Source organism: Carcharhinus amblyrhynchos, chromosome 7 (assembly GCF_965287045.1).
Source record: "Carcharhinus amblyrhynchos chromosome 7, sCarAmb.v2.hapA, whole genome shotgun sequence".
Lineage (NCBI taxonomy): Eukaryota > Metazoa > Chordata > Chondrichthyes > Carcharhiniformes > Carcharhinidae > Carcharhinus > Carcharhinus amblyrhynchos.
The window spans coordinates 76011598-76155776 of record NC_137330.1 but is presented as its reverse complement, the minus strand read 5'-3'; the positions used below and the strand labels follow the sequence as shown (position 1 = coordinate 76155776).

At 41.0% G+C, this 144179-nt stretch overlaps 1 protein-coding gene across 2 annotated transcripts; it reads left to right on the top strand.

Moving 5' to 3' along the window:
• Positions 1-25023: 25023 nt before the first annotated feature.
• map3k7 (mitogen-activated protein kinase kinase kinase 7) lies at positions 25024-134581 on the top strand. Of its 2 annotated transcripts, XM_080192634.1 has the most exons (17): positions 25024-25309; positions 56273-56383; positions 60776-60841; positions 62276-62321; positions 74554-74692; positions 77090-77214; positions 80536-80664; positions 82333-82463; positions 82946-83027; positions 88185-88336; positions 91882-92047; positions 92896-92976; positions 112163-112227; positions 117292-117406; positions 128476-128537; positions 128899-129014; positions 132683-134581. In XM_080192634.1, exons 1-17 carry the CDS (start codon positions 25232-25234, stop codon positions 132861-132863), a joined length of 1845 nt encoding a protein of 614 aa, XP_080048760.1. In that variant the 5' UTR covers positions 25024-25231; the 3' UTR covers positions 132864-134581. The 2 variants fall into 2 exon arrangements, with proteins under 2 accessions (XP_080048760.1, XP_080048761.1); XM_080192635.1 differs by lacking the exon at positions 92896-92976.
• Positions 134582-144179: the final 9598 nt, after the last annotated feature.

The window sequence follows — 144179 nt, the reverse complement described above, 5'->3', positions numbered from 1 at the left end:
TAGCTAAAGCTCAGCCATTTAAATGACCCCTAATTGTAATTCACAGATGATTAAGGAATGAGCATTTTCCCTGCTGTGTGAGAGACAGAGCTCACATTTTACCATATAGACTAAAAGCCAAAATTTATGTGTAAAACCAGCAGACTTTATCAAGCAAAATCTTCCAATAGCTGAGCATTAACTCTGAATTCTGCACCAACTGCAATTATTTTGCTTCAGTCCAGCCTCTAGTCTAAACCTCACCAGCTCCGTCCTCCATAGGACTTTAACATTTAGGATTGAAAGGATCAGCCCTTCTTTGTACATATGTTGGGTTTTATTTCAAATCATGAGTACATTTGTGAGTTAAATTATGATGTGGAGATGCTGGCGTTGGGCTGGAGTAAACACAGTAAGAAGTCTCACAACACCAGGTTAAAATTCAACAGGTTTATTTGGTTACAAAAGCCACTAGCTTCCAGTCGGGGAACACTTCACCAGTCACGGGCATTCGGCCTCTAATCTTCAGATAAGCATTCTGCAAGGTGGCCTTCATGACACACGACAATGCAGAGTCACTGAGCAGAGACTGATAGCCAAGTTCCGCACCCATGAGCACGGCCTCAACAGGGAATTTGGGTTCATGTCACATTATCTGTAACCCCCATGACTTGCCTGGGCTTGCAAAATCTCACTAACTATCCGGGTTGGAGACAATACACATCTCTTTTAACCTGTGCTTAACGTTCTCTCCACTCACATTGTCTGTACCTTTAAGACTTGATTACCTGTAAAGACTCATATTCCAACCATTATTTTATAAATTGAGTTTGTGTCTTTATATGTCTTGTTTGTGAACAGAATTCACATTTACCTGACGAAGGAGCAGCGCTCCGAAAGCTTGTGGATTTTGCTACCAAATAAACCTGGTGGACTTTAGCCTGGTGTTGTGAGACTTCTTACTGGGTTAAATTATGACCAGCCTGTATTCAACCTTATTTTTAATATAACTGCTTGCCTGCACATGTTCAATGCTGATTTTAAGGGGTTTTTGATATTGTTGTCCAGATTTTCCCAGTTTTCTTTTAATATCGGTGTGTATACGCTGAATTTGCGACAAGGGGTATTATTGATTCATGGCAGCAGCACAATGCTGCCACCTTGTGGGAAAGAGCAACACTTTCCATTGTAATATTTCTCAAGGAGAGCTTCTGACACAACTAGTCTTAGAGCATCGTCAGATTGTGCACAGAAGGTGATTCTATGGTAGCAAATGAGGGGCAGGATAGAGATAGGGAACGGACATGTAGGGAATGACAAGAGAAGAAACGACTGGGAGAAGTGGACATACAGTTTTGTGATAGATAGGATCAGAACCAGGTGAGGGCAGTGTTTCATGGAAGAAGACACAGTTGAGAAGGATGGAGTGGTCAGCTTGCAAAAGGGAGGACGGAGCTGCCAGACCTATGTCTTTTACAGAACGTTTTGTGGGCCGAGTGAGCAGGGCTCTCACCCTGCACCTCCCACTGCCGATCACGTTTCCTTATTCCCTCTCAGTTTCTGGGGATGGTACTCAGTATAATCTTGTTACAGGTCCTCGCTCTCTCTCTCTCTTTCTCAGTTGCCAGCCAAGTTGTCCATTTATCTAGGGTCACAGAATGGTTATAGCACAGTGGATCATTCAACCCATAATATTAGTGTCAGCTGTCTGTTAGAGCAACTTAGTTGGCTAAACAGCAAGATGGATGTCAAAAATGCTAATGAGGTCCTGCATTCATGTTCAGCTGAATCTTTGTGTTTTTGGGCTTGCTAGGTTCTTTGACTGTTTTCCACTCCTTCACCAGTATCAGAGTCAATGATTTTGTTGCAGGTTGGAAGAACATTAGAGAGAAATTAGGATTTCACAAAATAGAAGGTGCTTATTGCTGGCTGAGAAATGTATGGATGAAGCAATGACAGCCAATCAGATATGCTTAGTTTAGGAAAGAAAGGGGTTAAAAATTCATGGATTTTTTGCTGCACACACACACACACACAATATCAGTTTGGCAAGAAGGCCTGAGAATTAGACCTGGACTCACGTGAAGGTGTTTGTTGGCCCACTCTACTAATTTCTTCTGCACCTCGTTCCCTGTCACTCCCACATCAGCCACTTCAAAGGAAGCATGGCATGGGGAAGGCAACACCCAGGGCACAAATTTCATTATCCTCAAATTGGGATCAGCCAGAGGGTTGGTATACTGAAAGCCTCTTCTGTGGTAGTAATGGGGTCCACCTGGGGTTCCAGGCCTTAATGAAGTACCAACCCTCAGGAGGCTAATACATCCTGACAACGTTTAGGGTTGTCAATGTTCCTTAGTCCAGAATGTCTCCACCAATATTTCCTTCCCCGTTGTAGGATTTAGCAGTTTAGCTTAGTTATAATACAGAATCAAAGGATCTACATGTATTTTTTGTATTAGGTTTAACTCCTGTTAGTGGATGATTAGTTTTGGAAATATACAATCTTTTTCACTTTAATCACTAGCAGTGTACCAACCATAATTGAACGTGTAAGAATATTTTACCTTGCCCACTTTGTAAATGCTGATAATTGTAATCCACTTATAGAGCCACAGAATCCTTGCAGTGCAGAAAGGGCCCATAAGGGCCTATCAAGTCTGTACTAATCCTCTGAAAGGGCATTTTACCCAGGCCCACCACCTAGTCCTGTCCGAAGCAGCTTAAGAGCTGGCACTAGTCAGATTGGCTGGCAGCTTCTGAGGCAGGACTTCTTCCTGGGTGACAGGTAGAAGTCCCGTCTCCAGCCAACTAATGCTTTTGGAGCATGAAATGACTGCAGGCCAGTGAGTATGGACGTTTCTGCCACCAATTCCTGAGGATGAAAAAAATCCACCAATCTAAAAATCCTGGCGAAAACAAAGAGGACTACTTGCATGCCAACAGGCAGAAGCAGCAGGCAGTATGCAAAGCTAAGTGATCTTACAACCAATGGTGAGAGATTGCAGACTCTAAGATACAGAGAGTGAGATTTGGGTATCCTAATGCATGTTTTTTTTTAAGTTCATTTATTAGTGTCACAAGTAGGCTTACTTAACACTGCAATGAAGTTACTGTGAAAATTCCCTAGTTGCCACAATCTGCCACCTGTTCAGGTGTACTGAGGGAGAATTTAGCAAGGCCAATGCACCTAACCAGTACGTCTTTCGGACTGTGGGAGGAAACTGGAGCACCTGAAGGAAATCCATGCAGAACGGGAAGAATGTGCAAACTCTGCAGACAGTGACCCAAGCCAGGGATCGAACTTGGATCCCTGGTAGCGTAAGGCAGCAGTGCTAAGCACTGTGCCACTATGCCACCCATGTATGCAGGTACAGAAAGTAATTTGAAAAACTCATAGAATGTTACCATTTATTGTGAAGGGAATTGAATACAAAAGTAGAGAGGTTATGCTTCAGTTGAACAGGGCATTGGTGAGCTACATCTGGAGTACCATTTAAATATTGGTCTCCTTATTTAAGGAAAGATGTAAACGTGTTAGAAACACAGTTCAAAGGAGGTTTCCTAGACTATTAGTCGAAGTGGGAAGATTGTCTTATGAGAAAAGGTTGGACAGGTTAAACTCATATCTGCTGGCGTTTAGAAGAGTAAGGAGTTAATATTTCTCGGATGGCCTTCTCATTGAGCTCCCGTCTACCCCAAGCTCTCCACAAATTTGCACGTAGATGGTAGAGGTCTAGGCCAGTTGGCCCACCCTTGCCCCAATTGAGGCCACTAATTGCCTAATAATTGACAACTTAGTGCCCATTTCAGGCTGGCAGGAAGAATTCAGGAGCTGGAGGAAAGCCCAAACATTAATGCTGTTTAGGCCTCAAGGGAAGGGGGTGGGTGCCTCCATCAGCAGCCCCTTGGTCACATTGGGCACCCATTCTCCTCCTGTTCCCAGAAGATGCAGACCTTGTAGATCTTCTCTCCCTCGGTTTCCCCACCAACCCCTGGGCCTCACCATCCCTCCCGACCGAAACCCCAAAAATTGATCCTAGAATCCTGGGACCTTTCTCTAGGAGCTGCTTGCAGTTCAGGAGCCCGAATGAGGGAGCACAAGTCCCACCTCCACTCAATTAATGCTTGTTAGAGTGTTAAATGGCAGACGGGAAGGCAGTATCAGTTGGAATGTGTTCTCTGCTGACGGTTCAGGAATAAGGAATAAGGGGTGGCACGGTAGCACAGTGGTTAGCACTGCTGCTTCACAGCTCCAGGGTCCTGGGTTTGATTCCTGGCTCGGGTCACTGTCTGTGTGGAGTTTGCACATTCTCCTCGTGTCTGCATGGGTTTCCTCCGGGTACTCCGGTTTCCTCCCACAGTCCAAAGATGTGTGGGTTAGGCTGATTGGCCATGCTAAGAAATTGCCCCTGACTACACCCAACCTCACACACCTACCATCTCGTCCACCCTATTCACTTATCCAAGGACCTATTTACCTGCCTACCCACTTACCAACCTCACATACCTTCCAACATTACAATCACCCGATCTGCCTACTCATTCATTCATTCACCCATTCATTAACATTCAAAGATTGGACTTTTAAACTTTTTCTCTGGCAGCTCGTGCCATAAAAATGGCACATTTCCTTTCTTCCCCTGACTCTACTCCATTCCAACAGAGTTCCCAGAGGGATGTTGCACTGCACGTTTCTTTGAAAGCTGGGATCGGAACACCACAAAAGAAATGCATTGAATCTGAGGAATTTACGAGTTTAGCGACATTTCAACCATCATTACTGCTGCTCAGAAGACCTGGCCCATAATCTCATGATTTTGCTTTGCATTAATTTTAACAATGCTTTATAATACTTTGGGGCAAATGTGTAAGGTGTGTCCATTCACTTGTCATAATTTCAGTGGCAGGGCCTGGAATCATGGAAAAACAGTGCAATTCCTTTCGCATTACCTTTCCAGTGTTACTGCATGCAGTTAAGGTGAACAAGCAAGACTACATGCAGAAAATCACTCTCATTGTGTCAGTAACTTAAGCACATAGAAGAAAACTGCAAGTGCGAATCCAAGAAAAAATTTAAAAATTACTCATTCAACTTCTTGGGCCAGCCTTTAATCGATTATTGTAGAAGAGTAGATAATCTTATCAGCTCTTTTATATAGCCATTGGACACACATGTGTGTCTTTAATTTACTATACATCTGCAAAGTTCTGATTTGCGCGGAGGGTGTGGAGAGTCTGCAGAAGGATCTAGATAGGCTGGGCGAATGGGCCAGGAAATGGCAAATGGAATTTAATGTTGGCAAGTGCGAGGTGGTCCACTTTGGTAGGAATAATGGGAGGAAGGACTATTACTTACGTGGCGAAAAACTGCAGCAGGCAACGGTGCAGAGGGACCTCGGGGTCCTTGTGCATGAGTCGCAAAAACCCAGCTTGCAGGTGCAGCAGGTGGTCAGGAAGGCGAATGGGATGCTGGCCTTCATAGCGAGGGGGATTGAATATAAAAGTAGGGAGGTCTTGCTGCGGCTGTATAGGGCATTGGTGAGGCCGCAGCTGGGGTACTGTGTGCAGTTTTGGTCGCCATACTTACGCAAGGATATTTTGGCCTTGGAGGGAGTGCAGAGGAGGTTTACTAGGCTGATACCGGAGTTGAGGGGGTTGAGCTATGAGACGCTGAATAAACCAGGCTTGTACTCGTTAGCGTTTAGAAGAATGAGGGGAGATCTCATTGAGACATATAAGATGATGAATGGGATGGATAGGATAGAGGTGGAGAGACTCTTCCCGCTCAGAAAGGACAGTAGGACTAGGGGGCACAGCCTCAAGATAAAGGGGGGGCGGTTTAGAACGGAGTTGAAGAGGAACTTCTTCACTCAAAGGGTGGTGAATCTCTGGAATTCTCTGCCCGTTGAAGTGGTGGAGGCTGCCTCACTAAATATTTTTAAGACGCGGGTTGATGGGTTTTTGATAAGCGAGGGGATTAAGGGTTATGGGGAGAGGGCGGGAATGTGGAACTGAGCCACGACAGATCAGCCATGATCTTATTGAATGGTGGGGCAGGCTCGAAGGGCAAGATGGCCTACTCCTGCTCCTATTTCTTATGTTCTTATGTTCTTAATTCCATATGTCACTTCCATTTCTGTATTGCCTGATGTAATAGGGAAAGTGAGACATATTGGGAGTAGTCTCTCTCAGCTTAAGTAATATGATTTCAAGTATGAATTTTCTAAAGTTTTCTTAAAGTTCACTACACTTTCCCCTTCTTCCAGGAGTTTGCCTTTTTAGTGATAAGGATGTTGGTGTTTTACCCAACAGATAGCGTGAATTGTGATGGTCCTGATGGTCTTCTCTTCACAGAATTACCAAATCACGGAATTGTTACTGGCTCAGGAGGAGCCCATTTGGCCCATCATGTTTGCACCAGCTCCATGAATAAACATCTCACCTAGTCACCTAGTACCATTCCCTTGCCTTCTTCCCGTAACCCTGCACATTCTTCCATTTCAGATAACAGTACCTTCTGAATGCTTCAATTGAACCTGCCTCCATCAAATCCGGTAAGAAGTCTCACAATACCAGATTAAAGTCCAACAGGTTTATTTGGTAGCACAAGCCACTAGCTTTCAGAGCGCTGCCCCTTCATCAGGCGAGTGGGAGTTCTGTTCACAAACAGGGCATATAAAGACACAAACTCAATTTACAAAATAATGATTGGAATGCGAATCTTTACAGGTAATCAAGTCTTAAGGACAATGTGAGCAGAGAGAGGGTTAAGCACAAGTTAAAGAGATGTGTATTGTCTCCAGCCAGGACAGTTTGTGAGATGTTGCAAGTTCAGGCAAGTCATGGGGGTTACAGATAGTGTGACATGAACCCAAGATCCCAGTTGATGCCATCCTCATGTGTGTGGAACTTGGCTGTCAGTCTCCGCTCAGCGACTCTGCACAGTCATGTGCCGTGAAGGCCACCTTGGAGAATGCTTACCCGAAGATCAGAGGCTGAATGCCTGTGACTGCTGAGGTGTTGCCCAACAGATGTTCGTCTTCATCAATGTCTCAAAGCGGAGAAGCAACACATCTCCGGAGGTTTCAACATGTCATTGATGAAGACAAACCTCTCGCCAAAACCATCCCCACCCCCCCACTTCTTGCCTCCAAACAACCGCACAACCTCAAACAGAGCATTGTCTGCAGCAAACCACTCAGCCTTCAGGAGAACAGTGATCACACTACACAACCCTGCCACAGCAACCTCTGCAAGACGTGCCAGATCATCGACACGGATGCCATCATCTCACATGAGAACACCATCCACCAGGTACACGGTACATACACTTGCAACTTGGCCAACGTTGTCTACCTGATACGCTGCAGGGAAGGATGTCCCGAAGCATAGTATATTGGGGAGATCATGCAGACGCTACGACACCGGATGAATGAATACTGCTCGACAATCACCAGGCAAGAGTGTTCTCTTCCTGTTGGGGAACACTTCAGCGGTCATGGGCATTCGGGCTCTGATCTGCAGGTAAGCATTCTCCAAAGCAGCCTTCATGACACACGACAGCACAGAGTCACTGAGCAGAGACTGATAGTCAAGTTCTGCACTCGTGAGGTTGGCTTCAACCGGAATCTTGGGTTCATGTCACACTACCTGTAACTATCTGTAACCCCCATGACTTGCCTGGGCTTGCAACATCTCACTAACTGTCCTGTCTGGAGATAATACACTTCTTTAACTTGTGCTTAATCCTCTCTCCACTCACATTGTCTGTATCTTTAAGACTTGATTGCCTGTGGAGACTCGCATTCCAACCATTACTTTGTAAGTTGAGTTTGTGTCTTTGTATGCCCTGTTTGTGAACAGAAGTCCCACTCACTTGATGACAGGGCAGCGCTCTGAAAACTAGTGGCTTGTGCTACCAAATAAACCTGTTCTACTTTAAGCTTGTGTTGTGAGACTTCTTACTGTGTTGCCCCAGTCAAACGCCAGCATCTCCACATCATTGCTGCCATCAAATCCTCCTGCAGTGCATTCCAAAACCTAACCACTTGCTACATAAAGAAGTTTCTTCTCATATCACTTTTGTTTCTTTTATTGATTACTTTAAATCTGTGCCTCCTTGTTCTCAATCCTTTCATGAGTGAGAATGATTGCTCCCTGTCTGCTCCGTCAGACTCCTTATGATTTTGACCACCTCTATCAAACATCTCAACCTTCCTTTCTCTAAAGAAAACAGTCATAAATTCACCAATCTATCATCATAGAATCCCTACAGTACAGAAAGAGGCCAATCGGCCCATCAAGTCTGCACTGACCACAATCCCTTCCAAGGCCCTACCCCCATATCCCTACATATTTACCCACTAATCCCTCTAACCTATGCATCTCATGACACTAAGGGCAATTTTAACATGGCCAATCAACCTAACTAACACATCTTTGGACTATGGGAGGAAACTGGAGCACCAGGAGGAAACCCACGCAGACACAAGGAGAACATGCAAACTCCACACAGACAGTGACCCAAGCCAGAAATCGAACCCAGGTCCCTGGAGCTGTGAAGCAGCAGTGCTAATCAGTGTGCTACCGTGCACCACAATTGGAGAGAGGTTCAATTCCAGCCTTTGGTGACAGTGTAGAGTTTGCATGTTTTCCTGTGTCTCTATAGGTTTCCTCCCACAGTCCAAAGATGTGCACATTAGGTGGACTGGCCATGTTAAATTTCCCCTTAGTATCCCAAGATGTGTAGGTTAGGGGGATTTGTGTGGTAAATATGTAGGCTTAGTGGTTAAGTTGCTCTGTCAGAGAGTTAGTGGACTTGTTAAGCTGAATGGCCTCCTTCTGCAATATTGGGGCTCAGTGATTCTCATTCTTGGAACCATTCTTGTAAATCTTTTCTACACCCTCTCTGATGCCTTCACATCCAAGTGTCCAGAACTGGACACGATGCTCATGCTGAGGCCAAAATAGTGACTCATACAAATTCAACATAGGGTGGCATGGTAGTACAGTGATTAATTCAATTTTGTCCTTGGGTGATTGTCTGTGTGAACAAAGAATAACAAAGAACAATACAGCAAAGGAACAGGCCCTTCGGCCCTCCAAGCCAGTGCCAAACATGTTATACTATCTAGACCAACTGCCTGTATTTCGCTATGCCCTGTCTGTTCATATGCTTATCCAGATAAGTCTTAAATGTTGCTAACGTATCTGATTTAACTACCTCACTTAACAGTGCATTCCAGGCTCCCACCACTCTCTGTGTAAAAAACTTTTCCTGCATATCTTTCCCCCATAGCTTGAACTTGTGCCCTCTTGTAATTGTCATTTCTGCCCTGGGAAAAAGTTCCAACTGTTCATCTTATCTGTACTCCTCATAATTTTATAAACTTCTACCAAGTCGCCCCGCAATTGCCATCTTTCCAGAGAGAACAATCTCTATTTATTCAATCTTTCCTCATAGCTGATACCTTCCACACCAGGCAACATCCTGGTAAACCTTTTCTATACTCTCTCCAAAGCCTCCATATCCTTCTGGTACTGTGGTGACCAGAATTGGACACAGTATTCCAAATGTGGTCTAACCAATGTTTTATATAACATAATTTTTATAGAATAACTTTTATACTTGATGCCCCATCAGATGAAGGCAAGCATGTTATATGCTTTCTTCACCACTTTTTTCACCTGTGCTGCCACTTTTAAGGATCTGTGGACCTGCACACCCAGATCTCTGTGTGTGTCTACGCTCCTGATCGTTCTGCCATTTATAGCTCCCACCTGAATTAGATCTACCAAAATGCATCACCTCACATTTGTCTGGATTAAATTCCATCTTCATTTCTCGATCCAATTTTCCAGCCTATCTATACAATGTTGTATTCTTTGACAATTTTCATCACTATCCACAACTCCAGTGATCTTAGTATCATCCGCAAATTTGCTAATCAGTTCAGCTACGTTTTCTTCCAAGTCATTTATGTATATTACAAATAGCAGAGCTCACAGCACTGATTCCTGTGGTACATCACTAGTTACAGACCTCCATTCAGAAAAATACCCTTCCACTACAATCTTCTGTCTTCAATGGCCAAGATGTGGGTATGCCGGCGTTGGACTGGCGTAAACACAGTAAAAAGTCTGACAACACCAGGTTTTAGTCCAACCTATTTATTTGATAATATACTCACAAGCTTTCGGGGTTAGCCCCTTCGTCAGGTGAATGGAGAGTTCTGGCCTCAGACAGAGCATATAAAGCACAGACAGTTTAGAGATTACTGATTAGAATGCGAATCCTTACACCTAACCTGCTGTTCAAGACCTGAAGTGGCTGATAATATGAGTGGAAGGAGCACTGATCACAGTTTAAAGAGATGTGTATTGTCTCCAGACAGTACAGTAAGTGAGGTTTTGCAAACCCAGGCAAGTCACGGGGGTTACAGGTAGTGCGACATGAACCCAAGATCCCTGTTGAGACCGTCCTCATGTGTGCGGAACTTGGCTATCAGTCTCTGCTCAGCGACTCTGCGCTGTCGTGTGTCGTGAAGGCCGCCTTGGAGAATGCTTACCCGAAGGTCAGAGGCTGAATGCCCGTGACCACTGAAGTGTTCGCCAACAGGAAGGGAACAGTCTTGCCTGGTGACTGTCGAGCGATGTTCATTCATCCGTTGTCGTAGCATCTGCATGACCTCTCTCACACTTCTCAACCACCTCATACACCAGCTTTACAGCAAACGCCGCACCCTGGAAACTAAAATGGAATACATTTTCTCAACTTGTGCTCAGGATGCAGACCAACTGCGAAACTCTGCCGAGCAAATGAGACAAAGAAACTACACCACCTACATGCACACCAAGAATAGGAAACTTGAGAAACTCGGCATCGCCGCCAGCAACAACCAAGCCTCCCCCGGCACCACAGTAGAAAACAGCACTACCGCAGGGAGGTCTATTGTCAACTTGTCGGACTACACACTTCAACCAGATGAAATCGAAGTTCTCAGCCGAGGGCTCAATTTCTGCCCCACCACCAAAATGGACCCCATCAGTCTCGCAGCGGACACAGAGGAATTCATCAGGCGAATGAGGCTGCGGGAGTTTTTCCACAAACCCCAAGAGGCCAGCAACGAACACAATGAGACAGTCGATGAACCAGAACAGCCGACAGAGAGATCCGCAGTGCAACAGCCTAAGAGGAAGGAATCCAATTGGACTCCTCCGGAAGGCCGCTGCCCTCGACTGGACTTGTATGCCCAAACCATCAGGAGGTGCGTTAACACCAGATTCATCAGCCGCACTCACAAGACAGCCCCGAACATCACCCAAGCACAACGCAACGCCATCCACGCTCTCAAGACAAACCGCAACATTGTCATCAAACCAGCAGACAAAGGAGGGGCCATCGTCATACTGAACAGAACGGATTACTGTAAAGAAGTGTACCGACAACTAAACAATGAGGAACACTACAGACAATTACCCACAGATCCGACCAAAGAACACACTCGTCAACTCAACAATCTGATCAAGACCTTTGATCCGGACCTTCAGAGCACCCTCCGTGCTCTCATTCCACGTACTCCCCGCATTGGAGATCTCTACTGCCTCCCAAAGATACACAAGGCAAACACACCTGGCCATCCCATCGTATCGGGCAATGGAACTCTGTGTGAGAACCTCTCCGGCTACGTCGAGGGCATCCTGAAACCCATTGTACAAAGAACCCCCAGCTTTTGTCGCGACACTACGGACTTCCTACTGAAACTCAGCACACACGGAGCAGTTGAACCAGGGACACTCCTCGTCACAATGGATGTCTCAGCGCTCTACACCAACATCCCCCACAACGATGGCATTGCTGCGACTGCCTCAGTACTCAATGCTGACAACTGCCAGTTTCCAGATGCAATTTTACAACTCATCCGCTTTATCCTGGACCACAATGTCTTCACCTTCAACGACCAGTTTTTCATCCAGACACATGGAACAGCCATGGGGACCAAATTTGCACCTCAGTATGCCAACATCTTCATGCACAGGTTCGAACAAGACTTCTTCACTGCACAGAATCTTCAACCGATGCTGTACACTAGATACATCGATGACATTTTCTTCCTTTGGCCTCATGGTGAACAATCACTGAAACAACTATATGATGATATCAACAAATTCCACCCCACCATCAGACTCACCATGGACTATTCCCCAGAATCAGTTGCATTCTTGGACACACGCATCTCCATTAAGGACGGTCACCTCAGCACCTCACTGTACCGCAAGCCCACAGACAATCTCACAATGCTCCACTTCTCCAGTTTCCACCCTAAACATGTTAAAGAAGCCATTCCCTATGGACAAGCTCTCCGTATACACAGGATTTGCTCAGATGAGGAGGATCGTGACAGACACCTCCAGACCCTGAAAGATGCCCTCGTAAGAACAGGATATGGTGCTCGACTCATAGATCGGCAGTTCCGATGCGCCACAGCAAAAAACCGCACCGATCTCCTCAGAAGGCAAACACAGGACACAGTGGACAGAGTACCCTTCGTCGTCCAGTACTTCCCCGGAGCGGAGAAGCTACGACATCTTCTCCGGAGTCTTCAACATATCATTGATGAAGACGAACATCTCGCCAGGGCTATCCCCACACCCCCACTTCTTGCTTTCAGACAACCACACAACCTCAAACAGACCATTGTTCGCAGCAAACTACCCAGCCTTCAGGAGAACAGTGACCACAATACCACACAACCCTGCCACAGCAACCTCTGCAAGACATGCCGGATCATCGACATGGATACCATCATCACACGTGAGAATACCATCCACCAGGTACATGGTAAATACTCTTGCAACTCGGCCAACATTGTCTACCTGATACGTTGCAAGAAAGGATGTCCCGAAGCATGGTACATTGGGGAGACCATGCAGACGCTACGACAACGGATGAATGAACATCGCTCGACAGTCACCAGGCAAGACTGTTCCCTTCCTGTTGGCGAACACTTCAGTGGTCACGGGCATTCAGCCTCTGACCTTCGGGTAAGCATTCTCCAAGGCGGCCTTCACGACACACGACAGCGCAGAGTCGCTGAACAGAGACTGATAGCCAAGTTCCGCACACATGAGGACGGTCTCAACAGGGATCTTGGGTTCATGTCGCACTACCTGTAACCCCCGTGACTTGCCTGGGTTTGCAAAACCTCACTTACTGTACTGTCTGGAGACAATACGCATCTCTTTAAACTGTGATCAGTGCTCCTTCCACTCACATTATCAGCCACTTCAGGTCTTGAACAGCAGGTTAGGTGTAAGGATTCGCATTCTAATCAGTAATCTCTAAACTGTCTGTGCTTTATATGCTCTGTCTGAGGCCAGAACTCTCCATTCACCTGACGAAGGGGCTAACCCCGAAAGTTTGTGAGTATATTATCAAATAAATAGGTTGGACTAAAACCTGGTGTTGTCAGACTTTTTACTGTGTTCAATGGCCAAGCCAGTTCTGAATCCATCTAGCTAGTTCACCTCTAATCCTGTGTGATTTAATCATTTGCAACATCTTGCCATGAGGGATGTGTCAAGTGCTTTACTAAAATCCATGTATACAACATACACAGCACTTCCCTCATCAAACATTTTTGTCACAGCCTCAAAAAACGCAATTAAATTAGTGAGACATGACCTCCCTCATACAAAACCATGTTGTCTGTCACTAATAACACCATTCAGTTCCAAATGTGTATAGATCCTATCTCTAAGAAACTTCCCCAACAATTTCATGATCATTGAGGTCAAGCTGTTTGGTCTATAATTCCCCAGGTTATCTTTGCCACCCTACTTAAATAATGGGACAACATTTGCTATCCTCCAATTCTCTGGGACCTCACCTGTAGACAATGAGTAAACAAAGATTTCTGTTAGAGGCCCTGCAATTTCATCTCGTCTCCCTCAGTAATCTGGGATAGATGCCATCTGGCCCTGGAGATCTATCTACTTTAATACTTTTTAATACACTAACACTTCTTACCTTGCATTGATGATTTGTTCTAAAGGATTTACATATCCCTCCTAGATACCATCAATCAACATGTCCCTCTCCTTTGTGAATACCAATGCAAAGTATGCATTAAGGATATCACTCACTTCATAGAAACATAGAACAGTACAGCACAGTACAGGCCCTTCGGCCTTCGATGTTGTGCCAAGCTATGTCCAAACCCAAGATCAAGCTATCCCACTCCCTATATTTCTGGTGTGCTCCATGTGCCTATCCAATAATCGCTTGAAAGTTCCTAAAGTGTCCGACTCCACTATCACAGCAGGCAGTCTGTTCAACATCCCAACCACTCTCTGAATAAACCCAACCACTCTCTACCTCGGACATCCCTCCTATATCTCCCACCATGAACCTTATAGTTATGCTCCCTTGTAACAGCTACATCCACCCAAGGAAACAGGCTCTGCACATCCACTCTATCTATCCCCCTCATCATCTTATAAACCTCTATTAGGTCGCCTCTCATTCTCCTCCGCTCTAAAGAGAAAAGCCCCAGCTCCCTCAACCTTTCCTCATAAGACCTGCCCTTCAAACCAGGCAGCATCCTGATGAATCTCTCCAATGCTTCAATTTCCTTCTTCTAGTGAGGTGACCAGAACTGCACACAATATTCCAAATGTGGTCTCACCCAAGGTCCTGTATAATTTCCTTTGTTTCAACGCATAATTTCCCTCATTTATCCTTGAATGGAGCAGCTCGTTTTGAAAGTACCCTCTTGCTCCTAATATATGTATAAAATGCCTCGGGATACTCCTTAATTCTCCTAACTCCCTGTTTGAGCTCTTTTCTACTTTCCCTGTATTCTTCAAGTGCTACATCTGTTTTCCTCATGTATGCATCCTTTTACGTTTACGCTAGCCATGCAATTTCCCTAATTATCCATCCGAAAGCTGCCCTTCCTGTCCTTCCTTATCACAGGCACATGCCTGTCCTGCACTTTGATCAACTGCTCCTTTAAAGACTCTCACATGCCAAATGTGGATTTACCCTCAAACAGCCTCTCCCAAACAACAGCCTTCAAATCCCACCTAATCTGGTTGTAGTTAGCCTTCCCTCAATTTAGCACCTTAATCCAAAGACAACACTCGTCCTTTTCCATGAGTATCTGAAAGCTTATGGAATTGTGGGCACTGTTCACCATTTGTTTCCCTAATGAAACTTAGATGACTTGGCTGAGCTCACTCCCTAGTACTAGGTCTAGTATGACCCCGCTCTCCAGTCAGACTATCCACATATATTTGTTCCAAAAAACCTTCCTGGATACACTTAACAAATTCCTCACCATCTAGACCCCTAACCCAAAGGAATTACCAGTCAATGTGAGGAAAATTAAAGTTGCCCACTACAACAATCCTATTATATCTACATTTGTCCAGAATCTGCTTACATATCTGTTCTTCAACTTTTTGTGAGCTGTTGGAAATCCTTTGTGACTGCCCGCTTCCTGTTTCTGAACTCTACCCAGAGTGTCTCCTTACATGATTCTTCCAAGGTGTCCCCTCTTTGTACAGCTGTAATATGGTCCCTCACCAATATTGCAACTCCCCCATCTCTTTTATCTTCCCCTCCGTCTTGCCTAAAACACTTACATCCCGAAACATTTAGCTGCTAGCCTTGGACCTTTTTTAACCAAGTCTCCATTACTGCAACCACATCCAAGTTCCATGCATGAATCAAAGCTCTAAGTTCAGCTGTCTTACCTGATATACTCCTTGCATTGAAACAGATATACTCCAGATCTCCAGAACCACTGAGTTTGATCTGTCCCAGCTCGCTCTTCCTCTTAGCTAGCCTGACCTTGGTCCGATGCTTATCCCCAGTCTCTACACTTGCTGGCCTACTGTTCTGATTCTCACCCCCTCTGTCACATTAGTTTAAACCCACCTGAACCATTCTAGCAAACCTCCCAGCCAGGATATTGGTCTCCTCCAGTTCAGGTGTAACCCATCCTTCTTGTACAACCCTACCTTCCCTGGAAGACATCCCAATAATCCACAAATCTGAAACCCTCCTTCTGACGCCAGTTTTTTTAGCCACATGTTCAGCTGTACTAATTCCCTGTTCCTAGCCTTACTAGCACATGGCATGGGGAGTAACCCTGAGATAACTACCCTAGAGGTCCTGCTTTTTAATCTTCTGTCTAACTCCCTAAATTGCTGTTGCAGGATCTCGCTATTCTTTCTACCTAAGTCATTCATGCCAATGTGGACAATGACATCTGATTTCCCTCCCGTTTTAGGATGTTTTGTACCCACTCAGAGACATCGAGGACCCTGGCACCAGGGTGGAAAACTATCATCCTGGAGTTTCCTCCAGATGCTCTGGTTTCCTCCCACCCTCCAAAGATGTGGGTTAGGTTAATTGGCCATGCTGAATTGCCCTTTAATATCCCAGGATGTGTAGGCTTTGGAGATAAGTGGGATGAATGTGTGGGGTTATAGGGATAGGGCCTGGGTGGGAGAGTTGGTGCAGGTTCGATGGGCCAAATGGCCTTCTTCTGCATTGTAGGGATTCTGTGATTCTACCATTAGCTCCTTGCTGTTGCACTCTTATGCCCTTATTAAAAAGCCCAGGACATCACAGGGGACACAAAATAAGCAAGAAAATCTAGCTGGACTTATTATCGGCAGTCAATCCAATTCTGCCCATTTTGTGCTCCTATCAAAACTAAACCACACCCCTGGAGATGCCGATTGAAAAATAATCACATGGAAAGTACACAAATTACCCAAGATTTCTATAAGAATTTCTGGTCTAAATAAGAAAGGTAATACACAAGCAACTTACAAATAAAATTATTTTTTCTACCTGTACCTTTAAAAAAGTAAGCTGGCTTCACATGTACTTCATTCCATTACATATAATACACCCGGTAACCATTCATAAATATATGTGTAAAAATGATCACACTGGTGTTTTTTGTCAGTGTTATAGTGAAGACAATCATAAATATCTGAAAGAAAATTTACAACCTAATTTTAAAAAAACATAATACACATATACCGTGACCACATGCTAATAACAATTTCAATGGTGTTCATTTATCCAGGTTTTAGCAAGCGACGGAGCAAAATGACAAGTTAATTAATCCTTGGGGCGGAGAAACACAAGGAAAACATTGGGGAAGACTGACACTGATAAAACACCATTGAAGCCTGTCATGTAACTTCTAACATGAACATTCAGAATGTATTACCAAGTTTTTCACTGCAATAAAAACTGAATGCAGAGTAGGATTCCCTCATTTTTACACAATTTTGCAGGGATGGGTGGGAGAACTGGCAAAGAAATACATCCTCATGTTTGAAAAAAGTTCTGGGTGATGCCATTGACAAACAAACCTTGATGAAGTTTCACAAAGTGCTAAAGTATGCTGCTGGTGGATAAACAGCTTGCATTAGGTAGGATGAAAGCAAAATACTTCAGATGCTGGAATTCTGAAAGGATCCGGCAACAAGACAGGTCATCGACCTCAAACATTAACTGTTTCTCTCTTCACAGATGCTGCGTGACTTGCTGAGCATTTCCAGCTTTTATATTAGAGGTAACCTAGAGTTGGTTTGACTGCAGAATTCATCATACAACTAACCTATTCACTTTCATCATTGAAGTCCAATGTAATGTCTGTTCAATAGTCAGTCTGACTGCTGTCTTACAAGATACTTTCCTATGAGTAGACAGTCTGACTGATGTCTCATGACCACACATGATTCACACTATCAATTACAGTTAAAGTTTGTTCTACTCATAAGGAAAATAAATGTCAGGAAGAAAGCATGTGCCTCCTGAGTAGCTTCCATTCTGAACAGAAAAGGATCTCAGATCCAGGGATCATATTTTACTGACTTGGGGCCAATTCAACAATCCTCTGCTTAGCTCCTGGATCCAATGAAAATTTCTATGGAGACAAGATTGGTTTTATGACTCATTTGATCCACGTCAGTGTACCATAGTAAACAACCTGGCTGTATGTTGAACACATAATGCCTTGATATCTCTTGGCAAACTACATATGATACTGGCCTCTTGTTTCAGGTCAAGTATGTGCAGCATTGTTTTTAATAAGGGCAGTATTACTATTTGCAACTGCAAATTGCCTCTACAACATGCATAATTGATATAACAGTTCATCCAAATCAGCACCAACATTTGTTCACTTTCATCAGAAAGGATACTTACAGTCTAACAATATTAGCTGCAAGGAACAACATTCTCAGAAGACACAAAGGAATTTGTAATCATCATTTTAAAATAACTGTTTTGTAAAAGTAGAGTAGCATTGCAAAACCATCATTTTTATTTGCTTATTTGCATTATACCATAACAAGCTACGAAACTTCCAATATATGTTATCCTGCAGGAAAGGTCTTTAACATTTCCCTCTTTTAGGGAGTATATTTGTTGCTTTCTTTTGATGCAATTTTGGAGCTGGATTTTGCTTTAGCTTTCACATGATCAGAGCTTCGTCCTCTCTACTTGTTTAATTTGGTGGAAGTTTGTCAAACCTCGTTTATATATACTTGCAGAAACCCTGAGGGAATTCACTCCCCTTGTTGCATCTGTAATGGTTTACAGTTTATAAAAGTAAGAAATATAAAAGTAATAATCTTACCAAGGTCAGTCTTCAGTCATCCTCACCCTTTGTTTACAACATGCTCATTCAAAGTCTCTGCATAATGAATACTGAGTGGATAAAGCATACATGAGGGAGCATGGGGGAATTGTGGGGCATGGAAGGGACACTGAAGATATGGAGAATATCAGGAGGCATGTGGGATGGCTAGGGTTGAGGAGTTGAGTTCCTAACATTCATCATTAAAACTGGATTGATGTTCTAGTATAAGTAGCAGGTGTTCCAGCCTGGCCATCTGCAAACCTGTTGCCACCTAGGGTCTGCCTCAGAAGACAGAAGACCCAAATGAATTTCACCACTAGCTCCCTGGAATGAAAGTATCATAGGGAGGCGTCCTTTTAAAGAAAACATGTTTGTAAGTAATGTTACTCTTAGTTTTCCCAACCCTCAACCAGAAAGGTAGGAATTCATGGCATGCTTAGCGTAAATTGAATATGGTGTTCATTTGGTTTAAACATATAATTATTTGTCTGGTATGGAAGGACTACAATGTTGCACCACATATGCTCAACGTACTCTTCGATCATAGCACTCCTGCCTCGGAGTCTCAAGATTCTGGTTTCAAATCCCACTCTAGGGCTTAAGCTTAAAAATCAAGGCTGACATGGCACTATCAGGGGTGCTGTCTTTTGGATAAGATTTAGTTAAATCAAGGTCCCATCTGCCTGTCCAGGTAGATATTAAATATTCCATGGCACTATTTTGATGAAGGGCAGGAGAGTTATCCTCAATATCTTGGCCAATATTTATCCTTCAATCAACATCACAGAAACAGACCATCTGGTCATTATCACATTTGTGTAAATTTTCTGCGTTCAATTTGTCTGCCACATTTTCTACATCACAAAAGTAATTACATTTTAAAAGTAATTCATTGGTTGTCAAGAGCTTTGGTGATTGTGAAGATCATGAATTAACTGCAAGCCTTTTACACAGACATTTCTGCAGGTGATTGTTGAAAGTCTAACAACATTGCAACGTATAGAATTCCTACAGTGCAGAAGGAGGCCATTCGGCACATCGAGTTTGCACTGACCACAATCCCATGCAGGCCCTATTCCCATAAACCTACATATTTACCCTGCTAATCTCCCTGATGCTAGGATCAATTTAGCATGGCCAATCAACCTAACCTGCACATCACTGGATTGTGGGAGGTAACTGGAGCACCCGCAGGAAACCCACCCAGGGTTTGTAATGAGGCGAACAGAACTGAGCACAATATTCCAAGAGAGATCTGACTAGGGTCTTATAAAGCTGCAACATTATCTCCCGACTCCTAAACTCAATCCCTCGATTGATGAAGGCTAGTACACCATATGCCTTCTTAACCATATCCTCTACCTGCGAGGCTGATTTAAGAGTCTTATGGACCTGGACCCCAAGGTCCTTATGATCCTCTACACTAAGAGTTTTACCCTTGATATTATACTCCTTCACGCAATTGGACCTGCCAAAATGGACCACTACACATTTATCTGGGTTGAAGCCCATCTGCCACTTCTCCGCCCAGCCCTGCATCCTACCTATGTAACGCTGCAACCTCTGACTATCTCCCTCCAAGCTATCTACAACACCACTAACCTTCGTGTCATCAGCAAACTTACCAACCCATACCTCCACTTCCTCATCCAGGCCATATATGAAAATTACAAACAGCAAGGGTCCCAGAACACATCCCTGGGGCACTCCACTGGTGACGGACCTCCATGCAGAAAAAGACCCATCTACAACCACTCTTTGCCTTCTGTGGGCAAGCCAGTTCTGGATCCACAAGGCAACAGCCCCTTGGATCCCATGCCCTCTCACTTTCTCAAGAAGTCTAGCCTGGGGGACATTATCGAACGCCTTGCTGAAGTCCTTATAAATCACATTTCGCAAGTCTTTAGCCCCATTATATTTACACCATCCTAACTCTTCCCCAAAAGTCTCAGAGTTCACAAGGTTAGTCTGAGGTGCCTTGACCAATCTTGCTGATCTTGTTTTGTTCTTCTTTTGAGGTTGAGGACATTCAGTACGCTTTCTTCTACCAGTAAGTGCTTTTCTCCTGTTGAATAGAGCTTGTAATAGGACTTTGCTCTTCTTCATGACCTGAATAGTAAGCCCAAATTTCTAATGGCTTTCTTTTCAAGGATTTTAAATGACTGTGATTTCTTATTATTACCCAGGCCTGTCTCAATTGTGCATGATCTTGGTAATGGATTTTTTTTCAATGATTGTACCTCCCCTCTGTTGGTCTCCGATCAGTGTGCTCTCCCAGACTTCAGCACGGGTAACTCACGTGCTCTATGTTTGCGATTAAATTTCTGAGCCAGCTCGTTTCCCTGCTCTTTTTCATGCTGTATTAGACGTTCACTGTAGAATTTTCTCTTCCTTCCTGCCACAGGAATTGTAGCAGGTGGAGGCTGACCGTGCAAAGGTCCGTTGGCCTCAAGTGGGATTTTCTGGTCTTGGGGCAAGCACGGCTGGAAAAGTCCTGCCCTCAAAGTTATTTGTGGTGTAGTTGGGTTTGAACCTTTGTGTCAGATTTGGAAAACATGTTCTTACTCTCCTACTGATTAATAACTCTCATGTAAGAAACCATTCTACATTACTGAAGATTAATAATTCAAAACAGCTAGATCAAGGTCGTTTTTTTTCATTAATAACTCCTGAATGGTGGGTAGCATGAGGATAGTGAGGTGAACTGTTACATGTACAAAGCATATGTATTGGTGAAATTATTGGAATTGCTTATTTGTGAGTTGTAGCCTATTCTCAGGCATTACGTTTGGAATGCCTAGTGTTGAATAAATTCTCTTGAGGGATTGGATGACTGTTTCTGCCATATCATGCAAATGGTTTACTTCAATCCACCATAAATCTTAATCGATAACGACAAGAAAGGCTTTCCCCTCAAATTCAATAAGTCCATTCTCAGGTGCTCTCGCAGCCTTGATGGAAAATGGGCATTCTTTTTGTTCCTGGCTGTTTATGGAGCAAGTAACATCTGACCACATGACACTTTGTAATTCCTTAATGATACTCATTGAAGAGTATCAAGCCATAGAGCTCTGAGTATGACTAATCGCTCACTGAAGACTAGTAAATTGTGAATTACGGTGAGGTGCTTGTGCTGTTCAAAATGCTAATGTAGTATCAGATTACAAAAAGTAAAGTACAGCACAGGAACAGGCCCTTTGGCCCTCCAAGTGTGCAGCACCAACCATGATGCCTGCCTAAAGTAAAACTGTATGCACTTACAGAGACAGTATCCTTCCATTCCCATCCTATTCATGTATTTGTCTAGTTGCCCTTAAATGCTGCTTTCGTACCTGCTCCCCCCACCTCCCCATGCAGCAAGTTCCAGACATTAACCATCCTCTGTGTAAAAAACTTGCCTTGCACATCCCCCTAAACTTTTCCCCATGCACATTAAAGCTATATCTCCTAGTACTTGACTTTTCTACACTAGGAAAGAGCATCTAGGATTACTGGGGATATAGTCTGGCCATCCTTCCAGACAATATTCTCAGATTTGAAGACATTCTTCATCCCATTTCGGAGCTTGATTTTTTTTTTCCCTGCTACTTTCTTTCATTAGGTAGTAAGTGCTGAGTGCTTAAGGATATATAATCTTCAACCTCTTCAATGAAACCTAAATCCTCTTGTTCAGTTCCTTCTGCTGGCATTGTGACAGAGTGTCCATTGTTGTTCGACATTTGACTTGCACATATTGTGATGGAGTTGTGTCTCATCAATCTTAATGAGCCACTGGATCCTGAGCAGCATCTTCGCAATTTCCTTCATATTCAAAAGGGTCACTAGAGTGATTGATGGTCTAATTTCAAATGTAAACACATAACATCATCTGAAAATGTTTCACATGCTCACATTGCTGCCAAAGCTTTCTTTTCTGTTTCTCATTTTTCTGTCTTTGTCAGTGATCTAAAGACACAGTAGACTGGTCTACACTTAGTATTAATGTGTACTTTAAATAGTACTGCCCCTATCCTCCACCAAGACCTGTAAACAATGCATCCCCTGCTACTATTATCAATAAAGGTCACAAAATATGCCTGTATTTCAGAACAGATTAAAAACTGTCATTTGGCTGTACACAATTTGAGTACTGCTGAAAAAAAGAGACTTTGTTGTCAAAATGTTTCATCTTGCATTCATTAGGGTATTTCCAAGAATACAATGTCAGGGAAATCAAAATATTTATAATGTATGAGAAGAGGGTGCTGATTCATTGACACATGGAATTGGTAAAAGTGTTGCCAAGGAGAATGCACCAGTTGACAGCGATTAACAGTTAGCTGCCAAGCAATGTTTAAAATTTGACCCTAACTGGTCAATGCGTAGCCGAGGAATGGACCAACTGTCACTTATTTTGATCAGCAGAAACAGAATCATTAGCTAAAGTAATGCTTATCAGACTTTTGAGTTAAATGGTCTCAATCAATTTCTCCACTGGACCATTCCTTCCCAACAAGTGATCAACCAATTCTGTTTTCTACGTTCCGTTTGTCTCACGATCTGCAATGCTTTCATCAGCGTTAAGTCCTCTGTTGCTGGTAAGAGATTTGATAATGCTTTGTTTAACACCCCACAACAATCCTGTTGCAAAGCAGCATGTCTTTTAAAATTCCATAAATGGAGTTCCCCGCCAGCCTTTAGAGACTGCTGATAAACAAATCCATGTTTTCTGACAATCTTTGGTGAAGGGTAATCCAGACTAGAAACATTTACTCTGTTCTTTCTTCACAAATGCTGTGGAGGCTTTCCAGCATTTTCTGTTTTGGTTTCAGGTTCCAGCATCCGCAGTAATTTGCTTCTATCCATGTTTTCACCCGGCCATTGTTTTCTCTGTTAAATTTAGCCCTTTTAATTATTAACTTCCAATGGATGCTGAAATAAGAGTTGAAAGCTTGCGGGGCTTTTTCATAAGAAGTTGAAGTCTCATCAACCCACTGCCTTGCTATCATGTCATCAGCGATAAATTCCTGCTGTATAAAGTATACTGGCCAATTCTTTTTTATGTAATCCTGAAGCAGTTTTGTAATGTGCAAATCTTGTTTCTCTGTTACAAGACTGCGATACTTCCGCACTCTGAAATGGTTCTGGGAGTAGTTGTGTGGATTGCATGTTTTTGCTGAACCCTAGATTTGTTCCTGTTTCTCCGCTGCTGCTTAGGCCTGTTCTCACAGCCCTCCAGGACTGTCTGTTAGCTTGCATTTACTACTCCCGTGATGTTCTGACATCTTAGTGACTCGTAATATTGATTGTCTTTCTTTTGAGGATCTCTTTTTTTGCCAATCTGGTGTAGCTTTTTTCAGTCTTTGTTTGGGTCTTTCATGCGCTGCCTCCCTGTTTAGTTTTGTGGTTGGGGTCAAGTCGGGAGATTTATGGATTTGTTGCTTGAGTCATGGTTTATCAAAATCATTGCTTGTCATTTACAGCAAGTATTTACACTTTGGACTTTGACACTAGGCTGGAGCTTCTCCTCCTTCCAGATCCCTCTTACTTTTCTGTTATGATCTGGCATCATTATTACATGAGTACAGTGGGTGGCACTGCTGCCTCACAGTGCCAAAGATCCAGGTTCAATTCCCACCTTGGGCCACTCTGTGTGGAGACTGCACGTTCTCCCATGTCTGTGTGGGTTTCCTCCAGGTGCTCCAGTTTCCTCCCACAGTCCAAAAGACATGCTGGTTAGGTTAACTGGCTATGCTAAATTCTCCCTCAGTGTACCCAAACAGGCGCCAGAGTGTGGCGATTAGAGATTTTCACAGTAACTTTATTGCAGTGTTAACTGTAAGCCTAGTCACAATAAAAAATACTTTAAACTTTAATGTATACTTCTGATATTATCCCTTTTACTCCAAAATCCAGGCTCTCTCCTCAGTTACAGCCATTCTGAACTTTACTGAAGCTCACTGACATTTGGATGAATCAATTGCTCGTCTTCAGAACACTTGCTGCAACCAAGGACCATTAAATACGATATAAAATGTTCCCCTTACAGAAATTGCTTGAGTGCAAAAAAGTTTAAATAGATTTTCACTCTTGCTAATAAGCATTTTCCAGATGTTCACCAATTTGTGGCTCTCAGTTTGTCTCCCAACTGTCAATTCAGTAACTGATTGAGTTCCTGCTTTCTTTCAAACTTTCAAATTTAAGTTCACGCGCAACCATTACAAGCCCTGTCGCGCAGGCGCAGCCATTCCAGGCCCTTCAGCGCAGGCGCAGCCAGTCCAAGCTTTCCGGCGCAGGCGCACCGACGCCTCCCGCGGACCCCGGCTCCGCCCCCTTGCTGCCGCTCGGGCGACGTCAGTTCCGTCAGCGAGCAGCGCTTTCCCCGGATGTTTGCGGGCCGGATTAACCCCGGAAATGCCGGATGAAGCCGGTGGGAGCGGAGCGCTGCAGGAATCGCGGTTCGGCCTGGGCAGAATCCGGCTTGTGACACCGGCGGCAAACTCGAGCGGCCGAGTCGGGGAGCCGGCTGGCCGGGCGGCCTGGGCCTGGGCCGGGGGGCGGGGGCTGATCACCCCCTCGCAGTGCTGGCTGCAGGGATGTCGGCGGAGATGATCGATAACTCGCAAGCGCTGCACTTCGAGGAGATCAACTACAATGAGATCGATGTGGAGGAGGTGAGACAGGGAGCGGGGGCTGGGTGGCGGTGAAGAAGGCGAGAGGGGGAGACTGAACGGGGGAGGACAGAGCGGGGCCACAGCCTGGAGAGGGGGGAGGGAAGGAGTCCTGGCCTCAGCCCCCGGGCCTGTCCTCCTTTAGCAGAATAAGGAAATGGGTTAAAGTCCAGCGATGAACGTTTGCTCAGATTGTAAACAGGTTACTGAAAGGTACATCCTGTCCCTGTAAAATATTCTCTTGGTAATTTCACCCTCTAATGCACTCCGAGTGCACTCGAGTTGTCTGAGGACCTTCATTGTGTAGCTTTTATTTTAAAGAGTAATTTGAAATGTTTGTTTCTCCCACTACCCCGCCCCCATAAAACAATTAGCAAAAATATCTGTACAGTTTGAATTGGTCAGGTGAGGCACGCTTATTTATTTCAACCCTTGTTATATTTACGTTTTTTATGAGAATAAATTGGAATAAAATAAAACAACCAACATAAACATCTCAGGAACTATTCTAGTTTGTTCCTTTGTGATTTTCAAACTGATTTCATTTTTCCCCTCAATAACTTGTTGTCCAAACCAGAAATTTATCCTGTGGCTTGTCTGTTTTCTGCAACCTGCTGCTAATTCATACATGATAGTGAAGAGTTTCCAGGCTATGATGGGCTTTGCTGCTGTAACTATTTCAGGATTCTAAAGCTTAAATGTTTGCTCATGGACATGTAGGCTCTGAACAAATCTTTTATAAAGATGGTTTGGTTAAAATGTTTTTTTTAAGAAAACGCCATCCCTTTAAATAATCAGGGAGGCAATGCGGAGCTTTGACAGATCTTCAATGGTCCTTATGTAACAATAGATAACCACATTATCTATAGTGATTGACCTTTTAAAGGATGTGCTGTTATAATATTGCTGTAACTGTATCTCGCAAAGCATCTGGCTTTGTTAGTGAACCCAGAACTCAGTATTGTTCTGGTCCTTTGTACAGCTCAGGCTGCAAGTTTAATATGAGTATGAACTAGCACTTATCTAGTATACTGTGTTCAGTAAATAATCATGAGTCTCCATGCTATAGTTAGCAGAACTTACTGTTATATGAATTACATAACTTGGAATGAAAGGAAGTAACTGTTATTTGGAAGGGGAGAAGCTTTTGTGATAATGATATCTCAATCCACAAAAAAGTCTTTGTTACACTGGAGAGTTTTGAGAGAATTTTATAATATGTGGCATATTGGACGTATGAAATGATTTTACCTTCAATAATGCTGGTTGAAAATGATCGGTTGAAAACAAAAGCTTCACTGCAAAAGGGTTATCCTCAAGTTCTAAATAGTCCAAATGGTGCTGAAATATTTTAAAACACGAGAAATGGCAATACAACACTACACTGCAAAGTCCAATCCAATCCAATCCTTATCTAATGTGGACTTCCAGCAGAGGTCTCTGCAAAGCAGTTAGGAGCCCCTTTGACTGTTTCATTCCCTGTTTCTGATTCAGGTACATAAGTAATCTGACTGCTGTCACTTCCTTTTAATCAAATGATTGAAGTTGGTTAATTTAACGGGGGCTGCAGTTTAAAAATGTGATTCTTCTTGTCAGTAAATATTCAATTTTTCAATATATTTTAATCAAAAAGTGTCCAAATCCTCATGTTGCTTTGAAAAGTCTATTTGTCAAAATACTAAATGAATGTTTTGAATTTGCTAATGAGGCTTCATATTCTATAGTTTTGGATAATCTAGCTGAAGTATTTTATTACATCTGATTTGAATACTTGTAGTACAACTTGTGTTAAAAGACACATATCAGTGAATTGTTGCAACATTAGTGTTATAAAGGGAGGGATACTTTTTGTTCTTAGCCTTAAAACTACTGAGTAAAGAGAGACGTGGTGTAATGCTCTGTCTTCAATGACATTGGAAAATTGTTTTCCAGGGATGACATGAATGGAGAATTCCATGCACAATGCCTTGTTGTGATGCTGATTGGGAGAGATGTACGTAAAATGTGCTAAAGCTTCCTTCAATTAGTAGTTAGAAATCATAAAGTTGCACAATAAAGTGATTCAGGGAACAACAATAAATCTGCAGATTTTCGTATTGGACGATTCAGGAAAGACTTTCAAAAGAGAATTGGATCATTATCTAAAGAGGGAAAGTTTGCAGGGTTGTGGGGAAAAAGGCAGTGGAGTGGCACGAGATGAATTGTTCTTGTGGAAAGCCAGTACAGATATGACATAGATTGCTTCCTTCTGTATTGTAACTGTTCAGTGATTCTATGATTTATCATTTAGGGTTATGGAAGATTTAGTAAGCCATACTCTCTTTAACATGCTACACACAATGCATACCTTGGGAGTCCTTCATTTTGCCACAGTGTTTGGTATAATTATACATGTTAGTGTAAAAGATATTATAATCTGAAGAAAGGAGGAAAAGAAAATAATGTTGTCTACTGTCCTTGTGTATGTGATAAATTCTACCTGACAGCATTTTTTAATAGAATTATGGAATGGGGTGTTTCTTAGACAGTTATATGAGCTATGTTTGTGGTACGTAAAATACATATTGAGCTACAAACTAGTTGTTGTATAAGGGTGAAAGTAAATTAATTAACTGATTTCAGCATTGTGCCAGCTACTGATATTCCCATTGTACAAAACAGAATTACTAAGAATAACCCATTTAGAGAAATTGTAGATGATCTCATAAGACACAGTTAATTTGTTAATTTTTGTTGGACTAATAAGAGAAAGTTTAAAATAATCGCTGATGCTGTTGATACTTTTTTTCATTTCTTTTAACTATATTCATACACAATTCCCATTAATCAGTTGTTAAATTCAGTGCTGGCAATGTCACATACCTTTAATTGCTGTGTATTTTTATCCATTTAGTATTTGACAGTTGGCAAAGAGTGTTGGGCTGTGCACTTCAGGGATGTGTTTAACTGCTCATCCACCATATATGGGTAGCTGTAGACAAGATTCTGGACTTGCCCAAATGCAAAAACCTGGGCAGCAGATCCTCTGTTGGAAAGGTTGGCAAAATCTTCAGGTTCCTGCTGTCAAGGAAAGCTCCAGGCTCAGACGAGATGCCAGGACCCAGCCCTTGTGCATCAGTCACTGAAAGTAAGCGTGCAGATACAGCAGGCAGTAAAGAAGGCAAGTGGCACTTGGTCTTCATAGCAAGAGGATTTGAGTAAAGGGATAGGAATGGTTTACTGCAATTGTATAGGGTGTTGCTGAGGCCGCATTTGGAATATTTTGCACAATTTTAGTGTCTTTACCTGAGGAAGGTCCTTGCTAGAGAGAGTTTAGCGAATGTTTATCAAGTTGAGTCCTGGGATGGCAGGTCCCTCATATGAGGAGATACTAAGTTGGTTAGGATTATATTCACTGAAGCTTAGAAGAGTGAGTGTGGATCTCATAGAAACTTACAAAATTCTAATATGGTTAGACAGGGTAGATTTAGAAAGAATGTTCTAATGGTGGGGGAGTCCAGAACTAGGGATCATAGTTTGAGGATAAGGCGCGGAGAAATTTCTTCCACCAGAAGGTGGTGAATGTGTGGAACTCACTACCACAGAATGTAGTTGGAGCCAAAATGTCTGATTTCAAGAAGTTAGTTATAGGTCTTGGGGCTAAAGGGATCAAGGGATATGGGGGAAAGGGGGATCAGGATATTGAATTTGATTCAAATTCAAATTTGATCAGTCATGATCAAAATGAATGGTGGAGCAGGCTCAAAGGTCAAATGGCCTACTCCTGCTTCTAGTTTCTATGTTTATATGACCCCAGCTAGCGACGAAACTCTCAGTTCTATCACAAAGTGGGAGCACCAAATAATTCCTCAGGAGTTCAAGGATGCCATAATTGATCACTCATACAAAGAAAAAAGGACAAAGATCTGTATGACAACCACTGACATGTCTTGTTGCTTATAACAGCTGATCATATTCAAGCAAAAGTTCTATTCTAAAGACTGGTACATTATGTATAAGATCATGTACTAGCAGAAAGTCAGAGTTGGTTCAGGAAAGGCAGGGGCACTTGTGCCATGATCTTCACTTTTCAACAAATATGAGAGAAAAATGACAGATGGAACTCTACTGTGCCTTTGTTGATCTGCTGAAGACGTTTGGCTCAGTAAATAGAAAGGACTTATGGAAAGTCATGCCCAAATGTCCTGTTAGAGGTGTAAATCGGATACAGTAGTTTTGCGATGGAATGCTGGTCAGAGTCAGTGACTGTGATGATTAAGTGGTGTGAAGCAGAGGTGTGTCATGGCCCCTGTGCACTTCAGTAAATTCTTTACTGTCGTGTTTTCTGGGACATTTGATGGGATGTACATCCAATTCAGAACAGATGGTAATTGCTTCAATCTGTGGCAACTGAAATCCTCAACTAGGATTTCAGAGATGATTTGGGAATTGCTATTTGCCGGCAACTGTGCCCTCATGACACATTTTCAAAGTGACTGAAAACGATTATGGGCTAACCATCAGCTTAAGCAAGACAGAGATACTCCAGCAACCAACAAATTCTGACTATACCCCATCTACTATAACTATCAGTGACACATCCTGAAGGCTGCTGATAACTTTGCTTATCTCGGAAACACAATCTCCAGAAATTGCTCCGTCGATAGTAAAGTGGCAAATAAAATTGCCAGCGCAAACTCAGCATTTGCCTCTTTACATGAGAAACTGTGGAGGAAACAAGGTATCAAACTTCCAACAAAACTGGCTAAGTGGTAATATCTACCTTTATATAATGCCTTGTGACATGGAATACTTACTCCAGATACATTAAGCAGTTGGACAGGTTCCAAATGAAATACATTCAGAGAATCATGGGCATCAAATTGGAGGGCAAAGTGCTCAACACTGGTACTTCAAAGAGAAGAAATGTCTGTAACTGAAAAGCAGTCATCATCATATGGTGTGGATTTGTAGTATGTTTTACTGACGATAAAATCTCTAAAGCGGTCACATATTTACTGCTTGTGAGGTAGACCTAGGTTGAAGTACTACTTCTTGAAGGCAAGAAGTACATTTTCACTAAAGACCAGGAGAACGATGTCAAATAGTCGCATTATTTTCTACCAACATCAAAGAAAGCAGGCAGCCAAGGATAAAAGACAAGCTAGAAGGACAGACACTCCCAACAAAATCAGACTGTTTATCCTTATTTACGTAGTGGAAAGCTGTACAAGCCTGCAATTGAAAGTCACAGCTATGTTTGAGCATTCAACAGACAACTCTACTATTTTTGATAAAGGGAAGTCCGTGAACAGACAATGGTATTTTAAAATGTGTTCATCGTACAGGAGCAAAGGGAAGGAACTTATATGGATTAGTGACAGATATATTTTTGATTGAGAATCCAATAGTGGAGTTCTCATTCTAATGCACCTTTCTGAATTGGACTTAAGGTAACAGATCAGAAGCTTAGGTAGCTTTAGGCAAGTGTATAAAACACAGTGAGTTGATTTGGATTAGAACTTTGCATTCTTAATGAGATTGAAGTCTTGGGATGTGCTAACCATTTCTGATGTCACCTGAACCATGCAGTAGCATTTGTTATCGTACTGACATTCATCTTTTTAAGTTCAAGTATTTTCATGAAGGAGAATGCAAGCCTGGAGGCGAGTGCTTTCTGCTCTGCATATTGAGTACAAAAATATATTATTTAGCAATATATTTTGTACTTTTGGGCCAAAAACTTTGAATTTCGTCGAGTGCCAGTTTGTGCTCTGTTTTCCTGGAATTAATCTGCATCTGACCGTTTTTGAGGCCAGTGTAAAATAATGATCTATCTCTGTCAAAATGAATTGAGCCACAGTGGAAAGGCAACTGATCCTCTGCTTCAGCGGGAAATTCAGACTAACTTTTCAGGTGCAAATGTATTTCTAATTACATTTCTCAACTGGAGGAAGTAGCATATTGAACAAAAGACTTCTATAGTTTTTTTTCCCCTCTTTTCATAGGTATGTCCTGTTTTATATTTTAAAACCAACTCTGCAACAGTTTCATGTCACTTGCTTACATCAGACCTTGAAGCTGATTTCTAAGTATGGTACAGTAGGCTGAAGTTTTGTTACTGTCGCTTTGATATTAAATGGGGATGTTGGCATTCCTGGCTAGGCCAATATTTATTGCCCATTCCTAATTGCCCTTGAGAATGTGGTGGTGAGCTGCTTTCTTGAACCGTTGCAATCCATTTTTAAAAACCAAGACTGGTTTATCAGCACTTGTATGTTATTTTTCTCAGCTGTACAATCTTGAGCTGCTTTTGTGTTTTCAGAAACATATTGCTTAAGTTCATAATGCAAATAATTTAGTTAATTTTGTTCACTTTCTCAGACAAATACCTTTAAGTAGTAAATCATTAACTGAAGGCTGTCAGCATTGCATAAGACATGAGATCTTTACCATGCTGTATCACAGAATGGTTGGACACTGAACCATCAACTTGTGATAAGACAGAAAACCCAAAGTAAATTTCCTTCCCTACCGGTCTCCTTTTGTATACCTTTTGGTTACTTACAATGTGGTATTCGTTATTTTCTCATTTAAAAAATAGTATTAAAAAAGAGAAAATAACTTTTAGAAATGGATTATTACAATGAATATGTATTATTTTGGCTTTGTATGCTGTCCTTTTGGAATTCTGTAATTACTATGTTCTAAAACCAACCTTTTTGCGAGCAATTTGTCTTGGAAAAAATTGGAGCAAGTAAAATTAAAAATGCAACTAGCAACTTGTACTCGAGTGTCATAGATTTGTTCATTACTAGTGACAGAAATTTTTGTAGTTTTTAATCTTTTTTTGAAGTACATGGATGTCCAGATCTTCAAGGTACAGGGTATTGTGGAGATGGGTGAAATACAGATTCAGTACAATTGCTTAAAATACCCCAAATACTCCTTGGATTCCTAGTGGAAATGAAACCCCCAAACTGTGGTACAATTATAAGAAATTAAAAAAGCTGCTTTTTTTCTCCTCATAATAGGTCTTTTTAAGAAAGAAGGCAGCAGTGTACCCAGCACAGTAATTTCTTCCACAGCTTTACAAATTTCTGAATGTTGTTTCCATTTTGGTTACTTAAAGATCTTGTTTGTGAGGCCATGTTTTCTATTACTTCTATGATAACCAAGGTTTATTTATACAATGTGGCTCCATTGCATGGCTAAATTAGGACACTGTTCCTAATTAAGCTGTTTGAAACAAGTGATTGCTTTCTCTTTTAACAGAGGCATTAGCCCATTCAAAGTAAGTATGTTTGCTAATGCTCGTATTTACAGCAGCTCTTTACTTGGCACAAAGAAATTTAATGTGAATACATACAATATTTGAAGTGGATGATTTCAGGGCAATTGACAAATCTAAGCAATGGATCAGCTGGCAGAAAAGGTGGTTTTAATTGAGTAATTGTGATGTACTTGCAAAGTTGATAACATGTAGTGACATATTCAGAGTTGCCTTCTCTAGTTATCTCTTACCAGTGTTGCATAATCACAGGGATACCACAGTCCACTTCTTGTTTAAAAAAAAGTTAGCTTTTCCAGAGTTCATCTCCTGTGTAAGACATCCTGTTTTTAACTGAAGTAAAATAATCTGAGTGTAACTGAATGGGTTCATCATCCAGTCAGTCAAAAGCTGAACTGAAATTTCTACAGCTTGCTTTTAAAGCCCACTGTGGAGATGTGTTTTGTTTCGTATTAGCCAACCTAAACCTGTTTATGTCAGTGATTGGGGAAAAAAGGAACAAATGAGAAACTTATTGCAACAATTATAAACTTTCCATGTTAAACTCTCAGTAAAATCCAAGTTGTTCATTTTAGGTGATTTTGCATACAAAAAATGTATGCTTACTAAAGATACAGCCAGTTTACATATTTTCTCCAGGGAGAGGAACCAGCCTCCCCTGCCTGATGTGGTCTACATGTATTTTTTCACTGTTTCTAACTCTTGCCAGTGACACACACAAACTAATCTTTTGAGGTGGCATATTCAGAGTTGGAATGAAGGCACATTGGGTACCAGATAATCTATCTGTATCTACATTATTTATAAAAATCATAATCTGATTTAGTCAGCAGCACTGCAGAAACCAATGGCGAAATGCATTTAATACACTTTCTATCACATTCCAAAGTAAAGGAAAAAGGCAAGGAACTCAGCTGACAACAATACTGGACAAAACTATGCTTGAACTCTTTTGTATGCACTCACCTGGTGCTTTCAGTTTTTTGATTGATTTATGATAAATCATATTATTTAATAGCAATTATGAGGATTTGATGGCATGACAAAATCAAAAACAACAAGATCCTTGTTTGTGCTGGGCTCTACCACATGAGGGCAATTAAGAGCCTTCCCTAAAAGGTAGCTTTTAATGAACCTGTAGGTTTTTACAACACTCGATGGTAATTTCATGGTAACTTCTACTGAGACCAGCTTTTTACAATAAAGTAGATTGTGATTCTGGAGCAGTGACAAGAGATAACTCGAGAAGGCAGCTCTGAATATGTCGCTGCCACATATTACCAAATTTGTAAGAACACCATAGTCACTTGGTTAAAACTCTGTTTCCTGACAGCTGATCCAATTGGTTGGATTTTAGAGTTAATTGCCACGAGTGCAGCCACTTCAAATGTTGTCTGTATTCACAAGAAATTCCTTTGTATGCCAATTAAAAAGTCGTATTAGCAAATACATTTACTTTGAATGGGCTAAACTCCCAGAGGAAGCTTTCAATTCCATATTTTTAATTAATTGAATTCAAAATCCACCAGCTGCTGTAATGGAATTTGAACCCATGCCTCCAGAGGATTAGCCTGGACCTCTGGATTACTGGTTTAGTGACATTGCTACTATGTCACCGCCTTTCCATTCAACGTGCCCTGAGGAGGGCCAGCGAGAGTGCAGCTAAAGAAATTTCCCCAAGCACCAATGATAATGTGAACATCCTGTGGACATCCATGACAATGTCGCATTAGATTCGTCAATCAAGAGAGGACCCACAGGAGACAGTGAAACCATTTGCAGCCTGGATATACTCAAAGTATATCCAGGCTGATGAGGAGTCATCACTGCTATTAGACTTCAACTTGCCCTTAAAGTTGCTTCTTAGAACCTAGCATTTGACCAAGTTTTTGATCATCTGCCCTAATATCCTCTTTGTGGCTTAATAATTAATTTTCATAGAACCCCAACAATACAGAAGAAGGCCATTCGACCCAACAAGTCTACACCAGTCACAATTGCACCCAGGCTGTATCCCCATAACCCCACATATTTACCCTGTTAATCCCCCGTGACACCAAGGGGCAATTTAAGATGGCCAATCAACCTAATCTGCACAGTTTGAGTGTGGGGGAAACAGGAGCACCCGGAGGAAACTCTCACAAACACAGAGAGAACATGCACACTCTTCACAGGTATTCACCCAAGGCCGGAATTGAAGCTGAATCCCTGGTGCTGTGAGGCAGCAGTGCTAACCCCTGTGCCACTGTGCCAACCCTTGTGCCACCATGATGATGATCCTAAGAAATGCCTTTGGTTGTTTTGGTACATTTAAGGCATTACAGTATATAAATACAAGTTGTTCTGTGGCCTAAATAGAACACACACTTATAATTTGTACGAAGAATAAAAATATTGCATGAATATGGGGAAAGAGCAAGGGAGCAGGACTAACTGGATTACTCTTTGAAAGAGCTAGTAACAGATGTGATAGGCTGAAGGGCCTCCTTTTATGTTGAACGTTCAATAACTCTATCATAATGTTTACAATCTTAAAAAAAAGCCTGGTTTGCTGTGACTTTGTGACAACATAACTGCTGATATTCAGTGCATAAGGTTAAGTTTATTGTGTTGTTTTAAAATGAGCTGCACAAAATGTTCCACCCTTGGAAACACATTGCAGGAAGGTGGGCACTGTTCAAGCTACCACTAATATGCAGTTTGGGATCATATTCATAACACTTTATGATAAATAAAATGTGACATTCTTTAAAAAGAATGCACAGTGAAATGCTGAGTCTCTAGCATAATTTCAAACATTGTTATTTTTAATAGATTTTCCTGTCATTTGCAATCTTAAGGCATCGAGGCGGGGGGATTACAAAGTATTTTACAGTTGTACTTAATGATTCAGCTGAAGACTTGTGAGTAATTGTACCATGTAGTGTAGTATTAAGCTATACTGAATAGTGATTCCAAGTTTGAATTGTGTCTATGGCAAATTAACTAATCTCAACCAGGATAGCTGATTTGGCACTGTAGTTATTCATCAGGGACAGCAAGATATGGACCAAGTATCTGTTCTGGATTGCTGTAGATCAGCGGACAGGAATAATGAGTGAAAAGTCATGGTGAAGTAGGCAGTTTTTTGATGGCGTGGGATGTGGGGTTGGAAGTTCAGTTCAGGGTCAAAATAGGGTGACAAGATTGCTGTTCAGCTCAAGATGATGGCCAGGGAGCAGGTTAGAATCAGTGGCTAGGAAATGGAATTTATGGATGGACAGAAGACGATGACTTTAGTCTTCCCAATATTTAATTGGAGGAAATTTTAATTCATCCTGACTGGACTATGTTGAATGACAAGTTTGACAACAAAGATACACTGGAGGTATTGGTGAGATCGTGGTGAGGTAGAACTGGCTGTCATTACTCTATGTGTAAAAGCTGACATTGTTTTCATGGATGATGTCTGGAGAATAATGCCAAGAGGCAGCATGCAGATAAGAAATGGGAACGGGTCAAGTATGAAATATTGAGGAATTCCTAAGATGATGATATGGAGTGGAAATAGAAGCCATTACAGGGGATTCTTTGGTTGCGAGTAGTTAGGTAAGAGTGGAACCAGGGGAGGACACTCCCCCACAGCTAGACAATGGAGGAGGATAGTTTGGTGAACAGTGTCAAAAGCTGCAGCGAGATTTTGGAGGATGAGGAAGCATAGTTTAACACAGGGTAGGATATCTTTTATGATTTTGACTCGAGCTGTTTAGGTTATGTGGTAGGGGCAAAAAGCGGATAGGGAGGTTGAGACTCGTAGTTGCAAACGAAATCAATAGCAGTTCATTCAGGAAACCCGCCTTTTGAGATAAAAAAAACAAATTTGGCACTTTATGCTGTTCATATTCAAACTATGTAAAGTTACTTTATTTTTGGTCATTTGTAACTTTTTAGTGGACACAATCTTTCAACACAGAATAAATCATCACTTTACTATAAATTGGCTGGCTCAGTGGAATAGCCTGACCAATTTGCCAAGTAGATAATGCCAAGCTTCTAAAATCCTCATGCAGATTCAATTTAATAGCCCCGTTATGCACAGATGTAGGAATGAGTGAAAATGCTGCCTTATTTCAGTCATCTATACATTTAAGTTATCTAAACAAGGTTATTTTTGACCAGGAATGCCTACACGGGTTTATTTAAAAAATACACAGATTAACTCTTCTAACCAATCTGATCAAAAGAAAACACTCTTGAATGCATTGTTGTCAATTAAAGGTATTCTATCTTGAATTGAATCATTTTTGTATTGTAAGTGATTAGATTAAAGCTCTTCAGATAATAAATTCATTATTTGCTATTTATTGTAAAGTTTAATCCTACAGCAGTCTCTGGTCATCAAGAAGATGCGACATTCCATCATAGTAGCTGTGCAGAATGGTTGTCAGCTGTATCTAGTGACCTCATGGTGACATTGTGTGGGGAACTATTGTTAGCTTTAGAATATTAGAATTATTTGGCTCTGTGCTCATAGTATCTTCCTTAATTCTTTTTTCTCCCTTACTGTACTAATTGTCTCTGTTAAACACAGAAACAAATCTAGAGAAGAAAAACCCTCCTCCAATTAGCATTGTTATAAATTTTAAATCTACTCCATGGAAATGAAGCTTGTCGAGGTCCAACAGTTTAAATATTTACATTTAAACCTGCCATTCTTGGAAACTCTTTCTCATTCTTCCCTGTGGCAGCAGAATGAATTGCCCCCAGGTGATAAACATCATGAGCATATCGATGCATGTTCTGCACATCTTGCTATTGGTTTTTAGTGTTTGATCAACGCCCCGCATAAATTGAGAAATGTTTTGAATATCTATCCTTTTAGAACTTTGGATATTACCATTCTCTAATTAGTGAACCAGAAAAATGAAAAGCACTCAAATATTCAAAGAATAGCTTTGCATTTTAAAGGCCTACAACTGACCTTGATTGAAACATAATCATTAATCCTATCCAAGAAACGTGTATGAATTTTATTCATTTTGTTAATGAACACCAACTCAAAGTCAGATGGTGTAAGCATGCCATTATCAGGAGAATTACCATATCTTACAGAACTTTATTAATAATGATTATCAGTGAGACACAGCTTGGATGATGTTCATCCTCCGTTTTCCTCAGGTCAGTTGTTAGGTTTTCCACTGTTGGCTGTCACTGAAACAAGATTTATTCAAGACATGTGGATAATGCATTTTGGCTTTATTTTTATTGTTTACTGTTTATTTCCAAATAATCTTATGTGCTGATGATGTAATTATTGTGGCATGTACTTTTGCATCTTTGCTTTTGCTTTGCTTTTTTAATCAAAGGCCAGCTAATATTTTCTCTTCCAGAATTATTTAATAGATTATAGTTGCTCTCTGCAATGTGTAAATTTGTTTAATAGTAGATTACTGTCTGAGCCAAAATTAATTCCTATGTCAGAACTTATTAGTTAATCTCTTGCTCCTCCTCACTGTATAATGGCTGAGTTCTAAAATGGGTAATGTGTTTATCTTCTACACCACTTTCATAAAGTTCTGCATTCTTTCTATTTATAAACGTTTCCCAGTCTCTTGTGCAGTTGAGGTTTCTTCCCTAGTTATCATATAACTAAAACAACATTGAGGTTTCTGTGATATTAATAGCACTGGCTCCATGCAAAGTGAGTTACAATTGGCATAGTTTTTGTCGCATGGCAGGGATCTGCACTCTTTGCTTGTTGACCTCACCAAGGCCTTTGACAAATGTCAATAATTAGGCTTCAGAAATAATTATCCAAGCTTGGCTTCCAAAATGTCAGTTGCAAGATGACATTCTTGGCAAACTAATCATTTGCATTACCATTTTGATGAAGGTGTTAAAGTGAGATGCTCACATTTGTTTTCAAACCACTGGAAACGTTTTCAAAGTTTGTATGTAACAGTGGAAAGGGTGGGCATGTAAACACTGGTCTTAAAGTATACACAGCCCCAATTTTTTTTCTTGCCACAGTTGCTACCCACTGCTGGGTAACAGTTGACCTTGAGAAAACTGACGATGAACATCGCCCAAGCTGTGTCTCACTAAAATTCATTATTAATAGAATTTTGTAAGATGTGGTCATTTTCCCCCATTATGGCGTGCTTGCAACATCTGATTTTGAATTAACAAAATTAGTAAAACTATTATATATTTCTTGGGTAGGATTACTGGTTATGCTTTCATCAAGGCCAGCTGTAGGTATTTAAAATGCAACACCATTTTTTTGAATACTCATTCTTTTCATGTTTTCCAGACCACTAGAATAGTGGAAACAGAATAGTTGAAATGTAAGTTTGACAGAGCTTTTTTTTAAGGAGCAAATCAATATTAAAAAGACGAGTATAACATTTAATGTAAGAATTTGTCAAAATGCAAAGCTACAAAAATTCGCTTAAATGTAAATGATCTTTTGTTGTGCTGTAATTATTACTTTATCTCCAAGTAAATCAATGACTGCAAAGTATGCTAAAACAGCCTGGCAAGATTTTTAAACAGAAATTTGTGGTTTTTGTCAAGCTGATTACAATAAGTTGTTCTGTTTTTCCAGAAAATGTGCATATCAAAATGTGGGTGTGTCCTTGAAGTTAGGAAGTTGACGTTTAGCTGTTGTTTAGTTAATGTTATTAATAATTAATATTGTTTAGTAATTAATAAGCCATCATTTAGATAATTTTGTATTACTGGGCCTTGAACCTGCTGCAGAAAGGGGGCTTATCAAAGAACTCCACAGGTTCCACATACACCTACAGATCATCTAGAGCATCTAATTATAATAAGATTACAAAAACATAATCGATAGTGAAGCAATGCAGGTAAAGGCTTGCAATAGAGTGCTCTTTGAAAATGAAAAGATCATGTGTAGCAAGCTAATGACATCAAAAAGAATGACCACCATCAAGTATATTTCTCAGACAAAATATGATGAACTTCAGCATGATGGTATTAGATTGGAAACATAATATCATGGATCAGTTTGGACGTGTAATTATTTGCAAGAAGTAGCATAACTCAAGAGAGACAACTTGGTTTGAAAGTTTTTTCTGCAGGTGTGAACAAATGGTGATTGAATTTCTATGTACAGGTCATCAATTATTGGCAACCTGTTTGTACAGCGGTTAGCACTGCTGCTTCACAGCACCAGGGACCTGGGTTTAATTCTGGCCTAATTGTGAAGTTTGCACGTTCTCCTCATGTCTGTGTGGGTTTCATCCAGGTGCTCCGGTTTCCTCCCACAGCCCAAAGATGTGCAGGTTAGATTGCTCGGCTGTGCTAAATTAGCCCTAGTGTCATAGAACATAGAACATTACAGCACAGTACCGGCCCTTCGGCCTTCAATGTTGTGCTGAGCTATGTCCAATCCCAAGATCAAGCTATCCCTTCCCTATCATTCTGGTGTGCTCCACGTGCCTGTCCAATAACCGCTTGAAAGTTCCTAAAGTGTCTGTCTCCACTGTCACAGCAGGCAGTCTATTCCACACCCCAACCACTCTGAGGAAAGAATCTACCTCGGACATCCGTCCTATATCTCCCACCATAAACCTTATAGTTATGCCCCCTAGTAACAGCTACATCCACCCAAGGAAATAGTCTTTGCACGTCTACTCTATCAATCCCTCTCATCATCATATAAACCTCTAAGTGGCCTCTCATCCTCCTCTGCTCTAAAGAGAAAAGCCCCACCTCCCTCAACCTTTCCTCATAAGACCTATCCTCCAAACCAGGCAGCATCCTGCTAAATCTCCTCTGCATTCTCTCCAATGTTTCCACATCCTTCTTATAGTGAGGTGACCAGAACTGAACACAATATTCCAAATGTGGTCTCACCAACGTCCGGTATAGTTGCAGCATAAAAATGTCAGGGTGATTAACAGGATAAAGGTGGAGGTTTACGAGAATAGGATTGTGCAGACGTGATGGGCCAAATGGCCACCTTCTGCACTGTAGGGATTCTGTAACTATGGGATTCTATATGTACAGCAAGAAAACAGAAAAAAGCAAGACATATGCTAGAAATCTGAGCGAGGAAAATATTTAGCGAGGCAGCCTCCACCACTTTAACGGGCAGAGAATTCCAGAGATTCACCACCCTTTGAGTGAAGAAGTTCCCCCTCAACTCCGTTCTAAACCGCCCCCCTTTTATCTTGAGGCTGTGCCCCCTAGTCCTACTATCCTTTCTGAGCGGGAAGAGTCTCTCCACCTCTATCCTATCCATCCCATTCATCATCTTATACGTCTCAATGAGATCTCCCCTCATTCTTCTAAACTCTAACGAGTACAAGCCCAGTTTATTCAGCCTCTCCTCATAGCTCAACCCCCTCAACTCCGGTATCAGCCTAGTAAACCTCCTCTGCACTCCCTCCAAGGCCAAAATATCTTTGCGCAGGTGCGGCGCCCAAAACTGCACACAGTACTCCAGCTGCGGCCTCACCAATGCCCTATACAGCTGCAGCAAGACCTCCCTACTTTTATATTCAATCCCCCTCGCTATGAAGGCCAGCATCCCATTCGCCTTCCTGACCACCTGCTGCACCTGCAAGCTGGGTTTTTGCGACTCATGCACAAGGACCCCGAGGTCCCTCTGCACCGTCGCCTGCTGCAGTTTTTCGCCCCATAAGTAATAGTCCTTCCTACCATTCTTCCTACCAAAGTGGACCACCTCACACTTGCCAACATTAAATTCCATTTGCCATTTCCTGGCCCATTCGCCCAGCCTATCTAGATCCTTCTGCAGACTCTCCACACCCTCCGCACAATTTGCCGTTCCCCCAATCTTGGTGTCATCAGCAAATTTCGACACCCTACACTCGGTTCCCTCCTCCAGATCATCTATATAAATGGTAAATAGCTGAGGCTCCAGCACCGACCCCTGGGGCACTCCACTAGTCACCATCCGCCAATCCGAATAGCACCCGTTGACCCCCACTCTCTGCCTCCTATTTGACAACCAATCCTCTATCCACGCTAACACCCTACCCCCAACTCCATGTCCCTCGACCTTCTGCAATAACCTCTTGTGAGGTACTTTGTCAAACGCCTTCTGAAAATCCAGAAAGACCACATCCACCGGCTCTCCTCTATCCACCGCCCTAGACACATCCTCATAGAACTCCAGTAAATTTGTCAGACACGACTTCCCTTTAATGAAACCGTGCTGCGTCTGCTCTATCAAGCAATTCCCTTCAAGATGCCTCGCAATTTCCTCCTTAATGACAGATTCTAACATTTTACCTACCACAGACGTTAAACTGACCGGCCTATAATTCCCCGCCTTTTGCCTGGCACCCTTCTTAAACAACGGCGTAACATTAGCCGTTTTCCAATCATCCAGCACTTCCCCGGAATCCAGCGACGTCTGGAAAATAACCACCAAGGCATCCACTATCACCTCCGCCATTTCTTTCAGAACCCTCGGATGCATTCCATCTGGTCCTGGGGACTTGTCCATAATCAGCCCCTCCAGTCTGTCGAGCACCGCCTCTCTAGTAACCGCCTCTCTAGTTTTTGATAAGAGAGGGGATTAAGGGTTATGGGGAGAGGGCAGGAAAGTAGAACTGAGCAGCGACAGATCAGCCGTGATCTTATTGAATGGCGGGGCAGGTTCGAAGGGCTAGATGGCCTACTCCTGCTCCTATTTCTTATGTTCTTACGAAAAGGACTCGCATTTATCTTTCACAATATCTGAAAGTAGGGGTTCCCAAAGTTTAGGTTATGCCCTCCAGTTGGATCAGGGAATGAACAATTTGGGTTGCAAGCTCCAAGGTAGTAATAATAGCAAATTACTGCAGCTGCTGGAATTTGAAACCAAAAGAGAAAATGCTGGAAAATCTCAGCAGGTCTGGCACCCTTTTGACAAAGGCTGATCTGGATTCAAAATGTCAACTCTTTTCTCTTCTTACAGGTGCTGCCAGACCTGCTGAGATTTTCCAGCATTTTCTCTTTTGGGTTCAAGGTATTAATGATGGTTGTGGAATGACAACCCTGGGATCGGCTATTCTTTTGTTTTATTGAGACATTTGATGATTCTGAGAGGGTTTGACAGTGTGAATGCTGAAAGGATATTTCCTCTTATGGGAGAGACTAGAACTAGGGGGTACAATTTAAAAATAAGGGACCACCCATTTAAAATGGAGATGAGAAGAAATTTATTTTCCTGTGGGTCTTTGGAACTCTCCTCATAGATTGGTAGAGACAGGGTCATTGAATGTTTTCAAGGCAGAGGTAGATAGGTTTGTATAAATATGCATAATTAGTTTTGTCTTTGGGCCAAATGAATGCAGTCTGGGGCCCAATCACTGATACCAATGGAGCGTGCAAAAAATAAGCTGTCTTAATTGTTTTTTGTGCCTATCTTGTTGTTTGCTACTCTCAACAACTCAGGTCATCATCCACTCCCCACCTTCACCTTCCCCACTCCTAATTTTCATTTTAGATTTGCAAAAAATGTCAAGTTTTTACATGCGACCACAGTGCCAAAAGTTTGGAAAGCGCTGTTCATCCAATGAATTACTTTTTGAAGCACATTCAACAGTTTACCCATATGATCTCTATAGCAAAGATTGAGATCAATCAGTTCATAACTTTTTGTTTCAAATTAAGGAAATTTTGGTTGTACAAGAACTCCCAGACTATCTTTGAAAATCCCATAATATTTGTCTGAACCACCAGAAAAGAAGTGGTCTCTGTGTAGTGTCTCAAAAGGAATACAGCATTTCCTTCATACTACAGTGAAGTATCACCTCAGATTGTGTTCACATTTCCATTGACTCTGTCTACATTTCCCACTGCCTCAGCAAAGCAGCCAGCATAACAAGGACCTCATGCACCCCTCTTTCCATCCCTCCTCCAAATCAAAAGATTGGCCAGTTATTGATCTACTTTGAGGAGAGGATAGGTAGGATACTTCTAGACTCAGCATTGCTACAAAATGACCTTCCTAGCAATGGTAAATCACAACAATAACACCACATGCTATAGTAGATGTATCTGTGCCAAGAAGAAATGAAATTAACCAAAGTCCCAGAGCACCATAGGCTGCTTTCCCCTTTTTTGAGAGAGAGAATTGCCCGGTTGTGATTTAACCTGAGGGTCACCGCACCTTGGGAGAAAGACAAGGTTGAGAAGGCAAGGCCTTCGTGAATTAACTCAGCCTTTACAGGAATTGAACCCATGTTGTTGGCATCACTCCACATCACAAATCAGCCATCTGAGCTAACCAATTCCCCCCCCCCCCCGCCGCCCGCCCGCCCGCCCGAGCCTAGGAGACCCACGATATGCTAGAGTAGCTTATCAATTGGATTTGGCTTATGCCAATCTTCACCCAAGGTCTCTGGATTTATACAAGTGTTCCTGTTCAGGGAGTACGTCAGGCAAATAGTAATTCATTTACTTTTGATATTCTTGTATATGGTGATGAGTCTCAGCATTTGATGAAAGTAAAGCAATGAATAATCAAACGGGAAGAATACTTGTAACTGTGGAAAGAGGAGAGTGACAGCTGTTTTTACAGATGCCTTTCTGTTCTGGTGTTCTGAATTTTCATTGCTGTGGCTGCTAGAAGCAAAGAACAATCTTTATTGCCCTGAAATCTTAAGAATCTGGTCTGATGCAGACTTCAGTGATTGCAAGCCCACACCCTATTGTTTGGCCTGTCCTTGAAAAATAAACATCATACCAGGAGCAAAATTGCTCTATTTCAGAGCATGTATCACCATTATGTTGATCATGGAAAAATGCTGGCACTATTTTGTTTCAGCTTTAACATTAGTATTTCAACTTTTTGGAAACCTGTAATATTTGATTCCAATGACTAGTTGCCCCACGTAAAAGATATAGAAGGAGTCTACTTCAGATGATTTACACTTAGCCTTGATTTGATTTTTAGTTATACTGTGTAGGCTCATATATGAAGAATGAAGATGAGTGAGATGTGTCAGGGCTATTGGTGCCTATAGGAACATACTCCATTACAAGAATAGAGAAATAAACTGGAAAGAAGTTCACAGCTAACAGGAAAAGCATCAGCATATGCTAACGCATTGCTACAAGTTTCGGTGATTTAATTTTATTTGGCGCATTGTCAGTATAATATTTGTATAGCATGGTGTGTAATTTGCACAGTTAAGCTACTTGGTGGTGCTATGATAGTAAGAGTTCCACAAATGGATTATCACATAGCATACTGGATGTGATTTACCAGCTTTCTGTCTCTTAACTTTCAATGAAAGACCCCCTGACTGTTTTACTTTTTCAAAATACGGTAGTTTGTGCAAAGCATCAATTGTGTGAAATTATCTTTTTGAAGTAGCCTCCATAATTTATGTATTTCAGAGATTAGGACAGTGGTGTTAAATATTTTTACTGCAGCAGAAATTCTGACAGCATCAGCTCTATTCTTGTCGAGAGAATCAGCTCTGCTGTCCTGCAACTTATAGGAAAGAATGGAGAGAGGAGTTTAAAACAGATACACGTAATCTACTCAATGCCTGTGGATCAGGAATTAAAATGATTCTGCAATCAAAATAACTCATCAGTATATGTTTGTTTGTGTATCCATCTCTCTCCTGACTTGATTTCTGATTATTATTTTAATAAATTATCAAAAGAACCTGATGAAAATTGTAGTCATAAAGGTCAACTTGATGGCAAGAAAGAAAAACAACTGCAGGTGGTCATTGTCATAGAATGATTATACTTAATGGTACACAATCAGGAAATGCCATAGTTAACACTCCTGAAAATGAAACAAAATAGCCCAAATAACAAATTTGGGAAAACAATTGCGCAAACAGTTTATACCTGGATGCTGAACAATGTATTGTAAAACAGATCCAAAAGTATTTGGATAATTCAAAATTCATTTGTTGCGCTTCTGTAGTGTCATGTGTTTCAGGGCTTTACACACAGCTAAAATCCAGAATTTTTTACCTTGAGCTTTATAGGGTATGCTATTTAATTCCCCAGACTACAGTCAATTAAAATCAAGAACTTGACCTCTGATACTATTAATGCTGCTGTAAAAATCCTTAATAAAGAGTGACACACTTATTGGTTATGGTGAAAGTAGGTTTTTAATGGCTTACTAAGTTCATGATTAGTGATGACAAACCTCTTTGGCCCTGAAAGATTTAATTTTATATTTGGTAAATGTCAAATCTCTCCAATGTAATAAATTAGATATTTCTTAAAGTTTGTTTTATTTCCACTTAATCCAATGGATATGTCCCCATAATTTATTTTGGTCTCTGTAAAATTAAACAAGATAAGGATAATCAGTATGTTTCACTTCCTTGTTTTTTATCTATGAGAATGCATCAGTGTGATTAGTGACTTACCCTGCTTGATGTCATTACTGTTGCTGGAAACTGGAAGAATCCCATGATTTAGTGCCAGATTCAAACAAACTCTTGGGAAAGGGAAAATCCAGGCCACAGAGATCATTGGATCTTTGTGGACTGTTCTCCTTCAAAACAAGTAGAGATAAATGGCCCTATTCGGATTGGCAAGTAATAATGAGTAGAGTGCCACAGGAATTGGTGCTGGATTCTCAATTATTTATATCAATGACTTGGATGAAGGGAGAGAACGTAAGGTGGCTAAATTTGCCAATGACACGAAGATAGGTAGGAAAGTAAGTTGTCAGGAGAAGGTAGCGAGTCTGCTGAGGGATATGGACAGATTGGATGTGAAAAAATTGGCAGATGGAACATAATGTGGGTAAATGTAACTTGTTCACTTTGACAGAAAGAATAAGAAAGCAGTACACTGTTGAAATTGAAAAAATATTGCAGAATTTGGTGAAATAGAGGGATCTGTCTGCCCTGATACATGAATCTCAAATTTAACATACAGGTACAACAAATGATAAGGAAGACGTATGATATGTTGGCATTTTTTACAAGAGGAATAGAAGATAAAAGTGGGGAAGTTTTACTATAGTCGTACAGGATCTTGGTGAGACCACATCTGGAGTACTGTGTACAGTTTCTCTTTATTCAAGAAAGGACAGATGTACAGTAGAAGCAGTTCAGAGAAGGTTCACTGGATTCATTCCTGGAACGAAGAGGCTGTCTTATCAGGAAAGGTTGAATAAGTTGGGCCTATGCTCATTGCACTTCAGAAGAATGAGAGATGATCTTGATGGATCGTAGATGATTCTGATGGGACTTGATAGAGTCCATACCCACAGGATGTTTCCTTTTGTGAGGGAGAATAAAACCAGGGGACATTGTCTTAGAAGAGAGACATCTTATTTTTAAATGAAGATGAAGTGAAACTTTTTCTCCCAAAGCGTCATTGGTGTGTGGAATTCACTTCCCCAGAAAATTGTGGAGACCAGGCTATTCAATTTATTTAAGGCAGAGTTGGACAGATTTTTGTTTGGCAAAGGAGTTGAGAGCTATTTGTTGGGGGTGGGAGATAGTCATGATCTTACTGAATGGTGGAGCTGGCTCAAAAGAGCCAAATGGCCTACTTTTGTTCCTATGTTACTTTGAGGCCACCAGCGGCCATCTCTCACTCCTGACTGCAAAATCCAGATGTATATGGATCTAGTTCTGGCCGAAGAGGAAAAGTCTATACCTTGAAGCTGATGTAATAAAGGGTTGTAAAGTTGATGCCCCAGTAAAGAAAATAATTTGTATTTGTGTAATACCATTCCCTTCACAGCCAATAAAATGTGCTTAAAGCGTAGTTGCTATTTCATTGTAAGCAGTTGGGGCAACCAATTTGTATATTGGAGGGTCCGGCAGATAGGAATGACATAAATGACCAGATCCCCTCTCTGGTGGTATTTCATCAATAAATGTTTTGCCAGGATTTTGGAAGAACTTTCCTCCTCCTTGATTAGTGTCTTAAGGTCTTTTACATTTACCCATGAGAGAAAACTGGGCCTTAGTTTAATCTCATTCAAAAAACTAACTGCAGCATTTACTTTGAATTGCACTGAAATGTCAACGTGGATTATATGTTTCGTGCCTGAAAAGGGGCATGAGCTCATGACCTTCTGACTCGGGCAAGGATCCTACCCTCACCTAATACTGGAGAATGAGTTGCAGATAGAGCAGTAAAGATAAGGCACTTAATGTCGTATGTAATTTGTGAGTAAATTTATTCTGGATGCACTTTAAATATTGACAAAAATTAAAAATAAGTAAAAATTGCCAAATGCAAGATGATTTGCAATTGCAGCAGGAATAAAAGATACAGTTGAGGAATGATGTTGGACCAAGTTGAGAAGAGGTTGCAAGAGATATGTAACCAACACTTAAAAAGTCACACTATTCTGGAGCAAGAATCCAAAAGGTAACAGTACATTTTATAAACCAAATCAGTGTTATATAAGTATGAACTCAGCAGGTAGAAGTTACATTGCCTTTGTGAGGCTGTAATGTTGAGTACTGTGTCCCAGTTCCAACTCCTAGAACTAAAATTGAAAGCAACCATAAAGTTTGATATGATAAAATAGAAGAATCTCATTCTTCAAAGGGAGTGAGTGGGACAGGACTGTAAAGTACAAAAGGTGCAAATTATTTTTTAAATGGCAGCTATAAAGCAATATTTCAACCATAGTTCAAGGAAAAGGGGCATAGGTATGAATTGATACCTGGTCTTGCATGAAGTGCTCAATAGATTAATGATTTTGTGCTTGGGGTATTAGAGGTGACAACTCTGCAACCATCTAAGTTACAGTTGGGTGCTGTGAAGGGCATGGAAGAAACTAGATGTCTATGGAAGGATGAGTTAGTTGAATCTCCTCTGCAAATTGTCTTAAAGTATTAATGGCTGTTTTATGCTATATTGTGTCAAGTTTATGGCAGAACTCTTTGAACTTTAATTGCTTAATTCTAATCTACCATCAATCTGGATGGCAATATTTTATTTCAAGCTAGTGTGATCTTTGAATGAGATTTACCCTTAACAAATAAAACTACAGAATAAAGGTTTGGCCAATGGTTTCCTCGCCTGAAGGTGCTGATGCTTGCTGGAGTATGGTTCCATAATCCTCAAGATACTGTTCATTTTTGATTTGGACACTATATGACAAGCTACTCAACTGTGGAGGGGTTTTGTAGCTGAACCCAGTCCTGTCATTGTTTGTTCGCAAGTGCATGTTTCAGCTTGAGTCATTGAGCAATAATTGTGAATGAGAATCCTCATATTTCTGTTTCATAATTCAGAACAGTGTAGTAAATTGTAATGTCGGCACTACTGCTCCAGTTGTGATCAGCTGAATGGTTTCTGTACAGGTACAAAGCATCCAAATATGCCTCCTCTATGGATATCTTTAACTAGACCTCAAAAAAAAGAGAAAACTTATGGCAGAGCTGGACTGCTGCTTTGTAAGAGGCAAAATTGTAAAGGTGAATTACTCTATGAACAAAATGTTAACTGCATTCTGGCCTTACAGCTTTGTCAATTCTATGTGGACAACGTTCCATTATGTGACATGGACAGAATACTTGACTGAATTGGTTTAATTGAAAAAAGTGTGGAACACTTGCAGTAGGTTGCTAGGTTACTTCCATTTTCAGCTTTTATGGGGATGCCTTGCTACCACCCTGTATTTTTTTCTGTTTGTAAGGCGGCAATTGGGGTCAGTTTGTAGGGTTTTCTACTCCTAGACACACCATCAAATGGCCACCAAGCAATCTCTGCCTTCATAATGTTCAAATGTTTTGAATTAGGACAAGAAGTTTATATTGCTCAGGAATTGACATTATTACTGTCTCTGGGATGCAAATTCTTTTGTAGAAATTTGCAGGATTCAAGGTATTAAGGATCACCTTGTCTTGTATATAGTCTGGCATTTTCTAACTGTTTTTACACTTTCCTGACTTGAGTGTTATCACAAATCTATTTCAGCTTGACAAATTGGAGAACTATACAAGTAATTGTGAACATTGCTCATCTCTCAGCTTTTGAATGGAAGTTTGCGGATTGAGGCCCCATTGCAGTACTTGAGCAGCTAATTTAGGTTGACACTTTATGGCAGCACGCTGAGAAAGTGCTGCTGTGTTTTGACTTTCAGATGGAGTGTTAAATCAAGACCCTAATTTCCCTTAGATGAGTGGAGAAAGTTTTATTGAGCTCTTCAAAGAGCAAGACAGTCTTTCAAGTACCTTTTTATAATTATTCTTCACCCAATAACTGCTTAACTGGTCACTTCTTTCATTGCTGTTTGTATGCTGGAAGGCAAGAGGTAGGCGAAGCATTTCAATGAATTGGACAATTTAAGGGTGGGGTGAAGCAGACATTGTGGTGCAGGGCCGGGGGAGGGGTTGGGGGGTGGGTGACGAATGATTGCAGGGTCTGATCATGTAGATTTGGCTTTGTGAGTGTGGGGGGAAACATTCCTGCTCCTTCAGATGCATAGTGCAATACTGGCACCAACGTCATGAATTGGGCCTTTCACGCCCTTCTACTTGCCAGAATGTGTGGGGTGTCAGGGAGGGGTAGTACACCTGGTGGGGGAACATGTCACGTTCTTTCAGGATGGTTTGTCCATCCTTTGTCCTCACCTGTGGCTCCCCGGAGCTGTTTGCACGCGACAGCGGCCACACCCCAGGCAATGGCTTCGACAAGCCGGCTAAACCAGGTGAAGATAGCCAACGGATCTCAACCCTTGGTGAGGTAGGGAGATGTCTATCCCAGCACGCGAAGACAGATTCTGGTGGATTGAGCGGACGAGACCAATGGAAGGTCCAGTGGTCAAGAAGGCGGTCTCTACAAGCATCGTGGAATGTGAAGAGCAAGACAAGACACGAGACGTCCTGGTCATCCACTGTGCCTAGTCCCATCTCCAGCTGTCTTGACTCTTGTCTTGCCGCTGGATCTAGATGGGAATTGGGAAGAGAGAGTGAGGCTGACGCTGTGCAACTCTCCCTCACTTTAATTCAAATCAAGTGCTAGTCTCGACACCATCATCAGCATCATCATCGCCAGGTGTCTGTTGAACCCTTGAAGTCCTGTGGCGATGGGTGAGCAACGAAGCAGCAGGTATGGATACACTGGGAGCTATAGTCACAGACCTGTACACAGGCAGCTCAGGTCTAATGGCCATTTTCCACTGACCGAAGCAGCAGTGAAACTCTGCATCTACCTGAGCGACTGAGCAGTCCTCTTCAGGAATGCACTGCTCACCTCTGTAGAATGAGGAAGGGGCTAGAAAAAGTGCCCTAAACATTGCCTGCTTCACTACACCCTGGCCAGTTTACCACAACTGGCGGGAATCCCATCTTGCGGTCGAACAAACAAAACACAAGGTGACACCACTCACCACTGTACTTGGAACATGCACATGCTTTTGGACAACCCTACAGCAGACAGACCAGAGAGAAGAGCAGCCTTGGTTGCCAGAGAGCTTGCAAGATACAACATTGACATTGCAGCCCTGAGTGAAATTCATCTTGCCAACGTACGTCAGTTGACTGAAACTGGAAGTGGATACACTTTTTTCTGGAGCGGTTACGACAGCGATAAGCGTTGTGATGCTGGAGTTGGATTCGTCGTCAGGAGTCACCTTGTTCGGAAACTTGATAGCCTACCCAGGGGTGTGAACGACCAGTTGATGACATTACAGCGTCCGCTACAGAACAGAAGTCAAGCGACCCTGATCAACACCTAATCCCCCACAATGAACAACCCAGATGAGATGAAAGACAAGTTCTACAAAGAACTCGACGTCCTACTATCAGCAATGAGCAGTACCGACCAGCTGATCTTGCTTGGCGATTTCAGTGCAAGAGTAGGGTGTGACTCTGCAATCTGGCAGGGAGTCATTGGGAGGCATGGAGTGGGCAAGTGTAACAGTAACGGCCTACTCTTAATAAAGACCTGTGCAGCACATGACCTCCTCATCACCAACACAACCTTCCGTCTGTCTACCCGTAACAACAAGACCTCTTGGATGCACCCCTCTAAGCATTGGCATCTTATCGACTATGTCATTGTCAGGAGAAAAGACAGGCAAGATGTCAGAGTGACCAAGGCCATGTGTGGTGCTGACTGCTGGACAGATCACAGGCTCATTGTCTCCAAAATGAGGCTCTGCCTCAAAAGGCGACTACAAGGAAACAAGGCCACGAAAAGAATCAATGTGGCCAAGTTAAAGAACGCCAGAATAGCTTCAGCACTGGCAGAAGACTTAGAAATCAAGCTTGCTGACTTACACCTCGCAGACAGTACTGAGGATGACTGGGAACACTTTAGGGATGCTGTTCATACATCTGCACTGAAGATGCTCGGGCCCTCTATCCGCAAGCAGCATGTCTTGCTGCGGCTGTATAGGGCATTGGTGAGGTCGCAGCTGGAGTACTGTGTGCAGTTTTGGTCGCCGCACTTACACAGGGATATTTTGACCTTGGAGGGAGTGCAGAGGAGGTTTACTAGGCTGATACCGGAGTTGAGGGGGGTTGAGCTATGAGGAGAGGCTGAATAAACTAGGCTTGTACTCGTTAGAGTTTAGAAGAATGAGGGGAGATCTCATTGAGACATATAAGATGATGAATGGGATGGATAGGATAGAGGTGGAGAGACTCTTCCTGCTCAGAAAGGACAGTAGGACTAGGGGGCACAGCCTCAAGATAAAGGGGGTGCGGTTTAGAACGGAGTTGAGGAGGAACTTCTTCACTCAAAGGGTGGTGAATCTCTGGAATTCTCTGCCCGTTGAAGTGGTGGAGGCTGCCTCGCTAAATATTTTTAAGACACGGGTTGATGGGTTTTTGATAAGCAAGGGGATTAAGGGTTATGGGGAGAGGGCGGGAATGTGGAACTGAGCCACGACAGATCTTATTGAATGGCGGGGCAGGCTCGAAGGGCTGGATGGCCTACTCCTGCTCCTATTTCTTATGTTCTTATGACTGAATCGATGAGAATGATGAGGAGATACAGGCTCTACTTGTTGAAAAGCATCGTCTTCATTGGGCCTGTCAGGATGACCCATCATCAACTGCCAAGAAAAATGACACTCGGCCGACAAGGCCTGTGGAGGATCACGTCAAAGTTTGGCTGCCCTGCCAAATTCATTCAGATGGTACGTCAGTTCCATGATGGCTAGAGTACTGGATGGTGGAGAATCCTCTAAGGCATTCCCAGTCACCAATGGCATCAAACAGGGCTGTGTGCTCATACCCACACTGTTCAGCATGATGTTTACTGCCATGCTGAATAATGCCTTCCAGGACAGTGTTGCTGGAATCAGCCTCAAGTACAGAGTGGATGGGAAGCTCTTAAACCTGAGGAGACTTCAAGCTATTACCAAAGTGAAGGAGACTGTTCTGAGAGACTTCCTCTTTGCTGATGTATACTGTATACTGGCTCAGAGACAGTATAGACAAATTTTCCACGGCTTGTGACAACTTTGGAATCACCATCAACATTAAAAAGACCGAAGTCATGCCCCAGCCTGCTCCTCATGCACCGTACACAGAACCCATAATCACAATCAAAGGGCAGGCAGTGGACCAATTCACTTATCTTGGCAGCACCCTATCCCAAGCAGTGACTATTGCTACAGAAGTTAACTGCAAAATAGCAAAGGCAAGTTCTGCTTTCAGTAGACTGTGCTCCACTGTATGGGAAAATTGAAGAATCAGCAACCAAACTGAAGGTCTACAGCGCCGCGGTACTCACTACCCTCCTGTATGCCTGTGAAACGTGGACTGTGTATCGAAGGCATACAAGATAGCTCAATCATTTCCACATGACTTGCGTTCGCAGAATATTACGCATCAGATGGCAAGACAAAGTACCAGACACTGAAGTTCTCTCTAGAGCAAGTCTAACATCAGTCCACACATTGCTGATGAGAGCGCAGACTCGGTGGGCAGGTCATGTCATCCGTATATCAGATGAGCGCATACCCAAGCAGCTCCTTTTTGGGGAACTCTCTGCTGGAAGACGCTCGCATGGAGGGCAGAAGAAACGTTACACTCGAGGCCTCCCTGAAGTTGCTTGACATAGACACAACCACCTGGGAAACACTGGCACGAAACTGCCCGACCTGGCGCTGCCTCGTCCACAAAGGCTGTCAAGCTTATGAAGCAAGATGTATTGCTGAAGCATAACTCAAGCGCAAGCTGCGTAAGTCCAGAGCCACAAGTGCAACAATACATGTCTACACAAGTCTATCCAATATGTGCCAGGACATTCCATGCCCGAATTGGCCTGATCAGTCATCTTCAGACACACCTCAAAATGACTAATGGTGTCGAGGTCCTCATCGATGACGATGGACGAACAACAACTTGCCAGAATGTCAACAGTCTGAGAATCTATATGATGTAAGACGTGGGAGCAGAAACAAGCCATTCAGCCCATTGAGTCTGAGCTGCCATTCAAAGAGATCATGACTGATCTGGTGTAACAATCCTCAACTCCACTTTCCTGCCATATCCCCATAACCCTTGATTCCTTTACAAATTAAAAATGTCTATCTCAGCTTCAAACATACTTAACAATCCAATTTCTACAGCACTCTGCTGTAAAGAATTCCACAGATTCACTACGCTGTAGAGAAGAAATTCTTCCTTATCCCTGCCTTAAGTGAGTGTGCCTTACTCTGAGATTATGTCTCCTGGACTTAGACTCTTCCACATGAGGAAACAGCCGCTTGGCAGCTACTCTGTCAAGCCCCCTGAGAAACCTATATGTCTTGAGGTCAATCCTCATTCTTCTAAATGCTAATGGGTGTAGGCCTAATCTATGAACCTCTGTTCATAGGAAAAGTCCTCCATACATGGGATCAGCTTCGTGAGCCTTCTCAGGACTGCCTCCAATGCCACTATATTTTCCCTTAGGTAAGGGGCTAAACTGTTTACAATATTCCAGGTGTGATCTAACTAGTGCCTTGTATAGTTTTAGCAAGACTTCCTTATTTTCGTACTCCATTCCCTTTGAAATAAAGGCCAACATTCCATTTGCCTTCCCAATTACCTGCTGAACTTGTATGCTAGCCTTTTGTGATTTATGCAAAAGGACCCCCAAATCCCTCTGTGTGCTGCAGTTTTCTGCAGTCTTTCTCCATTTAAATATCTAGCTCCTTTTATTCTTCCTACCAAAGTGTATAATTCCATATTTTCCTATATTCCATCTGCTAAATTTTTGCCCACTCACTTAACCTGTCTAGATCCCTCTTTAGACATTGTGCCATCCTCATCACTTGCATTGCCACATATTTTTGTGTCATCCACTAGATGGCAATTGTACATTCACTTCTCTCGTCTGAGTCATTAATATATATTGTAAATAACTGTGGCCTGAGTTTTGGCACTCCACTAGTTGTAAGTTGCCATTCTGAAAATGTCCCTCTTATCCCAATTCTGTCTTCTATTAGGTAGTCAATTCTCTATCCATGCTAATATAGTACCCCAACATATCATGGTCTCTTATCTTATTAACTAGCCTTTTGTGCTGTACCTCATCAAACACTTCTGGAAATCCAAGTATACCCATTGGTTCCCCTTTGTCTATGCTGCTCATTCCCACCTCCAAGAATTCTCATTAAATTTTCTGGCATGATTTCCCCTTCATGAAGCCATGCTGACTCTGCTTGATAATATTATGTATTTTTAATTGCTTTGCTATTACACCAGCCATTTATCTTCCTGAAAATATTTAAGTGGAAGGTCTTAAACTGAAGTGGGTGTGTTGAGCTCAGGTTCAAGGATGTCTTTTTTTTTAATTCTCACTCTTCTCCAAACCACCACCCCTCCCCTCCCCCCCCCCCCCCCACCCCAACCCAGCTTTCATTGGAGGTTATCCCCTACTTTTCAGTGTTTATTATTTTCATAACATAAAACATTCAGTGAATGCAGTAAGTACAAATGAATTTCCTCATTTGAGATTATTAGTAATCCAGTGCATTATGTTAGATTACTGGATTGGAGATGAGCCACTTCTTTGAACGAGATCCATATCTTTTGTTCCATTTCCTGAATTGAAAGCATGCTGATAAACCTGAACTGAGGCAATTCATTCAGAAAATACCAGCACCCTTTTTCTACATTGCTGATATGTTCAAATAGTAATTGTGTTCCATTCTTTTTTAAATTATTATTGGCTTCTATGTTCATTATAATTTGTTTTGAATCCCTTTATATGAAAATAGGCATCCAACCAACTGAGGCTTGTTTTGTGAGTTATTAATGTTTTTTCAGTGTATGAGCACATCTCCTGTGCAAATGTATAAGTGGCACTGAAAGAGCCAAGGCACTGATACCATCTCTTGAAACAGGATTAAATATGCAATTAAAATGAAAACATCATCTTGTACATTTTTGATCTCTTCAATTAATTTGCCCTGGTATATGAAGAGCAGTTTCTAAGAACAAAAAATTTCATCAGCTTTGCCATTGTCAAAACCAAATGTTTTTATATAATTTAATCCATACACTACTGCTTCCAAACCTAACGACTGAAAACACATTTATGCTTTGCAAGTCCTGCTATAAAGGCAATCTGGTTCCTAAAGGCAGGTCTTAAAGAGATGGCCACTTCCAGAACTTCTGGAAATTACTCTCTCTCCATGTTCCTATGTACAATATCCTGAATAATCTTCCTTTTGACTAAATTATTAGCGCATATATTGAACTGAGAAGTTCATGGAGGATAGATAAGGACTTTATGGAAATCTAATGTACTTGCTACTTTGTGCCCTGCAGGTTGTTGGGAGAGGAGCGTTTGGAGTTGTGTGCAAAGCAAAATGGCGTGGAAAAGATGTAGCTATAAAGCAAATTGAGAGTGAATCAGAGAGGAAAGCATTCATCGTTGAGGTAATTCCACTTTGTACGCCTTCTTTTCATCTTTGAGATTGAGGATTAAAATCTAGGATTTGATCTGGGTGCTTGTATTTGAGGGGGAATAGGTCTAAAATTAGCAAAAGATGAATGTTGTCTCTTCCAGGCACATCTTTAAAATATAGCAGAAGAATTTACAGTTCTCCGTTAATTACACGGATTTACCTGGTTAAGGATTGGTTTCTTGCTGCTATTTTCTCTCACATTTCTCAAGAGCAGTTCATCATCACATGAAAGAATTAAAAGAGCAGTTTTAGCCATATCGTGAAGTAGAGGCCAAAGGTTCCCCAGAAAGCAACCTTGAATTCTGCTCCCAAACACTTGAATATTTGGAGCCATGTTAACAAAGAGCTGGTAGCAGGTTGCCTTCAACTCCTTTTGCCTGGATGGTGATGTGTGATACATTTAAAAGCCTTGATTTTTTTTTGAGGGGTAGGGGATATTGCTGGGATGGAAATGGTATCATACAAAGAAAAGTACAGCACAGGAACAAGTCCTTCAGCCCTCTGAGCCTGTGCTGATCGTGATGCCCTAACTAAACTAAGCTCTGCCTTTTCTCGGTCCATCTATTCCCTCCCTATTTGTGCACCCATCCGGATGCCTCTTAAATGTTGCTAATGTGCCTGCTTCCACTATCTCTGATAGCGCGTTACAGGCACCCACCACCCTCAGCATGAAAAACTTTCCCCGCACATCTCCCTTAAATTTTACCCCTCTCATCTTGAACCGGTGCCCCCTTATAATTGACACTTCTAATCTTGAAAGAAGCCTCTGACTATCTACTCTGTCTCTGCCTCTCATAATTTTGTGGATCTCTATCAGGTCTCCCCTCAGCCTCCGTCTTTCCAGTGAAAACAATCCTAGTTTGTCCAACCTCTCCTCCTAGCCAATACTCTTGAGATGAGGCAGCATCCTGGTGAATCTTCTTTGCACTCTCTCCAGAGCTTCCATGTCCTGGTAGTGTGGTGACCAGAACTACACACAATACTCCAAATGCTGCCTAAACAAGGCTTTGTATAGCTGCAGCATGATTTCCCAATTCTTGTATTTAGTGCCCTTTCTGATGAAGGCAAGTATGCCATATGCTTTATTAATCACTTTGGCCACCTGTGTTGCCACTTGTAGGGAGCTGTGGACCTGCACGCCCAGTTCCCTCCATGTTAATGTTTCTAAGGGTTCTGCCATTTACAGTATAATTCACACCTAAATTTGATCCTCCAAAATGCATTACCTTGCACTTGTCCAGATTAAACTCCATCTGCTGTTTACGTGCTCAAGCCTCCAATCTATCAAGACTCTGTTGTATCCTCTGACAATCCCCTGACAGTATCAGCAACTCTACCAATTTTCATGTCATTTGCAAACTTACCAATTAGACCTCCCACATTTTCCTCCAGATCATTTATATATACACTACAAACAATAGAGGTCCCAGCATTGATCCCTGCGGAACACCACCAACTGTAAACCTCCATTCTGAAAATCACCCTTCTACTACTACTCTGTCCTCTGTAACCAAGATGTGGAGATGCTGGCATTGGATGGGGTGAGCACAATAAGAAGTCTCACAACACTAGATTAAAGTCCAATAGGTTTATTTCATAGCACAGGCCACAAGCTTTCAGAGCGCTGCCCCTTCATCGGGTTAGTGGGAGAACTCCCACTCACCTGATGAAGGGGCAGCGCTCTGAAAGCTTGTAGTTTGTGCTACCAAATAAACCTGTTGGACTTTAACTTGGTGTTGTGAGACTTGTTATTGATCTATAACCAAGCCACTTCTGTAACCATCTAGCCAGCCCATCCCGAATCCCATGTCATTTTAATTATTGTACCACTTTGGGACTTTGTCAGATGCCGTACAGAAGTCCATATAAACTACATCCTTAGTGTTTCCCTCATCAATTATCTTTGTCACCTCTTCAAAAAAACTCAGTCAAGTTGGTGGAATATGACCTCCCCATACAAAACTATGCTGCCTATCACTAATTAAACATTTTCTTCCAAATGTGCATGTATCCTGTCCCTTAATATCTTCCCCAAAAGCTTTCCCACCATTGATGTCAGGCTCAGTGGCCTATAATTTGCTAGATTACCCCTACTTCCTTTCTTAAACAAGGGAAAAACATTAGCTGTCCTCCATCCTCTGAAACCTTATCTGCGGTCAAAGAGAATGTGAAGATATCTGTTAAGGGTGCAGCTATTTCTTCCCTTACCTCCCGCAATAACCTGGGATAAATGCCATCTGGCCCCAGGGACTTATCTACCCCACTGCAATTTAGGATATTCAATACTTTCTCCTTCGATTATATTGACATTCTCTAGAGCGTTCATGCACTTACCCCTGACCTCAATATTTGTCATGTCCATCTCTGTGTTGAATACCGATGTAAAGTACTCATTAAGAACCTCACCCACTTGCTGTGGTTCCATGCATGACTTCCCTCCATCGTCCTTGAGTGGGCCTATTCTTTCTCTTGTTACCCTCTTGCTTATAATAGATGCATAAAAAGCCTTGGGATTCTCCTTAACCCTGTTTGCTAAAGACTTTTCCTGGCCCCCTTTAGCCCTCCTAATACTACTTTAAGCTCCTTCCTATCATGCAAAAGATCTGCAGATAGAAATCCTTGAATTCAAAATATTTTTGAGATCTTTTTAATTGACATGTATTTAAACTATATTATTTGTTATATTACATCAACATCTTATGAGTACTGATTTTTGAAATAAATAAGAGGTGTTTCCGGTAAGGAAAATTGTAAGATTAAAATCCTAGTTGCACATTAAACAATTGAACTATCCTGTGTTTCCCACAGCACAAGTTATAGAATGCAGGCTGTAATATGCAGCTGTGTACTCAATGCATTTAAAATGAATACATTTAACACCTGCTAAAATAGCTGAAGAATTTCAGAACACAGTAAGCATTCGTACACTTATTTCCGAGGTGTAATTTAATGGCCAAAATTTTTTATTGCTTATATGAATATATCCGGCAAATGTGTGTTTATAAAATAAAATTTAAATGCATATGCTGCATTTTTCAGATTTTTCCTCTACCTTTTCTAGAATTCTGTATCATTAGCAGGTGTCATATCCTATCTAGCAAAACTGATCTGATAATCTGTCTTTAATCTTCCCAGTATTTAAAACAATGAATTTGCAACCTAATTACCTATCTGACAGCAGCTGACAAAATTCAAATGGGTGAAAGTCAAAAGCCCTGATTAGACCACTTCAGTTTTGGGCACCACACTTTAGGAAGGAAATATTGGCCTTGGAGGGAGTGCAATGTAGGTTTATTCAAATGATTACTGGATTCTAAGGGTCAACTTAAAAGGAAAGATTGAACAAATTACAATAACAGCTTGTATTTAGATAACACTTTTACCTGCCTGATACCTGAATAAATTTACTTTGTCCTAGGAACTGGATAGAGAATCTATGTCACTGCCACTAGATTGAAAAGCGATAATAGAAGATAAACCAGCTGCTGACACTTGTAAGCAGAGAATGGCACAGCCATATTTAGCCTTATCCCAGAGATCTGTGCTTGTCTTTCAGTGAGTCTTTCTTGAAACTTGGATAAGTATTTTTCTTGGGAGAGTCTGAGGATCTGCTGATAGGGAATTCTGAACATAAGGTTAGGTGGAATGTTGAAAGTTCTGATTTGTACATGAAGATTTCCTTTTACTTCAAGTAATTAGAAAAGGGAAATTGGAGATAGGTAATTAGCAATGCCAAAGTTTATCCTATTAGCCTAAAGTTCACTTTACATCTGAGTGGAATTTCATTAAAATTTAACTTTAGCTGAAGTTTAATTGTGCAAGGATTTCTGTTATCAAGGCAAGGAGATAAAGTTTTATATACTTCCGTATTGAATTCTAGCTGATGTAATATTTTAATCCACGTTAATTTTCCATTATGTTTTCTAAACATCTAACATATATTTCTATGCCATGTAGCAAATTTATGATTTTGTGAAATGCACAAAATTTGAGTAGTATTAAAAATATAAATGTAGTGGAAACATTATTTGCCTTCCTGCCTGTCTTATAGGCACAATACATGCCTCACTGCAGTGCACTTAATCCAATCTCTTCCTCACTAACTAAATTGATCTTAAAGACCAAGGAAGATTAAATTCAGCTTCATTTCATCCATATTGTAATTGTCTTTATACCCATGCCTGGGCTATTACTGTACCAACTGTGTAATACTCCATTTGGGGATTTCTGATTACCTGTTCATTTCCTTTTTCCACCTTTTCCACCTATTCTTCCACGGCAGCAGCCACTGTGGAAGTTCTTCTGCATAGATTTATGCCTCATTTTAATTGTATTTTCATGACTTCTTTTTCTTCTGTTACAGCTTCGGCAGTTGTCACGTGTAACGCACCCCAATATTGTGAAATTGTATGGAGCGTGTCTAAATCCAGTATGTAATTCAAATCCTACTTATCATTTTGGATTGTGTAACTTAATTGTGCACTATTATTGTTTGAGAAAATTATTGTTCTTTAACGTTTTACTTCCCAGTATTTTTATATCTCAAAGAAGACTTATTTAACTAAGTGAGCTAAAATCAACGTCAGACCTTAAACTGTAAATCTCTTCCTCAATACCTCTGTTGTGATATCTCTTCCCATCTTCAAGAACTTTCTCTGAACATCTTGACTGAAACCACTACCGAACTCGCTCGTTACGCTCGGATCTTCGTGGAGGGCAAAGATAGCACCTGGTTTTTTCCCATTAACAATCATTTATACTGCACTCTTTTGAATTTGCACTCCTCTAATACAGAAAAAAATTCCAAAACACTTTACAGGGGTCTAAAAAATAGAGTCTAAGGAGGGCTTAAAGGTGAATTGAGAGCTGGAGTTAGATGTTAACAGAGAGGATTGCAGAGCATTCAGCCTAGATGGCTGAAGACACTGTCACCTTGTTGAAAGTGGACAAAAGAGTTAGAGGAACAGAAAAAATGGATTATGTTGTAAAACAGCTTCAAGTTGAAAAGGGGCATAATAGCAATTTTTTTGCATGCCTAACAATGGTGGTCTTAATCATCCTATTGTTGAAATCAAATAATTTGCAGCCTAATTATAATTGAATACCTGACAGCAAAGTCATGCTTCAGCTAAAGAAAACCCTGGGTAAACCACTATTTCTGCTACTGGGGCAGTGCTAATGGGGATGCTGTTGAGGCGACCCCATGGGCAGAGTTGCATCCCCTTATTGGTTGGGAGTAAGGTTCCCTTTGTGCATTTCGTGGGGGGAATCCCTTGTGTGTGTCTGTGGTGGAATGGGAATTCCCTTGTTTGCGTGGTGCAGGAGGAGGGGATCCTCCTTGCCCATAAGGTGCAAGAGGAGGAGGTATCCCATATCATAAGAACATAAGAAATAGGAGCAGGAGTAGGCCATCCAGCCCTTCGAGCCTGCCCCGCCATTCAATAAGATCATGGCTGATCTGTCGCTGCTCAGTTCCACTTTCCCGCCTTCTCCCCATAACCCTTAATCCCCTCTCTTATCAAAAACCCATCAACCCGCGTCTTAAAAATATTTAGCGAGGCAGCCTCTATCGACGAGGGGGATGTGTGGTCTTTTTAAAAAGGGTGTTCCATTCTCAGGATTCCTGGCTGCCAGCTTTTTCTGGCCCACCCTGCCAGCATGATGGCATGAACCACACCTTCAGATTTTTTTCTGCACAAAATGCTGGATTATCTGGAGAGAAAAGCTGGCTGTGCAGCCCCTGACATGCACACCAGTTTCCTCATCTTAGCCAGCACTCTGTGCAGAGATTAGAAAATTCCACCCAATATTTCATGGGAATTGACCAAATCCATTAATTTAACTCGGTAATATTTTCTTCCAGGTCTGCCTTGTTATGGAATATGCAGAAGGAGGCTCCCTTTACAATGGTAAGTTGAAATCCCAGTTACATTATCCCAATAAGAAAGTAACGCTTGCGTGCCTATTTTTTATATATACAGACCAGTAGGCTCCAGGTTTGATTTTTTGGTTATGCTGTGTTTGGTGTTTCAACTGAAGCAGTAACAGGAACGTTCCGATGGCCATTGCACTTGTAGGAGACAAGGAAAGTGCCAGGTTTTTTTGAAAGTCTCCAACATTGTGCGTGTTAGATGAGAACCAGATGAGATATGGCGGTGATGTTGTTCACAATTATCAATTTGTTAAAACTCCTCAACGCTTACAAATCGCACAATTCCTACAGTGCAGAAATGAGCCATTAGCCTCACCCTGCCCTATCCCTGTAACCCCATGCATTTAGCACGACCAATCCACCTAACATGCATATCTTTGGACTGTGGAGGGAAACTGAAGCACGTGGAAAAAACCCACGCAGACACTGGGAAAACATGCAACCTCCACACAAAAAGTCACCCAAAGCTAGAATTGAACCATGGCACTGAGACAGCAGTGTGAACCACTGTGCCAGTGAGCTGCTACTGATGGCTACTTGAGTGAGGTACTGCCAGGCACCTGGTACCCAGGAACTGTGCCCCAGCAAGTGTATTGATGTGAAACAGTTTGTCATGTATCTGGGTGACAATGCAAAGTGGACAGATCTCTCAGCATCTGCAATGAAAAATATGTGAAGAAATCAGTTGAAACTTCAAAGTGTTTAATTTCACAGATCTTATATAGTCTGGCCAATAATGGACTGCACCAAGTCACTTTAATCCCCTGGAAAGTTCTGCATAAATATTCTCTACTTCCCAAAGTTTTGAGACAAGACTTTAGCCTTTATCTGTCTCTCTTGTTCAAACCTGCCCTCTTGCACTTCTCTGTATGTAATATTCTCTCCCAGCAACACTGGAGATACAAAGTGATGTGGAACTTTGTCCTGAGTAATATTTGTTACAGGAGTGCTCTCCTTTAGTTGCAGCCAGATATTTCTGCAGTTCTTTTTGAAGATGTTAACAATTCCATTTCAGTTGTTTTTTGTTGTAGTTTGTAGTACGTATCTACTACTCTGGTGCAGAGAAGGTTTTTTTCCAATCTGTAGTAATTTTTACTTAATATTCTTCAGTTTTGTGCCTACAAGTAAACTATTCGACTTCGATAGACCCATAATTATTCATCCTCTGAGTTTTTTCTGTAGGATTATCCTTGAATAAGATTGTCTTAGGGCTTTTGGGCTGTGGCTTCAGGTTGCATCTCGTACTGAGTTTAGGAATTCAAGACAGATTGTTGGGCTATTAAAATTGTCCTTCAAAATGAAGTGTTTCATTGAATTAGTTTGATGTTGACATAACTTCAAGTTGGATCTCTTACCTGTGCTGTGTTGCAACTTTATTGGGACATCCATAAGAACATAAGAAATAGGAGCAGGAGTAGGCCATCTAGCCCTTCGAGCCTACCCTGCCATTCAATAAGATCATGGCTGATCTGAAGTGGAAGAGTTCCACTTTCCCGCTTTATCCCCATAACCCTTAATTCTCCTGTCTATCAAAAACCTACCTATCCGTGACTTAAATATATTTAGCGAGGTAGCCTCCACCACTTCAACGGGCAGAGAATTCCAGGGATTCACCACCCTTTGAGTGAAGAAGTCCCTCCTCAACTCTGATCTAGACTGCCCCCCCCCCCCCCCTCCATCCGGCTATGCCCTCTAGTCCTGCTATCCTTTCTAAGTGGGAAGAATCTCTCTACCTCTACCCTATCCATCCCCTTCATTATCTTATACGTCTCTACAAGATCCCCCCTCAGCCTTCTAAACTCCGAGTACAGACCTAGTCTATTTAGTCTCTCTTCATAGTCCAACCCCCTCATCTCTGGTATCAGCCTAGTGAACCTCCTCTGCACTCCTTCCAAGGCCAATATATCCTTCCGCAAGTGCGGCGACCAAAACTGCACACAGTACTCCAGCTGTGGCCTCACCAGTACCCAGTACAGTTGCAGCAAGACCTCCCTACTTTTATATTCTATCCCCCTCGCTATAAAGGCCAACATTCCATTCACCTTCTTGATCACCTGCTGCACCTGCAGACTGGGTTTTTGCGACTTGTGCACAAGGACCCCCAGGTCCCTCTGCACCGTAGCATGCTGCAGCTTTTCGCCCTTTAAATAGTAATCCCTCCTACTTTTATTTCTGCCAAAGTGGATAACCTCACACTTGCTAACATTATACTCCATTTGCCAGGTCCTCGCTCACTCGCTCAGCCTATCTAGATCCCTCTGCAGACTTTCCACACCCTCCGCACAATTTGCTTTTCCGCTTATTTTCATGTCATCAGCAAATTTTGACACCCTACACTCAGCCCCCTCCTTCAGATCATCTATATAAATGGTAAATAGCTGAGGCCCCAGCACCGATCCCTGTGGCACTCCACTAGTCACCAACTGCCAACCAGAATAGCACCCTTTGATACCAACTCTCTGCTTCCTGTTAGACAGCTAATCCTCTATCCACGCTAACACCTTACCCCCAACTCCATGCACCCTAACCTTCTGTAGCAACCTTTTATGAGGCACCTTATCAAACGCCTTTTGGAAATCTAAAAACACCACATCTGTTCCCGTCTGTCTACCGCACTAGTCACATCCTCATAGAAATCCAATAAATTCGTCAAACACGAATCCATGCTGTGTCTGCTCGATCAAACCATTCTTCTCTAGGCCTTGCTATTTCTCCTTTGACGGATTCTAGCATTTTTCCAACTACAGACATTAAACTAACCGGCCTATAATTCCCTGCCTTTTATCTGCTACCTTTTTTAAACAGCGGCATAACATTAGCCGTTTTCCAATCTTCTGGCACTTCCCCGGAATCCAGCGAATTTTGATAAATAATTACTAAGGCATCCACTATCTCCTCTGCCATTTCTTTCAGAACCCTGGAATACATTCCATCTGGTCCTGGGGACTTGTCCACCTTCAGTCCCATTAGTCTATCAAGCACTACCTCTCTAGTGACTAATCGCATTCAGGCCCTCAACACCTACCATCCTTCTATCTTTAAGATCCAGCAAACGATTTGTGTCCTCCTCTGTGAAGACCGAGGCAAAAAACTTATTTAAAGCCTCAGCCATTTCTCATCTCCCACCGCTAAATCCCCCCCCTCTCATCCTCTAAGGGTCCAACATTCACTCTAGCCAGCCTCCTCTATATATTTGTAAAAACTTTTACTGTCCTTTTTTATACTTAGTGCTAGTTTAGCTTCATAGTCTATCTTTCCTTTATCACCTTCTTAGTCATTCCTTGTTGATCTTTAAATTTTTCCCAATCTTCTAATCGTCCACTATTTTTAGCCACTCTGAACGCATCAGCTTTTAATTTAATACTCTCCTTTATTTCCTTAGATAACCACGGCTGGTTATCCCTTCTCCTACAGTCCTTCTTTACCTTCGGAATATATTTCTGCTGAGTACCGAAAAAGACCTCCTTAAAAATCCTCCACTGTTCCTCAGCCATCCTACAACCAATCTGCGCTCCCAATCTACATTCGCCAATTCCGCTCTCATCCTATCGTACTCCCCTCAGTTCAAACAGAGGTCACAGGTTCAGGACCCTGCTTTCTCATCCTCCATCTGCATCAAAAATTCAACCATACTATGATCACGTGTCCCAAGAGGATCCCTAATTCTACCTGCCTCGCTACACAACACCAGATCTAAGATAGCTCACTCCCTCGTACGTTCCGTCACATACCGTTCAAGGAAACTATCCCGACAGCATTCCAAGAACTCTTCCTCAAGCCCACCGTGTCCAACAAGAGGGTATGGGTGTGGGAAAATGTTGAGGACGTCCCAATAATAAAAGGAGTAGGGGGCATGAGAGAGGTTAGTAGCATTTCTTCAAATAAGGTCCAGATAAAGGCTGGTATAAAGACGTCCCTATAATTTAGAAATTAAACAGGCTCTAGCTGTAGTAGTTAATTACTTCACTCTGGCTGCCATCAGTTATCTACTTTTCTATTTTACCCTTAAAAATGGTAAAACTCTTACTAGTCCATCAAACCTGTCTCATACTAACTGTAACAACTGAGAATCAAACTTCTGCTTGCACAAACGCATACCAACTGCCAATTTCTTGGGAGAGGCATTAAAGCAGACTTTTGAAAACACTGGGCAATTTAGAGTGAAAAAGAAAATCTGGGAAATTGCTCAGCAATCTCTCAAGATAATTAAAATAAATTCCCAGAAACTACAATGAAACATGAGACACATTAACTGATGGTGCAACTATATTATGATCTCTGATACCGGCCACCATCAGGAATTTTCTCTAATTGTTTTGGTTGTCGTCCTTGACTGACTTCCTGAGGATTAACTTTCTTCATTTGTCCTGATCCTTTATCTTTTAAGCAATTATCTTGCTTTAACTAAAATCAAAGCAAATTACTGCAGATGCTGGAATCGGAAACAAAAACAGATAATGATGAAAAATCTCAGTAGGCCTTACAGCATTGATGGAAAGAAAACAGGGCTAACGTAAACCCATTCAGCCCTCTGTGCCTGTGCCAATTCTTTGCAAGAGCTATCCAAGTAGTCCTACTGGCCTGCTCTTTTCCCATGGCCCTGCAAAATTCTCCTTTTGAAGTATCTGTCCAGTTCTTTTCTGAAAATTACTGTTGCATCCATTTCCATCACCCTTTCAGATTGTCCATTCCAGATCATCAAAACTCCTAGGGGAAGAAAATCTCCCTTCTGGTTCTTTTACCAGTTATCTTAAATCGGTGTACTATAATTACCAGCTCTCCTGTTAGTGGAAACATTTTCTCCCCCAAGTAGCCTTGACAAGTGATAGCCTCTGTCATTGCCTGTGTGCAGTTTGCGCTTTCTCCCTGTGTCTGCATGGGCTTCCTCCGGGTGCTCCGGTTTCCTCCCACAATCCAAAGACATGCAGGTTAGGTGGATTGGTCATGCTAAATTAACCCTAGTGTCAGGGGATTAGAAGGGTAAATGTGTGGGGTTATGGGAGAAGGGCCTGATTGGGATTGTGGTTGGTACATATTTGATGGGCCAAATGGCCTCCAGTACTGTAAGGATTCAATGAAAACCCTTTATAATTTCGAACATATCACTTAAACCTTTCCTACTCTTGATGAGAACAATCCCAACTTCTCTAATCTCTTCACATAGCTGGACTTCCTTTTCTCCAAAATTATTCTAACAGTTCTCCTCTGCACCCTCTCTAAATGACATCCATGACATCCTTCCTAAAGCCTAGTGCTCAGAAATGAGCATAGCACTTTAGCTGAGGCCTAACCTGAGATATGATGTGGAGATTCCAGCATTGGACTGAGAGTGTGTCTCAACACCAGGTTAAAATCCAACATCTTTAATTGCAATCACGAACTTTCAGAGTGCTGTGCCTTCATCAGGGATGAAAGCACATCCCTCCTCTCACCTGATGAAGGAGCAGTGCTCTGAAAGCTCATGATTCCAAATAAACCTGGTGGACTTTAACCTGGTGTTGTGAGACTTCTTACTGTGACCTGAGATATATAAAGGTTTAGCATTATTTGCTTGCATATGCACTCTGTATGCCTTTTACTGAACCATTGATTTGTTTTCCTTAAAATTAAATGCATAAAGGAAAGTGGTGGTTGCCGCAATCTAGATTCAATGTCTGAGGCATACCTTTGGGAAATGGGAATAATTCACTTCAACAGTAAGAGCAGAAATGTTGGCCTGTGATTTCCCAAAATGCGTGCTGCAAGAAATGCTGAATTGTGCCATCACCCCCTAAAGTTCCTTTCAACTTCTGTGATATACTTTGTAGCGTAGATTTGGGTAACAATTACTTGGTGCCCTTTAAGTTAGATGATTAGGAGAGTAGCTGATCAGTTCTGGATACAGCCACTAGGTGGACCAAATGAAAGAGAAATGCCTCTTATGTCGAGCTGCTCTCATTGGAGGTGACTTTTCACTTTTCAAAAGAGAGCCTTGGCTGCAGTGTGTGTTTGCTCTAACCTTATAAACAGGTAGAAGAAACGATAGCTTACTGAATATATATATATAGTTCAGCATCCCTGAACATACTTTTCAAACAACATTTTTTCTTAGGTTTTGCTAATTTTGCTTCATGCTCAATTGTCTTTAGAATGCTCTTTGAAGTCCCAAAAGTTGCTTTTCAAAGTATAACATGTTTGTATTTTTAATCAACCACTGCTAATTAACAATATCAATTTTAATTAAACAATGATTGCACTATTATAATTTATTAATCAATTCTTAATTAGTTTTGCACAACAGTCAAGCTATCCTGTGTAAATAACTCAGCAAGTTTGTGATGGGGAAGAAACCAGCTAATTACCTGTGCAGAGCAGCTGACTGCTCTGTTTTTCCATAATTTAAAACAAAGAAAGAGGCAGCAAAACTCCACCTTTCGGATTTCAGATTGGTGAAAATAATTACACTTCTTGTGTTTGCCATCACACTGTTAAATGCTATAGAATGGTGTATCATTGTCCCCTTCCCTCCCCTTTTTCCCATTGTCCTTTCAAGTATTTATCCAACTCTTGCACCAGCTTTTTCAGGCAGTGCATTCCAAACCGCAACATAACGCTTCTACAAGTTGCCTTTTAGTTCTTTTGCCAACCACCGTAAATCTGCATCCTCTAGTTACCAACCTGTCTGCCCCTAGAAACAGTTTTGCTTTATTTGCTCCCTCAAAATCATTCATTATTTTGAAAACGTCTATCCAATCTCCTCTTTACCTTCTCTTGTTCTATTTGTCACACTCTTGACTCTGAATCAAATGTTCGTTGGTTCAAGCCCCACTCCAGGACTTGGAAACAGAAAAATCAAGGCTAACACTCCAGTGCAGTAGTGAGGAGTGCTGCACTCAGGTGCTGTCTTTTAAATTACATGCTAAACCATAGTCCCATCTGCCCACTCAAGTAAACATAAAAGATCCTATGGCACTATTACAAATAACAAGAGTTATTCCCATGCCCTGTCACCATTTATGATTCAATCCAACATCACAAATGCAGATTATCTGGTCATTATCATATTGTGGGAGCTCGCAGTGTTCTGGTATTTCCTACATTACAGCAGTTTTTTTTCCACCTCCTTCCATGGTTTTATTTTCCATCTTCTCCCACCGGGAAAAGGATACAAAAGCCTGAAGACACGTACTAACTGACTCAAGAATAGCTTCTTCCCTGCTGCCACTAGATTTTCGAATGGACCTATCTCATATTAAGTTGATCTTTCTCTACACCCTAGATATGACTGTAACACTACATTCTGCACTCTCTCCTTTCCTTCTCTACATATGGTATGCTTTGTATAGCACGCAAGAAACAATACTTTTCACTGCATACTAATACACGTGGCAATAATAAATCAAATCAGTGACTAAATTTCAAAGGTCTTCAGTGACTGTAAAGACATCCTGTAGTCTTGAGGTGCTATGCAAATGCAAGAATCTTTCTCAGCTTCTTCATTGTTACACTCATAGCTGGTGTCATTCTAGTGAATTTCTTCTGCATTCTCCCCAAAATGTGGCACATAGAATTGGACACACAACTCCAGCTGAGGCCTAACCAGTGTTTTATGAAGGTTTAACATAACGTCTATGCTTGTACTACATGCCTCTGTTTATAAAGGGTCCTATTTCTTTTTTAACTGTCTTCTCCAGCTAACAGTTCTGAAAAATGATCAGCCTTTTATATTAACATTTTTTTCCTCTCAAATACTGCTGGAATTGCTGTGTATTTCCAGCATTTTTTGTTCCAAATTTGATGCATCGGCTGTATTTTGCTTTTGGATCAGTGCTTACTTCACTTCCACTACCCTTTCAGAAATACCCACCTTGAAGGTCCGCTGTTTGCTCTGATGGGGCTTCCATTTGTCTTTTACCTTGTTCACCTTCATTGCTTTCAGAGCCACATTTCCTTTCTCGACAACTGTCTCTGACCCCGATAATTGTGATGAAAGGTCATCAACCTGGAACCTTTCATTGTTGCCTGACCCGCTGAGTGTTTCCAGCGTTTATCGTTTTTATTATCAATTAAGTGATACTTTGGTACATCTTTTGAAAGTCTATGTATATAGCAACAACACGTACACGACATCATCAGTCCTTTCCATTGTTTCATCAAAGAACTTAATGAAGTTCATCAAACAAAAATTCTCTCTTTCAAATCTGTGTTGACTTGACTTTGATTTGATAGCCAGCAATTTTTCAAATGCCAATTAATTTTGTCCCACATTATTGATTAAGTTACCTTACCACTAACAGTTGGGTTAGCTGGTAGCAGGGATATAACATTTGCAATTCTCTTGTCCTCTGATATATCATCATGTTCAAGGAAGATTGGCAGATTTGTGACCATAGCTCTGTATATCCATCCTTGGGCCTCAGAAATCAAAGATGCATCCCATTTGGACAGGGTGACTTTTCTGCTTCGAGGCAGCCAACCACCTAAGTTTTTTTTAATCTAATTAAAGCCCTGCCTTTTGTGATTTCCTTGTTCCCACATTTGTTTACCCACGCTTAAGCCATTGTACACTGTATCACCTGTGGTATGAGCAATTGTTCACGTATCCCCATTTTCGTTCCTTTCTCTTATCTTTCCCCTGACGGCAACCATGACAGAGCAGAAACCTCAACATGTATTAGGAGATAACATCAAAGCCTCTGGAAGTGAATTCCTTCCATTAGTCCTGGTGGTAGACATCCAAGCCTCTTTATTCAAGCACTTTTCTAACAGGGTAAAAAGCGGCAGCAGAGGTGCAGCCCAAAGGGAGAGATTAAACTTGAAATGTCCGAATCTGTCGGTCCAGATATGCGATAACAGCTCTGTTCAATTTTGAAATATTCACCACTTTTGTCTGCCAGTTTTGAGGTGATTCATTTCTTTTGTTAAATGAGGACTGTCTCTTTCTACAATTTCCCACCATCCACAGGGCATAATTCAGGTGAATGTTAGCATACTCCCCAACTTTCCTGCATGAATGCAGCTCCACCAACATTCAGGAAGCCTGATACCAGTCAAGTCGAATTGGTCCGCTTGATTGAGAACCTCCCCACCATATTAAGCATTCACCCCCTCCTCCACCAGCACACTATAGTTGAAGTGTGTGCTATCTACAAGATGCACTGCAGCAATTTGCCAAGGCTTCTTCAGCAACTCTCCCCACAATCTCTACTGGCTAAAAGAACAGGGGCAACAAGTGCATAGGAACACCCAGTTGAAAGTTCCCCTTCAAATTGCACATCATTCTGAATGCCTTGCCTTCACTGTACCTGGGTCAAAATCCTGCTAATCCTACCTTACAGTGCTGTAGGTTACCTGTGACACACAGAAGGCAGCTCCTTCAAGAGAAATTAGGGATTGGTATTAAAATTACCAGCAAAGAACACAGCCCATGGATGAATAAAATAATCTAATTTTATTCTATTTTGTGTCATGCCTTCTGTCTGCTCAAGAAGATCTAATTTTTGTTCCTCAATGGCCTCACCATTTATTTTATATTTTATGTATTTATAAATGTTTTGGTTGTAGCAGTTAACTGTATTAAGACAACAGTATGAACTTTAAAGCACAAGTAAAATTGTATCTGATAAGTTTATGAAGTGTCCTTAAGGAGAAAAGAGAGATAGTGGGGAAGTGAAGTTTAAGGAGGGAATTTTGGAGGTTAAGGACAAGGCAGCTGAAGGTAGAGTCACCAGTAGAGGAGCAATAGAAATTGCTCAAGGGGCCGTAATTGGAGAAATGTAGATATGTCAGCTTTTGGAAGGATGAAGGAGGTTATAGAGACAGGAAGGGATGAGATTATAAAGGAATTTGAAAAGAAAGGCGACAGTTTTAAAATCAAGACATTATTTCAGTACTTCCAAAGATTTGCAGGTTAGGTGGATTGGCCATGCCAAATTGTCCCGTAGTGTCAGAGGAATTAGCAGGGTAAAATATATGGGATTACGGGGATAGGGCTTGAATGGGATTGTTGTCGGTGTAGGCTCGATGGGCTGAATGGTCGTCTCCTGCACTGTAGGAATTCTACGAAACTATCAGTCAGCAAACACAAGAAATGATGGGTGCCCATGTCCCAGCTTGCACCAGACTTTTAGCTGGCTTGAAGTTGAAAAGGGTAGACTGTTTAAGATCAACCAAGTGTTCATTGAAATAGTCAAATCTAGAGGAAACAAAGGCATGGATGAGGATTTCAGCAGCAAACGAGCTGAGGAAAAGACTGAGCCACACGAAGTGATCATTAGCCTTCATGATGATGTGGTTGAAAGCTCAGCTTATGGTTAAGTATGAAACCAAGGTTGCAAAATAGTCTGGCTCAGCCTCCTACAATGTCCAGGAACGGAGATAGAACTAATCATGGAGATTAAAGACAAGGGTTTCAGTCTTCACAATATTTAATTGGAAGCAATTTCTGCTCACCCAGTACTTTGTCAGACGCGCAACCTGACAATTTAAGAGAAGATGGAGGGCCTGAGAGAAATGGTGGTAAGGCGTAACTTGGTGCCATCACCATACTCATTCTCTGATTTTGGATGATGCCCATGAGGGACAGTATTCGAATGAGGAATAATAGAGGCCTTGGATAGATTCTTGGGTGGCAGCAGAAGTAACGGTGAAGAATTGGGAAGAGAAACCATTGCAAGTAATTCTCAGGCAAGTGCAATCTTATATTGGTGGAGAAATTGTAGGAGGATGGTGTGGTGAACCATGTTAGGAAGAGGGTGGGTGATTTACCTCCATCACAGCCACATAAGATGTAATTGTGTCTTTGAGAAATGGATTGTCTTGGATAGATACTTGATCCGAGCAGACGCACCTGGAAAACCGAACACCGGCCTGGGAAGGAACAATATATACAAAGATTTTGGAAAGTAATAGGACGATTGTTTTCAAGGGCAGAGTGCTTAAGGATTTATTTTGAGGAGAGGGGTGATGATAGCAGATTTGAACTCACGGAGAAAGGACAATTAACAATTTCAGTTAACAGAGAAGGCAAGCTGAGTGGTGGGCAGCTTGGTAAGAATATGGCCAAAACAGGAAGTGGGTCTCGTATATGAACATGATCTCTGAGTGGACATGATGAGAGAGGAGAGAAACTGGAGAAAAATGCAAGTTCAGACTAGGGCAGGGATATCCATGGAGAAAGTGCCTTTGTGGGCTAGGGAAAGGGAGAAATGTAAGAGGCAGCTGATCAGATGGTGCCAATGGCAAAGAGGTCGATGAGCACACTCTTATTAGTGATGAGAGGGGGATTGAATATAAAAGTAGGGAGGTCTTGCTGCAGCTGTATAGGGCGTTGGTGAGGCCGCAGCTGGAGTACTGTGTGCAGTTTTGGGCGCCATACTTACGCAAGGATATTTTGGCCTTGGAGGGAGTGCAGAGGAGGTTTACTAGGCTGATACCGGAGTTGAGGGGGTTGAGCTATGAGAGGCTGAATAAACTAGGCTTGTACTCGTTAGAGTTTAGAAGAATGAGGGGACATCTCATTGAGACAGGTTGGCAAAGGTTTAACTCAACAAATCTCTATTTAAAACTGCTGCCAGCAAAACGAAAGCTGCACATTTGTCATTGACTATGGGTTTTATGTGTTCCCCAATTTTTCTGCAATATTCTGAATAACAGCAGCGTGGATTTTAAAAGAAGGAAATTGTAGAACCTTATTAACTGAACAGCATGAGAAAAATTATGGTGATAAACGGGCCTTAAAAAGATATTACAAACTGGCAAAAACATTTGCTGCAACTGGTGCACTTTGATTTAGGCTATAGTAGGTGACTGAAAATATTGCGGATAAAATAGGAAAAGCTGTTTTTGCTAACTAACCTGTTTCCGTTTTCTTAGTAATCTGACTTTTTACATCATACCCTGTAACAGCCTCTTTCTCCAGAAACACCCAATTATCTCTTGAACATTATTATACTATTTGCCTAATAATTTCTTATGATTCATTATAAGTTATAAATAGCAAACGAGTACCATTCAATTTACAGTAGTGCCTTCAGCATTCTAAACAAAGTTGATCTTTTCCGTAATGTTTGGGGCAGTTACTTGCTGTTAAAGTTATCAACTCCAATTGGCAGTTATGCAATCTTGGTGGATTAACGCCACTGTTGAATTTTTAATATTGAACTAAAATTGGCAAATAATTAAACATGATGTTTTTCTATATCTCATGAAGAGCTCTTGTTCATTAACAGTGCTACATGGAGCCGAGCCCCTACCCTTTTACACTGCGGCCCACGCAATGAATTGGTGTTTACAATGCGCACAAGGAGTGGCATACCTACATGGCATGAAACCCAAGGCTTTAATCCACAGGGACCTCAAACCACCAAAGTAAGTTCTTTGTTAATGGATAAAAATATGGCAGTTATAGATTGAAACAATGAGTAGCATTAGGATTTGCAGATGCCCTTGCAACAGTTTAGACCTTCCTGAGCTTCATGCAAACCAAGTTGCTGCGAAGAACATAGAACCAGAGTAGGCCATTCAGCCTGTCAAACTTGTTCCATCATTCAATATGGCTATGGCTGATCACTTATTTCAATGCCTTTTCCCCGTAGTATCCCCATGTTCCTTTTATGTTATTAGTGTTTAGAAACCTGTCAGTCTCTGCTTTAAACATACTCAATGATTGAACTTCCACAGCCCTCTGAGGGTAGAGAATTCAAGTATTCCCAACCCTTTGAACAAAATGATTCTCCTGATCTCAGTCCTAAATGATTTCCCACTCATTTTGAAATGGTGTCCCCCAGTTCCACTGTCTCCAACCAGGGGAAACAACTACTGCATCCACCCTGTCTTTCCCTTTAAATATGTTGTAGGCCTCAGTGAGATCACCTCTTATTCTTTAAGACGCTAGAGAATACAGACACAGTTTCTTCAATCTCACTTCATACGACAGTCTCACCATCCCAGGAACAAGACTGGTGAACCTTCGTTTCACCCCTCTATGGCAATAATATCCTTCCAGTTAGGGGACCAGAACTACACTCAATATTCTAAATACAGTATAAACAGTGTTCTATACAATTGAAGCAAGACTTCTCTACTCCTGTGCTCAAATCCTCTTTCGTGAAAGGCTAACACACCATTAGCCTTCCTGATTGCTTGCTGCACCTGCATGTTAGCTTTGAGTGATTTTTTTTTAATGAAGACACCTAGGTCCCTTTGTACATCTATACTTCCTAATTTTTTCCCATTTAAGAAATATTCTGCACATCCATTCCTCCTACCAAAGTAGATAACCTGACATTTTCTACAATATATTTCCATTGGCCATGTTCTTGTCCACTCATTTAAGTCTATCCAAACTCTCTTCAGGCTGCTTTGCATTTTCTTCAACACACACCCCACCTTGCTTTGTGCCATCTGCGAACTTGGAAAATATACATTTGGCCCACGTCCAAATCATTCTTGTATGTTGTGAACAGCTGGAGCCCATGCACTGATCATTGCAATACCCCACTATTCACAGTCTAGCTTCAGCTGTCTAGGCCTCATGATCTGGAATTCACTACCCATGTATGCCGCATCCCTATGAACCTTTCTTTCAAATCTAATCTTCTAGTTGCCCCAACTGACTAACTTGATGTCTATTTATTGCTGAATACATTTCTATGAAGCACATTGGAATATTTTGTTCATTGATGGTGTTCTGTAATTGTCATTGTTTACAGACTAGATATTCAGTGACATATGCATGATATGCCAGATGCAACAGTTGACACCTTTTTGTAGCACTCATCACAGAAACAAATACATCTCAAAGCACTGCTGGATGCAGAGTGAAAGGAAATAACAGTAAAGAGTTAAGGTAGAAAAGCAGTGAAGGATTTGTTGGAGGAGGGTCTTTAGGTGGCTAATGGAAGCGCAGCTAGATCTTGAAATCAGTTTGCTGGGAATGGGGGTAAAGGGAGGAGTGAAGGAAATATTTGATTTAGCATAGGTGCGGACGTGAACTTCATTCTGCATGTGTTGTCATTTGTGATGTATGAATTACTCGAGGAGAGCATTAGGCAAACCTAAGATGATAATCATGGATTAGAAAGGTAGGAGCAGAGATGCACACTGTGGAAGTTGTAAAAACAACAAATCTTGATAATGGAACAGACTGAAGTGTGGATTTTCTCACCAGGCATTACTGATAGGAATCTATGGATTTTTTTTTTAATTACATGAACCCATTTGGGGAGAAATTCATCAGCTCATTTTAGGTTGGCTCATCTGGCAGCTCGCTTGGCTCTGAACCAAAAGATTGAGTTCAGCTCTTACTTTCTATGATTTAAAGTACATAATCTAGCTTAACACTCAAGTATAGTAATAGTGGAGCGCAGAATTGTTGAAGGTGGTATCCTTTTGATGGAACTTGTACATCTGCCTATCAGATGCCTTAAATGGATGTTAATAACCCCATTGCAGTGCTGAAGAACCGTGTGTTGGCCAAAAGCCCTGTCAAAAACAGATGATCTGATCATTCGCCACACATTCGTTTATGGGATTTTGCTGTGTATAATTGGTTGCCATATTTGCCTACATAATAGTGACTGGGCTTCAATGTAACTTATTGTATAAGAAGCACTTCGAGATTTCTGAATGGCAGTCAATGTGTTGTCTTTTCAAGGTATTCCTTTGTTTAATTCTTTTTCCCTGTATGCTGAATAATGAAAAACATGTTCTGAATCCCTGAATGTAGATTGCTAATATTTCCAGTCCTGTGTTTTATTGTGACAGCTTGCTGTTGGTTGCTGGTGGAACAGTTTTGAAGATCTGTGACTTCGGTACAGCATGTGACATTCAAACTCACATGACCAATAACAAGGGAAGCGCTGCTTGGATGGCTCCAGAGGTTTTTGAAGGTGAGCATTGACATTTGTTCAGATGTTAAAGTTTTCTGTTGGTGGATAGAGGCATCACTACTCTAACAAAGCAGAGGAATCAAATACAGCAGTCTTCATGTTTGGTGGGAATTTCCTGAATTAAGCAAAGGGGTTGGTGGGAGGAAGCAGGGTGGGCGGGGGGTGAGAATTGGGTTTTTCACCACTGACAGGATTCAGAGATTCCTGCTCAAAAGAAGCATGCATTGATATTTCACTGCATAAGATAATTTGACTTGTCTCTCCTTCAAGAGAGGGGAAAAGATTTGTTTAGATACAGACAAATTCAGTAGTTGGCTCTAATATTGGATTCTTCTGAAACTAGTTCTAGCCAAGATCAAAAATAAGTTCTCTATATTGGTGCAGACTGTCTTGAATAACATGCAATTTCATAATTGTGATTTATTGAGTTTACTTGATCTGCTGAGGGAACATTTATCTTTTGAAAAAGGTTTGGTCAGAGATTTTGGAAACAGCAAAGGATTACTATTAAAAATGAGTTTTAAAAAACTCAGCTGGATAATGTTAGGGCTGTGTTGGAGTATGGAAAATACCTTACTGGGAGGTCTCGCCCTGCTGTCTGGATTCAGTTCAACCTTTTACCCCAAATTTGCAATACCACATTAGTCTCAGAACAAAGCGGAAATCTCTTCACAATGATAATAGACTAATCATTTAAAGAAATGTCAATTTTACTGTATATGCATGAAGCCACAATTAGCAATCCCAAGCCTTTTTTAAACTGGACTTAGTATTGCCAATAATAGGGAAATGGAATCATTTTTTGATTTGCCGACAGTAACAGCCATCATTTGATTCACCAGAAAAGATATTTTTGAGAAATCTATTTAAGTTGAAATTGAAAACTAGAATATAAGAACTCGGAGCAGGAGTAGACCATCTGGCCCCTCGGGCCTGCTCCATCATTCAATAAGATCATGGCTGATCTTTTCATTGACTCAGCTCCACTTACCCGCCCGCTCGCCATAACCCTTAATTTCTTTACTGTTCAAAAATGTATCCTCACCTTAAAAACATTCGATGTGGTAGCCTCAGTTGCTTCACTAGGCAGGGAATTCCACAGATTCACAACCCTTTGTGGGAAGAAATTCCTCCTCAACTCAGTCCTAATTCTGCTTCCTCTTATTTTGAGGCTATGCCACCTAGTTCTAGTTTCACCCGCCAATGGAAACAATGTCCCTGCTTCTATCTTATCTATTCCCTTCATAATCTTACATGTTTCTATAAGATCTCCCCTCATTCTTCTGAATTCCAATGAGTATAGCCCCAGTCTACTCAGTCTCTCCTCATAAGCAAACTGTCTCAACACCGGAATCAACCTAGTGAATCTCCTCTGCACCCTCTCCAATGCTAGTATATCCTTCCTCAAGTGAGGAGTCCAAAACTGCACACAGCACTTCAGGTGTGGCCTCACCAGCACCTTATACAGCTGCAACATAACCTTGCTGTTTTTAAACTCCATCCCTCTAGCATAAAGGACAAAATTCGATTTGCCTTCTTAATTACCTGCTGCACCTGCAAACCAACTCCTTGTGATTCCTGCACAAGGACGTCTAAGTCCCTTTGCACAGCAGCATGCTGCAATTTTTTACTATTTAAATAATAGCCCATTTTGCTGTGATTCCTACCAAAATGGATGACCTTACATTTACCAACATTATACTTCACCTGCCAGACCCTTAGACTATCACTTAGACTATCTATATCCATTTGCAGACTTTCAGCATCCTCTGCACACTTTACTCTGCCACTCATCTTAGTGTCATCTGTGAATTTTGACGTATTACACTTGGTCCACAACTCCAAATCATCTATGTAAATCGTAAATAATTACGGTCCCAACACTGATCCCTGAGGCACACCACTAGTCACTGACCGCTAACCAGAAAAACACCCATTTACCCCCATGTTTGCTTTCTGTTAGTTAATAAATCCTCTATCCATGCTAATACATTACGTGTAACACCGTGCACCTTTATCTTATGTAGCAGTCTTCAGTGCAGCACTTTGTCAAGTTCCTTCTGGAAATCCACATACACCACATCCACAGGTTCCCCGTTGTCCATTGCACATGTAATATTCTCAAAGAATTCCACCAGGTTAGTCAAACAGGACCTTCCCTTCGTGAACCCATGTTGAGCATTACCAATGAGACAACTTATATCCAGATGTCTCGCAATTTCTTCCTTGATGATAGATTCAAGCATTTTCCCTACTATAGAAGTTAAGCTAACCAGCCTATAGTTACCCCCGCCTTTTGTCTACCTCCTTTTTTAAATAGTGGCCTTACATTTGCTGTTTTCCAATCTGCGGGAACCATCCCAGAGTCCAGTGAATTTTGGTAAATTACCACTAGTGCATTTGCTATTTCTCCCACCATCTCTTTTAGAACCCTGGTATGCATTCCATCAGGACCAGGAGACTTGTCGACTGTTAGCCCCATTAACTTGCCCATCACTACCTCTGATAATTTCTAGATCCTCACCTGCCATAGCCTTCCTGTCATCAATTTTTGGTATGTTATTTGTGTCTCACTATGAATACTGACACAAAATACATGTTCAGTGCCTCAGCCATTTTCTCATTTCCAGTTATTACATCCCCCTTCTCATCCTCTAAAGGACCAATGTTTACTTTAGCCGCTCTTTTTCGTTTTATATATTTGTAGAAACTTTTGCTATCTGTTTTTATATTCTGAGTTACTTTACTCTCATAATCTATCTTTTTTTTATAGCTCTTTTTGTGGCTTTCTGCTGACCTTTAAAGATTTTCCAATCCTCTAGGCTCCCACTAATCTTTGCCATTTTATATGCATTTTTTTTCAATTTGATACCCTCTTTTATTTCCTTAGATATCCATGGCAGATTATCTCTTTTTCTACAGTTCGTCTTTATCGCTGGTACATACTTTTGCTGAGTACTGTGAAAGATTGCTTTGAAAGTCCTCCACTGTTCCTCATTTGTTCCACCATAAAATTTTTGCTCCCAATCTACCTTAGCCAACTCCTTCCTCATCCTTTTGTAGTTTCCTTTATTTAAGCACAAGACACGGTATTGGATTTTAACTTCTCGCGCTCCATCTGTATTTTAAATTCAACCATACAAAACATGATCAAATGTACAGAATCAAGAGGTACAGCATATTTTAGATGTATTAAATGTGCTGAAGTGTTCTCAAATATTGGTGAGTATCATTAATGGATCCCTTAAACTTAAAATAATGTTATTTTTACTTGGTGCAATCATGCTGTTTTCACAGTGAGCTGTTGAATCTGTGTTGCAGGTAGTAATTACAGTGAAAAGTGTGATGTCTTCAGTTGGGGTATTATCCTTTGGGAAGTAATAACCCGGCGAAAACCTTTTGATGAAATTGGCGGCCCTGCATTTCGCATCATGTGGGCTGTCCATAATGGTAAGTCCATATTTCAAAATGCCCTTTTGCCTTGTTTATGCCACTAATACGGTAACCTTGAATTCGGAAACCTCGTCTGCTCTAATAGTAACTGATATTCTTGCCTTTTTAGGGTTGAGTTAAACTTCATTAAACTTAATTTAATGTTTTGAATCAATTGGTGCACAAATTTTGAGTTTGCATGATGTTTTTCATGACCTCAGCATACCTCAAAGTCTTTCACAATCAGTGAAATACTTTGAATTGTTGTCATCATTGCAATGTCAGAAACAAAACAGCCACTTTGTGCACATCAATGTCTCACAGCAGCAGCGGGATAAATGACCAGATAACCTGTTTTAGTTGAGAGGAAGAAACTGGCCTGGAGAAGAGCTCCTCTACTTCTGTTGAAATACCATTATGTATATTTTGTGTCCATCTGAAAGGGTAGATAGAGCCTTAATTTAATGTCTTTGTCAGCCTAGATTATGTGCTCAGGTTTCTGGAGTGGGACTTCATCCCCTAACCTTACAACTCTGAGAGCCAAGGCCATCTCTTCCTTTCTTGTCTAGCTTTTTATAATAAATGCAATAACTTATTTGAGATATGGACTCTTAATTTTGAAAGGCCAGGAGGAAATATCTCAAACCATGTAAATATTAACAACTTTCAAAGTATATGAAATTACATGATGTACTCCCTTTATGTACTCCCTTTGAAATTATATACTGATTTAGGATTTCCAGTGTTTCACAGTAGTCTGTTTACTATTTGGTGTTTATTTAAAATCTTACATCCTCATTGCTGTGATAGTGAATAAGTAAAAGTTTAGCTGAAATGGTAGAGAAGGGATTTTGCACCTGGCTTTGAATAGCCAGGCATTTTTGTTTTGACTAAAGAAGAAAGTTTTAAGAAGAACAATTATCCACAATTGAATTTAATAAATATGAGTCAAATATCAGGTTTAGAAAAATTCCAAAAACTTTATTAGCTGTCAGTGGGATCCCTAGAAATCTGAACCTGTTTCTCAAGCTCCATAATCTTTTTTAATAAAGGAGAATGATAAAAGGTCAAGCCTCTTATAGCAATAAAAGGTAGAAAGACTAATATTAGATCTGCAGCAACTTTTATTTTTGTGAAGAGGAGAAGGAAGATTGCTTAACGATGAGTTTTTTTATTGACTAATCAGGATTGAATTTAAAATAATGCAACAATGCATTTTTAAAAGACCAAGTTCCTACTGTGTTTAATAATGCAAATCTCAGCTTCATTGTTTGCCATACCAGCCTTAATGGAAGTGGTGAAAATATGGAAATTGCTACCATGTGATATGGTTAAAGCTAATAGCATAGATGTGTTGAAGAGGAATCTGGATAAGTACATGAAAGAGAAAGGAATAGATACATTAATGGGGTGAGATGAATAAGGTCAGAGGGTGCTTGCATGGAGTGTAAACAAGTCTGGGGAAATTTTTCCAGTTCCTCCATTTGTTCCTTTCTTCCTGCACCCCCCTCCCCAAGAAGAAATGTTGAATTTCTCAATTAAGAGGTTGGAAATTTGTGCAGTCTTTGTTTGGTGGTTGTAATGCATTGATGCTGGGCTATAATTTTGGTTTTGTAAAATTGATCAAGTAATAAAACCTGTCTTAAATTAAGATTTTTCAGATTTGCTCCATTCATCTCATTTTAGGTACTCGACCGCCTCTAATTAAAAATTTGCCGAAACCTATTGAGAGTCTCATGACTCGCTGTTGGTCAAAAGATCCTGCACAACGCCCCTCAATGGAAGAGATAGTAAGGATAATGACTCATTTAATGAAGGTAAGTTTCTACATTTAATGTGTAATGCTGACAAGGTTCCAACAATTACGTTCAAGCACCCTGATGGTCTGCATTTTTACTCAACTTCAACTGCGCTATTAATAAATGTTAGGTGATTTATATTGGACCATCAGAATGGAGTTCTGGTATTCCCCTAATTATAAGCTTGTTTAAAAGTGGAGTGTGAATCCATAATCTTATTTATTTTAAGGATACCACCACCTGAGCTAAATTACCCTTTAAGTGATCCAGTCGGCTATTTGAAAGAGGTGCGTCAAATCATGGTTGAGCAATGGCATTCCAGGCAAATGCTTGAATTTATTTTGTTTTGTTTCTGATCAGGATCAAGACATCTGTAATCACTCTGGGCATATTGGCTTTGTAGTTCTGAATCTTAGCACATAAATATAATGTGTCACTTGTGGGAGACTTGTGAACATGTCACTCAAAGTAAAGGTTTGGTTTAATTCTTTTATGTTCAGTATTTTCCAGGAGCCGAGGAACCTCTTCAATACCCATGCCACTACTCAGATGTGAGTCAGAGTAACTCTGCCACAAGCACAGGTATGAAACAACAGTAGATTAATAATTTGAAAGGGGAAAAGTTTTTTTTTTCAACTGTTTGCCAGGCTGCTTGATGCACTCCATGGCAAATGAAAAGTTAGTCAATATCCCAGTGGGAGTTTATTTACCAACCAGGGTGAATGGTAATAAATCCTGTTTCTTTAACCGATTACTGAGGAAGAACAGTTTTCACCATGAAGACTGTCAGATGTCCAATATTTTGATGGAATGTTTGCATATTAAGTGGCAAAGCAGATTAAAAAGCAAGAATTGAGAATTCTATATGAAGAAGTGTTATATGCAATGGAAACACACTACTATCAACTATTCCCTCATGCAGAGGACTTGATATTTAAAGACTTGGTGGTATTTTCATGGGTCTCATGAGCTGATGCAGTTGGTTCTCCTTTTAAACACTTAATCCAACAAGGTCAGATTCCTTCCATTTAACAGTGGAATTCAGAAGCCTGTACCTGACCTAATTTAATTTGACCTGATCTAATTTAAGAGCAGTAGTACCAGCTAAAGAAAACGTGTGAGAATATTGCACAAATATTGAGTATACCTCCACTAAAATATTTTACAAGACATAATTTAACAGATCTTGTACGAATATGATTCTGGTGGTTGCGTAATAAATAGATCAAGAAGAGCAGCCAGAGTGAAAACCATCTTCTATGCGACGGTACTGTGCTGCCGCCTCACAGCACCAGGCACCCAGGTTCAATTCCAGCCTTGGGTGACTACCTGTGAGGAATCTGCACGTTCTCCCCATGTCTGCATGGGTTTCCTCCAGGTCCTCCTGTTTCCTCCCGCAGAACAAAGATGTGCAAGTTTCGTGGATTGGCTGTGCTAAATTGGCCCTTAGGGCCTGTTTTACCATTTGATTCTAAGTGGAGTGGACTTGAAACTGGTAGTGTTTCAGATCCGACTTTTAGATCAGTTCTGAGGTGTCCCCATACGCACTCTGCTCGCAAAAATACCAGCGAGTCCGAATAGCACCGCAAAAGCCTGTGGTGGGGCTTAATGCGCCTGAAACCCTGCAACAACATCACCCCCCCCCCCCTCCCCCCACTTCCCCACTGATCTCAAGCAGAGATTCATTGGACACTAGGCACCTACATCTTCACTAACTGGAGTGCCTGAATCGGTCTTATATGGAACATAAGAAATAGGAGCAGGAGTAGGCCATCTAGCCCCTCGAGCCTGCCCTGCCATTCAATAAGATCATGGCTGATCTGTCGTGTCTCAGTTCCACATCCCCGCCCTCTCCCCATAACCCTTAATCCCCTCTCTTATCAAAAACCTATCAACCCGCATCTTAAAAATATTTAGCGAGGCACCCTCCACCACTTCAACGGGCAGAGAATTCCAGAGATTCACCACCCTTTGAGTGAAGAAGTTCCTCCTCAACTCTGTTCTAAACCGCCCCCCCCCCCTTTATCTTGAGGCTGTGCCCTCTAGTCCTACTGCCCTTTCTGAGTGGGAAGAGCCTCTCCACCTCTATCCTATCCATCCCCTTCATCATCATATATGTCTCAATGAGATCCCCCCTCATTCTTCTAAACTCTAACGAGTACAAGCTAGTTTATTCAGCCTCTCCTCGTAGCTCAACCCTCTCAACTCCGGTATCAGCCTAGTAAACCTCCTCTGCACTCCCTCCAAGGCCAAAATATCCTTGCGTAAGTGCGGTGACCAAAAACTGCACACAGTACTCCAGCTGCAGCCTCACCAGTGCCCTATACAGCTGCAGCAAGACCTCCCTATTTTTATATTCAATCCCCCTTGCTATGAAGGCCAGCATCCCATTTGCCTTCCTGACCACCTGCTGCACCTGCAGGCTGGGTTTTTGCGACTCATGCACAAGGACCCCAAGGTCCCTCTGCACCGTTGCACGCTGCAGTTTTTCACCACGTAAGTAATGGACCTTCCTACCATTATTCCTACCAAAGTGGACAACCTCACATTTGCCAACATTAAATTGCATTTGCCAGTTCCTGGCCCATTCGCCCAGCCTATCTAGATCATGGAGCATGAGCATGTCTGTTTTGGAGACATGGAGCATGTCTGTTTTGCACCAATTCTGGATAGGTGAATGCAGTGGTAAAGGGAGAAGTACTGGTAAACTTGGGCATGAAGCCTATTAAGTCAATGCATGCAAATGGCCATTGCACCTGTTTCAGGCTTGGTGCTGATCACAGCCATTTTCAAACCTTGGTAAAAAGGGAACCAGTGCAGAGTCGGGCACGGATTCGCTACTCGCCTCACCCAACTTCACCACATTTTCCGGCCTGAAAATGGGCGCAAAGGAATGGTAAAATTGGGCCCTTAGTGTCCAAAGATGTGTCGGTTAGGGGGATTAGTGGGGTAAATGTGTGGAGTTAGAGGAATAGGTGGGGGTGGGCTTAGGTAAGATGCTCTTTTGCAGAATTAGTGCAGATCTGATGGGCTGAATGGCAGCCTCCTGCGATGTAGAAATTCTATATATCATATTGCAATTCTGGTCAGCAAATAGTGTTGAACTGCTGGATAAAAATTTGGTGGTCCCAACAGCAATATTCTTGATCAGAATGTTCTGTGGACTGTATTAAATAATGCTTGAAAACTCATTATTGTAGAATTTCTGAATTGGAACCTCAAGGGGATTTACAACTCCCACATTCCTAACACAAGTGTACTGGGTCACAGAGCAAGTTGTAGGCTGAGATTTTCCACTCCCGTCTATGATGGAAATTGGTGTGGACGGGACTGGAAAATTTGGAGAGCAGTCTAAAGTCAGTTGACTTTGGGCAGGAAATTTGCTGGCAGGGCCAGAAAATCCTTCCCATAGACTTCCTCTGCAATCTGCTAAACAGAACCATAGTATTTGATCATTGAGCAGATTTAATACCCAAAGTACAGGTGTATTGGTAATATTTTGGTCACACTTCATTCATAAAATCAAGCGATGCTATACAAGAAGCAGCGGTTGAGGCCTTGCTGGATATCAGCAGTCTCATGGAGGATAGCGCAGCATTTGAGTGCTGGTGGCTGTCTTACATTCACCTGCTTGTAAATGATTTGATCCCTGTTCATTGATTTTGATGTTTACTACAAGTTTTTTTTTCCTCTTGTTGACATCCAGATTATTAATGAAGATTAAAAAGTAAATATGGGCAAGTAGGCTTTCCAAAAGATTAAATGTTTGTAACAATGATAGCAACAATTGTATTTCTGTTGTATTTTTAAAGTAATAAAACATTCAAAGATACTTCACAAGAACATTATTAAAACAATATTTGGTACTGAGTTGCATAAGGGGAAATTAGGCCAGATGCCTAATAACTTAGTCATAGGTTTTAAGGAGCATCTTGGAGGAAAGTCGAAGAGATTTTGGGGAAGGAATTCCATGCCTTGGAGCTCAAGCAGCTGATCATCCAAGATCTTCACGGGCTCAGAATTAGAGACATGAAAGAGTTTTGGAAGGTTGTGGAGCTGGAGGGAAATTAGGGAGAGTTAGAGCTGAAGTAATGGAGGAATTTGAAATAAGGATGAGTTTTTTTTTAAATCAAGATGTTGCCTAACAGCACGGTGGCAAAGTGGTTAGCACTGCTGCCTCATAGCACCCAGGGACCCAGGCTCAATTTAAGCCCCAGGTGGCTGTTGGTGTGGAGTTTACATGTTTTCCCCATGTCTGTGTGGGTTTTGTTGGGGTGCTCCAGTTTCCTCCCACAATCCAAAAGTGTTAGGCTGATTGGCCATGCTGAATTGCCCCTTAGTGTCAGGGAAATTACCAAGAGTAATTAGGCATTATGGGGATGGAGGCTGCATGAGCTTATGGTCAGTACAGGCTCAATGGGCCAAATAGCCTCCTTCTGCACTGTAGGGATTCTGTGATTCTATGATTAATCAGGAAATAGAGGAGTGAAGTGTGAACTGGACTTGGCTTGAGTTAGGATGGGACGAGAGGTGTTTTGGACAATATCAGGTTTACGGCAGGTAGAAGGTGGGAGGCCAGCCAAGAGTGTGTTGAGATAATCAAGTCTAGATTATTTTTCTGGTTTCCATTCAAGATCTTTTGTCATGCCATTTATAGTTTATTGATTGTGTTTTAATCTGCTTGAAATGGAAAAGATGACGTTACCATTTCCCTCTCCTATTTAGCCCATTGAAGGACCAATATAGCATAAAGATGAAAGCTTATAAATGAGATCACAAGTTCCACAATTAAACTCGTTGCAAATGCTTAGATGTGTTTCAAGGGTCGGAATTCTTCAACGCCATACTCCTCGCCACTGCTGCCAGCCAGAACAGAGAATTTGGCACTCAGCCAGATCTCCATTCATCACAGCACGACCGGAGAATCCTGGCCAAGGTGTTTGGTGTGTCAAGCAAACTTTTTTTAACGTTGAATTTTCATAAAGACAAGGAGCTTGAACCTATTTAATTGTGTTCAAAACAATCTTTGAACAACTCCCTGATTCTTCTGCTGAAATTTTTAAGTGCAGTTTTAAAAAGTATTTCCTTGTCTGAGTGGACTGAAAGTATCCTTGATTTCTAGACAGTGGCAACCTTCCCCCACCCCACCCAAATGGTCAGACGTCATGCATAAGAAAAACAGTATTGGCTTATGGGATGTGGATGCCACTGGCTAACCCAGCATCCCATCACTAATTGCCCTTGAGAAGATGGTGATGAGCTGCTTTTTAATGTGCTGACATTTAATAGAGGCTGATTCTACTAAGACCAACATTATGGTTTTCTGACCTCCACAGTTGAACTTCTCAGTAAGGTCACTTGATACCAATCAACAATATGAATCCTGATTCACCATCTTGCCCCATATCACTAAATCTTCACTATTCCCCAACAGATCCCAACTGGAGAAAATATCTAATTGATTATACCTTATTCACTATGTTCCATGTAGTGCATTTACCCATCACGTGATGTAGAAAATTGGATTGACATGTTTTTAACTAAGATGCATATGCAATTAGCTAATAAAATCTGACCATATTTAACAAGCTCCACATTATGAGGAGTGATTTTCTAGTTCTGTGTCAGTCGGAGCTTCTGGTCTTACCAGTGGTTTTATTGATGTCTGTCACTCTGAATTGTTCTATGGTTGCAAGAAGAGTTTTTCTTAAATCACAAGTTGTACTGTCTGTTTTCTAGGATCTTTCCTGGAAATTACCTCTACAAATACCAGTAACAAAAGTGATGCTAATGCAGAACCTAGTGACTTGCATGCAAATGCTACCAATGACACAATTAAACGTTTGGAATCAAAGCTGGCCCAGCAGCTTAAACTCCAGCCTAAGCAGGCGGTGAGTAAATTACTCTGTTCAAGCCTTTATTTTGTCTAAAATGAAAAGTCTCCATATTTTTAAAAAAATCTTAAATATAGTTCTATTCTGCTGTTTAAGCTTAATGTATGCTTCAGTGTGAAGGTTTAGGTTTTATTCCTCTTTTGCTACAGTATTCACATTCTCACATCATATAAGTTCTGAGTGGGGCACATTGTACTCTTCACTTGAGGGATGTTTGTTAGCCTTGTGGATTAGAAACATTTCTGCACTTTCCTTCCTCACTATTAGTATCAAGCAGTCACAGGTATACCATCATCCAAGCTCTCTCTACTGTGCTCCAACAAGCTCGATCTCGTGCACAGCTATCCTTGTGCTTTCTCTGCAAATTTGTTGAATTATAAATGTCTCCTCTTTGACTGGATTGAGACTACAGGTTTATTTCATATGGAACCTTTTTGTTAGCAGAGAAGCATCAATTTTATCATGAAGCTCTGAAATCAAACCCAAATCACAACTGCAAGATTTTAGTATCAACATGTTACCAAGGGCTATCTATTTTATAATCTATATGCAGTGGTAATATTTGTGAAGGGTAACTATATGATTGCTATATGATCTCAACACTGGGTGGTTGGCAAAGCAATAAATTATCAAGTTAATATTTTTATCTCTAATGCTATTTAAAAGTTTGTTCAGTGTTGTGTGGATCTATACAATGTGGTGAAATGAAACATTTAGGAATAATTTTGGCAATTCATATTTAGCCCTCAGTGTCACATATTACAGTTATCAAGGTGTGTTGCATACAAAAAAAAAACCAAACTATACAACTAAGCATTTTTTTAAAAATGTGCAGTGCAAGGATGCACTTGGCTAAGATAATTATAAGAAGACATGAGGGCACAAGTCAGAGCACACCTGGAATACTATATTTTTTGCTCACAAGATCACAACAAAGGTTACATATTAGAAAGGATACAGAACATGCAATAAACCCACTTTTAAGTGCACTGGGCATGAGCTATGAAGAAGGATTAAAGAAGCTTAAGATTTACAGTCTAAGATTAGTGTGGTGACATTGAAGTAGACAAGATAATAAATAGTATGCCAATATTTGCGGCGCGTGTAGCTTTACTGCAGATGCTCAAAAAGGAATTAGATAATTTTCATAGAATCCCTATAGTACAGAAGGAAGACATTAGGGCAACTTAGCACGGCCAATCAACTTAACATGCACATCTTTGGCATGCGGATGGAAACCAGAGCACTGGAGGAAACCCACGCAGACACTGGAAGAACATACAATCACCTGAGGCCAGAATTGAACCCAGATCTCTGACGCTGAGAGGCAGCAGTGCTAACCACTATGCCACCATAGAGTAGAGGCAATCTCGGTAATCAGCTGACTTAATGTAAAAGTTAATGATTTCAGTTACCATGTTATCCTGGAATTTGCTCGATTTCCTTTGGAGCTGTAGAGAAATTTTTCAGTTTGTTTGTTATTGCTTAATTGACTAAGTTTTGATTGTTCTGTGGTCCAGAAGTTTGTGTGATTGGAACAGGGAGCAGGATGGAGTTGATGATTTGTATATGCTATGCATGAACATGTGGGACAGGCATGATGAACTGGCAGGTCTTTTCCTGTATGTTTCATAGTGTGGATAAGATGAACCGAGATTATTAAAATCATTTCATTGAGAAAGTTGGACCAGTAGGCATAGTCTGGGTATCGCAACAACCATCATTACTTTATCATAGAATAGAATGAAAATAAATGTTTGTAATAATCTGCAAGCAAAACAGTGGGCTACCTTAATCGCAAATTTAATGTTATGAGAGTGGCGAGTGTCAATGATTAAAATAGCTTTTCTCATTTGTATTGCTGTATTCCAATCATCTGTTGCTGTGAAAATTATTATTTTTTTGTGAAAGATAAGTTGTTGCCTTGATTTGGCATTCTTGCCTTCTTTCAGAAGATTCAAATTTGTTTTCATGATTATCTGCTAGGGAGATGTATTTTGTGACCGGGAGTGCAACGTGGACATCCTGATTGAGATGTTTGTGTGCACATAATAGCATTTAGAAAGAAATAAAACAAGAGAAAGATGGTAAAGGAAAGTATATTAAATGAAGTAATATGAAAGCAGAAAATGCTGGAAGAACTCAGTAGATCCGACAACATCTGAGGACAGAAGGCGTCACTGTGTGACTACTACTTATTGAATAAAATAATTTTACTGATCTGTGGGAATCAATGGCCGAGTAACAATGTTAAAAAGGCTTTTTATTTGTGGGACATTGGCGTCGCTGACTGGTCAAGCATTTATTACCCATTCCTATTTGCCCGAGAGTGATTGAGAGTCAACCTGCTTAAGTAAAATGAAATATGAAAGAATAAATAATGTGGAATTTGGGCAGAAGTGAATGGAAGTCTGCATAACTGTGGGAAAGGGGGAGAACTATCTTTTTAAAAGCTATCTTTAAATAAAAGTTAAATTTAGGCAGCAACCACAGGTGGATCTTTTCAAACCTGAAACCAATGTTCAGAAAAATCACAATTTCAACTCTAGAGTAGGCTTTACGCTTTGCAGCAGCAGAACCATGCCTATAAATAAATCAGTACGGACCTTAGTATTTTGTGAAGTTCAAAATAGTTATCTGGTTACCATGGCCCAATAAACAATTGCTGTGGACCAATGATAGGCAAAATTTTGATACTGTCTTTGTTCCAGAAGTGCTCAAAGACCAATTAATGTGGAGGCAATCACAATTCCCATGAACTAATGCAAAATAACTAGGACGTAGGAATAGAGAGAAGTAGGAACAACTAGTACTAGAAGTAACTGTTGCTAATTTTGCAAGATGCAGTGCATGTTTAGTTTTCTGTATGCCATTACTGATCTTGGCTGCACTGCTGTGACAAGATTTCAGAGATGGGAAAACCTGTGAAGAATTATGCCCGGACCACTCTTTCATCTTTCTTATAGACTGATTCAGAACAACATAGGATCAGATTGTCAACCACAGTTGGTGAATGCACTGGAGATAAAAGAGCATTTCCTAACCTCAAAAAAAAACTCTATTTATAATGTCTAGTTAAAACAAAATGTCAGATATTATTGCAATTTTCTTGTTACAGTGTGTAAAAATATGAAGCTGCAAATAGCTGTTGAAATCAATGTTCAAAATTTGTATGAACATTTCTTCAAAAATGTTCATATAAATTTTGTACCAGTCTCGTGAAAGCTGAGGAAATCCAGATGGATGAACAAGGAAGGGGAAATCTCAATGGATGAGCAAAAACATTAAAAAAGGAGACACCACAATGTATTACGCAGCATAATAGGAAAGATTCAGTGGTGGGGGAATGGTGAACTGAAATACAATTTCTAATTATCAGGATCTAGCTTGCAACTCTCAGGTGTACAGTGGGATATGTGCCGTATGTTTTGAAAATTGGTAACTCGCTATGAAAGCAATTTGCTAAACCTGAGAAATTTGCAAATAGCATTGCATCCGTGCTTTCAGAGACTTACTGCAATTCTGCACGTTACATAATCTAGGGTGACTCTGCGCGATTAAATCTGCCACTGTCTCGAGGGAGTAGCGTGGAGAGCCTGTCTGGAGGGCGTACACAGTCTGCTGCTGCAACTCTAGAGGGAAAAAGATTGAGTGCCGACCTCAGCAATTTTCCTGAATTGGAGGCCAGAATTATGAATTCTACTACAGGTAAAACTCTAGAACAAAACGGTCAGAGCAACATGGAACAATAATATTAATAATGGTAACCATGATAAAGATTATTATTGTGGATTAATTATTTGTTTCAAAAACACACTTGACTTTTGGCATTTAAAGGAGCTGTTTTGTTTTATTTCAGTTCAGCTGTCAAGCTAATACTGATTAATCCAAGTAAATGTGTGTGTGTGTGGCTTCTTTTGGCATTTTTGATTGGTTGATCCTCTGCATAAGTGGTTCCGTATTTTAACCATCGATGTGTCAGGAATGCATTAGTTAGTTTTATGTTTACTAATTTCAGATATAAATTTAAGAAAATATATTACATGACCACAGCTACATGAAGTACCTGACATGACTCCAAAACTAAAATGACATTGAGGTCGTCAAATGAAGTTTTGATAACTTGCTAAGTTTTTTTCCCCTGAGAATATTTATAATGTGGACTTGTTTCAGCATTCTTGTTCCTTGCTCTAACATTATCATTAATTATATGATACACTGCACCACACTTTTTAAAACAATGCTATTTGAATTTTATTGTGTGGGCTGTGTGTGTTAAGATTTAAGGTATGAATGTTTTCAAAGGATTTCCCAATAAGATATTTTGTAATGTACAAAGTTGATTGTTCTATGCTTTTAATTGTGCTTTTCCTGAGCAATGTGTCTAGGTAAAGCCTAACACCTTGGCTTCTGCATGGTGCCTTGTGATGTGCATGACTGGTCCCATGTAATTTTTTTTTGTTTCTGTGAAGAGACTGCATTGTTCTAATTGTAATGCGCTTCGTACCCTTTTTAGCTATTTGTTGCATGCGTACCTGTGTGTGTGTATTTTGCAGCCCGTCCAAAGCCAAAACGAGGCCACCGTAAAACTGCTTCATTTGGCACCATACTGGATGTTCCTCAGATCGTCATATCAGGTACCAGTTCTAACTACTGGGCTGGCTAGCTAGCTTGCTAACTGCTGACAAATATGGTACTTAAATGCTCATTGCTCCAGACTGCAGAGGACCTTGTAGAATTCTTTGTAAGCTGAAAGAGTTTCTAATTTAACCCATCCTAAATAAAACAATGAAAACTTGGAGCTGGTCATTTTATTGTTGTTCAGAGTACTTGGACCATACACAATTCGTCACTGATCACACAAGTTCAAATGCTGGCAACAACTTAGCAAAGCCACTTTTGTGGTCCAGTATTTAAAAACCAAATTATGAACATTTGTTGTGAAGGAGAAAAAAATGACAGAATTTTGAACAATAGGTTTGCATATGATGCACAAGAGAAATCTACCATTTTAATTTAGGATAAAATGCACCAGACTGAATGTGTTGATTCAAAGTTCCCTTACCTTACATAATTTTGAAAGTTCATTCATTTCTCCTTGGAACAACTCTAAAAGGCCTGCCACAGCCCTTCAGAATTTACTTTAAATCTCCATTAGTATTCCAGCTGTTCCTTGAGATACCAATTTACATATAAATCTTTCCATTTGTTTTTAGCTAAACAAGCCTCCAATTTTCTTTAAGAGCCTCACAACTGTGGAACATTTAGCTTCTTATCCTGGCTTTGGAATTTTTTTCCCCCCCAATGTACTCCCATGGCTTCTGTCTAGCTCTTCTAAGCTAACCATTTAAGCTGGTTCCTTTCTGCCACAATAGGTTTCCAACTTTAGCAGCAAGTAGCAAACCTTGCTATGTTCCCATCACAAACTGAACTATCTGCTTCTTTCAGCAAATACGTAGATGTAGTAAACAAAGGAAGCTTGCACCTCCACGTCTCTTTTTTTTTGACACTGTAGCACATTGTCAAGCAGAAGTATAGCCAAATTGTTTTACCTTCCACGCTAGTCTTGGGTTCTATAAGCTATAAACAAAAAAGATTTTGATGCAAATTCATTTTTACAACGTCTCACTCCTAGAATTGCTGGTCCTGAGAAGGAACTCCCTTATTTACAGCCTGGTTCTATTTCTACATGCATAATTTAATAATTTTATTGAAAAGGGACAGGCCTTTTGGCACTTCTGCTAAAGTAAAAGACCATGTATTATTTATTGCTTTTGCAATTTTACCCATGACCTCGTAATTTAACTTTTAACTGTAATTAACTCCCAGTTTAAATTTATATCAAAGTTGCTTGTCAGTTTCCAAACGTATGAAACCAATCACAGAGGAATCTTGCTATTAGCTGTTAACTAAGCAAGACTCCAATTTTTTTTAACTACCTCACAACTGGACTATTCGGCTTCTTGTACTGGCCATTTGTCTACAGCTGAAACTTTAAATGTTAAAGCTAAAAGTTGTATTCTAAAGTATATGAATTACAAATTTGATATTCACAACAATATGCTTTAATTATATACATCTTCCTGATGCTTCCCAAATGGCATGATCTTTTGTTGTCTTCACAATCTGTGATCCATGTTTTCTACTTTTCATATAAAACATCTTAAATTGAATATGAGACAGTAAATCATAATTGTAAATACAAAACATATGGTGCAATTGTCACCATAAAGAGCAAACTATTAACATGAAATAAAAATAAAAATTTGGAAAAAAATCAAACAACATATTCAGAAAGGGAACAATTTGTCGGAAGTAAAAAGTTAGCCTGTACTTAAATTGCAAGTAAAAACAGTGTCATTGTGTCATAACTGAATGCACACAATGAGAGTGAATGCATACAATGAGTGAATTGACAGCTTGATTTACAAAATTAAAATTAAAGCAAAATTCTGTGGATGCTAGAAATCTGAAGAAACAGAAAATGCTGGAAAATCCCAGCTGGACTGGCAGCATCTTTGGAACAAGAAACAGTGTTGTATTTCAAGCCCATATGACTCTTCAAAATGTATGGGACCAGTTCATCATGCAGGTTCTTGTTTAGTAACCAGGTAGCAGTCATGATGCCTTTTGTCCTACACCAACGGCATTTGACTATTTGAGCCACGCCAAGAGACCACAGGGTGGATACTGGACGACAAAAGCAATCCATTGACCTGTGGTTACTTGATGCACAATCCAACATCACTCAGGGACAACACGCTTATCGCAGTGTACCATTTGAAATGGAACAGAGTTAATGTTGGAGTGCTTCAGCAATGCTACAACTGCCTAAACTGCTATGATGGAATCCTCCAGTACTCTCCAAGGTGAGAGACATTTTTGTGTGCTGTATCTGCATAACATCTCCATCATGAGGACATAACCCTTGCCACCTGGAACATGGCAATCCACTAAGAAGGAGGCAACCAATTCATCCCCTTTCATGCCAGGCACTGAATGACTGGCTTAGCCCCATCACAACCCAAAGCTGTCTCACATCTTGCCATCCTTGCTAGAGACCACTGCAGCAGCATCTTGGCCATATAGAACATAGAACATTACAGCGCAGAACAGGCCCTTCGGCCCACGATGTTGCGCCGACCAGTTACAAAAACAATGACCCACTAGCCTATACCAATCCCTTTTCGTCCATAAACCTATCCAGAGATCTCTTAAACGCCCCCAAACTAGACGCATTTACAACTGCAGCAGGCAGGGCATTCCAATCCCTCACCACCCGCTGGGTAAAGAACCTACCCCTGACATCCGTCCTGTAGCTACCCCCCCTTAATTTAAAGCCATGCCCCCTCGTGCTAGCTTTCTCCATCCGAGGAAAAAGGCTATCACTATCCACCCTATCTAAACCTCTAATCATCTTATATGTTTCAATAAGATCCCCTGTGACTGAAGTAAAGGCAAAACAATCATTTCAAACCAACATTACCAAACAAACCATCTAATATTCCGTGCAAAAGTCAGCCATTTATTCTTGTGCATTCTCTTGGCGCCTATTGTCCAGGTGCTTTTGCCAGGCCCAATCTTGATTTGCAGTACTACCTGCATCATGACTGGTAGAAGGCTGCTGACTTCAGTGGGAGAATCTGCAGTTGGTATTGGAAAATGACTCTGCACAGCAGTGGGCCTATAAGACCTTACTTTGGATGCACTACCTTGGCATGGGTAACAGCAGTCTGGGTTGGCTGGCTGACAACAGCAGCAAGGGCACTAGTAGAAAGGCAGTAATGCAAACACAAATGCCATCATCCTGTCAGAGGGCAACAGTTTTGTGCTCGTTTGAACCACTGTTGCTGCCCAAGGCAGTTCTGGTAATCCATTGGAGCACAGATTGCTGAACTGCTGTATTGGATTTACACTGCCTTTGCTCCTTGACTTCAGAAGTTGATTCTAGCTCGAGTTAGGTGGAGTGGAAGACAACCAAGAGAAAGCTAGGCCATTATGAAATCCCATGAAAAATATTATCATGGGACTGATAATTTGAATCTTTAATGCTTTTGTAGTTACCTTCTGACCATATTTTCGTACAAGTTATAACATTTCAGTTGATAAACTAAACACAAAACTGAGGTGTTCTTTTGTTCTCAAAGTGCCCATCATGAACAAGCATTCCAAGAGGGAATACATTTGTTCTTAATGTTCTTTATGAAGTCACAAAAAAGTTAAACTTATCTTAAGGGTGTGTCATAGATTTAAACTATTGCACTGTCTTCATTGTGAATTAATTTGGTAGAGACCATGCTCCTTGCTGAGCACTTTTTAAAATTTGAATGCCCTTGCCACAGCATTCATGGATTTGTACGATGATGTAAAGACAATGAAAGATAAAATCCGCAACATGATACAAGTGAGCTTAGATGGGATTTCTATCTGTTTTAAGTGTAATTGCCCCAAGTTATTTAATCCATAGTTCTGCTGCAATTAAAGTTATTCTGGAGCAATAAGTATTTTTCTCTGCTTGGTGTTTGAGCTAATGGCAGCTTCACCCACTAATGTAATGACCAAATTATTTGAGTGTGTTTGTGCTGCACCCGCATGAGCTTTATGCTGCATGTTTTATGATTTGCTTTGCATTGTTTGCTGTGAATTGTATAAAGGTCGTGAAGTTAGAAATCGATGCAAGTGTGTATTCACAAAAGCTGTTAAATTATTCAACTGAGTACAGTAATAACATTTCTACATCTATCAGAAGAGGAATGCCTCTTGTTTTCTAACAAATTAGAGTCAAAAATCAACCAGAAACAGATGCTTGCTTACAGTGCCTGTATGTTTCATGTTTGCAATGTGAATTCAGTTTATTTCAAAAGAGCAAAGAATGGAAAGACACTATTTTGCTTCTCAAAACAGTCTTCTGTTCTGAGAGAATTTTGTGTTCTGACCATAAAGATGTAGATTACTTTTTGTGAATATACAGTTTAAGGTGTATGGCTTGGAATTCAGATTCTTTAGCTGGAATTTTCTCGTCTGCCAAGATGAACAGGATTTCAATGGCTTGCTAGCCCCACTACTGGGCAGCTGGAAGATTCCGGCCTTCACTTCTGTGTTTAGTAATTTTGAGTTTGATTTGCTAATATATTTGAGATGACTATGAATGGTCCTTCGTTCATCACCAGGCATAATGATTTTTTTAATTGACATGGTCTGTTTGAGAAACTTACACATATGCCAACAATATTTTTAATTACAAAGCTTCCATTCCAATAGAATTCTAAATATATCAATGCTTTGTCTAAAATGTTCAAAATTCTGTTGACTTATCCATTCAACATCCAATGATATGTTGCCTTCTACTTAATAGGATGTGAGCTAAAGTTTGGTAAGGAACAAGTTAGGTAAAAGGGACTTTCACTATTTGGTGGGCAGTGAAAAGTGGCTTCAGATCACACCAAGACATAGTAAATAATGGAGAAACGAGAAACCCATTAAGAGAATGGGTAAAATAATTGCAACTGCAGATTAACAACAAAGGCTGTTAACAATAAGACAGTACAGTTTGAATGCAAAAATAACAGATGCACATCTCAAACCAATTATAATACAGCACTCCAATAAGAACTTGCAGGGAACACATCTTGGAGAATTCTGTACGTTTGGTTCATGCAATTACTACTTGTAATCTAAATTGAACGGTGCTAAGTATTGAATAGAATAAAGCAATTCAAGAACTCTGGCACATAAAACCACTTGCCATAAGTCAATTAATTCACCAGTACTAATGAAATAATTGGTTTCACCACATAACATGTGACACCAAGGGTATACTAGACCCAGGAAAGTCTATTGATACTTCACAGGATGACTAACATGAACAAATGAGAGATGGAAAATCTTTGGTTATATATTTTCTGGAATTGAGGACAGTTGGGGAAAACTAATTGAAAGTTGGGGAAAACTAATTGAAATGCCTATAAAAAGGATGAAATTGGCTGGGTTGATATATTTTTACTCCAATGAGAGAATCCAATGCAAATAGTCATTATCTTGGAATTCATTTGAAGAGATTGGGGAACTGCAGTGAACATCGTGCATATGTGGACTTTGAGAAAGCTTTTAACTTGGTGCCACATGGGAGACTATTGAATAAGACTGGAATTATGAGAATAATAGAAAATTCTGTTTATATACTGATTAGAAGGAAGGAATCAAAGAACAGGAATTAAGGAAAATCTCTGTTGAAACTGGTTAGTTATGTCCATTCACTTCAGTGCATCTGTGATGTGAATACGATATACAAGCTTCCAGAGGAATGTAAAGAGGAAACTTTGTAAATGATTTTGAGCTCCAAAGGAAATTGCAAGGGAAATGGGCAAATGAGTGACCAATGAATTTAAATATCAATAAATCTGAGATGGCACACTTTGGTAATAATCTTGCTCCCCTTCACGCAGCTGGGATCTTGCGTTCCTGCAGATGGTACACCCCTGCTGCAAGTTCCCCAGCATCAAGGGGTGCATTGAACAGGAAAACCCATTGACAATGGCAAGACTAAGAGTCTGCCACCAGCAAGCGGCGCATCGCCTCCCGCCACTGTAAAACATATCAATACCTCGCATTCCAAAATCTGTTGTTGTTATGAATGTAACAAGGCACTTGGAAATTTGGCAAACTCAACATGAATTCATGACAGGGAAATCATGTTTGACAGATTAGTCCAATTTTGAGATTGTAACTACAGAGTAGATCAGGGGAAATGAGTGAATGTTGTTTCATTTGGATTTTCAGAAAACATTTGATAAGATGCAAGAAGTTATTACATAAAATTAGGGCTCATGAGTTGTAAGCTACTTTATGAGCATGGATTGTGGTTTAGTTAATGCAAAGAGAGATAAGGAATAAATAGGTAATTTTCAAGTTGGCAGGTTAAACCTAGTGGGGTTTCTCAAGGGTGAGTGCTATGGCCTAAACTATTGACAAACAATATTAAAAACAATGATATTTTTAATACGAAGACTTTATTCAGGAAACATGTTTGCAGCCCAAAGGCTAATTACTGTGTAAATTACAGCATAAAATTCATATGTAGCTGAAGTGATGATTTAAATGCATTGTATTCAAGTTTGCTCATGATACAAAGCTTGCATAGAAAACTACATAGAGAATAGAAGCAGCCATACAGCACTTCGAGCATTCAATAAGATCATTGCTGGCGATCAAATTCAATACTCTAATCCCACCTTGCCTCCCATATCCCTTGATTGCTTTGGTCCCAAGGGCTATAACTAATTATTTCCTGAATCGCACAATATTTTGGCCTCAACTATTTTTGTGGTAGTGAATTCCACAGGTTCCCCACTCTCTGGGTGAAGAAATTTCTCTTCACCTCGGTCCTAAAGGTTTACCCTGTATTCTCAAACTATGACCCCTAGTTCTGGACTCCCTCACCATTGGGAACATTATTTCTGAATCTACCCTGTCTAACCCTGCTAGAATTTTATCAGTTTCTATGAGATCCCCACAGTCTTCTAAACCCCAATTAATGTAATCCTAACTGACTTAATCTCTCCCTATATGACAGAACTGCAATCCCAGGTGTTAATCTGGAAAACCTTCACTACACTCCCTGTGTAGCAGGAACTTCCTTCCGCAGATAAGGAAACCAAAGCGGGCACACAATACTCACCAATGCCCTGTACGTTTGCAGTAAAACATTCTTATTCCTATCCTAACGCCAACATATTATTTGCCTTCTTTACTGCTTGCTGTACCTGTGCATTTTCAGAAACTGATGCACGAGGAAACCAAGGTCTTGCCAAGTATCTACCTCTCTCAATTTAGACCCATTCAAATAATCTGCCTTTCTATTTTTGGTACAGAAGTGGATAACCTCACATTTGACCACATTTTACTGCATCTATCCATGCCCACTCACTGAGCCTGTCCAAATCATGCAGAAACATCTCTGCATCCTCCTCACAGCTCACCCTCCCATCCAGCTTTATATCATCTGCAAATTTGGAGATAATATATTTAGTTCCCTAATCCAATTCATTAATATATAATATGAATTGTTGGGGTCCACAGATACTTGTGGAAACATGTTTGTCACTGCCTGCCAATTGAAAAAACACCCAATTATTTCAATTCTTTGCTTTCTGTCTACTTACCAGCTAATTGGCCATCTCAAGACACTATCCACAATCCCTTGCTCTTTAACTTTACGTAATAATCTTTTATGTGAGACGTTGTTGAAAGCCTTTTGAAAGACTAAATAAACCACATCCATTAATTTTCCCTGATCAATTCTACTAGTTAGATCTTCAAAGAATTCCAGTAGATTTGTCAAGCATAATTTTTCTTTTGTAAATTCATGCTGACTTTGTCTGATTATACCACTGCTTCCCAAATGCTGTGTTATGAAACTATTGATAATGGACTATCGCAGGTTGCCCACTACCAACGTTAGGCTCACTGGCCAATTGCTCCTTGTTTTCTCTCGACCTTTGTTTTTGAATAGTGGGCTTACATTAGCTACATTGCAATTTGTAGGAACCAGACCAGAGTTCAAAGAATTTTGGAAAATTAATCGACTGTTTCCAGGGCTTCCTTAAGTACTCTGGGATGAAGATCATCAGACCCCAGAGATTTAACCACCTTAATTTCTCCTAAACAATCTCTCTACTAATACTGATTTCCTGCAGTTCCCCACTAGAACTTGGGTTTCTCAGAACTCTGGGCACATTACTCATGTCTTTCTTTGTCAAGAAGAAGCACAGTACAAATTTAATTGCTCAGCCATTTTTTGTTCTGTGTTATGAATTCCCCATTTCCATAGGACTCTCAAATTGGCCTTGCAGGTAGAGGATGTGGTTAAGAAGGCGTGTGGTGTACTGGCCTTCATCAATTGAGTTTAGGAGTCGGGAAATAATGTTGCAGCTTTATAAGACCCTAGTCAGACCTCTCTTGGAATACTGTGCTCAGTTCTGGTCGCCTCATTACAGGAAGGATGTGGAAGCTATTGAAAGGGTGCTGAGGAGATTTACAAGGATGTTGCCTGGATTGGGTGGCATGCCTTATGAGGATAAGTTGAGGAAGCTCGGTCTTTCTCCTTAGAGAGACGAAGGATGAGAGGTGACCTGATAGAGGTGTATAAGATGTTGAGAGGTACAGAGCAGGTGGATTCTCAGAGGCTTTTTCCAAGGGCTGGAATGGTTGCTACGAGAGGACACAGGTTTAAGGTGCTGGGGAGTAGGTACAGAAGGGATAGCAGGGGTACGTTTTTCACTGAGGGTGGTGGTTGAGTGGAATCGGCTGCCATCGATGATGGTGGTGGAGGCAAATTCGATAGGGTCTTTCAAGAGACTTCTGGAGGAGTACATGGAACTTAATAGAATTGAGGATTATAAGTAAGCTTAGTAGGTATGGATATCATTGGCGCAACTTGTGGCCTGTTTATGCTGTAGTTTTTCTATGTTCTAACTGTAAGGGGGCCTACGTTTGTTTTTTATCAATTTTTTTTCTCTTTCGTACCCGGAGAAACTTTTACCGTCTGTTTTATATTCGCTGTTAGCTGACTTTCATACTCTATTTTCCCATTCTTAATCAATCCCTTGGTCCACCTTTGCAGAATTTTAAATTGCTCTCAGTCTTCAGGGCTACTGCTTTTTCTTGCCAATTTGTATGCTGCCTCTTTGAATTTAATACAATCACTAATTTAAAAGCAAAACACTGCAGATGCTGGAATCTAAAACAAGAACAGAAAATGCTTGAAAATCTCAGCAGGTCTGACAGCATCTGTGGTGGAAGAATGGAACCAACATTTTGAGTCTGGGTGATCCTTCATCAGAGCAATCTCTAATTTCTCTTGTAAGCCAAGTTTCCTTTCCACTTTCAGCGTCAAGTAAGAATAAACAACTTTTGGAGTTCCCTATTTTTTTTTGAATTCCTGTCATTGCCTGTCCACTATCCTTCCTTTTCAGTAATGTTTCCCAGTCCATCAAATCCAATTCATGCTTCATACTGTTATGGTCATCTTTATTGAAATTTGCGATCCTCGCCTCAGAATCAACTACCTCACTATCCACCTTGATAAAGAATTCTGTTGGTGGGAAAGTAAATTGTGAGGAGGATGGTGAGGCAGCAAAGGGACACAAGTGAGCAGGAAAGAATTTGACGGATAGAATGTAATGTAGAAAACTGTGAAGTTAGTAGGAAAGTTAGACTGAATATATTTTTTAAAAGATGAGAGACTGGGAAATGTCAGGATTCCTTGGGTATCCTTGTGTGCAAATCGTAGAAAGTTAGTATGCAGGTACATCAAACAGTTAGGAAATGCGCCTAGTTTGGGGGCGTTTAAGAGGTCTGTGGACAGGTTTATGGACGAAAAGGGATTGGTTTAGGTTAGTGGGTCGTTGTTTTTTTTTTTAACTGGTCGGCGCAACATCGTGGGCCGAAGGGCCTGTTCTGCGCTGTAATGTTCTATGTTCTATGTTCTATGAAAATAATATATTAGCCTTTATTATAATTCACAAATCTGTTAGGATTGGGTAGCTTCATATTTTGCTGAATGCTAAAGAAACCAATCTGTGCAAGGCAGGTTCTGCCAGTTGTACTTGTCGGGTATTACAGGAGGTTATTGTTGTTGTTGGTTTGGCTAGACTGGTTTTGCTGAACTGCAGTAATGAATTTATTGCATTTTTACTGTTTGGTGTCAAAAGTTGATTCCAGCCTGAGTTGATAAATTAGAGGACACTAAACAAGAGAAAGCTAGGCCATTCTGAAATCTCATGAAAAAATTTATAGAATCATAGAAGCCCTACAGTGCAGAAGGAGGCCATTTGGCCCACTGAGTCTGCACCAACTCTCTCAAGTGCTGTCCACGGTTTGATTCCCCAACCTTAGGAAGAATATTAGTGCCTTAGGGAGAGTGTAGTGATGGCTCAGTGAAATAATTCCTAGCATGAGGGGGTTGTCCACGAAGAGAAGTTGAGAAGAAGAGGCCGAGATTTGCTCAGGTTTAAATGAATAAGAGCTAATCTCATTGAAGGGTATAGAAGGAAAAATCTGGAGTGACGCTATGCAGCCTTGCATTGACTGGGCAGGCAGTCCCCCATGGGATGCAGACTGTGCTTCATTGAAGCCAATCAAATGATCCTATTAATTCTTGAAAGGTTTGGACTATTGGATGTAAGGGCTGGAATTTTACCACTGTTCACGTCAGTGGGTTTTTCTCCATCCTGTCACAGTGAACAAAGATTTGGCTGGCTGCCAAATTCTCAGACCTTGCCGCAGCAGGAACATGGCTTGAACAGGCAGAAAGACCAGCTCCAATGTCTATCGTTAAAATAAACTTGCAATTAAGGTGCACTTGCTGCATAGAATTAAATTAGCCAAAATCTTTCTAAAATCAGAAGTATAGACCATGCAATTGATCGAAGAGTGGCTTATGCAAAATTTTAACCTTCAGTTTTTTGGCTGCCGTAAGTCATTATGAAGCAAATATGGAATGCAGGAAGTACTCATGATATAGCCTCACGTGATTAAGGGACAGCATCTGGCACATCTCCTGGCTGCAGAAGTCGTCTGTGCTTTACTATGCAGGGAGATGGTTACCTCTGACTTCAGCGTAAGAAAAATCTTAATCCATAAGAAAAAGTGGATTAAAATCCAAAGTAAGACATCAAAGGGCAACAGTTGAGAAACAAGAAATCCTTTGAGATAATGTGCAAACAGAAGAAACTAAAATTACTTAAAATATCAGAGTAAAGTGCATATTGTCTTTTATTAAATGTCTGAAAAAGGACGCAGGGTAAGCAAAGTATCTAAGCATTTAAAATGCCTAATCTTAAATTACTTCTAGCTTCAGTTTTATGCCTTGCATTATTATATCCCACTAATCTGCTGAAATTATGCTAGCTGCTGCTGTCGGTCAGATTAAATGTAATTTCTCCTTAATCTTTTCGTAATCTCTTTAGCTATACTATCTGGCCTTTTTTCATTTTCAAGCTCCTGATAACATTACAAAATGCCTTGTGAGTAATTGTGGCTGTACTAGCCTGCATTTTCACTCTGTAGCACAGTATGCAGCCCACCTAGGTTCTGAGTGCGGCCCATGAAACATTTTGCTGACTCTTGCCCACATCCCGGGTTGTACATTCTGCTGATTTCCATCTGTGTAGTTTCCTTCCCTACCAATATGACTGAAGTGATGTGCATGTAAAACAAAGGCAATAAAATGAGATGCACACAACATTGACTGTGAGAGCTGTATGTGCCCTCTGCATTTAGAATGTAAATATTTATTTTGTTTTTACTATTTGAAGTTGGTAGAACTATTAATATATAAATGATTAAGCATTTTTCATAACTCATTATGAAGTGTTCACTGTGTATTAAATGTATTTAATCGTCTTTCTGCGGGTATAATTAGTGAACAAGCCTGATTTCAATCTTGGGACCCACTGAGAAGAAAGAGGGCTATTCATGCAACTCACGACCCTAGGTTATCAATCTTTGGTGTAAACTGTGCATTTTTGAAGCACCAATGATTTTAATTTTCAGCTGGTTGCTGAAAGTATAATTGGAATACTCCAGGCATCTCTAATACATCTTTGTGGTTTGGTAGTAACACTATTTTTAAAAATTCAAGTTGACTTGAATATTTTATCCAGAAACATACCTTTTCCAGGTAAAAAGGTATGTGAATGCTTGCTTTTGTAAGCAACCATTCACATACTTTTTTATTTTAAAGATAGTGAGGTTGCTGCTCAAGCTCACTATCTTTCCAGGTAAAAAGTATGTGAATGATTGCTTACAAAAATGTGAAGTTCCAATCAACAGTGACTAAGTCTAGGTTAAAGTTAATGCTTGCAAAGAACCCACGGCAGTCTCTCTGTTGATGCTAAAATGATTCAAAAATCATTGTTTGTAAAGTTCTCTGCAATGCATTGAAACTCTTGAAAACAGTTTAACCCTCAGCTTGCATCAGTTGCACTTGTATTGCAACAGATGTGAGCCTGAATTGTAATAACTGCCCCTTAGGGACAATTTCATACCATAAGAACAGGAGTAGCCCTCTTAAGCCTGTTTTACTATTCAATTCGATCGTGACCATAATACATACCTTCCTAATTCCCACTTACGTATTTATGCTGGGTGACACTCCCCAAAAATGCAAGGAGGAATGCCAGCCGAAATAGAAGGGTGGGGAAGTGCCAGCATAAACTGAGGGAATAGAAGGGATATAGGATAGCATATTGAAACAGTCAGTACTTAAGAATTAGGAAAGGGAGTAGGTCATCTGGCCTTCCCAAGCCTGCTCTGTTATTCAATAAGATCATGGCTGATCTTTTCGTGGACTCAGTTCTACTTGCCCACCCGCTCACCATAACCCTTAATTTTTTGAACAGTAAAGAAATGATCAATCCTTGCCTTAAAAACATTCAATGAGATGGCCTCAACTGCTTCACTGGGCAGGAAATTCCACAAATTCGCAACCCTTTGGGTGAAGAAGTTCCTCCTCAACTCAGTCTTAAATCTACTCCCCCTTATTTTGAGGCCATGCCCCTCTAGTTCTAGTTTCACCTAAAGTATATTTATTAAGCACAAGTAGGCTTACGTTCACACTGCGATGAAGGTAATGTGAAAATCTCCTCGTTGCCACATTTAGGTGCGTGTTTGGGTACACAGGAAGAATTTAGCATGGCCAGTTCACCTATCCTGCACATCTTTGGACCTACCTGTGGAAACAATTTATCTTATCTATTCCCTTCATAATATTATATGTTTCTAAAAGATCCCTCTCATTCTTCTGAATTCCATTGAGTATAGCCCCAGTCTGCTCAAGTAAGGAGGCCAAAACTGTTCGCAGTACTCCAGGTGTGGCCTCAACAGCATCTTATACAGTTACAACATAATGCCGCTGTTTTAAACTCCATCCCTCTAGCAATGAAGGACAAAATTCCATTTGCCTTCTTAATTATCTGCTGCACCTGCAAACCAACTTTTTGTGATTCATGCACAAGAACACCCAGATCCTTCTGCACAGCAGTATGCTGCAATTCTTTTACCATTTAAATAATAGTCCATTTTGCTATTATTCCTACCAAAATGGATGACCTCACATTTACCAACATTGTACTCCATTTGCCAGACCCTTGCTCGCTCACTTTGACTACCTATATCCCTTTGCAGACTTTCAGCATTCTCTACACACTTTGCTCGGCCTCTCATCTTAGTGTCATCTGTGAATTTTGACACAATGCACTTGGTTCCCAATTCCAAATCATCTATGTAAATTGTAAACAGTTGCAGTCCCAATGCTGATCCCTGAGGCACACCGCTAGTCACTGATCACCAACCAGAAAAACACCAATTTACCCCACACTTTTTGCTTCCTGTTAATTAACCAATCCTCTATCCATGCCAGTACAAAACACCATGCACCTTTATGTTATGCAGCAACCTTTGGTGTGGCACCTTGTTAGATACTTTCTGGAAATAGAGATACCTCATATCCACATGCTCCCCATTGTCCATCACGCATGTAATGATCTCAAAGAATTCCACCAAATTAGTCAAACATGACCTGCCCTTCATGAGCCCATGCTGCATCTTCCCAATGGGACAATTTTTATCCAGATGTCTCGCTATTTCTTTCTTGATAGATTCAAGCTTTTTTCCGAATACAGAAGTTAGGCTAACTGGCTTATAGTTACCTGCCAATTGTCTACTCCCTTTTCTAAATAGTGGCATCACATTTGCTGATTTCCAATCAGTGGAACTATCCCAGATTCTAGCAAATTTTGGTAAATTACCACTAGTGCGTTTGCTATTTCCCCCATCTCTTTTAGTAGCCTGGGATGCATTCCTTCAGGGCCAGAAGACTCGTCTATCTTTAGCCCCGATAGCTTGCCCAACACCACCTCTTTAGTGATATAGTTTCTAGAGCCATTGCTACCTTGTCATCAATTCTGAGCATGTTATTTGTGTCTTCCTCTGTGAAGACCGACACACAGTGCAAGTGTGCACTGAAAAACAATTTATCATATTTACCAACAGGGTATCAAAATTTACCCTGTTAATGCAACAGATGAACTGAAAGTTTCAACTTTTCGCAGCCTGCTATTGTGTCATTAGTGAATATTGGGTATGCATCCAAGTTAAAGTCAATCCACTGTACTTCCTGTAATTATGCCTCCTAGAACTATATTGAGGACTGTTTGGTCAAGAGAAAACTAATCATTCAAATTTTGCTAGTTTTCTGTGATGTACCAATAAATCACTGTCCTGATCACAACTGACACATTTTGTTCAATGGGAAACATACTCCATATTCAGATTACTTCTGTATTCCCTATTACTGCAACTTCATCCATCCGATTGTGGATTCTTTTTACCACCCACACCGATCAATCAACTACACTCCAGTTGTTTGTTATTTCTTTATTCCAGCTGTATTATAGTTTTGACATTGTAAGCATGTTAATTATATAAACTTCCCTTTGATAAAATAGCAAATTTCTATTCCAGTGCCTTTACCATAATCAAGAGTCATCTCATTGATTGTTTATCATTCGCATTTATTTTCATTAAATTTTATTTATTAGTTTGTACTTACAAACAGTGACAGCAACAGAAGGATATTTTGTCAAGTGTTTTCTTCTGGTGTAGATCTCAGTTTTCCAACAGTAACCACTGTAATATAAATAACTGCAGCAATAATGTTGCAGTGGTTTAAGTTGTGATACAACTGTCATTACAATATCAAGTGAATATGAAATTATTTTAATACATTCTGTTGTGGATTTAAGTTTAGTGCCAATAACTTTATTTTAAGCCATTACCATTTGTATAAAATTCCACAAAATCTGTACAATACCAAATGCAAAATTCATTGTAGATCATGGAGCATTTCCAGATAGAAGTGTTGAAGGTTGGTTCAGTTACATATAATTGGATTATACTTCTTAATGAATTGACACACTTGTGTCATTAACCACATAAACTAACGTGATACTTTTGAGTACTGAGGGAGTGTAATATGTTGGACACTTATCTGTATTTTGAAATGGGATCTTTTGCATTCACATGAAGATAAACAAGGGAGTTTTCCCAGTTTCCTGGCCAGCATTTATCCTTCAACCAGTATCATACAAAAGGATTTAGTAGTATTTATCTCATTGTTTATGGGATCTTGCTTTGCACAATTTAGTTATCATGTTTTCCTGAGATTATAAAGTAATTCATTCATTTTGAAGTCCGATGGAAAGTTCTCAAGGTGTGAAAGGTGCTAAATAGCCCTTCCTTGCTTTCATCACTTGGTAGTAGCCTTCATAGAGATAACGGCTTATTGTCACCTAGTTTTGGCATTGATGCTGACTGCACATGTTTAGAAAGGCAGTGGGAAAACTACGACCAGTGAACCTTTTAAATCTGAAGCATGTAAATAATATATAATATTTTCCATGTGTGTTAACCTATTTGAAATCACTCAGTTGTAGGTTTCATCCATATTGCTGAAATCGTGAGGCTTTTATATATTTCCTTTTAAGGTGCGGTTATTGGGTGTCCTTACCCCAGAACCGGTCTCGATGTCTAAATCTGGCCAACTTTTCAACTGCCAGTGAATGTATTTTTAATGAGAACCAAAATAACACTTGCCATCTCATCACAAATGATCATTTTAGTGTTTAACTCCCAAAAGAGTTGTGCTATCCTGTAAACACTGCAGAGTAATAAACCTCCCATGTGCTTTAGATTACTGCTATTTTCATCTTTTACATCTGTTTTAATGATCTTTGAATAATTTGTTTCAATTCTGTTACTTGCCTTTTGTGGTAATTGCTTCAGCAGTTTCCTGGTGATAGAGTAGTTTCGAAAATTCTCAAACTGTTGTCTTTGAGACTGGAGTAAAATTCCTCTTTAGACTCGTCTGTAGCTTCCAATGTTGGGACATATGCACTAAAGACTGAAGCACCCTGGTTCTGGACTGGTATGAGCCAAAGGATCATGAGGTATTTGACCTACAAAGGGAATGTCTGAGACAGCAAGCTAGTTTGTTTTAAATAGTGAAACCAATCTCATGGAGGTGGCGAATCAGCTTCTGGTTCACCTTTTTAGAAGAAGATGCAACTCCCACCTTGTTTCTTAAGCCGGCTTTCTCCTGTCTGCCAAGTCTTGCTTAAGGTAGCATGTCAATGTCGAAACACCTGGGCTCCCGGACAACGATAGCGGTGTGTGGCTATTGGGACATTCAGGTCCCGATCTTCAGTTTGAAAGGTGGAAGTGATATGCATGAGTCCTTTTAACATGGGGTAGTTGTTTCCCACCAGCCACCACATGAGCTTGATGGAGTATGGCATTGGATTAACTATTTAAACCTAGACCCTGCAGCTGGAATTTTGTCAAAAGGGGCGAATGTTTCACTGTTAAGCAGGACCAAGCCTGCATGGATGGGTGGCAAGACCCAGGGCAGCATTTTATTGACAGGTCACTCCTGGGACTAGCAATCTGCCTTCCAGAGCTGCTAGTCTAAATGATGGCTGGCCAAGATTCCCTCTACTGTGGCTATGTGAAGAAAACAAGAGCTCCTCCATGCTGAGATGCCCTCCAAGGCAGGTTAAGTTTCTTTTAATTTATTTTGCTAGAGCCAAAGGATTGGTGGATATTGGGGCATGTGTCCTCCTGCAGCAGCACTGGTCAAGGTGAAGCACTGCTTGCCCTGTTTGTAGTTTCTGGATCCCAGATTGAGTGCACTGCTCCAAATCCATTTCAGATCTCTGCAAAACCCCATCAAAAAAGTAACAGAAGACATGAACTTTTAAGCACCTTTCTTAATCACAGGACGTTCCAAAAAGCTTTACAGCCAATTAAGTAATTTAGAAGTAAAAACCATAACAAAGTACTGCAGAAATGTAGTTATTCTTGGTTATAATTTAAGAAACACTGCAGCCAATTTGCACACATTAAACCCCCACAAATGATGATGTGTTAATGACAAGACGGTCTGCTTTTGTGACATTAGTTGATAAAATATTAGCTAGAACAGCTGGGATAACCCTGCCAGTTCCTCTTTGAATTAATGATCTCTTGTATTCATCTGAGGGGGTCACAGGGGCCTTTTAATGCCTCCCTTAAAAGGCAACATCTCTGACAGTGCACAATACCTACTCGTTACACTGGAATATATGCCTGGAAATCTTAGCTCAAGTCCTGGAGTGGGCTTGAACCCAAAATCCTCTGGCTGAGGCAAGAGGATCCATTAACTGAACCACAGCTGACACTGATAGAAAATCCTTGGGCAGGAGTAAGTATAATGAATGAGTTGCACCGCTTATTTGGTGCTGTCTGCAAAACTAATATCAGTATCAACCTTTTTCACTGCACTGACAATCCTATGAGAAATAATCATGATAGAACAATACTTTTCAAAAGGCAGAAGTAGAAGAGTGCTTACTATATTCTATATACTCAAAGATTCATGATTATATGTTGCTTGCTATTGTAACTTGACTATCTGTTATGATCATGAGAGATGTCGTCGTTGCTGTACTACATGGGTCTACGTTTTAATCAGTTTAAAGAACTATCTGTGGGAAACCGAGTTTCATAAATGAGAAAAGGTTCAACTAATTAGAACCAGTTCTAGGGGAAAACGAGAGATGATCAGTTTCATTTTTACCTGCACTGAACGACGTGGGCAATCTAATTGCTTATTACTCAACTAATAAATCAAAAACTGTTTGAGATCTGTCATGGTTTCAAGTAACTCTAAAAGTTCCTGAGTGTCATAGGTTAATCTTATTTTGTCTGGGACGTTTCCCAAAAGAAGTCTTCTGAGATCCAAACTGACAACCATTTGGCACTATCTTTCAATCCTTGTTTACCAATTAAGCCACTACAAAATCTTAGGGTCCTGGAAAGCTGACTGACATTTAGGCACCACTAAAGATTCTGGACCTTTTGACCTGTTTGACATTGTCAAAATAAATGACCATCTGGTCATTGTGGAAAAGTTATTGTGATCTGATTAGACGCGGTGAACTAAAAGTTGGCAGAAATCTTTCTTAACTTGTGGTTTTTTGTAAATATTGTCACATCCCAGATTTAATATCAATGAGATCTACCTACTTCTTTATGAGAGATAACATTTGTCTCCAGATATGGTGTCTATTGAAGATTAAAAGGGACCTGAACTTGATAATTGCTGCTATTCAGCCTACATGAGAAAACTAATGCTTTTCTGTTAGATTCTGAGACAAAATTTGTTTTCTGTTTGTTTTGGAGAATGCTTTTTCTAGGAGCTTTTTTTTGCAGAAAGGCTGTGCGCTAAATACTCTTTTTTTTTATAATCGTGCACTGTTTACAAGTTAAGATTGCAGAAGAATCTTATTTCTTTCCCACAGTATAAGTTGAGATGACTGAAGCAGAAAGCTATGGGAGGATGTCTCAGAGCAAAGAAGCAAAGCTTAGCACAAGTAGGGGCTTATGTCAGCAATCCGGATCTTGAAAACCATAACGTAAGAGCCCTTAAATAGTTGCCATCATCAGCTCTGGCCTCCAGCATATGGTCTATGAGAACATGTGACAGAAAATGGTGGAGGAATTGAAGTAGCTATTCATGTGGTAGGAGTGGTCACTGAATTAGGTTTTAGTTTATGTTGACAGGGCAGTGTGTTCCTAGTTAGATCATCGCAGCTGTTTCTTTTCTCTCGCTTTCTCTCTCTCTCTCTCTCTTTATATCTGTGTAGAAATTCTGGGTTCCACCTGCAGCAGTTGTGCTTGTACTATTTAGTTGCTGGATACTTACTGCCTTTTTCTGTTCAACAGGCAGTGAACAGCAAAGGCGCAGATCTATTCAGGACCTAACAATTGTTGGAACAGAATCTAATCAGGTAAGACTTGTACATTTGAAGTAATTTGGTCTGGCAGCATCTCTTAAGGCCTATGTAAATAGGTATGTAAATGGTCTTGAAACGTTTGAAGTTTGGACAATTAAAATTTTAGAATATCGGCTATTGGATGAGGAAAGGGAAGGTGTTTATAGTATTAAGGAGGACACAGTATAAACTCTTTGACTTGGTACTATTTGGCAATTTCCCCACATACCTGATTGGCACCAAACTAATTATAGACTCCATCACAGATTTCATGCAGAAACCATTATATCCTTTAAGAAAATATTGGATAAATATTTTAAGCAGGTTGTAGGCCAAGTGAGATTAACCCCTTCAGTTCCCAAATTCTCCCATTTGAGCTTTCAACCTGTTATGAAAACCCTAATGTTTTTTGTTTCCATTGCCCCACCTGTCACATTGTCAGCATTTTGCCTCCAGGTGCAAGATCTTTCGAATAATTATTTGAACATATAATTTTCACTTACATTGACCAGTTTGGTTTGTTATATTCTGGCTCTAACCTTTTGTCATTTTAATATTTTTTTAGAAGTATGTTTAATGTACTCATTGTGACCTTGCTCTTTTTTTCATCTTTCATTTTAAAACTTCATTGAAATACTTATACAACTCCTCTTGAAATCCGTTTAGATGATGCCAATCTTACTAGCAACATCCAATGCATCATAGTCTGGGGCCAGACACGCGTAGGCTTGCTCTTTAGGCAGCAGGAACCATTTTCTTAATTATACCGAACAATGTAAATGACCTGTACACACCCGGGGAGTGTGCACAAAAGATGTGCAGCTTAGGTTGATTATTGCCCCTTTGTGTCTGGGGGACTATATGAGGTTCTGGCGACATGGTAGGATTGTTGTCAGTGCATGCTCAATAGCCTAATGGCTTCCTTCTGCACTGTAAGGATTCTATCTATGATGGCTAATAATTGAATCAGATGCCCTTCCTCAGACATCTGAGCTCCCAAGATGATGCTTTTAATGTGACTCCTGTATACTTTGGACCTTGGGAGGACAGTCACTTGCAAATTTTCCTTCCTTTCTAAAGTTGATCATTACAAAGCAAAGTATTTGATGTGATGCTGAAAGATTGCTGTTTGATTCATAATCACTTCAGATTTATTAAATGATAATCGACCATCCAACTATCAAACAGACTTGCATAATGAAATGATAAGCCTGGGGTGCTTTGGTAATAGATGTGCTCGGTCTCTGCAATACTGTTAAAATCATAGAATCCCAACGGTGCAGAAGAGACCATTCAGCCCTTCGAGTCTGCACCAACTCTCTGACAGAGTATCTTTACCCAGGCTGTCTCCTTCACCCTTAACCCCACGTATTTACCATGGCTAATCCCAGGCTATAAGTGAGTGATGGTGAGGATGTTGTGGGGAAGGTGGGTGCAATTGGGCTTCTTCCCTCATTTCCACCTCCCCAGGAGCCTCCTTGTGCTTGTCATTCTGCCCTAAAGGTGAATTGATATTAATTGGTTGCATGGCTGGAAATTCATTCACAGGCCTTCCTGCCAACAAACTCATCAAATGCAAGGGCATTAAATTTCACCTTGCCTCTATCATGGGAAAATAGACAGCCATCAGGATCAAAAAGTGTAACAAATCTGCGTTATAAGATGATTAAGACTAACCATTACACCTCTCCTTTCTCCACCCCTAGTTAGCAGAGACCTTGGTTCAATTCCAGCCTTGGATGGCTATCTGTGTGAAGTTTGCATGTTCTTCCCATGTCTGTGTGTGTTTCCTTTAGGTGCTCCAGTTTCCTCCCTCAGCCCAAAGATGTGCAGGTTAGGAGGATTGGCCATACTAAATTGCCCCTTGGTGTCAGGGATTAGAATGTGTGGAGTTAAGGGGATAGGGCCTGGGTGAGATTGTTGTTGGTGCAAACTCGATGGGCCAAATAACTTCCTCCTGCACGGTAGGGATGCTAAGCAGGATAGGCAGTCAGTAACTTTAAGTATTCTTACAAACATTAAGCTAGCATGTTAAAAGACCCTAAATCTTCAAATTTTGCACATAGCAAAATAAATGATTAAGCAATACCAATATGATTAACGCACAAAGGGAAATGTAAAATTGTTTTTAAAAGTTGTGCAATATCTTATCATGAAGACATCTGTCTCTGAAAGAATTGTTTTATATTGCTGAACATCGATGAGCTGTTTAGTAGCCTTTTTGAATTTAATATGCCTTTAAAAAACTTAGTTAAGTTTATTAGTCACAAGTAGGCTTACATTAACACTGCAATGAAGTTACTGTGAAAATGCCCTGGACGCCACACTCCAGCATCTATTCAGGTACACTGAGGCAGAATTTAGCATGGCCAATGCACTTAACTGGCACATTTTCTGGACTGTGGGAGGAAAACGGAGCACCTGGAGGAAATCCACATGGACACGGGGACAACGTGCAGACTCGACACAGACAGTGGTCCATAAGAACATAAGAAATAGGAGCAGGAGTAGGCCATCTAGCCCTTCAAGCCTGCCCTGCCATTCAATAAGATCATGGCTGATCTGTCGTGGCTCAGTTCCACGTTCCCACCCTCTCCCCATAACCCTTAATCCCCTCTCTCATCAAAAACCCATCAACCCGCGTCTTAAAAATATTTAGCGAGGCAGCCTCCACCACTTCAACGGGCAGAGAATTCCAGAGATTCACCACCCTTTGAGTGAAGAAGTTCCTCCTCAACTCCGTTCTAAACCGCCCCCCCTTTATCTTGAGGCTATGCCCCCTAGTCCTACTATCCTTTCTGAGCGGGAAGAGTCTCTCCACCTCTATCCTATCCATCCCATTCGTCATCTTATACGTCTCAATGAGATCTCCCCTCATTCTTCTAAACTCTAACGAGTAGAAGCCTAATCTATTCAGCCTCTCCTCATAGCTCAACCCCCTCAACTCCGGCATCAGCCTAGTAAACCTCCTCTGCACTCCCTCCAAGGCTAAAATATCCTTGCGTAAGTACGGCGCCCAAAACTGCACACAGTACTCCAGCTGCGGCCTCACCAATGCCCTATACAGCCGCAGCAAGACCTCCCTACTTTTATATTCAATCCCCCTCGCAATGAAGGCCAGCATCCCATTCGCCTTCCTGACCACCTGCTGCACCTGCAAGCTGGGTTTTTGCGACTCATGCACAAGGACCCCGAGGTCCTTCTGCACCGTCGCCTGCTGCAGTTTTTCTCCACGTAAGTAATAATCCTTCCTACCATTATTCCTACCAAAGTGGACCACCTCGCACTTGCCAACATTAAATTCCATTTGCCATTTCCTGGCCCATTCGCCCAGCCTATCTAGATCCTTCTGTAGACTCTCCACACCCTCCGCACAATTTGCCTTTCCACCAATTTTGGTGTCATCAGCAAATTTCGACACCCTATACTCGGTTCCCTCCTCCAGATCATCTATATAAATGGTAAATAGCTGAGGCCCCAGCACCGACCCCTGGGGCACTCCACTAGTCACCATCCACCAATCCAAATAGCACCCATTGACCCCCACTCTCTGCCTCCTATTTGACAACCAGTCCTCTATCCACGCTAACATCCTACCCCCAACTCCATGTTTCCTGACCTTCTGTAATAACCTCTTGTGAGGTACCTTGTCAAACGCCTTCTGAAAATCCAGAAAGACCACATCCACCGGCTCTCCTCTATCCACCGCCGGGTTCAAGCCGGGAATCGAACCCGGGTCCCTGGCGCTGAGGCAGCAGTGCTAACTACTATGCCACCGTGCTGCCCTTTTGCCACCAAGCAAGACTAAGCACACAAAGAGCGGGAATATCCTGTCAGTTTTTTTACCTATGGGTAGCAAACCCTCTGGCAAAGCATAAAACACAGCTAACTTCTGGCTTTCTATATTTAACTGAGGATGCGCGCACAGCAGTTTAAATAGCACCTTTTACAGAATGAAACTTCCCAAGGCACTTCACGGGAGCATTATTAAACAAAATATGCCACCAAGCTGTATGTTGAGCTATTTATGACAGATGACCAAAGCAAAATGATATGTTTTAGTGAGTATTGCTGAACAGGAAGCTTGGGGAACCTATTGTTCCCTATTGCTTTCTTCATGCAACAACTCAGCCAGAGTCAACTTGTGAACCAATCAGAATTCTTTTCTTCTACCGTATAAATTCTGATTGCTTGAAATTTGGCTTCCTGTGTTTGTCCTACTGAGCACAAGGCAAAAAGCATTGGCAACATGTCAGTTTTTTCAGCAATGTCCAAGTTCTGTGCTACCAAGTGACTGTTTTAAGGAGTGTCTTAGGAGGAAACCCAGATAGGCTGAGATGTAGAAAAGGTGTTCCAAAGTTTAGGGCCTTGGCAACTGAAAGGATTCCGGAGTTGCAGTCAGTTGTGATAGCGAGGGCATTGTTAACATAGAATCTATGCCATTGTTTAATTAGTTCTATTGTGATTAGGATAATTGTTCCACCACAGTTTTATCACTTTTCCTGATCCAGTTCCCTACTTCTTTTACTGCCACCCCCCCCCCCCCACCCCCCCCCCAACCCCACAATGAACCCTTTGGTTTTATTTTGTAATCCTCAGAGTAAATCAATAATTTTTCACAGTGGTGAGCTACACTCGTTACAGTTGTACCTGCCATGGTATCAAACACCTAGATGGAATCACACAAGAGGTGTGAAAACAAATTAAATTTATTCTTGCCCTATATTCCAATTTGTTTTTTCCCCACTGACAAGCCTTACGGATTTTAACCATGTGGCAACTTAATAATCTTGAGTATCTGGTTGCACAACTGGTTTAATTTATTTAGTACATTGAAACTATTTTACTAGCTACCCTTTCAAAACAACTTGAGATTTTTTGTAAAATAAAATCAGATCAATTCAACGAATGTATAAGAAAGCTTCATTACACTCAAGCTCATTGTGTATTGAATAAAGGTACCAATCTGATTATCTGTAGATAGTGATTACTTTTTAATTGCTGATTGAAAAGGAAATCTAAATCTTTCAAACAGGTTTATGTAATCAGGAAGTTAATTCTCATGACTTGCATTCATAGGGTAGCAGAAATAGCAGCCGGTCATCAAGTCCAAGCGTGAGGATGATCACTGCCGCAGGCACCCCTTCTGAAAAAGCTACTCGCAACTACGCGTGGACGCCAGATGAATCAACAGGTTTGCTTTAGCTTTTATTTTGCAAGTGAAGTTGATGGAATGGAATTTTGCCAGCAGAAGCAGCATGAAAATAAAACACGATAAAGTTTAATATCAACGTGAAGTGAATGTACGTTATCTGGGGAAATTTGGACAACACGAAAAGTGATGGTTACATTTTGTATGCCTTGTGTGTATAATTATTATCTGAAATATAGTAAGTGTTTGCATGCGTTTCCTGTCTGTGCTGTTGATCCGTTTTTGCCACACTTTGGTGTAACCAAGGTCCTGAGGCAGCCATATCCCCCTGTCGCTTCTTATCTCGCCCTGTGCTGTCAGTTGTCTGGAGGTCCAAACCAGCGTTTGTAGTTTTCTTGAATGGAGGCATGTATTTGACTTGATTTTGCAGAGTGCTGTGTTCCAATTTGCTGCCTCCCTGACTTAAAAAGTTGGTTGGGAACCTGCCAACAAAAAAGCCAACTCCTCTGTAGCCATGGTACACTCAGTAAGGTGTTAATTTCCTAAGGTTACCCCCCCCCCCCCCCCCCCCCCCCCACCACCACCACCACCTCGTTTTCCTGACACTAGCCTGTCCAGGGCTTCCTCCGATGCAGGTAAAATAGTGGTGGAGACAGAGTGATGCACTTGAGGGCCATAAGAGGCTCGAGGTTGGGCAGGCCGCTTGACCCAACCCTTGATTCCCTTTCCCACCACACCATACTTTACCATCTCCCTCTAGCTTTTTGTCAGAGTCTACCTCTGACTTTAGTTCATTTATCCTCTGCTCAATGACCTGGCTTAACCTGAAAACTGCCTCTTGTGTATTCCCCTTGTGTATCACTATAGGAGATCGACTAAAAGTTTATTTATTAGTCACATGTAAGTCTTAAATTAATACTGCAATGAAGTTACTGTGAAATTCCCCTAGTTGCCACAATTTGGTGCCTGTTCAGATCAATGCACATCTTTCAGAATGTGGGAGGAAACCACAGCTTCCAGAGGAAACCCATGCAGACACAGGGAGAACATGCAAACTCCACACAAACAGTGACCTAAGCCAGGAATCGAACCCAGGTCTCTGGCACTGTGAAGCAGTAGTGCTAACCACTGTGCTGCTGTGCTATCCTAGTTATGTACATGGTACATACTTCCTGTCTGTATTACTCTTTCTTCTTCTTGTCATGTTTTTTGAGTAATGTTTTACTGCCAAAATTTATAATGCAAAAGCTGTGTCAGCAATTATAACCAGTGTAAACATTTTGCTGTTGCACTGTAATAATGGGCCTCCAACCACAAGATGGTACTGCTGCACTTCTTTGCAAGTCTACTTAATGTAGTTTCTTTCTAGACTAATGCCTTGCTCCCTAATCTTTACTCCCGCCTTTGTGCAGCGCGGCACTAACTGTTAAGTAGAGGATGATGGGGAAAGTGAGAGTAGCGAGTGAAGGGAGCATGATCTTTGGGCAGGGGGCTAGTCAGAAGAAGATCTAGGTGTAGATCAATAGGGGCAATGGTTGATTGGGCAAAGAAGGGTAGAGAATTACAACTCAAATGCTAAATGATTGGTCAAAAGGATGTGAGAATGGGTGAGAGCTGATAATGCAGGGCAAGTAAATGGATAGTGGTTGCAGAGACGGACGAGAACTGCAGGAAGGAGAGGCAGTGAGGACAGTAAAAAACTTGAAGCAATATTCCGGGATGAAATAAGAGATTGATTGGTGAGAAGCTGGTGAAGTTTGGTCAAATCAGAAATGGTATTCTGAGTGAAGAGTTGGGTCACAGGGGTGTCGTTGAGCAAGCGGGATTGGGTGAATTTGTGTAGCATATGAAAGAAGGTGACAAAAGCTGCAAGGGGCATCCATTGTTTTTTCCCAGTATGCTGCTCATTAAGTAGCATAGATCTTATGCTACTTAATATGAAATCTTACTGAATTGCATAAGGTCAAACAGCTTTTTACTACAGGAATGTTGATGACTTCAGTTTTTATACCCAAATTGAACGTGCAAGTTAGTGCCCTGATTACTTCTAACCAGGTGGTTCATTTTATCTGTTACAGTTTCTTTAGAAATCCAGAATATAGAAGAAAATGATGGGGTGTATAGGTAAGAGATAGATAATAAAACTGTAGAAACCATGGGGCTGTTGTGAATGTAGCTTCTGTTTAAAGTAGATGCAGGGTTTTGAACAATTGGGCAAGCTTTGCTTTTCCAATTAAATGTGAGATGGGGATGCCAGCGTTGATTAGGGTAGGCATAATAAGATGCCTCACAACACCAGTTTAAAGTCCAACAGGTTTATTTGGAATCACGAGCTTTCTGACAAAGGAGCAGCGCTCCGAAAGCTCATGATTCCCAATAAATCTGTTGTGAAACTTCTTGCCAGCTAAATGTATCTAATCATTTTATTGGCCCATGGCTGAATCGAAGTTCAGCAACTTTATCATAATAGTAAAGTTTTGCAGACAGATGGGGGTAGAATTTCCAGTGGTTAATCTGAGTAGTATGAAAGCAATCCTAGCAGAATAAACCAAACCAAATTGCAAAAAAAACAAGGAATTTTAAATGTCAGTTTCATTCAAAAGTACTTCAATTCATTTTTTACATTGGTTCAAGATTCACCCAGCGTAGGCTCTGCCATAAGATTGGTAACACCCCTAGGTCAAAAATTGTGCAGTTCCACTGATCATGCTGCTTCAGAAAGGATTTGTAAATTGCACTCATTTTCTTAGGTACACAGGTACAAGAAACACTTTTTTTTAAAAGGTTTTTTTTAAATGAAGTACAGATAATTCACTAAGAAACACACTAGTGTGCACAAATTAATTATATGTTTGCATATAATTTGGTGTGTTTATTTTCAGCGACTTTAAGTCAAGTCACTTCAGGGACTGCAGCAATTCAAGAAGGCAGCTCGCCATTATCTCGAGGGTAACTAGGGATGGGCAATAAATGCTGGCTTAGCCAGAGATGCCTATGTCCCATAAATTAATTCTTAAAATAAAATCGTGAAGGTTGGACACCTTTAAAACAACGTACTTCAGCTGTAAAAAAAAGCTATTATCAGTTATTTAAAAAGGCTTTGTTCTCTATGCTCAAACCTATCCCCACTAACCTGCTGACTACCCAACTTGGATTCCTAGCTCCAATGTTAGTTGCTATTCTTAACAGTTCCCCCTCCTCAGTTACCATGTTGCCCTCTCCTTCAAATTTGCCATTATTCCCACCCTCAAGAAATATATACTTGATTCGATTTTCTTCCAAATTATCACCCAATCTCTAACTACTCCAGTGTTTCTGAATGTGTTGTTGTCACCTGCCAAATCCAAGCTATTTTTCCCACAATTCCTTTTTTGAACTCTCCCAGTTACATTTTTGCCACCTCACTGTGCTGAAACAGTTCTCGTTGAAGTCACGAATGAGGTTGTGCGATTTATGACAGTGATAAATCAGCCCCCCTCATGAAAATCTTTTCCATGCTGTCCTCCTCCAAAAGACCTCTCCTTTGTCTACCTGGATGGCAGTGCCCTTGCCTATTTTTATTCCTCTAGTTATTTGTAGCCAGAAAAATCACCTGTTTTCACATCTTTTGCCCCAATCTATCCATGACCCACTCATGTTTCTTATCTGCATCTCATCAGATTCCGCATGTATGCTAGTGATATTCAGCTCGACCTCATTGGAACATGTCCTAGCCTCTCCACTGCTTCTGAACTTTCACATTGCTTGTCTGGCATCTTATAATGGATGTGCAGAAATTCTTCAGGTTAAATATTTGGAAGTCTTTTTCAATCCCTGCCATAAACTCCAGTTACTAGCCAATCACTCCATTTGTCTCCCTGCTCATTGGCTGAACTAGACCGTTCACACTGATTTTGACACTGATCAATATTTTCCCTATCACCAAGATCCCTTATACCCACTTCCTGTAAAATCAACTATCTTGCCTCAGTTCATCTGTTGCTGATCTCCTCTTGCATGACTTTGTTAGTACTAGCCTTGACAATTTCAGTTCTCTCATAAAACGTAAACAGGAGTTGGAGTGCTTTGAGCCTGCTCTGCTGTTTATTGAATTCGTGGCTGATCTTTGCAAAGTATATCAGGTGTGGCCTCACCCCATACACCTCGCTCACTGCTGCATGCTGCATGCTCCAGTTTCCTCCCATATTTCAAAGATGTGCAGGTTAGGTGGATTTGCTGTGCTAAATTGCATCTTAATGCCCAAAGATGTATAGGTTAGGCAGGTTATCCATGGTAAATGTGTGTGGTTATGGGAATAAAGCAGAAGGGAGGACCTGGATGGGATATTCTTTTGGAGAGTCTGCACAGATTCTGGGCCAAAGGCCTCTTTCAGCTCTGTAGGGATTCAGTAGTTCAATACCCTGTATAATTGTAGTAAGACTTCTTTATTCTTCTATTCCAAATCTTTGCAACAAATTTAGAATTTGCCTTCCTGATTGCTGTTACATCTGCATCTCCTCTGAAGATAGTCATCTTAACATGTTGAAGAGAGTTGTATATGCCAACAATCTCTTGAGCAATGCTGTCTGGAGCTCATGTTCCAAGTAGGGCCACTCAAAGCAGCAAGGTCAGGGGGAGGGAGTGCCAGATGAGTGTGATTCAAAAAGTGGCAGTAGACATCATCCTCAAATCGAGGAACAACAAACAACAATACACCCACATTTTAACCTTCTGTGACTCATGTACAGGGTGATCCAAGACCCTCTGAATGCAAACATTTGCCAGTCTTTCCATGTTTTCCCTGTCAAGTAGATAACTTCACACATTGCCACATTTTATTTTATCTTAAATGTTCTTGCTCACTCATCAAACCTAAGCAAATTCGTCTGCAGTCTCTTTGCATCCTCCTCAATGCTTACTTTCTCACTTAACTTTGTATTTACAGCAAACTTGGATAATTCCCTTCATCTAAGTCTTTATCACAGGTTGTAAAAATGAGGCCCGCACACTGATCTTTGTGGTATAAATTAGTCACAGCTTGACAACCCAAAAATGACACGTTTATTCCTACTCTGCTTTCTGTCCATTAAAAAGTCTGACAACACCAGGTTTTAGTCCAACCGATTTATTTGATAGTAAACTCACAAGCTTTCGGGTTAGTCCCTTCGTCAGGTGAATGGAGGGTTCTGGCCTCAGACAGAGCATATAAAGCACAGACAGTTTAGAGATTACTGATTAGAATACGAATCTTTACACCTAACCTGCTGTTCAAGTCCTGAAGTGGCAGACAACGTGTGTGGAAGGAGCACTGATCACAGGTTAAAGAGATGTGTAATGTCTCCAGACAGTACAGTAAGTGAGGTTTTGCACACCCAGGCAAGTCACGGGGCTTACAGATAGTGCGACGTGAACCCAAGATCCCTGTTGAGACCGTCCTCATGTGTGCGGAACTTGGCTATCAGTCTCTGTTCAGCGACTCTGCGCTGTCGTGTGTCATGAAGGCCGCCTTGGAGAATGCTTACCCGATGGTCAGAGGCTGAATGCCCGTGATTCGCATTCTAATCAGTAATCTCTAAACTGTCTGTGCTTTATATGCTCTGCCTGAGGCTAGAACTCTCCATTCACCTGACGAAGGGACTAACCCGAAAGCTTGTGAGTTTACTATCAAATAAATCGGTTGGACTAAAACCTGGTGTTGTCAGACTTTTTACTGTGTTTACCCCAGTCCAACGCCGGCATATCCACATTCTGTCCATTACCCATCCTCAAGTAATGCTAATATATTGCTTCCAATCCCATGAGACTCAATTTTGTGTAACAACCCCTTGTGAAGCACCTTATCCCTATGCCCTCTAGTTGCCTTTATCCATCATACTTATGACATCCTTAAAAATATCAAGCATTAATTCCCTTTCATAAATCTATGCTGATTGCTTAATCATATTGTGATTTTTAAGTATCCTGTTACTCAGTCCCTATTGCTAAATTTAGTGGTACCCACCCACCCACTCCTGGCCTCCACCCTGTACCATCTCCAGCCCCACACTCTTTTTACATCCCTGCACTCCAAAAATTCTGACCAAATTTCCACGTCTTGATTCTCCTGGCTACACCAACGGCAATCCTGCGTTCAGTGCATAGGCCCTATACTTTGAAATTCCGTCCCTAAGACTCTCTGCATTTCCACCTTTCTATGCTTTTTTAAAAAGACCATAAGACATAGGAGCAGAATTAGTCTACTCGGCCTATCTAGTCTGCTCTGCCATTCAATCATAGCTGATATTTTTCTCATCCCCACTCTCCTGCCTTTTCCCATAACCCCTGATCCCCTTAATAATCAAGAACTGATCTATCTATGTCTTAAAGGCACTCAATGACCTGGCCTCCACAGCCTTCTGCAGGAAAGAGTTCCAAAGATTCACCACTCTCTGACTGAAGAAATACCTCCTCATCTCTGTTTTAAAGTATCGTCCCTTTAGCTTGAGGTTGCGCACTCTGGTTCTAGTTTTTCCTACTTGTGAAAACATCCTCTCCATGTCCACTCTATCCAGGTTTCACAGTATCCTGTGAGTTTCAATAAGGTGTCCCCTCATCCTTCTAAACTCCAATGAGTATAGATCCGGAGTCCTCAACAGTTCCTCATTTGACAAGCTCCTCCTAAGCAATTCCCCATTTAGAAAGTAGTCAGTGCCTTCATTCCTCCTTCCAAAGTGCATAACCTCACAATTTTCCACATCGTATTCCATCTGCCACTACTTTGCCCATTCTCCTAACTTGTCCAAGTCTTTCTATAGCCCCCCTGCTTCCTCATTACAACCTGCCCCTCTACATATCTTTGTATCATCTGCAAACTCAGCAACAATGCCTTCAGTTTCTTCTTCCAAATCGTTAATATAAATTGTGAACCTAACCCCCAAGGCACACCAACTTTCACCAGCTGCCATCCTGAAAAAGACCCTAGTATCCCCACACTCTGCCTTCTGCCAGTCAGCCAATCCTCTATCTATGCCAGGATCTTACCATTAAGACCATGGGCTCTCACTTATTTAACAACCTGTTATGCGGCACTTTGTCAAAGGCCTTTTGGAAATCTAAATAAATCATGTCCACTCCTTTATCTAACTTCCTTGTTACCTCCTCAAAGAACTCTAACAGATTTGTCAGACATAACCTCCTCTTGACAAAGCCATGCTGACTCACTCCTATTTTATCATACGTTTCCAAGTACTCTGCAATCTTATCTTTAATAATGAACTCTCAAATCCTGCTGTCCACAAATGGGGAACAGTCTGTTGGCCTCACCAATGGAATTGGAGGCCATTGAGACCCCTTGGGGAGGCTGAGGGCAAGGGGGTGCCCCTTGAACAATGCCGGCCTGGCACCTGGAAATGTACCTTGGCACTGTCTAGCAGGCAGTGTCAGGGGGCAGGGTCTATGGGGGGGACATGAAGGGGCCCGATCAGGGTTGGGGTGCGGTGGGCCAGCTGTGCACTGTGAGGGGATCAGATCAGCAGGGCTCCGCTGTGCACTTTACAACAGGAAGGAGGGGGCAGTGGTGCATGCTGTCATTCTGTAGTTGTGATCAGGGAAGGGGAGACCTGATTAGCCTGGGTGGGGGAAGAGGGGGTGCTAGGATCTAGTTGCCTAGGCTTTGTGGGGCTCGCAATCGCCCTCGGGCCCCTGTGATTGCAGGAGAGGTAGCTGATCAAGGCTGCCTGCAGTAGCAGGAGCCTAACAGCGTTCTCCCTGTCTGTCAGATCCCTACAGTTGTTACTGAGCGTGTACAGAACCAGAGGTCTGCATTTGCGCACTAGTTCCCTCTGCAGGCTGGTTGGCGAGTTAAACCCAGCCTGTTGGCTGCAGCAGCGAGAAACAGTCTAGCCCATATTTTCAGTGTCTAACTGCATAGAATTGGGCATGAAGACCTGCCTAAAAAACAGGTCAGGAACATTCCCATTTTCACGGTAGCTGAACACTTAGGACCCATATTTACCATTTTAGTTCTAAATGTTGGGCAAACTTGAAACTGGGAGTGTTTCAGATCCAACTTTTAGACCTGTTCTCAGGTGCCCCCACATGCACTCTGCCTGAAGAAAAGTCAGTGATTCCAAATTGCACTGCAGAAGACTATGGGTGGGGCTTAACACAACCCCAAAACACTGCAGCTCTGATCGGAGCCTTCAACTGTCCATGTGCAGTAACAAAAAATAGAAAAATGCTCCCCTGCCACATCACTCCTGGGCTGGATAACGCTCCTCCCTGGTCCCAACAGCCATTGCCCTACCCCCACAACATTAATGACCTCCTTATCCCTACACCCCTTCCCCGCTACCCAGACTGATCGTGGGCCTTTCCCCCTTCCACCCCCACCGATCGCATGTCGAGTGACAGCAGATCCCCCCCCCCTTTCCCCTGGCCCCCACCAGAGAGCCATCTGACACACCTCCCTCCATCCCCCACCAGAGACCCATCTGGCCAGCCTCCCCGCCCCCACAACGCACGTGCACACACACACACACACACACACACACACACACACACACACACACACACCAGAGAGCCATCTTAAATGCAAATGCATTTAAATTTATATCATGCCCATTTCAGGCGCAGTGCTGACGGTGGCCATTTTCGGCCATTAGTAAACAGGGAACGGGCACAGAGGTGGACGCGGATCACGCTACTTACCTCACACCTGACTTTACCAAGTTTTCACGCCCAAAAGCAGGCTCAACTAATGGTAAAATCCCCAAAAAGGGACTGTCAGCAGAGATCTACCCTGCCAACTGATGAAGGGTTCATCAGTTTTGTTGATGGGACTGCTTTGATCTAATTAGCTTTTGAACCAGCGCAGAAGTTAAGTGTAGGAAGAGAGATGAATTTTGGGCATAATACACTTGTGATTAGAAGCGCCTCAATATTTTGTGTTGACTCTGCACATATTGTGCTGATATCAGGAATGGCCCTTTGGCCAAAGCTAGACCGCTGTTTTCTGAAACTCAGTTCTTGGATGAAGACCTTTTATTTACCATTTAAGTGCATATCAGGTATTTTTGATTTGTCCTATGGGCGTGTACGAGTTTTTTTGTGATAAATGTGTGAAATTGAGTTAAAATTTGACATCCTTAGCATTTGCTTTTAGTAATGAAAGCAATTAAATATGGTGGCTTTAACTACACTATGTGTGGGAGGGTGAAATAAATCAAGAATTTTAGCAGTCAGTTGATTGCGCTAACCACAGTGATGGCATTCGGGTCAAAGGTTCATTTCACAAAAAATTAACTGACAGCAACAAAGTTGATGGAAAGAACTGTCATTGTATGTACACTGGCAGAGACGGTCAACAGGCAACACTTACAAGTCAATTTGTGGTGGCTTGAGATGAGGTTACTGAGTCCTGTAATTATATGTTCACTTGTCTGTTATTCACTATCTATTATCATCTTTTAATCGGTGTGACTCACAATGAAAACAGAAAAGCAGTATAGCATTTATGATGTGCAATAGGAATCTGATAAAGTAGATAGGTGTTGGTCTGCTCTTAATAACACATTTGTGTAGCAGTTTGCAAAGTCTTTCCTATGTTAACGGTGCTATAATAAATGCTTGCTATTACAGTTTGGTAAATTTTGAGCCAGTTCTTCCATCTGTTCTACATATACTGTATGTCAGACCTTGTTTATATGCATTTCCTCCTGTTACCACTAATTTCCTTTCACAAAACAAATTTTGCAGCTTTATGGGCAGTCCTTTGCGAGATGCCAACATCTGATATTGTGGTTCCCAACTGTCACTGTTCTCAGTGCACCCGTGTGGCCCATATTGAGAGACCAACTAGAATATTTAAACTGAGCTGAGTTCATGTTGTTTGGTAATATCAGCCCATTAGGATACAAATACAGTATGCATAGGATAGTTCCACTGTACTGTATTGGAATAATATTCAACCGACTGCTAAATAACAGATCTTGGACCTTTTTTTGTTGCATCTTGAAGACAACTGCTATTTGTAGATGATAGCAGATAAACAATTTACTATCACCTCTGCATTTAATGGTTAGTTCCAGTGCTGTACTAGCTCTAATAATTTATGGACAAGAACTTTGTTTATTTATTAGTATCTCAAGTAGGCTTACGTTAACACTGCAATGAAGTTAGCCTATTTGGTTGCACTGAAGGAGATTTTGCATGGCTAATGCACCTAACCAGCACATCTTTCCGACTGTGGGAGGAAACCGGAATACCCGCAAGAAAGCCATGAAGACACAGGGAGAATGTACAAACCCCACAAAAAAAATAGTGACCCAAGCCGGGAATTGAACCCGGGTCCCTGGTGCTGTGAAGCAGCAGTATTAACCACTGTGTCACCATGCAAGAAAGACTTGTCTCTCTTATGCACTTTTCTCATGTCTTGATTATGGTATAAGCAGTTTTGGAGTAGAATGAATGAAAGAAACCTGGCAAAAGAATGAAGAAGAAAACTTGAAGGGAGAGGTATCCATTAATTATGGAGATTATTGAACACCATTTAATATCAATCGCAAACAGTAACCGTTTTTACCTTAAATATTTAAGTTGTTTTCTCCTTTCAGTCTATGTATCACAAATTGTAGACCTGCTTTAAAGGCCAGATGCTAGTTTACATATAGTGAAGGTTAATATCCTTTAGCATGTCTCCCCATCTCCTGAATTGGATTTGCTGCTGCTTATCATTGCCCAGCATCAGAAACTCAGCCAGTAAAGAAATGGTGACACAAATTCATGCTGCAACCCATTTTAATGGGATTGCAATTGTGCCATCATACTAGAGCAATAAAATCTGCACTGCCTTTTTAAGGCTTAAAATATAGTCCGAAGGCAAAGCTTAGATAATGAAGAGAGAACATATGAAAAGTTCTCCCTTGGTTGGATAATGTGCAAGTAGCTATAGATAGCAGAAATCCACTTGAACAAACAGCTGATCTGTTGAACTTGTTTTATATGTGATGATGCTTACCAGGCTAAGCAAGCAGCTGCCCTCTGCCAGCTGGACTTTGACAAGATTTGAGCGCAGTTCCCATAAATAAACATAAGAAAATATACTATCACACCATATAATTATTTGAATTAATGCTTCACTATTTATCTTACAGATACAAATGGTTCTGATAATTCCATCCCAATGGCATATCTTACTCTAGATCACCAGTTACAGGTAAGACCTTTTAAGCTTTGCCCAAAACAAGTTTGATTGCTCACTTGAATACTGAAGCTCTAACTTACTGTGAAGCTCATTTCTTCAGTGGCTTTGTGTTTATCTTCTGATTTTTTTTAAAGAGCTAATTTCTACTAATTAATCCAGTGGTTACACTAAGATAAATTGTATTTTTTAAGCACATAGTTAAAAAATTAAACCATTACGTTCCTAAAGTATATTGTGGCCTGTTTGAATTCTGATTGTGTGAAGAGGGAGAGTTTCCCTTAGCATTTGTCCTTCCTTTGTACTATTTTAGGTCAGTTTGTAAAGGCATGTTTAAAGACAATAGATTTTACAGTCTGTTTCCGTTTCTCTACAGCCATTAGCTCCATGTCCCAACTCCAAAGAATCCATGTCTGTATTTGAGCAGCACTGTAAAATGGCTCAGGAATACCTGAAGGTTCAAACTGAAATAGCATTGCTACTACAGAGGAAGTAAGTGAGAGTTATTTGTTTCTGCTTTGTTGTGCTAAAGGTTTGATTTAAGTGAAAATGATACCCAACTTGCAAGTTTTTTTGTTCTTGAAAGTTTGAATGACATATTATTAAAGAATGTTTCCGTTTGTGGAGTGAGAATGAGAGAATTACTTGTTTAAAAATTCAGTTGCACCATGGTTTTTAATAATTTTTTTTTGATTTTGGTACATGGGCAATAATGCCACATTTATTTCCATTTTTTGCTGAGGTGGCTGATGGTGGGCTAGTTATAACAGTGTAGCTGTAAGAACAGGGCCAAGGCTGGGTACTGTGGATCTGTGGTTTACCTCTTGATTCCTCACAGCTTTTGCATTTCCCCCAAAGTTCACTCAAGTAAAGAGTGTGATGGCTGCCCCAATTCACATGAGTGCAGCCACAACAGCACTGATCCCCTTTCATGGCTCCTATGTGCCCTCACCTCCTTGGCACTGAGAGTAAAAGTAGCAATTACATGGGAAACCATCATTGCCCCTCCTTTAACCTCTACAGCACTTGTGCTGATAGTGCTCTCACAATGAGAGTAGAGATTCCAGGGTATCGTCTCAGTGATGACAAAGGAATGATAGACAAGAATGCTGAGCAAGATTGACACTGAGTCAGACAACTGTGGATTCCTGTCCCACTCCAGGGACTTAAACACTTAATCAAGACCGAGGAGTGCTGCACTTCTACTGAAAGTGTCATCTTTCAGGTGAGACATTAAACCAAGGTGCCTCAGATGGACGTTGAAACATTTAGAGACCTTATTCAAAGAGTCAGAAAGTTCTTCCCAAAAATCTGGCCAAGATTTATCCCTCATCTAATGTCACTAAAGCAAACAATCTGACCATTATCTCATTGTTGTTTGTAGTCTCCTACTGTGTTCAAATGAACTTCTGCGTTAGCTTACCTTTTAACAATAATTTCATTTCAAAAATACTTCAGTGGCATTGAGGTTAGAAAAGATACTAAATAAATCCCAGTTCTTTCTTAATATATATGTCTGTGTTAAAAAACCCACCCCACTCAGTTAACCTGGCAGAGTCCTCCCTACTAATATGTGGAGACTTATTCCAAAACTGGGGAAATTGTCCCACAGGCTAGTTGAGCAACATCCTGCCGCAGCTGTACTTTCAGACAATGAGCGGCATTTTCCCAAAAAATGACACAGCTTCACAGATCGGTTTTCATTTTTAAAGGGCATTCCAATCTCAAAATGAAATTGAAAAGTTCCCCCTTCCTTCCCAAATGAATATCAAGATCCCACTCCCTCGTTGAAGGCAAGTTTCCCCACCCATCTCCCCAACAAAAATCACTGACATTGGACCCCCTTTCATGACCCCCTCCCCTTTCATGGCTCCTATGTGCCCCACCTCCCAGGCAGTGTTCCAGCACCTTGGCAGTGCCTGATGGGCACAAATTCCAATGTGTAAAGGTACAACCTGTTCAAATTTTCCTAGTAAAACAACCCCTTCATTCAGGAATCAGCCTAGTGAATTTTCTTTGAACTGCCTGCAGTGTAATTATGTTCCTCCTTAAGTAAGTTCGTACATACTGTCCTAAGTGTGGTCTTATCAATTTCCTGTGCAGTGGTAGCAAGACTTCCCTACTTTTTATACTCCATCTCCCTTGCAGTAAAGGTCAACATTGAATTATTTGCTGTACCTACATACTTATAGTTCGTGTACAAGAGCACCCAAATTCCTCTAACAAAGCATTTAAATAATCTGCTTTTCTATTCTCTTGTCAACATGGATAACTTCACATTTAAATTTCTGCTCACTATTTAACCTATTTGTATCCCTTTGCATTCTCTTTGTATCCTGTGTAGGTCCAATATGATGTAATTGAAGCTGCAATAGGCTAAAGGATCAGAATGGTTTACTGTTCCTATGTTAATTCATCAATACACTGTGGTTATCATAAAATATATTTGCAATAGAAATAGTGATTTTAGCCATGTGTAGGTGATGTGCAGATGAGCATCTATTTCGGTGCTCTTGCCCTAAAACTGAGATACTTTTTTTGCCTTTGTTAACAGAAGATAAGCAAGAATGTGGAACTCAGTGCTACAAAGAGTAGTTGAGGCAACTAACCTAAATGCATTTAAAGAAAATCTAGATGAACACAATGGAGAAAAGAATAGCAGTTTATGTTCACGGTTGGATCGGATAGGATGGGAGGAGGCTTGTGTAGATTATAAATACAGGAATGGACCAGTTAGAACATAGGAAACATAAGAACATAAGAAATAGGAGCAGGAGTAGGCCATCTAGCCCTTCGAGCCTGCCCCGCCATTCAATAAGATCATGGCTGATCTGTCGTGACTCAGTTCCACTTTCCCGCCCTCTCCCCATAACCCTTAATCCCCTCTCTTATCAAGAACCCATCAACCCGCTTCTTAAAAATATTTAGCGAGGCAGCCTCCACCACTTCAACGGGCAGAGAATTCCAGAGATTCACCACCCTTTGAGTGAAGAAGTTCCTCCTCAACTCCGTTCTAAACCGCCTCCCCTTTATCTTGAGGCTGTGCCCCCTAGTCCTACTGTCTTTTTTGAGCGGGAAGAGTCTCTCCACCTCTATCCTATCCATCCCATTCATCATCTTATACGTCTCAATGAGATCTCCCCTCATTCTTCTAAACTCTAACGAGTACAAGCCCAGTTTATTCAGCCTCTCCTCATAGCTCAATCCCCTCAACTCCGGTATCAGCCTAGTAAACCTCCTCTGCACTCCCTCCAGGGCTAAAATATCCTTGCGCAGGTGCGGCGCCCAAAACTGCACACAGTACTCCAGCTGCGGCCTCACCAATGCCCTATACAGCTGCAGCAAGACCTCCCTACTTTTATATTCAATCCCCCTCGCTATGAAGGCCAGCATCCCATTCGCCTTCCTGACCACCTGCTGCACCTGCAAGCTGGGTTTTTGCGACTCATGCACAAGGACCCCGAGGTCCCTCTGCACCACAGCACAAACAGGCCCTTCGGCCAACAAGTTGTGCTGATCATATCCCTACCTACTGGGCCTACCTATAACCCTCAATCCCATTAAATCCCATGTTCTCATTCAGAAGTCTCTTAAAAGACCCCAACGAGTGCGCCTCCACCACCACCGATGGCAACCAATTCCGCTCACCCACCACCCTCAGTGAAAAACTTAACCCTGACATCTCCTCTGTACCTGCTTCCCAGCACCTTAAACCTGAGTCCTCTCATAGCAGCCATTTCAGCCCTGGGAAATAGCCTCTGACAATCCACCCGATCTATACCTCTCAACATCTTATAAACCTCTATCAGGTCACCTCTCATCCTTCATCTCTCCAGGGAGAAAAGACCAAGCTCCTTCAACCTATCCTCATAAGGCATGCCACCCAATTCAGGCAACATCCTTGTAAGTCTCCTCTGCACCCTTTCAATAGCTTCCACATCTTTCTTGTAATGAGGCTGCAAGGAGAGTAAGCCTCGGTTCTTCAGTCTCTCCAGATAGCAGAAGTCCCTCAGCACTGGTGCCATTCCACTACATCTCTTCTGAACCCCACTCCAATAATTGATTCAGAAACATTTTTCATAGCATGATAGTATAATCAGCTCTATTAAAAGATGTGAAATTCAGTAACTTCCAAATTGTTTTCCTCCCTCTGTTTATAGGCAAGAACTAATAGCAGAACTGGACCAGGATGAAAAAGATCAACAGAATACCTCCCGACTGGTTCAAGAACATAAGAAGCTTTTGGAAGAAAACAAAAGTTTATCCACATACTATCAACAATGTAAGAAACAGTTAGAATACATAAGAGCCCAGCAGCAAAAGCGACAGGGCACATCGTGAGGCAGCAGAAAAGCATGGGCCATCATTTCTGTGCTACATGCCCCAAGACTATTGCTTATTCACACAAAGACTGATCTTATCGGACGATCACCCGTTATGGATAACTTAATTCAGTGTTTGGGCCTCTCTGTTGTATTCTGTAAGTGGATTTCTGTACGTCTCCATTGCAGCCTGTACATCTGACAAACTTTGATTTTAGTTGATTTTTTAAAGAAATAGGTTAGTATTTAATTTCATTCCATGCATATTTTAGTTCAATCACCAATTAGATTTGAGAGATGTTTTAGTTAAAGTTGTGGCAATAAATTATTCGTATGAAACTACAATTCAGTTAAGATGTTACAAGAAGGGAAGGGAATATCTAAACCAAAACAGCGTGTTGGGCCCCACTGATCATTTTTATCTGTTATGGACTAAATTGCTCATAATGCCGAATGTTAACTTGTGCCTTGGAGGCTAGCAGTATTTTCCTTTGGTCACCATACGTTAACTATTCTGTTCTTTAATTGGGTCAGACCTGCTGTAAAGGTTGTTGCCCAGAGCTCAATGCTAATAAAAAAAATAGATTCTATGTGCTGCATATTTTTAGAGAGTTGTGAGTAGCATCCAGTAGTATTACTCTGTGATCACTGTAATGTGAAAACAAATGTGGTGCATTGAGCATAGTTATTCCATACTCTTCTTACACAAGCTGCTTATCCTGCGATAAGAGACTTTTTTTAAAATCTGAGGTTTTTATAAGATGTACAGCAGTTAATTTGACGGCTATCTTCAATAGTGGTACCACTATAGTACTCTTTGATATGAATAATATGTGGCACACTGTCGTTAAGTTTTAGATATTAAATAGATATAATATATATAACCTCACCTTAGGCATGGCAGTTATACTGGAAAGCTGAATCTGAATTAATGAATGACATTCATGAAACATGGGATGATCTGGCATATGCAGGGAACAGTGCTCGCAATGCACTCATCTCAAAACATCACGGGAATGTGGCCTTTTACATTTAAGATTGGACACAGAATCACCCTTATGTTGCTGTTTATCCTGTTCTAAAAAATCAGCTGTACAGTTTTTCTGCAGGATAACTGCAGATTTGTCCAAGACAAATTTGTTGAAATATCCGTGAGATTTCCTCTGAATAAGCTTATTGAAATTTTATTTTTAATGTTGATTTGGCTGCCACAATATAACAAATGCTCTTTAGGATTTTTCGCACAGAAATGTTCTTTCAAAAATCAAGTTTGAAAGTATGTCCTTATAAATGTAATGGACCTGTCATGACGACAACAAGTTGGAAAAGATGCACTTTATTTTTTTTTCTTAGCATGGAGCATGGATGGGCTTTGAGAAACGCAGGTGGAGTTAACAGTACTGTAATTGTTTACATTCTCTAAATTAGCATCGGCAAGGTTCCATAAAGGATTTGATAATGTGACATATAAATGAAATGTAGGTTGCTTGGATAAATTCAGTGTCAGGCTGGACATTACGATCTGATGTTCAGCCAAACATGTGCACTCTCCTCTTTGGTGAAAGGTAGGTCATTAGAATTGTGGAAGTTACAACCATGATGTCAAAACAAGTATTTTTGTTAGAGATGGTATCCTTTTTGAAGGATGTATATAAGCTGGATTAAAACAATTGCATAAGAACTGTGTTGAATAACTTGTTTTACTTGTTTGGGTCAAAAGAAAGTTTGTCTTTTTTTTTAAAAACAAAAATTCTGTTGTCACTTCACTAAAAGGATAGTCGAACAGTGATGGTCAGCTGTCACATTCAACAGCTCCCTTAAAACTGTAAGTGTTAGACTTTCAAATCCTGCAGGAGCATGTCTGCATCACAATATTTAAAAATAGTTTTCTTGTTCAGTTTATTCCAATATGCTGTGAACAAACAAATATTCTGTGGTTCTTTCTATTTCTATAATTCGCTTTCTATTTTCATTAATGCAAGAAATGAGTCTTTGCAGATTTTATATGGGAAAAACATTCAGATTCTGTAAAGCAACAACTGTATATACATATATTTATTTCAAAGAATGACTTATTTTGAATGGTATTTTGTAGGTCTAATTTTTTTGAAGGGTAGGGATGGGTTATATTCAAGTGTACATTGATCAAGTAATAGGGGCTACTGACTCTTGAGGTGTATGCCAGAGTTGAAATACCTCAACAAAAATACAATGCAGTCTGCTTATTATCGGGCTATCCCTGCAGTTATACGTTAGAAGTTAAAAGATCAACCAATCCCATGTTAATTTGTGTACATTTTAGCATGCTTTTTAATTGCTGGATAGGCTCCTTTCCCAGTGCCTTTAGAAATTATAGATTTTGTTTCTTGTATATCTTTCTACCTGCCCGGCCATCTCTATGGATGCACAATTGTCACCCTATCATTTAAAAATGCTTCACCTGTAGATAAGTGTTCTTGGCAATGCCATGCCATATTGACTAGGAATTTTTAAAATATGATCCATGGTCCGTATTGAGTTTGCTGATCTTAGTCAGGGTTGCATTGGGGATGCTATAATTGTTTTCCTTGGCCTGCAGCAAGGGAAGGGAATCTCATTCCTGATGACTATGCAAGAAAGTGACTGTGACCAGATGTCAGGTGAGAATAGGATTCAACTCAATTATAATATCCGCCTCACATTTGAATTGCCTACTAAGACTTAGCCAAAGCTCCAGTGTGAAGAATGACAATGTGCAAGTTACCAGAGAATGGCCGGCAGCTGTCCAGATGTGTACTAACATGCATTAGTGCCATCAGAACAGTTAAAAATAAGAATGGTACAAGGGAAGGGATGGGAGAGATACTATATCAGACAACAGCATTGTTTGAAAAATGGATTGTGTATGTATTTGGTTATGAGGTCTGTGTTTTTTGAAATGTGTTTGCTGTTACTGAAACTGAAAGGTGAATCCTTGGAGGATTGCAATAGCATTTACTAAGAATAATAAAGTTTAGAAGTTTTTCACTTACACAATGAAATATTGTAAGTTAAGAAATGTGCTGGTGTGCCTTAGATTTAATTAAGGGTGAACTATTTTTACAACTGAGCTCCAATTACAGCTTCAGGTATTGGGCTGCAACTTTTAAAGAAGGGTCCAGTCGTTGCTTCAAATTTGTTTCATTTCTAACCTCTGGGAAGATTCAAAATCTTTGTGAAAATAATGTAAGTAAACAAATGTTTGTCAGCTAATTTAAAAAAAGAGAATATGAATTATGCCCAATATTTACTTGTCTCAGTTACTATGACACTGCATTGTGCAAAAAGAGTTTGAAATCTTGATTATCAGATTAATAAAGGCCCTCTTTAAAAAAAATCTCCAATTACAAAACAAGTCTCCCATATTTGCTTGAATAGGCTTGCATAAATCAAATATAAGTGGGTACCTTGCTGTGCTTTGCACAAGGATTGTATAGTTACACATATTGCCAAGGTACATAGCTCAACTCTGTATTCAAGTTGTAGACAGCTGAGGAGGAAGCTTAACTTAAGATTTTACATCAGTAGTTGCATATATTGCAGTATTATTTATACCTGTTCTTCAGAATGATCTATTTTGAATGATTTTTCAAGCAACTTATAGTACACATCGCCATAGGAGGAAAATATGGTGTGTGCTGGCATTCCCAACCATTAAGATTCTACATAATTAAAAGATACAAGGATTTATCCAAAGGAACATAGGATAGTAGGTAGACCATTTAGCTCTGGAGCCTGTTCTGGCATTCACTGAGATCATGGCTAATCATAGCATCCCTACAGTGCAGAAGGAGACCATTCTGCACTGATTCCCAGGCCCACCACCCACCCTATCCCTGTAACCCCATATATTTATCCTACTAATCACCCTAACCTGGTACACATTTGGACACTAAGAGGCAATTCTGGGCACTTCACTTTAGGAAGGATATACTAGCCTTGGAGAGAGTGCAACAGACATTGACCAAAATGATAATGCGGCCAGTCCACCTAAACTGCATGTCTTTGGACTGTGGGAGGAAACTGGAGCACCCAGAAGAAACCCATGCAGGCACGGAGTGAATGTGCAAACTCCACACGCAGTCGCCCAAGGTTGGAATCAAACTCGGGTTCCTGACGTTGTGACGCAGCACAGTCAACTACTATGCCATCATGCAGTCAACCTCCGTACCCCTTATACCTTTAGTTATCTCTCTTAGATGTAAAACTAACAATTATTCTAGTGTTGTTGCCATTTGCAAAAGAATTCAAAGAAAACTCCAAGAAAAATAAGGTGGTAATAGTAGGGGATTTTAACTTGCCCAACATTGAATGGGGCAGCCATTGTATTATAGGGTTGGATGGAGAGAAATTTGTTGAGTGTGTTCAGGAGGAATTTTTTATTCAGCATATGGATGGCCTGACTAGAGAGGGGGCAAAACATGACCTCCCCTTGGGAAATAAGGAAGGCCAGGTGACAGAAGTGTTAGTGAGGGATCACTTTGGGACCAGTGACAGTAATTCCATTAATTTTACGATAGCTATGAAGAATGATAGGTCTGGCCCAAAAGTTAAAATTCTAAATTGGGGCAAAGCCAATTTTAATGGTATCAGGCAGAAACTGTCAAAAGTTAATTGGGGGAGTCTGTGGGAAGGCAAAGGGACATCTGATAAGTGGAGTCTTTCAAAAGTGTGTTAACCAGAGTTCAGGATAAGCACATTTCTCTTAGAATGAAAGATAAGACTGATAGAAGTAAGGAACTCTGGGTGACTCGAGATATTGAGGCCTTGGTCAAAAAGAAGAAGGAGGTACATGACATGCATAGGCAACTGGGATCAAGTGAATTTCTTGAGTATAGGGGGTGTAGAAGTGGAGTTAAGACAGAAATCGAGGTCAAAAAGGGAACACGAGATTGTTTTGGCAAATAAGGCAAAGGAGAATCCAAAGAGCTTCTACAAGTACATAAAGGGCAAAAGAGTAACAAGAGACAGAGTAGGGCCCCTTAAGGATCAACAAGGTCATCTGTGTGTGGATCCACAAGAGATGGGTGAGATCCTAAATGAATATTTCTCATCAATATTTACTGTTGAGAAAAACATGGATGTTAGGGAACTTGGGGAAATAAATATTGATGTCTTGGGGAGTGTACATATCACAGAGAAAGAGATGCTGGAAGTCTTAAAGCACATCAAGGTTGATAAATCCCCAGGACCTGATGAAGTGTATCCCAGGACACTGTGGGAGGCTAGAGAGGAAATTGCAGGTCCCCTTGCAGAGATATTTGAATCATCGATAGTCACAGGCGGGGTGCCTGAAGATTGGAAGATGGCATATGTTGTGCCTCTGTCTAAAAACGGCTGCAGGGAAAAGCCTGGGAACTATAGGCCAGTGAGCCTCACATCTGTGATAGGTAAGTTGTTGGAAGGTATTTTGAGAGACAGGAACTACAGGCATTTAGAGACACAAGGACCGATTAAGGACAGTCAGAATGGCTTTGTGAGTGGAAAATCACATCTCGCAAATTTAATTGAGGTTTTTGAAGGGGTAACCAAGAAGATAGATGAGGGCAGTGCAGTTAATGTTGTCTACGTGGACTTTAGCAAGGCCTTTGACAAGGTACCGCATGGTAGGTTGTTGCACAAGGTTTAATCTCTCTGGATCCAGGGTGAGGTATCTAAATGGATACAAAATTGGCTTCTGTCAAGAAGCCAGAGGTGGTTATAGAGGGTTGTTTTTCAAACTGGAGGCTTGTGACTCAGGGAGCAGTGCTGGGTCCGCTGTTATTTGTTGTTTATATTAATGATTTGGATGAGAATATAGAAGGCTTGGTTAGTAAGTTTGCAGATGACGCTAAGATTGGTGGCACAGTGGATAGTGAAGAAGATTATCTCTGATTACAATGGGATCTTGATCAATTGGCCAGTGGGTTGACGATTGGCAGATGGAGTTTAGTTTAGACAAATGCAAGGTGATATATTTTGGTAGATTGAACCAGGGCAGGACTTAGTCAATGGTAGGGTGTTGGGGAGAGTTGCAGAACAAAGAGATCTAGGGGTTTATGTTCATAACTGCTTGAAAGTGGAGTCACAGTTGGACAGAGTGGTGAAGAAGGCATTCAGCATGCTTGGTTTCATTGGTCAGAACGTTGAATACAGGAGTTGGGACGTTTTGTTGAAGTTGCACAAGACGTTGGTAAGGTCACACTTGGAATACTTTGTGGAGCTCTGGTCACCCTATTATAGAAAGGATATTATTAAACTAGAAAGAATGCAGAAAAAATTTACTAGAATGTTACCAGGACTTGATGGTTTGAGTTATAAGGAGAGGCTGTTTAGACTGGGACTTTTTCCTCTGGAATATAGGAGGCTGACGGGTGATTTTACAGAGGTCTGTGAATAATGAGAGGCATAGATCGGCTAGATAATATCTTTTCCCAAAGGTAGGGGAGTCTAAAAATAGAGGGCATAGGTGTAATGTGAGAGGGGAGAGATACAAAAGTATCCAGAGGGGCAGTTTTTCACGCAGAGGTGGTAAGTGTCTGGAACAAGCTGCCAGAGGTAGTAGTAGAGGCGGGTACAATTTTGTCTTTTAAAAAGCATTTAGACAGTTACTTGGGTAGGATGGATATAAAGGGATATGGGCCAACTGCGGGCAATTGGGACTAGCTTAGGGGTTTAGGAAAAAAGGGCGGCATGGACAAGTTGAGCCGAAAGGCCTGTTTCCATGCTGTAAACCTATGATTCTATGAATCTAACAGGAATAAGTACTTTCTACTTTCACTCTCCTAAGATCTGTGTTTAAATTTTAGATTATATCCCCTAATCATAGACTTGCACCATCAGTTCCTGGTAATGTCTTGAAATCTTCAATTTTCTATATTTAGGGAATACAAGTTTAGTTTGTGCAATTTATCTTCATAGCTTGACTCAAAGGTTACATTGTCATTTTGGTCAATCTGTGTTACATTCTCTCCAAGGCCAGTATATCCTTCCTAAGGCGAAATGCCCAGAATTGTTCACAAGTACTTCACCTTCTGTTCACCTTTGTGCCTTGATGTAACATGTACACACAAACCTTAACACTTTCATAGAGCCATAGACTTTTACAGCACAGAAAGGGACCCTTTGGCCCATCATGTTTGCCCCAGCCATCAAACACCATTCTATTCTTATCTCATTTTCCAGGGCTTGGTCTGTAGCCTTGTATGTTATGTCATTTCAAGTGTTCAGCTAAATGTTTTGTAAGGTTCCTGCCTCTACCACCCTTTCAGGCAGTGAGTAAAAGATTCCCACTATCTTCTGGGTGGAAAAGTGTTTCCTCAGATCCCCTCTAAATCTCCTACTCATCTTAAATCTACACCCCGTAGTCATTGACCCCTCTACTAAGGAGAAAAGTTCATTCCTATTTAGTCTCTCTGTGCCCCACATAATTCTGTACACCTCAATGAGATCCCCTGTCAACCTCCTCTGCTCTAACGAAAACAACCTCAGCCTGTCCAGCTTCCCTTCGTAGCTGAAATGCTACAGCACATAGTTCTCTAACTGTTGTCTAACAAGTTTTATACAGCTCCATCATAATTTCCCTGCTCTTATATTAGCTAAGTAAAGGTAATTATCCCATGTGTCTTCTTAACCACCTGATCTACCTGTCCAGCTGCCTTCAGGGATTTTTGTACATGCACCCAAGGTCCCTCTGTTCCCCTGTGCTTCCTCACCTCCTACCATTCATTGTTTATTTTCTTGCCTTGTTAGTCCTCATAAAATGCATCAGCTCACGCTTTTCAGGGTTAAATTCCATTTGCCACTGTTCTGACCAGTCTGTCTACACCATCATGTAAACTAAGGCTTTCTTCTTTGCTGTTTACCACATCACCAATTTTTGTGTCATCTCTGAACTTTCTGACCATACCTTGCACATTCACATCTAGTTTATTAATATGCACTGAAAACAGCAAGGGACACAGCACTGATCCCTCCAGTACACCACTGCACAGAATATTCCTGTCATAAAAACAACCTTCACCCATCACCCTCTGTATCTTGCCACTAAGTCAATTTTGGATCCAAATTGCCCTGGATCCCGTGGGCTCTTCTTGATCAGTCTCCCATGCAGGACCTTGTCAATAGCTTCCATAGCAAACCTACCAAACTCCATTTAAATACGGTTCCTAGCCTTTTCTTTGCTACCTGATGCTACTCTAATTATTATTAAACTTTGGCCCAGAAATTTGGGCATGCTCACATTTGTCTGCAATGGAGGGATTATGGCAACTAAATGGGAAGGCCTCATGCGTGAATTCCATTGAGCTGGAATAGGCAGTTTGCTTGTGAGATGATTAAGTGCCAACCAGTACGTGAGGAAACGGGTATTAGAAGGGGAATTCCTTGTCTGTCAGAAGATGTAATGACAACAGTCGGTGAAGATACTGGGGAGGCCAGTGATCAATAGATGGCAGTGATTTCTTCTTTGAAAGTGGGCTAGAGAGGAATGCACCTGCTTCATGTTCAGATAGGTGTATTTTTAAAACATAGATTTTTGGCAACTTGCAGCAGTTCCTGTAATAGACTGCTTGACGTTCTAGGCTTTCTGATTGCATACAACTACCTTGCAGACAGGACCTCAAACAGGAGTTCACAGAATTTTTGCAGAAGGAAGCCATTTGGCCCATCGTGTGCACCAGGTCTCCAAACCAAACCAGCCTCCCATCATTGACTATGTCTTTACTTCCCACTGCTTTGGCAAAGCAGCTAGCATAATTAAGGGCCCCATGCACCCCGGACATTCTCTCTTCCACCTTCTTCCTCCGGGAAAAAGATACAAAAATCTGACGTCACGTACCAACCGACTCGAGAACAGCTTCTTCCCTGTTGTTGTCAGACTTTTGAATGGACTTACCTTGCATTAGATTTATTTTTTCCTACACCCTAGCTATGACTAACACTACATTCTGCACTCTTTCGTTTCCTTCTCTGTATAGCGCATAAGAAACAATACTTTGTCACATGTATTAACATAGTGAAATATCAAATCAAATAAGCATTATAACCTAGTGTCATTCTCCTGCCTTTAAACTAGTTAAATCCTTGATAATTAAATTTTATAAATTGCCTGAAAAATTCAAACTAAGATATATTGCATTGTCTTTTTTGACACTGAGTGATTCCTTTTCTAGTTCTTTTTTCAAAAGATTGTAAATTGTCATGAAATCTCAACGTAGGCTATTTCTTTGCTAGTAAAAGATTGGTGTTTTAACTTTACCAAGATAAAGGGTTCATTATATTTTTTATCCCATCCCAATTTGGAGAATAAACTGTGATTATCTATGTTAATAATGTGTTTCAGCAAGAATCACATAAGCTGTTAAATGCTTATTTCTCGCTACCTGTTTCCTTAATACCTGAAATGTGTGTACTGTCCGAGCAATGTCTCTAAGGATGAAGCTTTTTAGGTACCCCATTGGCTGGAAAGCTGTCTGAGCCTCAGCCTATATTGACTAGATCCAAATTATTTGCATATAATGCTTTCTGGAGCAGAACTCTATCTGCAGCAATCTTTCCCCTTACCTGAAAGAATCATCTGTAAAGGCTTTCAGCCTGTGTTTAGAAATTAAGAGTTCTTGATTTGCCATTTTTTTATTCAGCTTGCTTTGACTACTGAAGTTGTAACTTCAGGCCTGGAACATACTTAACATAAAGGGCCCTATTTTACCATTTTAATTCTAAGTGTTGGGTGAAATTGAAACTGGGCGTATTTCAGATGCGACTTTTAGACCCTTTCCCAGACGCCCCCATACACATCTGTCTGCAAACATATCAGCGATTCCGAATTGTGCTGCAGAAATCTGTGGTCGGGGCTTAACACGCCCAAAACCCTTAAAGTTTTATTTATTAGTCACAAGTAAGGCTTACGTTATCAATGCAATAAAGTTACTGTGAAATTCCAATAGTCGTCACACTCTGGCACCTGTTCGGGTCAGTGCACCTAAAAAGCATTGTCTTTCGGACTGTGGGAGGAAATCGGAGTGCCCGGAGGAAACCCATGCAGACACGGGGAGAACGTGCAAACTCCACACTATCCACAGTGACCCAAGCCAGGAATTGAACCTGGATCCCTGGTGCTGAGAGGCAACAGTGCTAACCACCGTGCTCCGATTGGAGCCTCCAACTGCGCATGCACCCATTTCGGGCATGGTCCCAATCATGGCCATTTCCCCCTTTGGTAAAGGGGGAATCAGCGCGGAGGCGGGCGCAGTTCGCACCAATTGACTCGCACCCGACATTACCAAGTTTCGCTCCTGATAACGGGCGCAATTTGATGGTAAAGTCGGGCCCAATATTCTAACCCGTTTAGAGGCCTTTGCAAATGATAGAATACTGCTCCCCTGTCATATCTCCCCCTGGGCTGGATAATGCCTCTCCCTGGCCCCCACAGACATTGCTCCATTCCCCAACATTACTGGCTCCTAATCATCCCCCACCCCGCCATCTCCCACTTCCCTTCCCCCTGCCCCCAACCATCTCCCACCCCCACCCCCACCACCCCACCACCACCCACTTCTGCCTCATCACCTCCCACTTCCCCCTCACTGATCTCAGAGTGGCAGCGGACCCCCTTCTTCCCCCTCCCGCCCCCACCCTGATCTCAAGCAGAGAGCCATCAGATGCACAGCACTTACCAGAGCCTGAATTGGACTTTTGTGAGCATGTTTCATTGGTGCCGATTTTGGATGGGCGAGCGCAGTGTTAAAGGGAGAAGTGCCAAGCATGCAGCCCATTACGTCAATTTAGATGCATGCAAATGCATTTAAGTAGCCATCACACCCATTTCGGGCCTTGGTGAAGGGGGAGCCGGCACGGAGGTGGGCGCAGATCACGCTACTCACCTCACACCCGACTTTACCATATTTTACTCTTGAAAACAGGCGCAATTTGATGGTAAAATCAGGCCCAATATCTTGACCTGTTTAGAGGCCCTTTGCAAAATAATAGCTTTTGTACAAACTTAGAAAAATACAAGCATTTAGCTTTTTTGTAATTGCTGAGTTCTTTAGCTACAGTGTCAGATATTTATTGAAGCAACAATTTTATGAAGAAATCAAGGAGAGCACAATCCATTCTTCAGGACATCACCTAGGCAAAAGAGTAAGAGTGATAAGTCAAAGTGATAAGTCAAAGTGATTGATCATTGCCAAGTGTGGAAGTTAAAAGTTTGAAAAGTCTGGAAAAAAGGAAAGCCTGAGGGAGGTAAGTTGTACTGGAGTATTGAAGTACTGGAAAGACTCCATTATCAGTTTGAACTTCAACACAGCATGGATGTACTGAGAGACCATTTCATAGT

Excerpts from the sequence above, each read along its gene's own strand:
- map3k7 (XM_080192634.1), top strand. The coding sequence starts at position 25,232 with ATGTCGGCGGAGATGATCGATAACTCGCAAGCGCTGCACTTCGAGGAG. Across the intron at positions 62,322-74,553 it reads AGGAGGCTCCCTTTACAATG|TGCTACATGGAGCCGAGCCC; the intron begins GTAAGTTGAAAT and ends GTTCATTAACAG. Across the intron at positions 117,407-128,475 it reads GACGCCAGATGAATCAACAG|ATACAAATGGTTCTGATAAT; the intron begins GTTTGCTTTAGC and ends TTTATCTTACAG.